The following is a 115,000-nucleotide window of genomic DNA, read 5'->3' as shown; positions in this document are numbered from 1 at the left end:
ACACACAACTGCACCTGTACACACAACTACACCTGTACACACAACTGCACGTGTACACACAACTACACCTGTACACACAACTGCACCTGTACACACAACTACACCTGTACACACAACTGCACGTGTACACACAACTGCACGTGTACACACAACTACACCTGTACACACAACTGCACCTGTACACACAACTGCACCTGTACACACAACTACACCTGTACACACAACTGCACCTGTACACACAACTACACGTACAGTCGTACTGCAATGAGATGCTTTACGATCTAACGCACGTACGATTAACTTCTTTCGCACCGTACGTAGCCAACCGTGGCTACAAGCGACAGACGCACAAGCTACAAGCACACGCACACAAAATCCGATCTAAACAAATGCGTTCTGTCAATGTAGATGACGATGATGATGATGATTAAATTTCGATTTAAAGCTTTCGTGACTGCAGGAATTCATCTTCTTGGTTCTTTCGGTAAAGTCACGAAGAAGGGAAATAATAAAATAATTATTATGTTTTATTTTTATTATTTTATTACTTCCCTTCTACGTGACTTTACCGAAAGAACCAAGAAGATGATGATGATGATGATTATTTAAAAGTGCAGCACAACTGCCCAGCGGCTTCCTAATATCGGAACGGGAGAGAGCGTTCCAGACGGCCACGGAATCAGCAGCAGCAGCAGCATCAGCAGCAGCAGCAGTAGCATCAGCAGCAGCAGAAGAAGCAGCAGCATCAGCAGCAGCAGCAGCATCAGCATCAGCAGCATCAGCAGCAGCATCAGCGCTACGCGGCGAGGCGGTGACCACCACAAAGCCGCTCGCTGCTGCTTCTGCTGCTGCTGCTGCTTCTGCTGCTGCTGCTGCTTCTGCTGCTGCTGCTGCTGATGCTGCTGCTGCTGCTTCTGCTGCTGCTGCTTCTGCTGCTGCTGCTTCTGCTGCTGCTGCTGCTTCTGCTGCTTCTGCTGATGCTGCTGCTGCTGCTTCTGCTGCTTCTGCTGCTTCTGCTGCTGCTGCTTCTGCTGCTGCTGCTGCTTCTGCTGCTGCTGCTGCTTCTGCTGCTGCTGCTTCTGCTGCTTCTGCTGATGCTGCTGCTGCTTCTGCTGCTTCTGCTGCTTCTGCTGCTGCTGCTTCTGCTGCTTCTGCTGCTGCTTCTGCTGCTTCTGCTGCTTCTGCTGCTGCTGCTTCTGCTGCTGCTTCTGCTGTTTCTGCTTCTTCTGCTGCTTCTGCTGCTGCTTCTGCTACTTCTGCTGCTGCTGCTGCTGCTGTTGCTGCTGCTGATGCTTCTTCTTCTGCTGCTGCTGCTGCTGTAGCTGCTGCTGCTGCTGCTGCTTCTGCTGCTGCTTCTGCTGCTGCTTCTGCTGCTTCTGCTTCTTCTGCTGCTTCTGCTGCTGCTTCTGCTGCTTCTGCTGCTGCTGTTGCTGCTGCTGCTGCTTCTGCTGCTGCTGCTCCTTCTGCTGCTGCTTCTGCTGCTTCTGCTTCTTCTGCTGCTTCTGCTGCTGCTTCTGCTGCTGCTGCTTCTGCTGCTGCTGCTGCTTCTGCTGCTTCTGCTGCTGCTTCTGCTGCTGCTGCTTCTGCTTCTGCTGCTGCTGCTTCTGCTGCTGCTGCTGCTGTTGCTGCTGCTGCTGCTGTTGCTGCTGCTGCTGCTTCTGCTGCTTCTGCTGCTGCTGCTTCTGCTGCTGCTGCTGCTTCTGCTGCTGCTGCTTCTGCTGCTGCGAAGGTGACGGTCTAAAGTGTCGCGTGATGATGGTTTATCGTCCTTGGCGAGAAAATGCTGGTGGTGATGATGGGTCCGGCGGTCGAGGCTAACCGCGGGGTGGAAGCTAAAGGCGTCATTGGGAGCCGGAACCAGAGTCGCAGAATGTTTGTCAATGCCGGAGGAAATCCGATGAGGTTTCAAGCTCTTTTTCACAAATGTCCAGCAGGAAAACCAGAATCAGAATATATTTTCTTGGTTCTTTCGGTAAAGTCACGTAGAAGGGAAATAATAAAAAAAAACATAATAAAATAATTCTCACGACGTTTCGGCCACAACGCAAGCAGCCGTTCTCGGGTGAAGAACAAGTCTGTCGGAAAGACAGCGTCTGAATCGAATCAGAATATATGTATCTGTACTGGGGGAAATCCGATTAGCTTTCAAGCTTTTTTCACAGATGTCCAACAGGGAAACCAGAATCAGAATATATGTATTTGTACTGCAGAAAATCCGATAAGCCTCGATTTAAAGCTTTCGTGACTGCAGGGATTCATCTTCTTGGTTCTTTCGGTAAAGTCCCGTAGAAGGGAAGTAATACAATCATAAAAATAAAACATAATAAAATAATTCTCACCATTATTATGTTTTATTTTTATAATTGTATTACTTCCCTTCTACGTGACTTTACCGAAAGAACCAAGAAGATGAATCCGATAAGCCATCAAGCTCTTTTTCTGGCACAGATGTCCAGCAGCCACACGCCACCAACCAGAGATGTAGGGTCCCTGAAGACGGCTGCTTGCGTTGTAGCCGAAACGTCGTGAGAATTATTTTATTATGTTTTATTTTTATTATTTTATTCTTTCAACTACGTGACTTTACCGAAAGAACCAAGAAGATGTAGGGTCCCTCCCTCGCCCCCCCGCACCACCACCACGTGGAGATGGAGCGATGGAATCAGCTAGCGCAGCGAAGATGGATTATCCAACAAGGCGTCTCTCTCTGCGGCTCCATGCGGTGTCGATCCATCCATCTCGCTCCGTGGGGGACACGAGGGGTGGGGAGCGGCCGCTGATGTAATCGCTCCATCTCCACGATGGTTGTACCCTCCCCCCCCCTCTCCTCCGGGTGTGTTCCCTTAGTCATTTGTTTTTATTTTCTAGGCTTCGGCTGCTGCTGCTGCATTGTTCCCGTGTTGTTGTGTGTCCAGCCCTGGACGGACATTGTACGTTTCGTTGAACTTTTATCGCGCAAAAAATTCTAGATTTGAAGTTTTCGTGACCGCAAGGGGTCCATACTCTTTGGGGTTTTTTCGGTAAAGTCGCGTAGGTGAAGAAAGAAAGAAAGAAATGAAAGAGAAATGAAGAAAGAAAAGAAAAGAAAGAAAGAAAGGAAATAAATAAAATAAAAATAAATTAAATCACGATTCATTTTAATTTTCTTTCTTTCGCACCGTACGTAACCAACAAGGGGGGGGGGGGAGAAGGGGAACAAACGAAACACGCGAAAAGCAGTTCCGTAAGAAACGAGTTTGTAGATTGAGATGATTTTTTTTTAAATCAAAGGGCCATCACAACTGCCCAGCGGCTTCCTGATAGCGGAAGGGGGGAGAGGGATAGAACGTTCCAGACGGCTGCGGGAACAGCTAGTGACACGTGCCACCCAAATCTCGATGACTCCCAACGAGCGGCCAACGCGTGAAATGTATCCAGGGTTGGCCAACACGTCTGGAATCATTGGGGGAAGTGGATAAGGAACGAATAGTTTTGAGTGTCAATGAAGGAAGAACGCGTCCCAGATGGAATTCCTATCGTGGGAGAAGAAATGCGAGTCGGATGGAGGTCGTTGTTGAATTTCCAGAGGCTGCATCCAGACCGCGAGACGCGAACACGTAGCCGTGTGTGTTTCTCTGATGATTACAGACTCATGGGACACCTCGTATATATATAGATATATAGATATGTGTGTACATATAGATGTATAAAAATCTATCTAGGTAAAGTCACGTAGAAGGGAAGTAATAAAATAATAAAAATAAAACACAATAAAATTATAAAATGATAATATTTAAACACATTAAAATAATAAAAATAAAACACAATAAAATATTATTTTATTGTGTTTTATTTTTATTATTTTAATATTTCCCTTCTACGTGACTTTACCGAAAGAACCAAGAAGATGAATCCCTGCAGTAACGAAAGCTTTAAATCGAAACATCTATCTAGATGTATATCTAAATACATATACATTTATATATATACAGATGTATATAGATGTCGAGATATCTATACATCTATATGTAGAGATGTAGAAATATGTAGAGATTTAGAGAGAAATATACAGAGATGACATTTAGAGAAATATCTCTATATTTATATATTTATATTAATAGAAAGATATCAGAATGGTTATTTAGACGAGAGGAGACATCTGAATAGCGGCGAAGCTGCCTTACACAGATGCACAGTATGGACAAGTCAGCAAGTTACGATTTTATATAGATATACCGTGATACTGTAGGTATACGTGGGGTCCCACGGTGGCTAGGAGATGTTAACTACCTCGCCTGGTGCGCAGGAGGTCGTGGGTTCGATCCCGACCCTGACGCCTGCTGCTGTATATTTGGAGCTTGCGTGTCTCTCCCTCTCATCATCATCATCATCACGGTGGCTAGGAGATGTTAACTACCTCGCCTGGTGTACAGGAGGTCGATGGGTTTGATCTCGACCTTGATGCCTGCTGCTGTATATTTTGAATTTGCGTCTCTCATCATCACGGCGGCTAGGAGATGTTAACTACCTCGCCTGGCGTGTAGGAGGTCGTGGGTTCGATCCCAACGCTGACGCCTGCTGCTGTATATTTGGAGTGTGCGTCTCTCATCATCACGGCGGCTATGAGATGTTAACTACCTCGCCTGATACACAGGAGGTCGTGGGATCGATCCCGACCCTGACGCCTGCTGCTGTATATTTGGAGTATGCGTCTCTCGTCATCATCAGGGTGGCTAGGAAATGTTAACTACCTCGCCTGGTACACAGGAGGTCGTGGGTTCGATCACGACCCTTGACGATGCCTGCTGCTGCTGCTGTATATTTGTAGTTTGCGTGTCTCTCTCTCTCCTCTCTCTCCCCGTGGTCGCGTGGATTTTTCTCCGGGCGACCTCCGGGTTTCTCTCCTCGTTGACAATCAGCGTCCTCACGCGTCCACACTATCTGGCTGCAGCTATAAATGTCCACGCCACGAAGATGATGATGATGTTGATGAAGATGATGATGTAGATGATGATGATGATGATAATGATGATGATAGCGATGAAGATGATGACGATGAAAATGATGAAGAAGATGATGATGATGATGATAATGATGATGATGTTGATGATGATGATGATGATAACGATGAAGATGATGATTATGATGACGATGATGATTATGATGATTATGATGATGATGATTATGATAATGCTTATGATGATGAAGATGATGATAATGATGATAACGATCATGATGATGATAACGATGAAGATGATGAAGATGATGATGATAACGATGATAACGATGATGATAATAAGCCACCAGCACTTCGCTTAGACATCGTCTGTACCAGCGAGGGCCGCTTCTGCAACAAACAAAATAAATAAAAACTGCGCATCTCAGCGGGGCCTTACGTGGCAAAATAAACATCGCGAACAATATTGGAATCTTTCGATTTCAAGTTTCTTTCGTGACTGCAGGGATTCATCTTCTTGGTTCTTTCGGTAAAGTCACGTAGAATGGAAATAATAAAATAATAAAAATAAAACATAATAAAATAGTATTATTTTATTATGTTTTATAAAGTCACGTAGAATGGAAATAATAAAATAATAAAATAATAATAATAAAACATAATAAAATAATACTATTTTATTATGTTTTATTTTTATTATTTTATTATTTCCATTCTACGTGACTTTACCGAAAGAACCAAGAAGAATATTGCAATCTATCGATGCACACGTGTGTAAAATGTGCGTTTGTTGTCTGGAGATTGGATGCACGTGTCACAGCAGAAGCCATGCGAATGCGTGTTTCTTCTTCCTTGTCATCACCCCCCCCCCTCCCCACATCATTGTACTCAATGGGGGCGGTCACAACCTCTTTGTCTGTCTCACGCTAAGTTATTGATTCTATATATGTGTGTGTGTGTATACTCTAAAGTTGGGGAGCGGTGGTGCAGCGGTTAGCGCGCTGCGCTATGAACCCGGCGACCCGGGTTCGATTCCCGCTCACGGCTAACACCAGTGACAATAATCTGAACCGGTCCCGGGCCTCCCCTAGGTCGACTCAACCTCAAATGAGTACCTGGTGCGGTGTGTAAACATTGCCACTGGGGAGACAAAGGCGGTCGGGCGTGGTGCTGGCCACCCACCCCCTCGTGTACCGTTCCGGCCTTCATAGGTGCTCGCTAACAGCACTTGCCCCTACAGTCTGTTAAGGCTATATGGGGGATCTTTGTATACTCTAAAGTTCAGTTTTATAGGTAAGATGTATTCGATTGGAGCGGTGGCGCAGTGGTTAGCGCACTGCGCGACTCTCTCCAGTTGCCTCTCTCTCTCCTCTCCATGACTCCCCATTGGTGGAGCGGTGGTGCAGTGAGTGTGTTAGTCTGTCTGTGTGAGTGTTACTGTGTGTGAGTGCTAGTCTGTGTGAGTGTTACTGTGAGCGAGTGTTAGTCTGTGTGAGTGTTACTGTGAGCGAGCGTTAGTCTGTGTCTGTGTCTGAGTGTTAGTCTGAGTGAATGTTAGTCTGAGTGAGTGAGTGTGTGTCTGTGTGAGTGATAATGTGTGTGAGTGTTAGTCTGAGTGAGTGAGTGTGAGTTTGTGTGTGAGCGAGTGTTAGTGTGTGTGAGTGTTAGCAGAGGTGTGGACTCGAGTCATGTGACTTGGACTCGAGTCATGAATTTGATGACTTCAGACTCGACTTGGACTTGCATAACAATGACTTTGTCCCACCTCTGAGGTGTGGACTCGAGTCATGTGACTTGGACTCGAGTCAGACTCGAGTCATGAATTTGATGACTTCAGACTCGACTTGGACTTGCATAACAATGACTTTGTCCCACCTCTGAGTGTTAGTCTGAGTGAGTCTGAGTGAGTGTGTGTGAGTCTGTGTGAGTGATGATGTGAGTGAGCGTTAGTCTGTGTGAGTGTTAATGTGTGTGAGTGTTAGTCTGAGTGAGTGAGTGTGAGTGAGTGTGAGTCTGTGTGAGTGATAATGTGTGTGAGTGTTAGTCTGAGTGAGTGAGTGTGAGTGTGTGAGTGTGTTAGTCTGTCTGTGTGAGTGAGTGTGTGAGTGTTAGTCTGAGTGAGTATGTGAGTGTGAGTCTGTGTCTGTGTGAGTGAGTGAGTGTGTGAGCATTAGTCTGAGTGAGTGAGTGTTAGTCTGAGTGAGTGTTAGTCTGAGTGAGTGTTAGTCTGAGTGAGTGTTAGTCTGAGTGAGTGAGTGTGTGTCTGTGTCTGTGTGAGTGTTAATGTGTGTGAGTGTTAGTCTGTGTCTGTGTGAGTGAGTGACTGTGTGAGTGTGAGTCTGTGTGAGTGTTAGTCTGAGTGAGTGTGAGTCTGTGTCTGTGTGAGTGATAATGTGTGTGAGTGTTAGTCTGAGTGAGTGAGTGTGAGTCTGAGTGAGTGAGTGTGAGTCTGTGTGAGTGATAATGTGTGTGAGTGTTAGTCTGAGTGAGTGAGTGTGAGTCTGAGTGAGTGAGTGTGAGTCTGTGTGAGTGATAATGTGTGTGAGTGTTAGTCTGAGTGAGTGAGTGTGAGTGTGTGTGAGTGATAATGTGAGTGAGTGTTAGTTTGAGTGAGTGAGTGTGAGTGTGTGAGTGTGTTAGTCTGTCTGTGTGAGTGAGTGTGTGAGTGTTAGTCTGAGTGAGTGTGAGTCTGTGTCTGTGTGAGTGAGTGAGTGTGTGAGCGTTAGTCTGAGTGAGTGAGTGAGTGTTAGTCTGAGTGAGTGTGTGAGTGTTAGTCTGTGTCTGTGTGAGTGAGTGACTGTGTGAGTGTGAGTCTGTGTGAGTGTTAGTCTGAGTGAGTGTGAGTCTGTGTCTGTGTGAGTGATAATGTGAGTGTGTGTTAGTCTGAGTGACTGTGTGAGTGTGAGTCTGTGTGAGTGTTAGTCTGAGTGGGTGTGAGTCTGAGTCTGTGTGAGTGTTAATGTGAGGGAGTGTTAGTCTGAGTGAGTGAGTGTGTTAGTCTGTGTCTGTGTGAGTGAGTGTGTGAGTGTTAGTCTGTGTGGGAGTCTGTGTGAGTCTGTGTGGGGAGTGTAGCGGCTAGCGCGTTGCGCTATGAACCCAGCGATCCTGAGTTCGATTCCCGCTCACGACCACCACCGGTGACGATTTATCTGAACCAGTCCTGGGCCTCCCCTAGGTCGACTCAGCCTCAAATGAGTATCTGGTGCAATGTTTAAACATCGCAACGAGAGAGACAAAGGCGGTGCTGGCCACCCACCCACTCGCGCGCCTATCCGACCTTCATAGGGTGCTGCTACTCGCTAACAGCACTCGCCCCAATGGCTGTTACAGGCTACACGGGGGACCTTTGTCTTTGTGTGAGTGGAGTCCGCGTGTCTCACCATGGCGGTTACGTAGATAGAAAAATTATTATTTTTTAAATAATAAAAGCAAAAAACCACAATAAACCCCAAGACAACATTTACAATTATAACGTAGTGTATAGTGTAGTGTATAGTGTAGTGTATAGTAGTGTAGTGTATAGTGTAGTGTATAGTGTAGTGTATAGTGTAGTGTATAGTGTAGTGTGTAGTGTAGTGTATAGTGTAGTGTAGAGTAGTGTATAGTGTAGTGTATAGTAGTGTATAGCAGAGGTGGGACAAAGTCATTGTTATGCAAGTCCAAGTCGAGTCTCAAGTCATCAAATTCATGACTCGAGTCTGACTCGAGTCCAAGTCACATGACTCGAGTCCACACCTCAGAGGTGGGACAAAGTCATTGTTATGCAAGTCCAAGTCGAGTCTCAAGTCATCAAATTCATGACTCGAGTCTGACTCGAGTCCAAGTCACATGACTCGAGTCCACACCTCTGGTGTATAGTGTAGTGTATAGTGTAGTGTATAGTGTAGTGTATAGTGTAGTGTATAATGTAGTCTACTAGTACAGCACCACACCAGTTCTGTGTTGGAGAATAAACCCACTACGACGTTGACCATCAGAGTACCGTGTGACGTTTCGCCGGTAATAACAACTTAGCATCATCAGGCGCCAGACAGAGATGTGGACAAGTCCTCCAGTTTCGTTTACGTCAAAAACCTTCTTACTAATTGGCTGTGTCGGGTGGTGGTGGGTTTTAAGACACATTCATACTCACACGATCTAACCCCAAACACAAACATCTATTCTGCACTAAAGTGTCCGTCTATGGGAATAAATAAACTGTGAATGCCTCCTATCTACAGCGGTGTACATTTGTGAAAGTGTCTGTCTATATATGTCTATGGACCCCCCTAATGGAGCATCTTTGCCGGTTGGAAACATTTAGGCTGGCCTGCCTACGATCCATCCTGGGTTTAACCAGGCTGGATTGTGTGAGGAGCTCACAAATCCTTGAAAGATCTGGGCAAAGTCCCATCGGTGAGCTCCTCCGGCAGGCAAGGCTGCGTTGGCTGGGTCATGTAGCCCGCATGCCCAGCCACCGCATGCCCGAACAGCTTTTGTTCGGCCGGATCGAGAGGGCTAAACGGGCGCGGCACGGGCTAGAGAAGAGATGGAGTGATGTGGTACAGGAGGACGTGGAGCTGAGTGGACTTGCCGATGACCGCTACCAGCGGTGTCAAGATCGGCCTCTGTGGAGGAGGCTCGTGAAGGACGCTACTGGGCAGTTGGAGGCAGTCGCCCTCCAACAACAACGGAGGGCAGAGAAGCGATGCTCACAACAACGAGCGGAGTGCCGGGTGGCTAAAGCACAGCAAGTTGGCACAGTAGGGGGCACGGGTGGTGCATCAACCAGTCATCTCGGTCATCTCAGTCAGTCGACCCGTGGCACCACCTGGGTCTGCCCCGTGACCTCCTGCCAGCGGGCGTTCGACACTTCACGTGGTAGCCTCAAGGTGCACATGGCCTGGCACAAGCGTCGTGGTGACGTCACGGCCATTTAGTGGCGAATGGCGGTTGTTAGAATAATGATAGGCATCGTTTATGCCACTGGTTCTTCACGTGGGGTGCACGTATCACCCCTTGAGTGTTGCGAGATGACCTTTGTGGGTGTGGGTACGAGACACGGACAGATGTTTTTGTTAGAAGGTAAATCATCGAAAACACAAACGTGAGTACACAATTACTTAATTCTAGATTTGAAGCTTTCGTGACTGCAAGGATTCATATTCTTAGGTTTTTTCGGTAAAGTCACGTAGGTAAAACATTTTAATTAATAAAAGTCAAATAAAAATAAAATAAAAATCACGACGTTTCGGAGGCAACACAAGCTTCCGTCTTCTGGTGGAACCGTCACAGCACGCTTGCTGTATCAAGTAAGAGAAACTGTTTTCTTGGAATTTCTCTTTACTTGATACAGCAGTCGTGCTGTGACGGTTCCACCTGAAAACGGAAGCTTGTGTTGCCTCCGAAACGTCGTGATTTTTATTTTATTTTTATTTGACTTTTATTAATTAAAATGTTTTACCTACGTGACTTTACCGATAACAACCTAAGAACACAATTACTTAGTTTCATTAACACCCTCTATGTAACACGTAGGCTTTCGCGACCAATATTATTCATAATCATTCTGGCGAATTTCCCGATGATGCTGGATGCAATTACCAGCGAAACGTCGTACAACTCAAATTGTAAATGTTGTGGTTTCACGCTTCAACACACCGGTGTGGGGCTAAAGCAGTGAACTATTTTGTCTTTTGTCAACGTGACACTTTTTTGCTGATTGGCCGTGTCGGGTGGTGGAGGGTTACGACACATTTATAAATAACGCGATCTAAACCCAAAAACGTTGATTATGAACCCTCTATGTAGTAATTAAAATTGTAACAAAAAATACAATTGAGAACCAAACGGGTGCAGTGCCGCAGTGAAGGTTACGAACCCACTGCTTTGAAGTGTCGGTATAGAGTGACACACACATCCATAACATTCATAAACAATCATACAAATACATGCATCGTCTGTGCTCAGGTACAAATCATCTGTACGAGTGATCGAACTGATCTACAAACATTTAATTTTTCTTTTCGATTTAAAGCTTTCGTGACTGCAGGGATTCATCTTTTTAGTTCTTTCGGTAAAGTCACGTAGAAGGGAAATAATAAAATAATAAAAATAAAACAACAAAATAATTCTCACGACGTTTCGGCCACAACGACGTTTCGGCCACAACGCCGAAACGTCGTGAGAATTATTTTATTATTACCTCCTGTAGACCAGGCGAGGTAGTTAACATCTCCTAGCCACCGTGATGATGATGAGAGACGCAAACTCCAAATATACAACAGCAGGCGTCAGGGTCGGGATCGAACCCACGACCTCCTGTATACCAGGCGAGGTGGTTAACATCTCATAACCACCATGATGATGATGATGATGAGAGACAGACACGCAAACTCAAAATATACAAGAGGCGTCAGGGTCGGGATCGAGCCCACGACCTCCTGTGTACCAGGCGAGGTAGTTAACATCTCCTAGCCACCGTGATGATGATGATGAGAGATGCAAACACAAAATATACAGCAGCAGGCGCCAGGGTCGGGATCGAACCCACGACCTCCTGTATACCAGGCGAGGTAGTTAACATTTCCTAGCCACCGTGATGATGATGATGAGAGAGAGACACGCAAACTCAAAATATACAGCAGCAGGCGTCAGGGTCGGGATCGAACCCACGACCTCCTGTACACCAGGCGAGGTAGTTAACATCTCCTAGCCACCGTGATGATGATGAGAGACGCAAACTCCAAATATACAGCAGCAGGTGTCAGGGTCGGGATCTAACCCACGACCTCCTGTAGACCAGGCGAGGTAGTTAACATCTCCTAGCTACCGTGATGATGATGAGAGACGCAAACTCCAAATATACAACAGCAGGCGTCAGGGTCGGGATCGAACCACGACCTCCTGTACACCAGGCGAGGTAGTTAACATCTCCTAGCCACCGTGATGATGATGAGAGACGCAAACTCCAAATATACAGCAGCAGGTGTCAGGGTCGGGATCTAACCCACGACCTCCTGTAGACCAGGCGAGGTAGTTAACATCTCCTAGCTACCGTGATGATGATGAGAGACGCAAACTCCAAATATACAACAGCAGGCGTCAGGGTCGGGATCGAACCACGACCTCCTGTATACCAGGCGAGGTAGTTAACATCTCCTAGCCACCGCCGCACAATGAATGGAGAGTACATCTACGGAGAAGACGGAGTTGATGAATTCAAGTTGCATCAGTCGGCTTCCTAGCCCTTCTCGAACATCACCATTACGATTTTACATCAAAGATTCCTCCAGCATAGCCTTGAGAGACTGTTGGGGCAAGTGTTGCTAGCGAGTAGCAAGCACTTTGTGAAGGTCGGCACTGTGGTACACGAGGGGGTGGGTGGCCAGCACCACGCCCGGCCGCCTTTGTCTCCCAAGCGTCGATGTTTTCCGCACACCGCACAGGGTACGCATTTAACGCTGAGTCTACCTACGGGAGGCCCAGGACTGGTTCGGATAATGGTCACCGGCGGTTGTTGGTGGCCGTGAGCGGGAATCGAACTCGGTTCGCAGGGGTTCGTAACCGCTGCACCACCGCTCGAATTTCCATCACTCCACGAATTTCCATCACCCCACGAATTCACATCACTCCACGAATTCACATCACTCCACGAATTCACATCACCCCACGAATTCACATCACTCAACGAATTTCCATCACCCCACGAATTCACATCACTCCACGAATTCACATCACTCCACGAATTCACATCACACCACGAATTCACATCACTCCACGAATTCACATCACTCAACGGAATTCACATCACTCCACGAATTTACATCACTCCACGAATTCACATCACTCCACCAATTTCCATCACACCACGAATTCACATCACTCCACGAATTCACATCACTCCACGAATTCACATCACACTACGAATTCACATCACACCACGAATTTCCATCACCCCACGAATTCACATCACTCCACGAATTTCCATCACTCCACGAATTCACATCACTCCACGAATTTCCATCACTCCACGAATTTCCATCACACCACGAATTTCCATCACTCCATGAATTCACATCACTCCACGAATTCACATCACTCCACGAATTTCCATCACACCACGAATTTCCATCACACCACGAATTTCCATCACTCAACGAATTTCCATCACTCCATGAATTCACATCACTCCACGAATTTCCATCACTCAACGAATTTCCATCACCCCACGAATTCACATCACTCCACGAATTCACATCACCCCACGAATTCACATCACTCCACGAATTTCCATCACTCCACGAATTCACATCACTCAACGGAATTTCCATCACTCCACGAATTCACATCACTCCACAAATTTCCATCACTCCACAAATTTCCATCACCCCACGAATTCACATCACTCAACGAATTTCCATCACTCCACAAATTTCCATCACCCCACGAATTCACATCACTCAACGAATTTCCATCATCCCACGAATTCACATCACTCCACGAATTTCCATCACTCCACGAATTCACATCACTCCACGAATTCACATCACTTCACGAATTCACATCACTCCACGAATTCACATCACACCACGAATTCACATCACTCCACCAATTCACATCACACCACGAATTTACATCACCCCACGAATTCACATCACCCCACGAATTCACATCACTCCACGGAATTCACATCACTCCACGAATTTCCATCACTCCACGAATTCACATCACTCCACGAATTCACATCACTCCACGAATTTCCATCACTCCACCAATTTCCATCACTCAACGAATTCACATCACTCAACGAATTTCCATCATCCCACGAATTCACATCACTCCACGAATTTCCATCACTCAACGAATTCACATCACTCCACGAATTAACATCACTCCACGAATTCACATCACTCTACGAATTCACATCACTCCACGAATTCACATCACTCCACGAATTTCCATCACACTACGAATTCACATCACACCACGAATTTCCATCACACTACGAATTCACATCACACCACGAATTTCCATCACCCCACGAATTCACATCACTCCACGAATTTCCATCACTCCACGAATTCACATCACTCCACGAATTCACATCACTCCACGAATTCACATCACCCCACGAATTTCCATCACTCCACGAATTCACATCACTCCACGAATTCACATCACTCCACGAATTTCCATCACTCAACGAATTTACATCACTCCACGAATTCACATCACTCAAACGAATTCACATCACTCCACGAATTCACATCACTCAACGAATTCACATCACTCCACGAATTCACATCACTCGCCAGGCACGCGTTCATTGTATAATTATCATATTTCACATTTAGATCCCGAATCAAATGCCCACATTTGGGGTATACGCGCACACACGCACACACACATATGTGTAATATAAAACCGTTCAAGACTGTACCGTGATGCGTTTGGGGGGAGCGGTGGCGCAGCGGTTGGGGCACTGCTCTTATGAACCCTTGAAGATGATGATGATAGTGATGATGAGTGTGGTGCTGGTGGTGTCTGTCTGATGATGATGATTGTGATGGATCGTGAATGATGATGATAGTGATGATGAGTGTGGTGGTGGTCGTGGTGTATATCTGATGATTGTGATAGATGGTGACTGATGATGATGGTGATGATGATGATGATAGTGATGATGATGATGATAGTGATGATGATGATGATGATGATAGTGATGAGTGTGGTGCTGGTGTCTATCTGATAAAGATGATGATTGTGATAGATGATGATGATAGTGATGATGAGTGTGGTGCTGGTGGTGTCTGTCTGATGATGATGATGATTGTGATAGATGGTGATGATGATAGTGATGATGAGTGTGGTGGTGGTGGTGGTGGTCGTGGTGTCTATTTGATGATGATTGTGATAGATGGTGACTGATGATGATGATGTTAGTGATAGATGGTGATGATGATGATGATAGTGATGATGAGGGTGGTGCTGGTGTCTATCTGATGATGGTGATAGATGATGATGATGATGATCGTGATAGATTGTGACTGATGATGATGATAGTGATGATGATGATGATGATAGTGATGATGAGTTGGTGCTGGTGTTTATCTGATTATGATAGTGATAGATGATGATAGTGATGATGACTGTAGAGCTGGTGTTTATCTGATGATGATGATGATTGTGATAGATGATGATGATGATGATAGTGATGATGAGTGTGGTGGTGTTAGTGGAGTCTGTCTGATGATGATCGTGATAGATGGTGACTGATGATGATAGTGATATTGACTATAGTGCTGGTGTTTATCTGATTATGATTGTGATGATTGTGATAGATGATGATGATAGTGATGATGAGTGTGGTGCTGGTGTTTATCTGATTATGATTGTGATAGATGGTGATGATGATAGTGATATTGACTGTAGTGCTGGTGTTTATCTGATGATGATGATTGTGATAGATGATGATGATAGTGATGATGAGTGTGATGCTGGTGTTGGTGATGTCTATCCGTGTGCCGTTACCTCTGGGAAACGTGGGTCAAAGGATCCAGTCCAGCTGGCGAGGAGAACTGCGGATGCTGCTGCTGCTGATGATGTTGCTGCTGCTGCTGATGCTGATGCTACTGATGCTGCTACTGCTGCTGCTGCGGCTGCTTTCCACAAGCTACAGGACTGAAGAGAAGTCACGCATATGATGATGATGATGATGTGGAGTGGGCTATATAAGGAACGGGTGGAGGGGGTGGGTGGAGGAGGAGTGGTGGGATGGTGGTGGTGGTGGTGGGTGCAGCGGGTGAACGCGCCTCAGTGTGCGAGTCCTTGGGCGTCCTCTAGGTAGGCTCGACCTTAAACCCGTCAGCGCCAATGGGGAGGTTGCTGCTGCTGTCGCTGCAACGTGCCACCGCTAACAGAAGCGCCACCGTTGGGAGCGGTGGCGCTTCTGTTAGCGCGCTACGCTGTGCTTATGGAGCTGTGTGCACGCGTGAGTGTACACGTGGGAGCGGTGGCGCTTCGGTTAGCGCTGCGCTGTGCTTATGGAACTGTGTGCACGCGTGAGTGTACACGTGGGAGCGGTGGCGCTTCGGTTAGCGCGCTACGCTGTGCTTATGGAACTGTGTGCACGCGTGAGTGTACACGTGGGAGCGGTGGCGCTTCGGTTAGCGCTGCACTGTGCTTATGGAACTGTGTACACGTGTGAGTGTACACGTGGGAGCGGTGGCGCTTTGGTTAGCGCTGCTCTGTGCTTATGGAGCCGTGTGCACGCGTGAGTGTACACGTGGGAGCGGTGGCGCTTTGGTTAGCGCTGCTCTGTGCTTATGGAGCCGTGTGCACGCGTGAGTGTACACGTGGGAGCGGTGGCGCTTCGGTTAGCGCTACGCTGTGCTTCGAACCGGTCCTGGGCCTCCCCTAAGGTCGACTCAGCCTCAAATGAGTAGCCAGTGCGGTGTGTGAAAGCATCGTCACTGGGGAGACAAAGGCGGTCGGGCGTGGTGCTGGCCACCCACCCCCTCGTGTGTCATAGGTGCTCGCTAACAGCACTTGCCCCAACAGTCTGTGCGTACATATTCGATATAAACACATTTGAACAGACTGTTGGGGCAAGTGCTGTTAGCGAGCACCTATGAAGGCCGGCACGGCACACGAGGGGGTGGGTGGCCAGAACCACGCCCGACCGCCTTTGTCTCCCCAGTGGCGATGATTTTACACACCGCACCAGGTACTCATTTGAGGCTGAGTCGACCTAGGGGGAGGCCCAGGACCGGTTCAGATAATCGTCACCGGTGGTGGTGGTGGCCGTGAGCGGGAATCGAACCCGGGTCGACAGGTTCGTAGCGCAGCGTAGCGCTAATCGCTGCACCACCGCTCCACACGCAACGCATGCCGTGTGAGTGTGTGTGAGTGAGTGTGAGTGTGTGTGTGAATGTGTGTGAGTGTGTGTGAGTGTGAGTGAGAGTGTGTGAGAGTGTGTGTGTGTGAGTGTGTGTGAGTGTGTGTGATTGTGTGTGAGTGTGTGAGAGAGTGTGAGTGTGTGTGTGAGTGTGAGTGAGAGTGTGTGAGAGTGTGTGTGTGTGAGTGTGTGTGAGTGTGTGTGATTGTGTGTGAGTGTGTGTGTGAGTGAGTGAGTGTGAGTGAGTGTGTGTGAGTGTGAGTTTGTGTGAGTGTGTGTGAGTCAGTGTGAGTGAGTGTGTGTGAGTGTGTGTGAGTGTGTGTGAGTGTGTGTGAGTGAGTGTGAGTGTGTGAGTGAGTGTGTGTGAGTGTGTGTGAGTGTGTGTGAGTGAGTGTGTGTGAGTGTGTGTGAGTGTGTGTGTGAGTGTGTGAGTGAGTGTGTGTGAGTGTGTGTGAGTGTGTGTGAGTGTGTGTGAGTGTGTGCAGTGTGAGTGAGTGTGTGTGAGTGTGTGTGAGTGTGTGTGAGTGAGTGTGTGTGAGTGTGTGTGTGAGTGTGTGTGAGTGTGTGTGTGTGTGTGTGAGTGTGTGTGAGTGTGTGTGATTGTGTGTGTATGTGTGTGTGAGTGAGTTTGTGTGAGTGTGTGTGAGTCAGTGTGAGTGAGTGTGTGTGAGTGTGTGTGAGTGTGTGAGTGTGTGAGTGAGTGTGTGTGAGTGTGTGTGAGTGTGTGTGAGTGTGTGCACACTTCGTGCGCATTCGCGTGAACACCACACGCGCATCTATATTCATTTGAGATTCCACGCTAACCGGTATAAACCGGTAACCGTTTTCAGAATGTATTTACCGGTTCCGGCTGTAATTTACCGGTTTCCGACAGTCAGGACAAGAAAAAACGGTAACCGTTTCAGAATGTATTCACCTGTTCCGATAGAACAAAAAAAACGGTAACCGTTTTCAGAATGTATTTACCGGTTTCGACAGTGAGACAAAAAAAACTGGTAACCCTTTTCAGAATGTATTTACCGGTTCTGACAGTCAAAACAAACAAAAACCGGTAACCCTTTTCAGAATATATTTACCGGTTCCGACAGTCAAAACAAACAAAAACCGGTAACCCTTTTCAGAATATATTTACCGGTTCCGACAGTCAAAACAAACAAAAACCGGTAACCCTTTCAGAATGTATTTACCGGTTCCGACACTCAGAACAAAAGACAGACACACACACAACAAAAACCGGTAACCCTTTTCAGCATGTATTTACCGGTTCCGACACTCAGAACAAAAGACACACACACACAACAAAAACCGGTAACCCTTTTCAGCATGTATTTACCGGTTCCGACACTCAGAACAAAAGACACACACACACAACAAAAACCGGTAACCCTTTTCAGCATGTATTTACCGGTTCCGACACTCAGAACAAAAGACACACAACAAAAACCGGTAACCGTTTTCCCTGCGGGAAATAATAACTCTGTTGGTTGCTGTGGCCGTACGAAGTGGCCGCTGCCGGATGCGTGAGATGCCAAGGCCGTAGCCATGGAATCAACATTGGGGGGGGACCAAATCTTCAAGGGGGTCCCCCCATCCCACAGAAAAAAATCTAAATGTGAAAACTAATTTCCTGCGATTTCCTGCCTAAAATATAAAAAAATTGGTTTTAGCCAATTCAACCGATTGCTCACAGAGAGACTCACAGGCTTTGAGACCCATAGACTCACGCAGAGACCCATAGACTCACACAGAGACCCATAGACTCACACAGAGACCCATAGACTCACATAGAGACCCATAGACTCGCATAGAGACCCATAGACTCACATAGAGACCCATAGACTCACATAGAGACCCATAGACTCGCATAGAGACCCATAGACTCACACAGAGACCCATAGACTCACGCAGAGACCCATAGACTCACACAGAGACCCATAGACTCGCATAGAGACCTATACACTCAAGTCTAGATCCATAGACTCACGCAGAGACCCATAGACTCACATAGAGACCCATAGACTCACACAGAGACCCATAGACTCACACAGAGACCCATAGACTCACACAGAGACCCATAGACTCGCATAGAGACCTATAGACTCACACAGAGACCCATAGACTCACACAGAGACCCATAGACTCACACAGAGACCCATAGACTCACACAGAGACCCATAGACTCACATAGAGACCCATAGACTCACATAGACCCATAGACTCGCATAGAAACCTATACACTCAAGTCTAGATCCATACACTCACGCAGAGACCCATAGACTCACACAGAGACCCATAGACTCACACAGAGACCCATAGACTCACACAGAGACCCATAGACTCACGCAGAGACCCATCCATATATAACCAGCATGGAATTCGTTTAAAAATGATAAAGCCGAGATGTTTCGTTGCCAGACATTTCGGTCTGTGCGGTAATACCGGTAAAACCGGTAACCGGTTTTCATGCAGTTCTCGGTAACGCACAAGAGAAATTCGATGTATTGGCAACCTTAATTTCTACACATGCGGTGTGGACAGGACTGTGCGTAGATTAATATGCGAATACGAGTTCGCATATAGCTATATACAGAACGTGTATAAAATACATAAGTGTATAGTCTCCAATCCCTATGAACTATATACTTGTCTATGGATTGCGTGCTATGCTGAAGGGCTATTACCCGAAACGTAGCTGTTGTATATATTCTTTTAAGGCCAAAACGTTGTTGAAAAATGTTGACTGCACCGTCGTGCAGGGAGGGGCTGGGTGGGAGGGGAGGGTAGAAGGGGAGGGGCAGGGTGGGAAGGGTGAGGCTGGGTGGGGTTGGGTGGGGAGGGTGAGGCTGGGTGGGGCTGGGTGGGGAGGGGAGGGTGGGGAGGGGCAGGGTGGGGAGGGTGGGGAGGGGCTGGGTGGGGAGGGGCTGGGTGGGGAGGGTGGAGCTGGGTGGGGGTGGGGCTGGGTGGGGAAGGGCTGGGTGGGGAGGGGCTGGGTGGGGAGGGTGGGGAAGAGGTGGGAGGGGTGGGGCTGGGTGGGGAGGGGCTGGTCACCCCGTGGTGCCCTTATAAAACTCAACGTTGAACCTACTCACGCCGGCTTGTGCCCGCCCTCACAGTCGGGCATATTTGCGGATACACCACGCCGCCGTTGACCCTGCAGGCCATTGACCGAGCAACCCGACGTTCCTACCAGCTCCCTCCGCAGGACAACGCGTTTTAGATTGCAGGAGGAATCCGAAGCGCTATAAAGCTCTTTTCACAGATGTCCAATCGCGTCTTCTGACAATCCTCTCGAACTCGGATCACCGAGAGTGACGTGCTCTTTAACGTAATAATAACATGCCCAAGACGATATCTATTGTGAGGATTTTAAGAATATTTATTAGTAAAAGAATGACATCGTTAAGATAAAAAACAATACAAATAGAAGCGTTGGAGGAATGTTAAATTAACTGTGAGTCTGTGGGTCTCTGTGAGTTTGTGGGTCTCGGTGTGAGTCTATGGGTCATTGTGTGAGTCTGTGTGTGAGTCTATGGGTCACTGTGTGAGTCTGTGTGTGAGTCTATGGGTCTCTGTGTGTAAGTCTGTGTGTGAGTCTATGGGTCTCTGTGTGAGTCTATGGGTCTCTGTGTGAGTCTATGGGTCACTGTGTGAGTCTGTGTGTGAGTCTATGGGTCTCTGTGTGTAAGTCTGTGTGTGAGTCTATGGGTCTCTGTGTGAGTCTATGGGTCTCTGTGTGAGTCTGTGGGTCTCTGTGTGAGTCTATGGGTCTCTGTGTGAGTCTATGTCTGTGTGTGAGTCTATGGGTCTCTGTGTGAGTCTGTGGGTCTCTGTGTGAGTCTATGGGTCTCTGTGTGAGTCTATGGGTCTCTGTGTGAGTCTGTGGTCTCTGTGTGAGTCTATGGGTCTCTGTGTGAGTCTATGGGTCTCTGTGTGAGTCTGTGGGTCTCTGTGTGAGTCTATGGGTCTCTGTGTGAGTCTATGGGTCTCTGTGTGAGTCTGTGGGTCTCTGTGTGAGTCTATGGGTCTCTGTGTGAGTCTATGTCTGTGTGTGAGTCTATGGGTCTCTGTGTGAGTCTATGTCTGTGTGTGAGTCTATGGGTCTCTGTGTGAGTCTATGGGTCTCTGTGTGAGTCTATGGGTCTCTGTGTGAGTCTATGTCTGTGTGTGGAGTACGTGTGGTGTGTGTGGGGTCTGTGTGTGGTGTGTGGTGTGTGTGTTATTGTTGTATATGTTATTGTTGTTATTATTGTTGTTGTTATTGTGTTTTATATTGTTGTTGTTGTCTAACGGGGCCGTTCTGCTGCGTCTGGGTTCCGCCACTGCGCAGCGGCGCTTGCTCAGTGAAGCGCCACATTTAATTAGGATGACGTCACGCTGCTCGGGGGGGGGGGGGGGTTAGTGGAGGGGGTGGGGGTTAGTGGGGGGTTAGTGGGGGGGTTAGTGGGGGGGTTAGTGGGGGGGTTAGTGGGGGTTAGTGGAGGGGGGTGGGGGGTTAGTTTGGGGGGTTAGTGGGGGTTAGTGGAGGGGGGTGGGGGTTAGTGGGGGGGTTAGTGGGGGGGTTAGTGGGGGGGTTAGTGGGGGGGTTAGTGGGGGTTAGTGGAGGGGGGTGGGGGTTAGTGGGAGGGTTAGTGGGTGTTAGTGGGGGGGGGGAAGTTAGTGGGGGGGTTAGTGGGGGTTAGTGAGGGGGGGGGTTAGTAGGGGGGTTAGTGGGGGGTTAGTGGGGGGCGTTAGTGGGGGGTTAGTGGGGAGGGCTAGTGGGGGGCGTTAGTGGGGGGGGGTTAGTGGGGGTGAGAGGGGAGGGGTTAGTGGGGGGGTTAGTGGGGGGGTTAGTGGGGGGGTTAGTGGGGGGGGGTCGCTAACGCGTCCTCTCCACTGTTGTCACTGCACACGAGGGAGGGGGTGGGTGGGTGTTCCAGCACCACGCCCGGCCGCCTTTGTCTCCCCACTCATCGCACCAGCTGCTCATTCAAGGCCGAGTCGACCTAGGCGGAGGTCCACGGCCGGTGTTGGTGAGCCGTGAGCGGGATGTTGTCTATCTGTTTGCTTAAACACGTTCATAATAATATTATTATCATTAATCCTTGATCGTTTCTGCGCAGAGTAAATATTGGCCGTTCTATAGGATTCGGGGGGGGGGGGGTTGGGGGTGTGGTGGTGTAAAAAGTACGCGTGCGTACAGGGAGGGGTTACGCCTGTACACTATGGGAACCTCATTTGCCAGTAAAAATCTGATAATTGTTTTTTTACCCTTCTATCTGGCAACAAAACTGACACCTTCTTTACGAGGAGTCATGTTTGCATTGACCACAATACCTGCAGTCATAATGCAAACAAAAGACATAACTCTGATAATGTGCACTGTCCTTGAAGTTGATTGCCAGATAGAAGGGTAAAAAACCAATTATCATATTTTTACTGGCAAATGACGTTCCAATGGTGTAAATGCTTACCCCGAGCTCTCATACTCTGATGGTGCATTGTCTTTGAGTTGTGCGCCTTTTGGCGTCATCTGGTCCAACACCATGTGAGACTAGGCTCTAAGGAAAGCTGTCTCGGGTGTGGACCAATCAACTTCAATGACAGTGCATACATTATCAGAGTTATGTTTTTTGTTTGCATTATGACTGCAGGTATTGCGGTCTATGCAAACATGACTCCTTGTAAAAAGGTGTCAGTTTTGTTGCCAGATAGAAGGGTAAAAAACAATTATCATATTTTTACTGGCAAATGAGGTTCCCATAGTGTAGAGGGGGTCATTCTTGACAAGATTTGTGCGTAGCTACTCGATGGATGTCCCCGTGTCCTCGTCACCCAAGGGGTCAAACGGAGGTGCCAGAGGTTAGGAGGAGAGGAGGAGGAGGAAGAAGTAGCAGCCGGCGTTCGTTCAATTCGCATCGGTCATCATTTTGCACATCCATCGTACAACGGCGGTCACCGCACCGCGCGCTGTCATCATGCGTGTCCGCTGGACGGGGGATGGACATCATCACCACCACTATCACCACTACGTGCAGCGTATCCACCACCACTACGTGCAGCGTATACACCATCATCACCACCACCATCACCACCACCACGTGCAGCGTATCCACTATCATCACCACTACGTGCAGCGTATCCACCATCATCACCACCACCATCACCACCACTACGTGCAGCGTATCCACTATCATCACCACTACGTGCAGCGTATCCACCATCATCACCACCACGTGCAGCGTATCCACCACCACCACCACTACGTGCAGCGTATCCACCATCACTACCACCACGTGCAGCGTATCCACCACCACCACTACGTGCAGCGTATCCACCATCACCACCACTACGTGCAGCGTATCCACCATCATCACCACCACGTGCAGCGTATCCACCACCACCACCACTACGTGCAGCGTATCCACCAATCACCACCACTACGTGCACCGTATCCACCATCATCACCACCACGTGCAGCGTATCCACCATCACCACCACCACGTGCAGCGTATCCACCACCACTACGTGCAGCGTATCCACCATCATCACCACTACGTGCAGCGTATCCACCACCACTACGTGCAGCGTATCCACCATCATCACCACCACTACGTGCAGCGTATCCACCATCACCACCACTACGTGCAGCGTATCCACCACCACTACGTGCAGCGTATCCACCACCACTACGTGCAGCGTATCCACCATCATCACCACCACTACGTGCAGCGTATCCACCATCACCACCACTACGTGCAGCTTATCCACCACCACTACGTGCAGCGTATCCACCATCATCACCACCCACTACGTGCAGCGTATCCACCATCACCACCACTACGTGCAGCGTATCCACCATCACCACCACTACGTGCAGCGTATCCACCATCACCACCACTACGTGCAGCGTATCCACCACCACCACCACTACGTGCAGCGTATCCACACCACCACCCACTACGTGCAGCGTATCCACCACCACTACGTGCAGCGTATCCACCATCACCACCACCACGTGCAGCGTATCCACCATCACCACCACCACGTGCAGCGTATCCACCACCACCACCACTACGTGCAGCGTATCCACCATCACTACCACTACGTGCAGTGTATCCACCATCACCACCACCACGTGCAGCGTATCCACCATCACCACCACCACGTGCAGCGTATCCACCATCACCACCACCACGTGCAGCGTATCCACCATCACCACCACTACGTGCAGCGTATCCACCATCACCACCACTACGTGCAGCGTATCCACCACCACTACCACTACGTGCAGCGTATCCACCATCATCACCACTACGTGCAGCGTATCCACCACCACCACCATCACCACCACTACGTGCAGCGTATCCACCATCACCACCACCACGTGCAGTGTATCCACCATCACCACCACCACGTGCAGTGTATCCACCATCACCACCACTACGTGCAGCGTATCCACCATCACCACCACGACGTGCAGCGTATCCACCATCACCACCACTACGTGCAGCGTATCCACCACCACTACCACTACGTGCAGCGTATCCACCATCATCACCACTACGTGCAGCGTATCCACCACCACCACCATCACCACCACTACGTGCAGTGTATCCACCATCACCACCACCACGTGCAGTGTATCCACCATCACCACCACTACGTGCAGCGTATCCACCATCACCACCACTACGTGCAGTGTATCCACCATCACCACCACCACGTGCAGCGTATCCATCACCACCACTACGTGCAGTGTATCCACCATCACCACCACCACGTGCAGTGTATCCACCATCACCACCACTACGTGCAGCGTATCCACCATCACCACCACGACGTGCAGCGTATCCACCATCACCACCACTACGTGCAGTGTATCCACCATCACCACCACCACTACCACTACGTGCAGCGTATCCACCATCATCACCACTACGTGCAGCTTATCCACCATCATCACCACCACGTGCATCATCACCACCACCACCACCACGAGCATCATCACCACCACCACCATCACCACCACCACGTGCATCATCACCACCACCACCACCACGTGCATCATCACCACCACCACCACCACCACCACGTGCATCACCACCACCACGTGCATCACCACCACCACCACGTGCATCATCACCACCACCACGTGCACCACCACCACCACCACGTGCATCACCACCACCACCACCACCACCACGTGCATCATCACCACCACCACCACCACGTGCATCATCATCACCACCACCACCACCACCACGAGCCGGCTAAAGTCCTCTAACACGCCACGGTAGCAAGGCAGCCCCAATCTGGTTTGGCTCAACTGTTCAGCAGCCGGTGTTGTTCTCTTGAAGGCATCACGGCTCACGATGTCCCTTGCCGCAAGGCTGCGGTCTGAATCCCGAAACCCAAACCGCGAGAAAGAAAAATTAACCCGTAAAAACAAAGTTTTTCACTATAAATCCTTTATATGCGTGGCGGCTAGAGTCCTCTCGTCCTCTGGCTTGAGATGGCTGCCACCTATGGGTCAGATGATTGCCTGCCACCATTAAAGCAATTGGTAATTAAATATAAAAAAAAATTCCTAAAAAGTGTAAAGTTATGGAAAAAAATTTTGACGAAAATAAATTGTCACGCACAACGAGTCTGTGTGCAAAATGTCAGCTCGATTGGATCACGGGAAGTGGGTTAAAAAACGACCGAAAGATTTGCACGGTCGTAAGCGCGCAAGCAAGCAAGTGAACTTAATATAAAGGATTTTAAAAAACAAACATTACATTTTACGGATGAGAAAGGGATTTTTAAAATGTATATATACGTTTGACAGATGGGCCCTAATTTGACAGAAGTGAAACATTCAACATCCAGGAGTCTGACAAAAGGGTCACGCGTTGCTGATGAGATGTGTAAAAAAACAAAACCTTTATATTTTGTGTGCGGGGGGGGGGGGTGGAGAAGGCGGTGGCATTATTCAACCTTGGCCACCAACAAAAGACAAAGATCCCCCGTGTAGCCTTAACAGACTGTTGGGGCAAGTGCTGTTAGTGAGCACCTATGAAGGCCGGCACGGCACACAAGGACGGCTGCTTGCGTTGTGGCCGAAACGTCGTGAGAATTATTTTATTATGTTTTATTTTTATTATTTTATTACTTCCCTTCTACGTGATGACTTTACCGAAAGAACCAGGAGGATGCACCCACGAAGAGTTTGACCGCTTCAATTTCAGTCTCTCCCGGTCGAGACGAGAGCCGGGGGATTTCAGGCGCCTGTAACAACGCTACCTTGTAAAGTGGCACGTGTCATCAATTACGGTGGACAGGCAGGAGAGGGTGCATGTCGCTACCGCACCACACGACCCTGTGCGTGTCCGTGTGCATGGTGCTGGCCACCCACCCCCTCGTGTGCCGTGCCGGCTTTCATAGGTGCTCGCGAACGGCACTTGCCCCTACAGCCTGTTGAGGCTATACGAGGGATCTTTGTCTGTGTGGTGCTGGCCACCCACCCCCTCGTGTGCCGTGCCGGCCTTCATAGGTGCTCACGAAGAGCACTTGCCCCGACATTATGTTGAGGCTATACGGGGGATCTTTGTCTGTGTGGTACTGGCTACCCACCCCCTCGTGTGCCGTGCCGGCTTTCATAGGTGCTCGTGAAAGGCACTTGCCCCGACAGTCTGTTGAGGCTACACGGGGGATCTTTGTCTGTGTGGTGCTGCTACTCTCTTACAGCACTTGCCCCAACAGTCTCTTACAGGCTATACGGGGGGCCTTTATCTTTGTAGCAGTTAGCGCGCTGCGCTACGAACCCGCCCACCCGAGTTCGATTCCCGCTCGCGGCCAACAACGCCGGTGACGATTATCTGAACCGGTCCTGGGACTCCCTTAGGTAGACTCGGCCTCAAATGAATAACCTTGGTACGGTGCGTCGTAAACATCGGCGTCACTGGGGAGACAAAGGCGGCCGTGCGTGGTGCCACCCACCCACCCACCCAGTCTCGTGCGGGGTTGCCAGCCTTCATGAGGTGCTATTCGCTAACAGCACTTGTGTAGAGGAGTAAAAATGGGGACGTGACGTCAGCTGTGCCGTTCAGTGCGATGACGTCACGTCTCCTGGGGTACTTAAGGGAGACCCCGTGACGTAGGCGGGGTCACTGTGAGAACGGGTAGATCAGGGGTCGGGAATCTCTTTGACTGGGAGAGCCATAAAAGCCAAATATTTCTAAATATATTTCATTGAGAGCCATATAGTATTTTTAACGTATAATAAATTAAATATGTCTTACTTTTAATGCGACTTCTGGTGCCGCATGGTTTTGCTGATGGCCTTGTGTAGTCTGGTTCGTACGTGGTGAGGTTGAGCTTCGTGCAGGCGTTGAGGCCCGTGACCCGTGAAATTTATCTTCAAAACTAATTTCTGTTTACTTTAAAATGACACACTATTATTAAGCAATATCACAAGTATTTTTAAATCAGTTCCAAACTGATTTTTTTTTAATTCTTTTTTTTCAACTCAAAATTGGCTGGGAGCCAAATGCAGTCACTGGAAGAGCCATATATGGCTCGCGAGCCATAGGTTCTCGTCCGCTGGGGTAGAGTAAGCGGGGTGAAGAGGGAACCAGTGGGTAGAGAGAGGGGATCGAGTGGTGAGTCTGGGGAGAAGCCGGTGGTAGCCGTAGAAGTGTTTCTCTCTCCGCTCAGTGGAGTGCACCAATGAAAACCGCGCACCTGTGTTTTGTACACATTGATGGGCTTGGGTGCCCGGCAGTGCAGGATGAAGCTAATGTGGGGTCTGTAGCATATAGTATAAAGGGGCACTAGATAAATAAAAAAACACATGATAATTGATGATTGTTTTTTTATATCCTTTAATCTGGCAACAAAACTGACACGTTTTTTACGAGGAGTCATGTTTGCATAGACCACAATACCTGCAGTCGTAATGCAAACAAAAAACATAACTCTGACAATGTATGCACTGTCCTTGAAGTTGATTGGTCCACACGCGAGACAGCTTTCCTTAGAGCCGAGTCTCACATGGTGTTGGACCAGATGACGCCAAAAGGCGCACAACTCAAAGACAATGCACCATCAGGGTATGAGAGCTCGGGGTAAGCATTTACACCATTGGAACCTCATTTGTCAGTAGCAAAATATGATAATTGTTTTTTTACCCTTTTATCTGGCAACAAAACTGACACCTTTTTTACGAGGAGTCATGTTTGCATAGACCACAATACCTGCAGTCATAATGCAAACAAAAAACATAACTCTGATAGTGTACGCACTGTCCTTGAAGTTGATTGGTCGACACCCGAGACAGCTTTCCTTAGAGCCTAGTCTCACAAACATAATTATTAAAAGTTTTCATGACTGCAAGGACCCACACTCTTTGCTTAACCGAACGAACCAAAGAGTATAATTATGAAAACACAAACGTGTAACTTGCATAGTAAAGTAATTGTATTTTTCATTTGCTATACGGACAGATAATAAGACAAATCGCTAACCTTAAATACCCAGTCGTTCGTAAAGAAGGCAGTATAGTACTATAGTAATAGAGCAAATGCAGAATCGCTGAACAGGAACGGATAGCTTGAAACCATTTAGCGAGGTGCCCTTGGAAGTGCGGGGCCAGTAGCTACATGTGTAGTAGCTACTACACATGTGTAGTAGCTACTACACATGTAGCTGCTGCACATGTAGCTACTACACATGTGCAGTAGCTACTACACATGTGCAGTAGCTACATGTGTAATAACTACATGTGTAGCAGCTGCATGTGTAGCAGCTACTCCACATGTAGTAGTTACTACACATGTAGTAGCTACTACATATGTAGCTACTTCTGCTACTAGAATAATCCGGCACTGCGTCCAGGATTTAACAGCACTCGCCTGTGTAGTCTGGTTAAGGCCACGTACAGCGAGCTTAACATTTCTTGTTTAACACTTCTAAGAATTTGCAAACGCAATAAATGTCCCTCCGGGTTGTGGAGACCACCTGGAGAAGATTCCAGGCGCGCGTTGACAACGATGGCGAGCAAGTTGAGAATCTTTGACCTTTTGAAGCTATTAACATGACATTTGTAATCATCTTACGGTGTTTTATCCGTTATTTTTCCATTAAAATCGATAGTCTTAACTTCTTGGTTCTTTCGGTAAAGTCACGTAGAAGGGAAATAATGAAATAGACAAGAGTCTGAATGACTTCTGTCTACTCGACAGACCTGCTCTCCACCTGAGGACGGCTGCTTGCGTTGTGGCCGAAACGTCGTGAGAATTATTTAATGTTTTATTTTGTATTATTTTATCACTTACATTCTACGTGACTTTACCGAAAGAACCAAGAAGATGAATCCCTGCAGTCACGAAAGCTTTAAATCGAAACGATGGTCTTATGTAAGTGTCAACATTTTTTTGAAGCACCCTATACATTGGGGGGGGGGGGGGAGGGATCTTTACCGTTGTCTCGTGCGTACGTTACGTCCGTGTGCGCGTGCAACACGACGCGACAACAGAAGGCCACAAAGCCAGACGCGGATCTCATCCAACGTTGTTGGCTGCATCGCGCCTCGCCAAACGGCGTTGCGTCTGTCCACATGCGAGTGGGAAATGTTTGGACCTTGCATTCGGACGAGGCCAAGACCATAAACTGGCCACCTTTGAAAAGCCGTGGGGGGGGGGGGGGGGGGGGGCGGTGTGGGGGGGGGTAGATCTCCCAGAGTTTAGAAAATTGCCTTGAGATTCATCGCCGGGCTACCGACAATCACAAACGGTGAACAGATCTTCTTGGTTCTTTCGGTAAAGTCACGTAGAAGGGAAATAATAAAATAATACAAATAAAACATAATAAGTGAGAATCATTTTATTTTATTACTTTATTATTTCCCTTCTACGTGACTTTACCGAAAGAACCAAGAAGATGAATCCCTGCAGTCACGAAAGCTTGAAATCGAAAGGTGAACAGATCGTAAGTCGAAGGAAATGCTGTCGTGTTTGTTTACTCGCCAACAACACAAACCGGTTATTCTGAACCGGTAACGAATTGGCAATTCTTGTTTACGTGACAAACCTTCGCTAATTGGCCGTGTCGGGTGGTGGCGGGCATAACGACACATTCATAGTTTTGGTCGCTTAGAGCCTCCTACTACGAGTTAAACTAAATACGGGTGTCCATAGTGGGATTCGAACGCTCGTCCACGTAACAGCTGTTGCTTGGGGTTGCGTAATCACTCCCACTGCAATCAGCCAATCAGGGGCGAGGAAGACGACCCCCGTGGCAACATGGCCGCCATGCCCTCCCATGTAAAATGGCCGCCATGCCCTCCCATGTAAAATGGCCGCCATGCCCCACCATGTAAAATCGCCGCCATGATCGCATTGCTTCGTGCGATGGGGTTATTTTTGAATGTTGTTCATCACGTTACTTGTTGTATTCACGCCATATTCTCGTTTAACTATCAACTTACCAGTGGACCCTGACCACCCAATCCCTCGTAATTTTACGACGTATAATGGTCGTCTCTTATTTGCTCGGGAGTTACGGAAAATCGTATCTTCACCCGAACTTACAACTTACGCTACGTAGTTTGGTCCCTGCCCCCTCGTATCAGGAACTGAGTGAAGACGTGAACTCTCTACCCTTGAGAACTGTGGTCTTCACATCATGGCGAGGCCGAGGCTGTCAACGGCGAACACTCGACAAGCCGGATAAATCGCAGGAAGCTCGAGTTCGGATTTTATAAAACTATACCAATGTTTTATTTCATCAGGTAAAGCTGTCTTGAGCCATTTTGTTACTTTTTCAGAAGCGGAACCGGCTATCGCAAATGACAGCTCGTCGAAGCGGCTCATCATCGTCATCATCACGTGGAAATGTCTAGCAGCCAAATAAACTCTGAACGCTTGATGTTGATTCTAAATTTGAAGGGCAAAAGCTGGAGGACCTGGCTAATAATCCACGCGACCACGGCACGAGAGACACGCAAACTCCAAATATACAGCAGCAGGCGTCAGGGTCAGGATCGAACTCACGACCTCCTGTGTACAAGGCGAGGTGGTTAACATCTCCTAGCCACTGTGATGATGAGAGAGACACGCAAACTCCAAATATACAGCAGCAGGCGTCAGGGTCAGGATCGAACCCAAGACCTCCTGTGTACCAAGCGAGGTGGTTAACATCTCCTAGCCACCGTGATGATGATGAGAGACGCAAACTACAAATATACAGCAGCAGCAGTCGGCGTCAGGGTCGGGATCGAACCCACCTCCTGTGTATCAGGTGAGGTGGTTAACATCTCCTAGCCACTGTGATGATGATGAGAGAGAGAGACACGCAAACTCCAAATATACAGCAGCAGCAGGCGTCAGGGTCGAAAACGAACCCACGACCTCCTGTATACCAGGCGGGCGAGGTAGTTAACATCTCCTAGCCACCGTGACGATGATGAGAGACGCAAACTCCAAATACACAGCAGCAGGTGTCAGGGTCGGGATCGAACCCACGACCTCCTGTACACCAGGCGAGGTGGTTAACATCTCGCCAACCAGGGAGCACCACACGGTGGGCGAGATGTTCACGTAGGATCTCGGCGATAGACGGCTGACGTGTGTCTCTCTCCAACACGGCCCGTCACGCTGCCCTCCTGGCTCTCATCCAGCAGTGGATTTCACTGCATGAAGTAGCGAGCGCGCACGGAGCCGATGGTCAGCACGATGTCGAGCGAGCGGCGGTCCTTGCGCTGCTTTCGACAGCTGATCGTGCCTTCCAGCGTGGAGCCTGCAACACAAAGACAAAGATCCACCCCCCCCCCAACATTATAGCCTCAACAAATGGAATTTCACGAGCGGCATTCGATTTAACACAATTGTGTTGAATTGTCGCGTTACTTTGATTCTCCGCAACGACAAACTGGACACAAACGTATGCACACGCACATACATACACTAACGCACACAACAAAAGACAAAGATCCCCCGTACAGGACATTTAACCGACTGTTGGGGCAAGTGCTGTTAGCGAGTAGCACCTATGAAGGGCAGAACGGTACACGAGGGGGATGGGTGGCCAGCACCACGCCCGGCCGCCTTTGTCTCCCCAGTGGCGATGTTTACTACACACTGCACCGGGTGCTCATTTTAGGCTGAGTCCACCTAGAGCAGGCCCAGGACCGGCTCAGATAACCGCCATGTGCGTGTGAGAGAGCGTGTGTGTGCGTTTGTGAGAGTGTGCGTGTTTGATTGTGTGTGTGAGTCTGCGCATGTGTGTGGGAGTGCGTGTGAGTGTGCGCGAGTGTGCATGTGTGCGTGCGTAAGTGCGTGAGTTTGTGGGTGAGAGTGCGAGTGTGTGCGTGTGCAAGTGCGTGTGTGCCTGTGTGTGCCTGTGTGTGCGAGAGTGCATGTGTGCATGTCCATCTGCGTGTGTAAGTGTGTGTGTGTGAGAGTGTGTGCATGTGAGAGTGTGCGTGTGAGTGTGTGCGCGAGAGTACATGAGAGTGTGTGAGAGTGTGCGTGTGTGGGTGAGTGCATTTGCGAGTGTGCGTGTGTGCGTGAGTGCGTGTGTGCGAGTGAGTGTGTGTGTGCATGTGTGAACATGTGCGAGTGTGCGTGTGTGCGAGTGTGTGTGCGAGTGTGCGTGTGTGTGTGCGCGTGTGTGAACGAGTGTGCGTGTGTGAGCGTGTGCGTGTGTGCGCACGTGCGTGTGTGAGCGTGTGAGCGAGCGTGCGAATGTGCGTGTGTGCGCGTGTGTGAACGAGTGCGTGCGAGTGTGCCTGTGTGCGTGCGCGTGTGAGCGAGCATGCGAGTGTGCGTGTGTGCGCGCGTCTCCGTGATGAATGGGAGCCCGAGAGCTGATAAGGGGAACGCCGCGCGCAGCCGTGCCGAGTGTCCTCCCTGATAAGAGAGCGGCTGCCTTGCCTCTCTCCCTCTCGTCCCCCCTCTCCTCCCTCCCATCCCCACCCCCCTCTCTCTCTTTGCCTCCCTCTCTCTCTTTGCCTCCCTCTCTCTCTTTGCCTCCCTCTCTCTCTCAATCTCGTTTTTTTTACGATCAGTGGAAACAAGAAGATGCTCGGTGTAGTCGGTACTTTGCTTCGTTCATCATTTCGTAATTTTTTTTTAAACATTTTTAAACTTTGCTTTATGTAAAACCCCCACCTCTCGCTCACTCGCTCTCGATCACTCGCTCTCGCTCACTCCCTCGGTCACTCGCCCTCGCTCACTCTCTCGCTCACTCTCTCGCTCACTCTCTCGCTCACTCTCTCGCTCACTCTCTCGCTCACTCTCTCGGTCACTCTCTCGGTCACTCTCTCGCTCACTCTCTCGGTCACTCTCTCGCTCTCTCTCTCGCTCTCTCTCTCGCTCACTCTCTCGCTCTCTCTCTCGCTCACTCCCTCGCTCACTCTCTCGGTCACTCTCTCGCTCACTCTCTCGCTCACTCTCTCGGTCACCCTCTCGCTCACTCTCTCGGTCACCCTCTCGCTCGCTCTCGCTCACTCTCTCGCTCACTCCCTCGCTCACTCTCGCTCACTCTCTCGCTCACTCTCTCCGTCTCGTTCTGTCTCTCTCTGCACTCCATCACAAATGTGCTCCAGCCACGGCTTCAGCTGGAGCACACGCGTGTACCGCTACGATGCCTGGGACGCGTGCGTGTTCTACAAACGATGGGGGGGGAGGGGGGGCGGTGAAGCCCTCCGCACCGGCGCAAACAGAATTCTTGATTTTCTTGGTTCTTTTGGTAAAGTCACGTAGAAGGGAAATAATAAAATATTAATATATTTTATATTGAAATATATTTTTAATATATTTTTTATATTTAATATTATTTTATTGTTTCCCTTCTACGTGACTTGCCCGAAAGGATCACGAATACGAATCCCTGCAGTCACGAAAGCTTTAAATCAAAACAGAATTCTCGATTTGACTTTGTCATGAATCCTATTGGTCCGCCCGTGGCGCGTGCGACGACACGGCGTGTGGCGATGCGCGTGGCACGTGATGCTGCATTTGACGTGATCTTGCATCGAAATCCGCTCCAGTGCGTTTTTCTGCTTAGCAGCAATAACAAGTATAACCCGTAAAAACAAAGTTTTTCACTATAAATCCTTTATATGCGTGGCGGCTAGAGTCCTCTCGTCCTCTGGCTTGAGATGGCTGCCACCTATGGGTCAGATGATTGCATGGCACCATTAAGCAATTGGTAATGAAATATAATATTTTTGTCCTAAAAAGTGGAACATTTTGGAAAAAAAATTTTCACGAACATTAATTGTCACGCACAACGAGTCTGTGTGGAAAATGTCAGCTCGATTGGATCACGGGAAGTGGGTTAAAAAACGACCGAAAGATTTGCACGGTCGTAAGCAAGCAAGCAAGCAAGTGAACTTAATATAAAGGATTAAAAAATTTGGTTTAAAAAACTCTCACACTCTCTCTTTCCCACTCTCCCACGTGTTCTCTCTCTCTCACGCTCTCTCCCTCACTGCACAAAAGTCTTCCCCTTCTCCACTCTTACCAGGCGTTGACAATCTCGCACCGCACGACTTTCCCATCCCCTCTCTCTCACTCGCTCCACCCTATCAGTCTCCCAATACTCACCGACTCTCTCACACAGACACACTCCTCTATCCACTACTCTGACCATTTCTCTCCCCTCATTGCGGCCGCCCCTCAGTGGAAACAAACGTACAAGTCTCTCCCGTAGCCAAACGCTGCGGTGACCTCCAGTGGAGGTTGGCACACTGCACGTTGCCATCGGCCATGTGGCTCAGCCGAATCTCTCGCCAGGGGTAACAGACTTGTGCATTTCCTGCGGTGCCAGGGAGGATCTGCCCCACCAATACTTACGATGCCAGCGGCTCAAACCAATGTTCCGCCTTTTGGGGGACATCTTTAGGAAACTGGGGGTGCCCTTCTACAACAGCAGCTTCGTATATGGGGTGGTGACTTACCTGGCTAACAAGCGCAATGACCTCGCCAACTTCGCCTGTGCTCAGGCGAAGTTGGCGGTGTACAGAACGAGGAAGAAGATGCTGGAAGGTGACACTGACGGCTGCTCTGTGGAGCTTCCAGTGTTCAGGGGCCTGCTCAAGGCGCGGCTCCGGCTAGAGCACGCATACCACACACACGTTGGGGATGTGCACGTCTTCTTTGAACGCTGGGGAGCCGGAAAGGCCCTCTCTGTACCAGCGTGGACGGCACCCTCGTGGTGTTCACCTTCTAAAGCGCTCGCTCGTCACCGTGGCGTGCGCGATGACACCACAACCACGTGAATTTTCTTTTGTATTGTGCGCGGTGCTCTCAGCACCAGAGCGCGTGGATTTGTAACGATTTGTAACGTTTGTTTTCTTTTGTTTGCTGGTGATTTTGTGTATTTCATATTGAAATCGCCTCCAGTGCTTTTGCTGCTGGCGGCAATAAAAGTTGTTTAAAAGTCAAAGTCTCTCTCTCTCACTCTCTCTCACTCTCTCACACTCTCTCTCACCCTCTCACTCACCCTCTCACTCACTCTCTCTCGCACTCTCTCTCACACTCACTCTCTCTCACTCTCTCACACTCTCTCACTCTCTCACACTCTCTCTCGCACTCTCTCTCACTCTCTCACTCACTCACTCTCACACTCTCTCACACACTCACTCTCTCTCACTCTCTCTCACTCTCACTCACTCTCTCTCGCACTCTCTCTCGCACTCTCTCTCACTCTCTCACTCACTCACTCTCTCTCACTCTCACACTCTCTCACACACTCACTCTCTCTCACTCTCTCACGCAACTCTCTTGCTCTCTCTCATTCACACTCTCTCCTCGTCCCCCCCGGCCCCCCCCCCCCCCCCCTTCCTCGGAGCGAAATCTGACGCCGGTTCAATCTCCCGGCGCGGCAGCCGAAACGACGACCCACGGCACGCTTCTAAAATCGATCCCGCCGCGGTCGAGCCGATGGGCAGGCCGCACGCGGTGGGGTACAACGTGGGCAACTCCCGCCTACTTGGGGAACGACGGCACGCTAAGAGGTGCGGCGCTTTGCCAAGAGCAAGCGACTCCCATGGTGCCTTGCACGCACGCGCGTCACGTGACCGCCACGTCGTACGGAACGACGCTTAACGCAGCGGGGAGCTCAATTGAACCCTTTCGAATTCTGATGACGTACGTGGCCACGCGGGAGGGGCGTGTGGGCGACGGGGTGGGTGACGGGGCAAGCGACGGGGCAGGCGACAGTGCGGGCGACGGGGTGGGTGACAGTGCGGGCGACGGGGTGGGTGACGGGTGACGGGGCAAGCGACAGTGCAAGCGACGGGGTGGGTGACGGGGTGGGTGACGGGACGGGTGACGGGACGGGCGACGGGGTGGGTGACGGGTGGGTGACGGGACGGGTGACGGGGTGGGTGACGGGGTGGGTGACGGGGTGGGTGACGGGTGGGTGACGGGGTGGGTGACGGGACGGGTGACGGGACGGGCGACGGGGTGGGTGACGGGGTGGGTGACGGGGTGGGTGACGGGGTGGGTGACGGGACGGGTGACGGGACGGGCGACGGGGTGGGCGACGGGGTGGGTGACGGGGTGGGTGACGGGGTGGGTGACGGGACGGGCGACGGGACGGGCGACGGGGTGGGCGACGGGGTGGGTGACGGGGGGTGTGACGGGGTGGGTGCCGGGACGTGTGACGGGACGGGCGACCGGGGTGGGCGGACGGGTGTGGGTGACGGGGTGGTTGACGGGGTGGGTGACGGGACGGGGTGACGGGACGGGCGCCGGGACGGGCGACAGTGTGGGCGACGGGGTGGGTGACGGGACGGGTGACGGGACGGGCGACGGGGTGGGTGACGGGGTGGATGACGGGGTGGGTGACGGGACGGGTGACGGGGCAGGCGACTGGGCATCGCCGCGTGAGACGCTCCTCCGTCCGAGTTTGCGAGCGCACGTTGTTGGCCGCGGTCAGGACGCGTCATTAATTACATCTACACCCCCCCCCCACTTCCAGGGGGGTGGCGGGGGGGGGGGCAGGGAAGGGCATTAGGTAGAGCGGAAGAAGAAAGGAAAATAATTAAGAATAACGGCCTCATTTACACGCATCGATGGGTCACCATCAGCGCGCTGGAAATGGCCAGCGGAGAGTAATGACGACACAGACAAAGGCGCCCCGGGTAGCCTTCACCAGGCTGCTCGGGGCAAGTGCCGTTCGCTGAGCACCCACGGAGACTGGGCACGGCACGGCGCGGCCCGGGTGGCTGACGTTTTATACGTTTTCAAGGCCGAGTCGACCTAGGGGAGGGGCAGGATGGGCTGGGGTAAATCGTCACTGCCGCTGTCGGCGAGCGGGAATCCAACCTCGGGTGCAGGCCGGCGGGTTCGTAGCGCGGCGCGCGAACCGCTGCGCCACAGCTCCCCGCACGATAACCCCGCGCGATAACCACGCACGAGAACACGAATAGCCACGTGGGTGCACAACAGAGGTCGCAAACGGGTTTTGATTCCTTACCTGTACCCCGGCCGCACCAGGGTCGTAAATGGGTACCCGTACCCGGCCGGGTACCCGTTCCCTACCCGTACCCGTTCCCTACCCGAAATGAGTGACAAACGGTTACTCACCAGTGACTCACGGCCTACCCGTACCCGTCCCCTGCCGCACCAGGGTCGCAAACTCTCCCACTCACTCACCCACTCACCCACCAATTCAGCTACTCACTCACTCACCCACTCACTCACCCACTCACCCACTCACGAACTCACCCACTCACCCACCCACGCACTCACCCACTCACCCACGCACCCACTTACTCACCCACCAACCAGAGGTCGCAAACGGGTTTTGATTCCTTACCCGTACCCGGCCGCACCAGGGTCGCAAACGGCTACCCATACCCGGCCGGGTACGGGTAACCGGGTATCGGGTAGGGTACGGGTATCGGGTACCCGGTTGCGACCTCTGGTGCACAAACGTGCCACCACCTCCGAGGGTCCCGAGGGCGAGTGCAGTTAGCGAGCGCCTATTAAGGCGACGCCTCATTCTCATGTCTCACAAACCTCGGCCCGCCTGCCTCCAACTCCTCCGGCAACGCTCCCCCCCCCCCTCCCGTCCCTTCATCTCCTCCCTTCCCTCTGTCCCTCCCTTCTCTACTTTCCACTCTCTCCATCTCACACCTCTCTCTCTCTCTCCTCCTCCTCCTCCTTCACCTCCCATCCCTCCCATCATCCCCCTCTCTCTACCACCTCTCTTCCTACTCCATGTCGCTCTCTCTCTCTCTCTCCTCCTTCACCTACCTACCTCCCTCCCTCCCATCTTCCCTGTCTCCCCCACACACCCTTCTCTACTTTCCCCTCTCTCCATCTCACACCTCTCTCTCTTCCTCCTCTTTCACCTCCCTCCCCCCTTCCCCTCCCTCCCTCCCATCCCCCCCTCCCTCCATCTCCCCCCCTCCCCTTCCCCGCACGTGACTCTGCCCCAGGCTCTAGACACTGTGTGCCCTCTCAAGCATAAAATTACCCCGTCAGACGCAGTACCCACACCAGCCTTTCAATTTCAACCTCCCCCACAGCCCCCCCCTCACCCACAGCCCCCCCCGCCCCCCCGCCCAGCCTCCAGCTCACATCGCAGACTCCACTAAATAACGGAACCTTTTCTTGCTCACAATACAAAATAAATAAAAGTCCCCGTGGCCTGCCTCTCGCACGCACGCACGCGGTAGTTGTGTGCGAGCGTGTGTGCGTGTGCTGGTGTGTGTGCACGTGTGTGTGCGCACGTGCGTACTTGTGCGCGTGAGTGCATGTGAGAGAGTGGGTGTGTGTATTTGCGTGTGCGTGCAAGTGCATCACACGCACAAACACACACACAAGCAAAAGCACACACACACACTTATATACACAATCACACACACGCACACAAATACGCACGCACTCACTGGTACACACACACTGGTACACACACACTGGTACACACACACGCACACACAAACACACACACACACTGGTACACACACACGAACACACAAACACGCACACACACACGAACACACACACACTGGTACACACACACGCACCGTGTCAGTGTGCCCACGCACACACACGAACACACACTCACCGGCACACACACACGAACACACACTCAATGGTACACACACACGAACACACACACGCACGTGTCAGTGTGCCCACGCGCACACACAGACACACGAACACACACACACACGCACTGGTACACACACGAACACACACACACACACGAAGACACACACACTGGTACACACACACACACACGAACACACACACACACGAAGACACACGCACTCACACACTAACACACACACACAAACACACACACACACGAACACACACACACTCACCGGCACACACACACGAACACACACACACGAACACACACACACGAACACACACACACGAACGCACACACACACACTCACACACACACACACACGCACCGTGTCAGTGTGCCCACGCGCACACATTCATCTCTGTCTGCGAATCAGTGAGTCATGAAAGACGCGCGCCACTCGACCTCGCGCACGCGCGCACACACACAAGACAAAGGCACCCCGTGTAGCGTCGGCAGACTGTTGGGGCAAGTGCTGTTAGCGAGCGGCAGTGCCTATGAAGGCCGGCACGGCGCACGAGGGGGGTGGGTGGCCAGCACCACGCCCGGCCGCCTTTGTCTCCCCGGTGGCGATGTTCACCACACACCGCACCGGGTTACTCATCTGAGAGGCTGAGTCGACCTAGGGGAGGGCCCACGACCGGCTCAGACAATAATCGCCACCGGTGTTTTTGGCCCGTGAGCGAGGGCTCGCTAACCGTGGCGCCACCGCTCAGAAAGACGCGTACTCAGGTGGGGCACGGGGCTCGGGTGGGCACGTGCTCAGGTGGGGCACGTGCTCAGGTGGGGCACGTGCTCAGGTGGGCACGGGGCTCAGGTGGGGCACGTGCTCAGGTGGGCACGTGCTCAGGTGGGCACGTGCTCAGGTGGGGCACGTGCTCAGGTGGGGCACGTGGCTCAGGTGGGGCACGGGGCTCAGGTGGGGCACGTGGCTCAGGTGGGGCACGTGCTCAGGTGGGCACGTGGAGGGTCGGGGTGTGAGGTGGGGGGGGTGAGTCGTCATGGCCGTAGGTCCCGGGTTCGAACCCCTGGATCTGGGCGTCTCTCCCCCCCTCCCCCCGTCTCTCTCTCTCTCTCTCAGCGGGTTCCTAATAGCCGTGTCAAAAACACTTAATCCCGTTAAATCCCTAGATCATCCGTTCAGGCCCTGGGTGTTTTGAGTTTCTCTCAGGAGGCGCATTAATTGTTGAGATTGTCAGTTCCAAGCAGGATCTGGGTGTGTGTGTCTCTGTCTCTCTCTCTCTCTCGAAGTTCATAATGGCCGTGCATGGATGCCATGCTTGTAGTGCGGAGATCCTGGAGGCAAGGCTTGGGTTTGTGTGTCCGTGTGTGTGTGTGTGTCTGTGTGTCTTTGTCTGTCTGTGTGTGTCCGTGTGTGTGTCTGTGTGTGTGTGTCCGTGTGTGTGTCCATGTGTGTGTGTCCGTGTGTGTGTCTGGTCGACTCAGCCTTAAATGAGTACCTGGTGCGGTGTGTAAACATCGCCACTGGGGAGACAAAGGCAGTCGGGCATGGTGCTGGCCACCCACCCCCTCGTTCGTGTACCGTTCCGGCCTTCATAGGTGCTCGTTAACAGCACTTGCCCCTACAGTCTGTTAAGGCTATACGGGGGATCTTTATCTTTGTGTGTGTCTGTGTGTGTGTCTGTGTCGTTATGGGGAGCGGTTGTGTAGCAGTTAGCGCAATAAAACCCGGCGACCAGAGTTCGATTCCCGTTTATGGCCAACACCAGTGACGATTATCTGAACCGGTCCTGGGCCTCCCCTAGGTCGACTCAGCCTCTCAAATGAGTTCCTGGTGCGGTGTGTAAACATCGCCACTGGGGAGACAAAGGCGGCCGGGCGTGGTGCTGGCCACCCACCCCCTCGTGTGCCGTGCTGGCCTTCATAGGTGCTCGCTAACAGCACTTGCCCCAACAGTCCGTTAAGGCTACACGGGGGGTCTGTCTTTGTGTGTCTCTCTCTCTGGGGTTCACAATGGCCATGTCGGTCGGACGGACGGACGGAGAGAGACAAACGGACAGACAGACAGACGGACGGCGCTAACGCGTGAGCTTGGTGAGTGCGGAGCGCACGAGCGCTGACGTGCCAGCCGGGGGGCTCGCCGTGCCGGCGATCGTTCCTGGCACAGGGCAATCACACCGGCACTCGGACCGCTCACGACACTCAGGCTACTCACGGCACTCACGACACTCACCGCGATCGTACCGGCACTCACCACGATCACGACACTCACGACACTCACGGTGAACGTACCGGCGCTCACGGCGCTCACGGCACTCACCGCGATCACGGCACTCACGGTGAACGTACCGGCGCTCACGGCGATCGGCTTCTCCAGCAGGAAGACGGTTTGTTTCCAGTGCGTGCCGGGGCAGCCAGGGGCCGTGGAGAACATGACCTGGCGACGACACCGAGAGAGACGCACACACACGCACACACACACACACGCACGCACACGCACACGCGCGCACACACACACGCACACACACGCGCACACACACACGCACACACACGCGCACACACACACGGACAAACACACACACAAACACGCACACACACGCATACACACACGGACAAACACACGCACACACACACGCACAAACACGCGCACACACACACATGCACACACACGGACAAACACACACGCACGCACACACACACAAACACGCGCACACACACACACAAACACGCGCACACACACACACATGCACACGCACGCACACATACAAGCACGCTCAGGGTCATTTATTCGTTTTGGAGAAATCCGAAGAGCTACGAAGCTTTTTCTCACAGAAATGTCCGTCCAAACAACGTGAAAGTGTTGGCACAGTAGGGGGCACAGGTGGTGCATCAGCCAGTCATCACAGTCAGTCAACCCGTGGCACCTGCTGGGTCTGTCCCGTGACCTCCTGCCAGCGGGCGTTCGACACTTCACGTGGCATTAAAGCGCACCTAGCCTGGCACAGGCTATCGTTGTTGCTGTGTGCGTGTGAGTGGGGAGTGGTGGTGTAGCGGCTATCACGCCGCGCTACGAACCCGGCGACCCGAGTTCGATTCGCGGCCACAATCACCGGTGACGATTATCTGAACCGGTCCTGGGCCCTCCCCTAGGTCGACTCAGCCTCAAGTAAACATCGCCACTGGGGAGACAAAGGCAGCCGGTCTTCATCGGTGCCCGGCCTCGTTACTCGCCGCTAACAGCACTTGCCTCTCCGGCCCGGCCGAGGCTATCCGGGGGCGATCCTTTGTCCGCGTGTCAGAGGTCGCAACCGGGTACCCGATACCCGTACCCTACCCGATACCCGGCTACCCGGCCGGGTACGGGTAGCCGTTTGCGACCCTGGTGCGGCCGGGTACGGGTAGGCCGTGAGTCACTGGTGAGTCACCGTTTGTCACTCATTTCCCAACGTCTTGTCTCTTCTCACAATTCAAATTCCTAGAATCAACCCACCCGCGCCTGCAACATGGCTTCATCCCAGAGGTCGCAATCGGTACCCGATACCCGATACCCGGCTACCCGTACCCGGCTGGGTACGGGTAGCCGGGTACCGGGTATCGGGTACGGGTACCCGTTTGCGACCCTGGTGCGGCCGGGTACGGGTAAGGAATCAAAACCCGTTTGCGACCTCTGCCGCGTGTGTGATGTGTGCCGTGTGACGATGTCACTGGGCTCACTTTTTCGGTGCAGTCCTTGCTGAAGTAAACGTCGAAGTAGCCCACGAGGCCCTGCAACAAACACAACAACTCGAGGTCAGGGGATTTCAAGTCGTTGGGAGTGCGTATGTAACGTGTGTATGTTGAACACATCCCCACACCCCCACACCCTTCACACACCCCACCCCCCCCCCACACACACACGGAGGTCACCCAGGGGTCAGATTCAGGTAGGAGCCGAGTCGCTCCGCATCCCGCACGCATTTCTCGGAATCGATTTTTACGCCAACACCCACCCAGGTCCCCCCCCCCCCCCCCCCCCCCATAGCACAACTTATTTATTTATTTACACGCTGGGGGGGGGGGGGCACGAGATGGATTAACGGTGAAGCCCGGTCGTTCGGCCATCTCTCAAAACGAACCCAGCGGGAAATCGTTCACCCACCCGCGCGCCCATCATCGTCGCCCATCATCATCGTCGCCCATCATCGTCGCCCACGCGCCTCTCGCCATCCTAGCAGGCAAGGCCCCACTGACCTCTTTCCCAGAAGCCAGCCGAAATGGCCTTATCATCGTCGTCGTCGTCGTCGTAGTCGCGTGGAAGTTTATAGCAGCAGGCAAATACTCTAAAACGCGTGACGTGGTGGAGGGAAAAAAAACGGAGGAACTGGAGATAAAATCCACGCGACCACGGGGAGAGAGAGACACGCAAACTCCAAATACACAGCAGCAGGCGTCAGGGTCGGGATCGAACCCACGACCTCCTGCGTACCAGGCGAGGTGGTTAACATCTCCTAGCTACCGTGATGATGATGATAGAGAGACGCAAACTCCAAATATACAGCAGCAGGCGTCAGGGTCGGGAACGAACCCACGACCTCCTGTGCACCAGGCGAGGTGGTTAACATCTCCTAGCCACCGTGGTGATGATGAGAGACGCAAACTCCAAATATACAGCCGCAGGCGTCAGGGTCGGGATCGAACCCACGACCTCCTGCACACCAGGCGAGGTAGTTAACATCTCCTAGCCACCGTGGCGCCCTTATTGATGGGAACCCAACCCGAACAGTCCACCCACATCGAGAGGGGAAAACGCGAGAACCAACTGCGCAACGAGTCAAAGTATCGCACGTTCTCCAGGCATGAGGCCTACTGCTGGGGAAGGTTGAAAACCGGCACCCCGACACTACGGTAGGTGGCGATCGGGGGGAGTGGGGGGGGGGGGGAGATAATTTAAATTAAACAAAATCGAAAAATCAAGTAAAATATAAAACGCAATTCCCGGGAGCGACGGACAAAATTGTGCGTCCGTGTGAATGTCGTCGCGTCCCGAGTGGAGGGAAACAAAAGTACAAAACAGGACACCGCCGGAGACTCGCACGTGGGGTGGCGGACACAAGCGAGGAGGCGCTCCCCGCTGACGATTTGATTCTGGACCACCCACCGGGAGTTGGCAAAGGAAGGCCGCGAAATTGACGTGAGAGCGAGCGCGAGCGCTCGTAGAGACACGAGCGGGAGAGTCGGCACGGAAGCGAGCGAGGCGGCGGGTCACCGCTAGTGAGCGAGCGAGTTGGCGAGCCACCGCTACTGAGCGAGTAAGCGAGCGAGTCGGTGAGCCACTGCTGGTGAGTAAGTACGAGAGCAAGGTGGTGAGCCACTGCTCGTAAGTACGAGAGCAAGGCGGTGAGCCACCGCTACTGAGCGAGTAAGCGAGCGAGTCGGTGAGCCACTGCTGGTGAGTAAGTACGAGAGCAAGGCGGTGAGCCACTGCTAGTGAGCGAGTAAGCGAGTGAGGCAGTGAGCCACCGCTAGTGAGTAAGTATGCGAGCGAATCGGTGAGCCACTGCTCATAAGCGAGCGAGCCAGCGAGTCGGCGAGCGACCTCTCATGAGCCAGCGCGTGAGTGAGTACGAGAGCAAGGCGGCGAGCCACCACTAGTGAGTAAGTATGAGAGCAAGGCGGCGAGCCACTGCTCGTGAGCGAACGAGCCAGCGAGTCGGCGAGCCACCGCTCATGAGCGTGCGAGTTGGCGTGCGAGTACGCGAGTGAGGCAGCGGACCACCTCTCGTGAGCGAGCGAGTTGGCGAGCCACCGCTCATGAGCGAGCGAGTTGGCGAGCCACCGCTCATGAGCGAGCGAGCGAGCCAGCACGCGAGCGGAGGTAGCGACACGAAGCGTAATCACGGACCCCCGGGGGGGGGAGGGGGGGGGGTAAGTGACCCGGAACGGCGCTCGCCGGGACCCCATCGTGACAGGACTGGACGCTCCCCTGACAGGACGTTACTTAAAGCGAAATTGAACCCTAATTGACCGACAGGGAGACGGAGGAGGGAGGTGGGGGGGGAGGGGATCAATCGCTAAGACTCGAGGAATCAATCAAGAAACGGCTGTGAAGTCCCGTCCCTTGTTGAGCCGCTACGTCGCTGAAATGTTGTAAATATTAAAAAATAAAAAAAATCCGCGTCCCTGTATTTCAACCGCCATCGTGTGCCGACTTCGTATTTGTAAGCGACATGTTTTTTTGGGGTTTTAGTTTAGAGACGAGTGAAGCTGAACAATGTTAGACAGACAGATTGAGTCTCTAGAACAATGGGAGACAGAGCAGCCTCTGATGATGTCTCTAGAACAATGGGAGACAGAGCAGTGTCTGATGAAGTCTCTAGAACAATGGGAGACAGAGCAGTGTCTGATGATGTCTCTAGAACAATGGGAGACAGAGCAGCATCTGATGATGTCTCTAGAACAATGGGAGACAAAACAGTGTCTGATGATGTCTCTAGAACAATGGGAGACAGAGCAGTGTCTGATGATGTCTCTAGAACAATGGGAGACAGAGCAGTGTCTGATGATGTCTCTAGAACAATGGGAGACAGAGCAGTGTCTGATGATGTCTCTAGAACAATGGGAGACAGAGCAGTGTCTGAATGATGTCTCTAGAACAATGGAGACAGAGCAGTGTCTGATGTGTCTCTAGAACAAGGGGAGACAGAGCAGTGTCTGATGAAGTCTCTAGAACAATGGGAGACAAGAGCAGGCTCTGATGATGTCTCTAGAACAATGGAGACAAAACAGTGTCGGATGATGCCTCTAGACCAATGGGGGGGGACAGAGCAGTGTCTGATGATGTCTCTAGAACAATGGGAGACAGAGCAGGTGTCTGATGATGTCCTCTAGACCCAATGGGAGACAGAGCAGTGTCTTGATGATGTCTCTAGAACAATGGGAGACAGAGCAGTGTCTGATGATGTCTCTAGAACAATGGGAGACAGAGCAGTGTATGATGATGTCTCTAGAACAATGGGAGACAGAGCGGTGTCTGATGGTGTCTCTAGAAACAATGGGAGACAGAGCAGTGTCTGATGATGTCTCTAGAACAATGGGAGACAGAGCAGCGCTTCTGATGGTGTCTCTAGAACAATGGGAGACAGAGCAGTGTCTGATGCTGTCTCTAATGGCAGACAGAGCAGTGTCTGATGATGTCTCTAGAAAATGGGAGACAGAGCAGGTCTGATGATGTCTCTAGAACAATGGGAGACAGAGCAGTGTCTGATGATGTCTCTAGAACAATGGGAGACAAAACAGTGCCTGATGATGTCTCTAGAACAATGGGAGACAAAACAGTGCCTGATGTCTCTAGAACAATGGGAGACAAAACAGTGTCTGATGATGTCTCTAGAACAATGGGAGACAGTGCAGTGTCTGATGATGTCTCTAGAACAATGGGAGACAAAACAGTGTCTGATGATGTCTCTAGAACAATGGGAGACAAAACAGTGCCTGATGATGTCTCTAGCACAAAGGGAGACAAAACAGCGACTGATGATGTCTCTAGAACAATGGGAGACAGAGCAGTGTCTGATGATGTCTCTAGAACAATGGGAGACAAAACAGTGTCTGACGATGTCTCTAGAACAATGGGATACAGAGCAGCGTCTGATGATGTCTCTAGAACAATGGGAGACAGAGCAGTGTCTGATGAAGTCTCTAGGACAATGGGAGACAGAGCAGTGTCTGATGATGTCTCTAGGACAATGGGAGACAGAGCAGCGTCTGATGATGTCTCTAGAACAATGGGAGACAGAGCAGTGTCTGATGATGTCTCTAGAACAATGGGAGACAGAGCAGTGTCTGATGGAGTCTCTAGAACAATGGGAGACAGAGCAGTGTCTGATGATGTCTCTAGAACAATGGGAGACAGAGCAGTGTCTGATGTCTCTAGAACAATGGGAGACAGAGCAGTGTCTTATGGTGTCTCTAGAACAATGGGAGACAGAGCAGTGTCTGTTGATGTCTCTAGAACAATGGGAGACAGAGCAGTGTCTGATGATGTCTCTAGAACAATGAGAGACAGAGCAGTGTCTGATGATGTCTCTAGAACAATGGGAGACAGAGCAGTGTCTGATGATGTCTCTAGAACAATGGGAGACAGAGCAGTGTCTGTTGATGTCTCTAGAACAATGGGAGACAGAGCAGTGTCTGATGGTGTCTCTAGAACAATGGGAGACAGAGCAGTGTCTGATGGGAGTCTCTAGAACAATGGGAGACAGAGCAGTGTCTGATGATGTCTCTAGAACAATGGGAGACAGAGCAGTGTCTGATGATGTCTCTAGAACAATGGGAGACAGAGCAGCGTCTGATGATGTCTCTAGAACAATGGGAGACAGAGCAGTGTCTGATGATGTCTCTAGAACAATGGGAGACAGAGCAGCGTCTGATGATGTCTCTAGAACAATGGGAGACAGAGCAGCGTCTGATGATGTCTCTAGAACAATGGGAGACAGATCAGTGTCTGATGGAGTCTCTAGAACAATGGGAGACAGAGCAGTGTCTGATGATGTCCCTAGAACAATGGGAGACAGAGCAGCGTCTGATGGAGTCTCTAGAACAATGGGAGACAGAGCAGTGTCTGATGATGTCTCTAGAACAATGGGAGACAGAGCAGTGTCTGATGGAGTCTCTAGAACAATGGGAGACAGAGCAGCGTCTGATGGAGTCTCTAGAACAATGGCAGACAGAGCAGTGTCTGATGATGTCTCTAGAACAATGGGAGACAGAGCAGTGTCTGATGATGTCTCTAGAACAATGGGAGACAAAGCAGTGTCTGATGATGTCTCTAGAACAATGACAGACGGAGCAGTGTCTGATGGAGTCTCTAGAACAATGGGAGACAGAGCAGTGTCTGATGATGTCTCTAGAACAATGGGAGACAGAGCAGTGTCTGATGATGTCTCTAGAACAATGGGAGACAGAGCAGTGTCTGATGGTGTCTCTAGAACAATGGGAGACAGAGCAGTGTCTGATGGTGTCTCTAGAACAATGGGAGACAAAACAGTGTCTGATGATGTCTCTAGAACAATGGGAGACAAAACAGTGCCTGATGATGTCTCTAGAACAATGGGAGACAAAACAGTGTCTGATGATGTCTCTAGAACAATGGGAGACAAAACAGTGTCTGATGATGTCTCTAGAACAATGGGAGACAAACGTGATCTGTGATCTAATGGAAAGTGATGGTCTCTAGAACAATGGGAGACAAAACAGTGTCTGATGATGTCTCTAGAACAATGGGAGACAAAACAGCCTCTGATGGAGGTCTCCGGATAGTAAGAGTATTGAAGTATAATTTATTCACGCGACAGGTAACGATTTGTGAAACCAGCAGATGCCGTGAGCTGCTCGCGCGTGAGCGTGACACACACGCGCACATATGCAAAGACAAAGATCCCCCGTGTAGCCTCAACATGCTGTTGGGGCAAGTGCTGTTTGCAAGTTGCAGCGCCCTATGAAGGCCGGCACGGCACACGAGGTGGTGGGTGGCCAGCACCACGCCCGGCCGCCTTTGTCTCCCCAGTGACGATGTTTTTACACGCCGCACCAGGTACTCATTTGAGGCTGAGTCGACCTAGGGGAGGCCCAGGACCGGTTCAGATTATAATTGATCGTCGGCGTCGGTGGTTGGGAGCGGGAATCGAACTGCGTGGGTCTGCGTGTGTAGTAGCGCAGCGTAGCGCTAACCGCGGCGCCACCGCTCCCCCCCCCGGCCGGACACGCGTGTGCGCACACGCGTGTGCTCGCGCGCGCACGAACGCACCTGCCGACTCAGCACATTTATAATTCCCTGCGGGTAAATTAGAAACGAGAATGAGTGGTGGTGGTAACAATAATATTAATAATCCGTCTCTTTTTAAATACATTTTTTCTCTCCCCCCCCCCCCTCTCATCATCATCATCACTATCCCATTACCACTCGATATATTTATTTATTATTTTCTTCTCCCCCTCCCTTCCCCCCCCCTCTCCTCCCCTCTACCCCCCTCCCCTCTCTCCCCCTACCTCTCCCCCTCCCCTCTCTCCCCCTCCCCTCTCCCTCCCTCCCCTCTCCCCCTCCCCTCTCTCCCCCTCCCCTCTCTCCCCCTCTCTCCCCCTCCCCTCTCCCTCCCTCCCCTCTCCCCCTCCCCTCTCTCCCTCCCCCTCTCCCCCCTCCCCCTCTTCCCCCTCCCCCCTCCCCTCTCTCCCTCCCCTCTCCCCCTCACCTCCCCCCCCTACCCCCCCCTCCCCCTCCCCTCCTCGAAATTCATCTCAACGGCAGCGGTGGAGAGGGAGTGGGGGGAGGGGCGATAGGGGGGAGGGGAGGGGGTAGTGAAGAAATCTCTGGGGGCCAGGGGGAGGGAAAAGTTGTGGAGGGAGGGGGTAGTTAGTTGGGGGAGGGAATTGGGGGGGGGGTGGGAAGGAGTTCTGGGGGGAGGGGGGGGAGGGAGGGTGGGCATTTTGGGGGGGGGTAAGTTGGGGGGAGGGAGGAGGTGGGAGGGGTGGGGGGCAAGGTGTTTGGAGGAGGGGAGGAAGAGAGGAGTGGGGGGGGGAGAGTTGGAGGGAGTTGGAGGGGAGGGGGGAGGTGGAGGGTGGGGGGAGTTGGAGGGGAGGGGGGAGGTGGAGGGTGGGGGGAGTTGGAGGGAGTTGGAGGGGAGGGGGGAGGGGGTGAGGTGAGGGTGGGGGGAGTTGGAGGGAGTTGGAGGGGAGGGGGGAGGGGGGAGGTGGAGGGTGGGGGGAGGTGGGGGAGTTGGAGGGAGGGGGGAGCTGGAGGGGAGGGGGGAGTTGGAGGAGTTGGAGGGTGGGGGGAGTTGGAGGGAGTTGGAGGGGAGGGGGGAGGTGGGGGGAGTTGGAGGGAGTTGGAGGGAAGGGGGGAGGTGGAGGGGAGGGGGGAGTTGGAGGGAGTTGGAGGGTGGGGGGAGTTGGAGGGAGTTGGAGGGGAGGGGGGAGGTGGGGGGAGTTGGAGGGAGTTGGAGGGAGGGGGGAACTGGAGGGGAGGGGGGAGTTGGAGGGAGTTGGAGGGGAGGGGGGAGGTGGAGGGGAGGGGGGAGTTGGAGGGAGTTGGAGGGGAGGGGGGAGGTGGGGGGAGTTGGAGGGAGTTGGAGGGGAGGGGGGAGGTGGGGGGAGTTGGAGGGAGTTGGAGGGGAGGGGGGAGGTGGAGGAGGAGGGGGGAGTTGGAGGGGGTTGGAGGGAGGGGGGAGGTGGTAGGAGGGGGAGGGGTGGGGGGGTGCAAGGTGAGCGTCTCCACCGGCTGACGGGTGAGGAAGGACGTGTCGCCCTTCGTGCCGAGTAATTAATAACCCGCCGCTCGTGGGCGCGGGAGGGGGGGGGAGAGGGGGGGGGGGAGAGGGGGGGGGGGAGAGAAAAAATCAAATATAAATTATCGCTTCGTCTCTCGTGCTGCTAATTTATTGTCCGGGAGCTAAAGCCAAGAACCGGCACCGGGAATGGGTGGGGGGGGGGAGGTAATGGACAAAAACCAGGCACGGATCGGGGGGTGGGTGGTGAATTTACATCGCCACTCGTGAAAAAGTTTTTAAAAGTGAATGTCGCACAAACTTAATTGGTTGCTTTCGTGACTGCAGGAGACGCTGTCTCCGCGACAGACCTGGTCTTCACCTGAGGACGGCTGCTTGCGTTGTGGCCGAAACGTCGTGAGAATTATTTATTACTTCCCTTCTACGTGACTTTACCGAAAGAACCAAGAAGATGCAGGAATGACTCTTTGGTTCTTTCGGTAAAGTGACGTGGAAAGAGAAAATAATACATTTCGATTTAAAGCTTTCGTGACTGCAGGGATTCATCTTCTTGGTTCTTTCGGTAAAGTCACGTAGAAGGGAAGTAATAAATAATAAAAATAAAACATAATAAAATAATTCTCACGACGTTTCGGCCACAACGCAAGCAGCCGTCCTCAGGTGAAGAAACAGGTCTGTCGAGAAGACATTCAGACTCTGTCTTCTCGACAGACCTGTTTCTTCGTGAGAATTATTTTATGTTTTATTTTTATTATTTTATTACTTCCCTTCTACGTGACTTTATCGAAAGAACCAAGAAGAAAATAATAAATTAAATAATAGCATACGACGTTTCGATTGCAACACAAGCAATCATCATCAGGTATAAATGAAATAGAAACACAAATCTAGTAAACTTAGAAATGTGATGTAATACAACAGAGAGTCGGATAACATAACAGTCAACACCCTACCTGGTTGATTACGTTCTTAATGAGAATGCTAAATTTGAGAGAGAGAGATAAAACACAGAACCAGAGACATTTAGACAGACATATAAGCAGAGACAGATATCACAGAGATGCATAGAGAGAGAGACACGTACATAGGCACACAGAGAAACCACGTCTCTGTGTCGAGGCCTTAAATAGAGAAATTAGCATATCAACGAGTGGCACGCTGCAAAATCTTGGAAAAAAATTAACCCGTAAAAACAAAGTTTTTCACTATAAATCCTTTATATGCGTGGCGGCTAGAGTCCTCTCGTCCTCTGGCTTGAGATGGCTGCCACCTATGGGTCAGATGATTGTCTGCCAGCATTAAGCAATTGGTAATTAAATATTTTTTAAAAATTCCCTAAACAGTGTAAAATTTTGGAGAAAACATTTTCACGAACATTAATTGTCTCGCACAACGAGTCTGTGTGCAAAATGTCAGCTCGATTGGATCACGGGAAGTGGGTTAAAAAACGACCGAAAGATTAGCACGGTCGCAAGCAAGCAAGCACGCAAGCACGCAAGCAAGCGAGCGAACTTAATATAAAGGATTTAAAAATGATGAGACAGGGAGAGAGACACACTGAATTAAATAATGTTGCACGCTTGCGCGTTGAACTTCAACGAAACGCAAGAAGCGTTTCTAAAGAATTCTAGATTTGAAGCTTCAAATTGATTATTTTCGTCGTTCTGAAGGCATGAGTGTTCAGCTGTTGCGCATTCCAGATGTTTATATCGAGATTTTGCATTTCTTAGATGACTTTTTATTTTAGCAGGCAAGGCTCCATTGAGCTACGTAGCTCTTTGCCAGATGCGACTCTGGTCATGACAGACGAGAGCTCAACGAAGTGGGCTCATCATCATCATCATCACGTGGAGATTGATGGCAGCCAGACACTCCTCAGTGCACGTTTCTAAACGTGGAGGGGAAGAAACTGGAGGACGTGGAAAAAATCCACACGGGGAGAGTGACACACACATCCCAAACATACAGCAGGCGTCAGGGTCGGGATGAAACCCACGATCTCCTGTGTACCAGGCGAGGTAGTTAACATCTCCTCGCCACTGTGGTGATGAAAGACGCAAACTTTAAATATACACAGCAGGCGTCAGGGTCGGGATGGAACCCACGATCTCCTGTATACCAGGCGAGGTAGTTAACATCTCCTAGCGACCGTGATGATGATGATGAGAAACGCAAACTTCAAATATACAGCAGCAGGCGTCAGGGTCAGGATTCAACCCACGACCTCCTGTGTACCAGGCGAGGTAGTTAACATCTCCTAGCCACCGTGATGATGATGAGAGACGCAAACTCCAAATATACAGCAGCAGGCGTCAGGGTCGGGATCGAACCCACGACCTCCTGTACACCAGGCGAGGTAGTTAACATCTCCTAGCCACCGTGATGATGATGAGAAACGGAAACTTCAAATATACACAGCAGGCGTCAGGGTCAGGATCGAACCCACGACCTCCTGCGTACCAGACGAGGTAGTTAACATCTCCTAGCTACCGTGATGATGATGATGAGACGCAAATTCCAAATATGCAGCAGCGTCAGATTCAGGATCGAACCCACGACCTCCTGTGTACCAGGCGAGGTAGTTAACATCTCATAACCATCACGGCGCCCAATTCAAGGTGACTGGGCCATCAGCGCGCCATGTTCACGGGATGGCAAATCCACGATTAGAAAATCAGACGTGCGCTCGCACACGCGCACACCACGCTCCAACGACCATAACAAAAATTCTATATATTAGATTTTAATTGTAAAATAAAAAACAAAAGATTTTGGGCCATTTTCATCACAGCTCTCTGCTACCCCACACTTTATTCAGGCCTGATGGTCATGTCTTTATCTGCCGTTGCTTGATGAAAATAATAGCACTAATTACCACGAAAATAAAAAATATTGTACTAATTAACACAATAAAAACATAGCACTAATTACCACAATATAAACATAGTACTAATTACCACAATAAAATATAGCACTAATTACCACAATAAAAAATATAGCACTAATTACCACGACAATACAAATATGGTACTAATTACCACAATAAAAATATAGTACTAATTACCAGAATAAAAATATAGTACTAATTACCACAATAAAAATATAGTACTAATTACCACAATCAAAATATAGTACTAATTACCGTAATAAAAATATAATACTAATTACCACAATAAAAATATAGTACTAATTACCACAATCAAAATATAGTACTAATTACCGTAATAAAAATATAATACTAATTACCACAATAAAAATACGGTACGAACTACTACGACAATTTAAAAAAAATTGGACAGAAGGCCCAAATGCGGCAAGCCGTGGGCTCATGGTGAAATCCTCACGGTGAGATCCCCACGGTGAGATCCCCACGGTGAGTTTCTCACGGTGAAATCCTGAGTCTATGGTGCAGTGTTGATTCTATGGTGCAGTGTTGAGTCTATGGGCAGTGTTGAGTCTATGGGCAGTGTTGATTCTATGGGCAGTGTTGAGTCTATGGGTAGTGTTGAGTCTTTGGGCAGTGTTGAGTCTATGGTACAGTATTGAGTCTATGGTGCAGTGTTGAGTCTATGGGCAGTGTTGATTCTATGGGCAGTGTTGAGTCTATGGGCAGTGTTGAGTCTATGGTGCAGTATTGAGTCTATGGTGCAGTGTTGAGTCTATGGGCAGTGTTGATTCTATGGGCAGTGTTGAGTCTATGGTGCAGTGTTGAGTCTATGGGCAGTGTTGAGTCTATGGGCAGTGTTGAGTCTATGGGCAGTGTTGATTCTATGGGCAGTGTTGAGTCTATGGGTAGTGTTGAGTCTATGGGCAGTGTTGAGTCTATGGTGCAGTGTTGAGTCTATGGGCAGTGTTGAGTCTATGGTGCAGTGTTGAGTCTATGGGCAGTGCTGAGTCTATGGGCAGTGTTGAGTCTATGGGCAGTGTTGAGTCTATGGTGCAGTGTTGAGTCTATGGTGCAGTGTTGAGTCTATGGGCCAGTGTTGAGTCTATGGTGCAGTGTTGAGTCTATGGTGCAGTGTTGAGTCTATGGGCAGTGTTGAGTCTATGGTGCTGTGTTGAGTCTATGGGCAGTGTTGAGTCTATGGTGCAGTGTTGAGTCTATGGTGCAGTGTTGAGTCTATGGTGCAGTGTTGAGTCTATGGTGCAGTGCTGAGTCTATGGTGCAGTGTTGAGTCTATGGTGCAGTGTTGAGTCTATGGGCAGTGTTGATTCTATGGGCAGTGTTGAGTCTATGGGCAGTGTTGAGTCTATGGGCAGTGTTGAGTCTATGGGCAGTGTTGAGTCTATGGGCAGTGTTGATTCTATGGGCAGTGTTGAGTCTATGGGTAGTGTTGAGTCTATGGGCAGTGTTGAGTCTATGGTGCAGTGTTGAGTCTATGGGCAGTGTTGAGTCTATGGTGCAGTGTTGAGTCTATGGGCAGTGCTGAGTCTATGGGCAGTGTTGAGTCTATGGGCAGTGTTGAGTCTATGGTGCAGTGTTGAGTCTATGGTGCAGTGTTGAGTCTATGGGCCAGTGTTGAGTCTATGGTGCAGTGTTGAGTCTATGGTGCAGTGTTGAGTCTATGGGCAGTGTTGAGTCTATGGTGCAGTGTTGAGTCTATGGGCAGTGTTGAGTCTATGGTGCAGTGTTGAGTCTATGGTGCAGTGTTGAGTCTATGGTGCAGTGTTGAGTCTATGGTGCAGTGCTGAGTCTATGGTGCAGTGTTGAGTCTATGGTGCAGTGCTGAGTCTATGGGCAGTGCTGAGTCTATGGTGCAGTGTTGAGTCTATGGTGCAGTGCTGAGTCTATGGGCAGTGCTGGGTCTATGGTGCAGTGCTGAGTCTATGGTGCAGTGCTGAGTCTATGGTGCAGTGTCGAGTCTATGGTGCAGTGTCGAGTCTATGGTGCAGTGTCGAGTCTATGGGCAGTGTTGAGTCTATGGTGCAGTGTTGAGTCTATGGCCGGTGTTGAGTCTTTAGACAGTGTCGAGTCTATGGGTAGTGCTGAGTCTATGGCGCGGTGTTGAGTCGTTTTATCCACCCTTGCCGGATGATTGGTCACAATGAGCGGCGTCGCCACGCGCCCTAGAGCTCACGGGCGGATCGGGAATCCTGATGGAGCAACTTCCACGCGTACGTCACTCAACGCAGACATGTGTACAACTAAAATCGTAATTATTTATACTCTCTCTCGCCGAAGGTCGTTAGGAATTAACGATCTATTTTGAAAGAGCAAGTGAGTGTGAGAGAGCGAGCGTGCGTGCGTGCGTGTGCGTGCGTGCGTGTGTGCGAGATGGAATGAGTTAAAACATTATGATCATTGATTTTTTTTCTTGGGGTGATCCAGGCCAGTTTATAGAGGCTGCCTCCGTTCCAGGTTTTGTTGTTGTTGTTACTGGGAAGTAATTTTTCTTGTCGTCGTCGTCGTTTGCGTTCGAAAGTGCGCCGAGCGGATGTTGACGATTAAGGTTTGTTGGGTTCGATCGCGTGAGTGTAAATGTTGTGTCGAAACCCTCCACCACCCGACACGGCCAATCGGTAAGAGATTTGTTACGTAGACAAAACACACCAATTAGTTACTAGTGTAGTGTATAGTGTAGTGTATAGTGTAGTGTGTAGTGTAGTGTAAAGTGTAGTGTATAGTGTAGTGTATAGTGTAATGTATAGTGTAGTATATAGTGTAGTGTGTAGTGTATATTAGTGTATAGTGTAGTGTATAGTGTAGTGTATAATGTAGTGTATAGTGTAGTGTATAGTGTAGTGTATAGTGTAGTATGTAGTGTAGTGTGTAGTGTAGTGTGTAGTGTAGTGTATAGTGTAGTGTATAGTGTAGTGTATAGCATGTAGTGTATAGTGTAGTGTATAGTGTAGTGTATAGCGTGTAGTGTAGTGTATAGTGTCGTGTATAGTGTAGTGTATAGTGTAGTGTATAGCGTGTAGTGTATAGTGTAGTGTATAGTGTAGTATACTACTTCAGCCCACCAGAGTGTTGGAGAGTAAATCCACAACATTTACAATTCGAATACCATAACATTTCGCTGCTAATAACATCAACCAGCATCAACGGGCAAATCGGCTGCGTCGCGTGGTATAGAGTTACGACTTAACATTTATACTAACGCGATCTAACCCAAAAATAAACTTTACTATGAATAATATTGGTCGCGAAAGCCTTGGGGCCTCTCTCCTTCACTCACGATCCGTCCCGGGGGAAAGTCGAGTTCAATCCCCCATGCGTGTGGTGACCTGGCCCCACCGTCATCGTCATCATCGTCGTCATCATCGTCATCATCGTCGTCGTCATCGTCGTCGTCATCGTCGTCGTCACGATCGTCGTCATCGAAGCCATCGTCGGCCACGTCGCAGTCATCGTCATCGTCACGATGATCCATCAGCCACGTCCTCAACGTTGGCCCAACGTTGACCCAACGTTGACCCAACGTTGACCCAACGTTGACCCAACGTTGGCCGTGCCCCCTCCCTCGTGCATCGTGCCAACGTTGACCCAACGTTGACCCAACGTTGACCCAACGTTGACCCAACGTTGACCCAACGTTGACCCAACGTTGGCCGTGCCCCCTCCCTCGTGCACGGTGCCAACGTTGACCCAACATTGACCCAACGTTGACCCAACGTTGACCCAACGTTGGCCGTGCCCCCTCCCTCGTGCACCGTGCCAACGTTGACCCAACGTTGACCCAACGTTGACCCAACGTTGACCCAACGTTGGCCGTGCTCCCTCCCTCGTGCACCGTGCCGTCCTTCGTAGCTGCGACTCGCTAACAGCACTTGCCCCAAATAGCCTGTCAGAGGCTACGTACGTACGCATGAATGTTGAACGTCTTTGTCACCGTACGTAGCCAACCACACAATTGTAAAGAAATTAGTTTTCAAATCTGGATCTTTTAAAAGTGCATAGCTCCAGCGGCTTCCTAATCAACGGAAGGAAGAGAGCGTTCCAGACGGCCGCAGAAGCACATCCGAAAGCGCCGCGCGGCGATGCGAGAATGACGACCCTAGTGCGGGTGATGATGGTTTTTACCGCTCCTTGCTAAATTCAGCGAGGTATTGGTGGTTCATTTGCGGCGAGCACAAATGAAGTTGAACGTACACACGCACGTGCGCGCGCGTGTGTGTGTGCGCGTACATCGTTTGCACAAAAAAAAGCTCAAAAACGTCGGCGTTGTCAATTATTTTTTCATTTGGCTGCGCGACAGAATTTTCAAATCACACAAAGTCTGGGGCGTCTCTCGCCGCGGCATCGGAAATTACAGGAAACGTCTGCCACGTAATCTGCTCTCTTGTTAAATAGGAATTGATTTATTTTTTCTCTCTCTCTCTCTCTCTCTAACTTTTTTTTGTCTTTTTTAAACCGTTTTCAGGGGTTATTTTACTAGAAAGTTTTGGGTGTTTCTTTCCATATAACGAGTTTTTTTTTTTGTCTAAGCAAGGTTATCGGGGTAGCTTCTAATTAAACGCGCCTCCGTCACGCACGCGATTCACAGCGTGGTTTCAATTGCATGCTGGGAAAAATTAATGTTCGCCCCCCCCTACCCCCCCTATCCCTCCACCCCCCCCCCACCCCGTAATGAGTTTGAACGCTGCAGGCTCGCAAGATCTCGAAGTCGCCCGGGTTTAGTTCGATCATAGACTCAACACTGCCCATAGAATGCCTCCAACTGCCCAGTAGCATCCTTCACGAGCCTCCTCCACTGAGGCCGATCTTGACACTGCTGGTACCAGTCATCGGCAAGTCCACTCAGCTCCGCACACACAGACACACAGACATACAGATACAGACACACAGACACACACACAGACACACACACACAGACACACACACACAGACACACAGACACACAGACACACAGACACACACACACAGACACACACACACACAAAGACACACAGACACACAGACACACACACAGACACACACACAGACACACACACAGACGCACACACAGACACACAGACACACACACAGACACACACACACACAGACACACAGATACACACACACAGATACACACACACAGACACACAGACACACACACACAGACACATAGACGCGTGGGTACCGTGCAGGAGCCCGTCTGAGTGATTTTCAGCGAGAAGTTCGACGTGAATTCCAAGCTCTCAACTTTGTCTCGACAGCAGTCGATCGTCTAGAGACACGGGGGACACGGAGACACAGAGGACACGGGGACACGGAGACACGGGACACGGGGACACAGAGACACGGGGACACGGAGACACGGGGACACAGAGACACGGGGACACGGAGACACGGGGACACAGAGACACGGGGACACGGAGACACGGGGACACGGAGACACGGGGACACAGAGACACGGGGACACGGAGACACGGGGACACGGGGACACGGAGACACGGGGACACGGAGACACGGGACACGGGGACACAGAGACACGGGGACACGGAGACACGGGGACACGGGGACACGGAGACACAGAGACACGGGGACACGGAGACACGGGGACACGGAGACACGGGGACACGGAGACACGGGGACACGGAGACACGGGGACACGGAAACACGGGGACACGGAGACACGGGGACACGGAGACACGGGGACACGGAGACACGGGGACACGGAGACACGGGGACACGGAGACACGGGGACACGGAGACACAGGGACACGGGGACACGAAGACACGGAGACACGGGGACACGGAGACACGGGGACACGGGGACACGGGGACACGGGGACACGGAGACACGGGGACACGGAGACACGGGGACACGGAGACACGGGGACACGGGGACACGGAGACACGGGGACACGGAGACACGGGGACACGGGGACACGGGGACACGGAGACACGGGGACACGGAGACACGGAGACACGGGGACACGGAGACACGGAGACACGGAGACACGGGGACACGGGGACACGGAGACACGGGGACACGGAGACACGGGGACACGGAGACACGGAGACACGGGGACACGGGGACACGGAGACACGGAGACACGGGGACACGGAGACACGGAGACACGGGGACACGGGGACACGGGAGACACGGGGACACGGAGACACGGGGACACGGAGACACGGGGACACGGGGACACGGGGACACGGGGACACGGGGACACGGGGACACGGGGACACGGGGACACGGAGACACGGGGACACGGGGACACGGAGACACGGGGACACGGAGACACGGGGACACGGGGACACGGGGACACGGAGACACGGGGACACGGAGACACGGGGACACGGAGACACGGGGACACGGAGACACGGGGACACGGGGACACGGGGAAACGGAGACACGGAGACACGGGGACATGGAGACACAGAGTGAAAGTTACTTTCAGGGTCTGGTGATTGGTGGTGTGCAAAGGAAGGCACACACACATGCGCAAGCACACACGCACACACACACACGCAAGCACACACGCACGCACACACACACACGCGTACATACATGCAGGCACACGTGAACACACACGTACACGTACACACGTACACACGTGTACGTACATGCAGGCACACGTGAACACACACACCCACACACACCCACACACACGTACACACGCACACACATGTACGTACATGCAGGCACACGTGAACACACACACACGCACACACGTGTACGTACATGCAGGCACACGTGAACACACAACAACAACAACCGCCATTCGCTACTAAGTGGCGGTGACGTCACCACGACGCTTGTGCCAGGCCAAGTGCACCTTGAGGCCACGTGAAGTGTCGAACGCCCGCTGGCAGGAGGTCACGGGGCAGACCCAGCAGGTGCCACGGGTCGACTGACCGAGATGACCGAGATGACTGGCTGATGCACCACCTGTGCCCCCTACTGTACCAACTAGCTGTGCTTTAGCCACCCGGCGCTCCGCTCGTTGTTGTGAGCGTCGCTCCTCCGCCCTCCGTTGTTGTTGTAGGGCGACTGCCTCCAACTGCCCAGTAGCGTCCTTCACGAGCCTCCTCCACAGAGGCCGATCTTGACACCGCTGGTACCAGTCATCGGCAAGTCTCACACGTACACACGCACGTACACACACATGTGCGAGCGTACCTTGACCTCGTGCGGCTGGGAGGCGAGTCTCTCCGGCGCGACGCGCTCCACCGAGGGCTCAGCGAGCAGCGGGGCGAGCATGGAGGCCATGCGGAAGCCGTAGACGTCGCCCCAGTAGGCGACACGCGACGCGTGGGACGCCTCGTCGCACAGAGCCGCCACGCGCAGCGTGCACACGTCCGGGTACACTGAGATAGAGAGAGATACACGCAGAGATATACACACGGAGATACACACACACAGATATACACTGAGATACACACAGAGACACACAGATACACACACACACAGAGATACACACACACAGATATACACTGAGATACACACAGAGACACACAGATACACACACACACAGAGATACACACACACAGATATACACTGAGATACACACAGAGACACACAGATACACACACACACTGAGATACACACACACAGATATACACTGAGATACACACAGAGACACACAGAGACACACACACTGAGATACAGAGAGAGATACACGCAGATACACACACACACAGAGATACACACACACAGATACACACACACTGAGATACAGAGAGAGATACACGCAGAGATATACACACTGAGATACACACACACACGGAGATTCACACACAGAGAGATACACACACACAGAGATACACACAGAGATACACACACACACTGAGATTCACACACAGAGAGATACACACACACACAGAGATACACACACACACACACACTGAGATACACATACACACACACACTGAGATACACACAGAGATATACACACGCTGAGATACACACACTGAGATACACACACACTAAGATACACACAGAGACACACACACACTGAAATACACACGCAGAGATACACACAGAGAGATACACACAGAGAGATACACACACACTGAGATACACACAGAGAGAGATACACACACACAGAGAAACACACAGAGATACACACACTAAGATACACACAGAGATACACACACACACTGAGATACACACAGAGATACACACACACACAGGTGCACACACACACACACAGGTGCACACACACACAGGTGCACACACACTGAAATACACACACACTGAGATACACACACACACAGTACACACACACAGGTGCACACACACGAGTACACACACAGGTACACACACGAGTACACACACTGAGATACACACATACATACACTGAGATAAACACACACATTGACACACACACAAAGTACACACACACAGGTGCACACACACACACACACAGGTCCCCCCCGGGGTCTCACCTGCTCCTCGAGGCGACAGCCAGCGGTCTCGTGCCACCAACACCGAGTCCAGCATCGACTCGAAGAGCAGGAAGTAGCCCTGACACACACAAGAGACAAAGATCCCCCGTATAGCATCAACACACTGTAGGGGCAAGTGCTGTTAGCCAGCACCTATGAAGGCCGGCACGGCACACGAGGGGGTGGGTGGGTGGGTGGGTGGCCAGCATCACAGTGGCGATATTTACTACCCACCGCACCGGGTACTCATTTGAGGCTGAGTCGACCTAGGGGAGGCCCAGGACTGGTTCAGATAATCGTCACAGAGACCCACACTCACGCAGAGATCCACAGACTCACACAGAGACCCACAGACTCACACAGAAACCCACAGACTCACGCAGAGACCCACAGACTCACACAGAGACCCACAGACTCACGCAGAGACCCACAGACTCACACAGAGACCCATTGACTCACACAGAGACTCACAGACTCACACAGAGACCTACAGACTCACACAGAAACCCACAGACCCACACAGAGACCCACAGACTCACACAGAGACCCATAGACTCACACAGAAACCCAGACTCACACAGAAACCCAGACTCACACAGAGACCCACAGACTCACACAGAGACCCACAGACTCACACAGAGACCCACAGACTCACACAGAGACCCACAGACTCACACAGAGACCCACAGACTCACACAGAGACCCACCGACTCGCACAGACACCCACATACTCACACAGACACCCACAGACACAGAGACCCACAGACTCACACAGAGAGCCACAGACTCACACAGAGACCCACAGACTCACACAGAGACCCACAGACTCACACAGACACCCACAGACTCACACAGAGACCCACAGACTCACAAAGAAACCCACAGACTCACACAGAGACCCACAGACTCACACAGAAACCCACAGACTCACACAGAGACCCATAGACTCACACAGAGACTCACAGACTCACACAGAGACCCACACAGAGACTCACAGACTCACACAGAAACCCACAGACTCACACAGAGACCCACAGACTCACACAGAGACGCACACAGAGACTCACAGACTTACACAGAGACCCACAGACTCACACAGAGACCCACACAGAGACCCACAGACTCACGCAGAGACCCACAGACGTACAACGAGACCCACACAGAGACTCACAGACTCACACAGAGACCCACAGACTCACACAGAGACCCACACAGAGACCCACAGACACACACAGAGACCCACAGACTCACACAGAGACCCACAGACTCACACAGAGACCCACAGACTCACTCAGAGACCCACATACTCACACAGAGACCCACAGACTCACACAGAGACTCACACAGAGACCCACACAGAGACCCACAGACTCACGCAGAGACCCACAGACTCACACAGAGACCCACAGACTCACACAGAGACCCACAGACTCACACAGAAACCCACAGACTCACGCAGAGACCCACAGACTCACACAGAGACCCACAGACTCACACAGAGACCCACAGACTCACACAGAGACCCACAGACTTACACAGAGACCCACAGACTCACACAGAGACCCACAGACTCACAGAGACCCATAGACTCACACAGAGACCCACAGACTCACACAGAGACCCACCGACTCACACAGAGACCCACAGACTCACACAGAGACCCACAGACTCACACAGAGACCCATAGACTCACGCAGAGACCCATAGACTCACACAGACCCCCACAGACCCACAAAGAGACCCACAGACTCACACAGAGACCCACAGACTCACACAGACACCCACAGACTCACACAGAGACCCACAGACTCACATAGAGACTCACAGACTCACACAAAGACCCATAGACTCACACAGAGACCCACACAAAGACCCACAGACTCACACAGAGGCCCACAGACTCACACAGAGACCCACAGACTCACACAGAGACCCACAGATGTGCGAGGGGCTGCTGCGTGCAGGCTGCGTTATCATATTTTTAAAAAAGAGCTTAACGGCTCATCGAATTCCTCCGAATCAACGTGACAACGGCCTGGCCCACAGGACCAGAGTTCCGCAAGATTTGGAGGATGCCCTGAGCAGTACCCCCACCCCCCCGCCCCCCCCAGGGGGACCAGTGGGGGGGGGGGGGGGGGGTGGAGAACGCGCCGATTCTAACGACGACGACGAACGGGACGGCTGGAACATTTCTGCCCCCTCGGCACTCGTCCCGGTAAAGTCCTGGCGAGGAGGGGGGGGTGGCGGGGTGGGGGGGGGGGGGACGTTCATTCTCGACAATCGCACTGCCCCGTAACACACAAGAGAGCAATCCCGGCCAATTACTTCCCATTTGATGGGGTCTATCTGTAAAAATTTTGACTTTTTTGAGTGCACGTGCAAATCTGCTGGAAAAGCCTGTGGAAGTTTCATGGTGTTCGTACAATATTTGGCGACACTAAAATTAGCGATTTCCCAGCTCGAGGGAATTCGGTGCGAGAGAAACGATGCCCTGTGACACACAAGAGAGCGGGGGTGGGGGGGCGTTCATTCTCGACAATCGCACTCCCCCCCCCGCCCCCCCCCATCCTTGGCGGGACAGGCGGGCACGGTGAGGAGAGGCTCGCGGCTGCCCCAATTTGGTTTGGTGCCAAGGGGGGGGTGGCGGTCGGTCCGGCGCAAGATGCCCTCGCAAGTTCTCCGTCTGTCCGTGGCGGTGGTGGTGGCGGCGGAGGGAGAATGTTGACGAAAAGCTCGCGCAGCCGCATAGCAGTTTGGTGGGCTACGCGTGTTCGCGTGCGTGCGGGGTACGTGAACACGTGTGTGTGTGTCTACACGTGTGTGTCTACACGTGTGTGTGTGTGTTTGTATAGGGGGGAGCGGTGGTGTAGCTGTTAGCGCTACGCTGCGCTATGAACCCGGCGATCCGGATTCGATTCCCGCTCACGGCCAACACCGGTGACGATTATCTGAACCAGTCCTGGGCCTCCCCTAGGTCGACTCAGCCTCAAATGAGTACCTGGTGTGTAGTAAACATCGCCCCTAGGGAGACAAAGGCGGTCGGGCGTGGTGCTGGCCACCCACCCCCTCGTGTACCGTGCCGGCCTTCATAGGTGCTCGCTAACAGCACTTGCCCCAAAAGTCCGTTCAGGCTATACGGGGGATGTTTGTCTTTTTTGTGTGTATGGGTGTACATTTGTGTGTGCGAGTGTGTGTACGTGTGTGTGTACATGTGTGTACGTGTGAGTATGTACGTGTGAGTGTGTACGTGTGTGTGTACATGTGTGTACGTGTGAATGTGTGTACGTGTGTGTGTGTGTATACGTGAGTGTGTATACGGGTGTACGTGTGTGTGTGTGTACGTGTGTGTGTGTGTACGTGTGTGTGGGTGTATGTGTGTGTGTGTACATGTGAGTGTGTACGTGTGTGTGTATACGTGAGTGTGTATACGGGTGTACGTGTGTGTGTACGTGTGTGTGGGTGTATGTGTGTGTACATGTGAGTGTGTACGTGTGTGTGTATACGTGAGTGTGTATACGGGTGTACGTGTGTGGGTGTACGTGTGTGTATGGGTGTATGTGTGTACGTGTGAGTGTGTACATGTGAGTGTGTGTATACGTGTGTGTGTATACGGGTATAAGTGTGTGTGTGTGTGGGTGTACGTGTGTGTGTGGGTGTACGTGTGTATGTACGTGTGTGTGTATACATGAGTGTGTACGTGTGTGTACGTGTGTATGTACGTGTGTGTGTGTATACATGAGTGTGTACGTGTGTGTGTGTGTGTACGTGTGTGTGTGTACGTGTGTGTGGGTGTACGTGTGTGTATGGGTGTATGTGTGTACGTGTGAGTGTGTACATGTGAGTGTGTGTATACGTGTGTGTGTATACGGGTATAAGTGTGTGTGTGTGTGGGTGTACGTGTGTGTGTGGGTGTACGTGTGTATGTACGTGTGTGTGTATACATGAGTGTGTACGTGTGTGTACGTGTGTATGTACGTGTGTGTGTGTATACATGAGTGTGTACGTGTGTGTGTGTGTACGTGTGTGTGTGTACGTGTGTGTGGGTGTACGTGTGTGTATGGGTGTATGTGTGTACGTGTGAGTGTGTACATGTGAGTGTGTGTATACGTGTGTGTGTATACGGGTATAAGTGTGTGTGTGTGTGGGTGTACGTGTGTGTGTGGGTGTACGTGTGTATGTACGTGTGTGTGTATACATGAGTGTGTACGTGTGTGTACGTGTGTATGTACGTGTGTGTGTGTATACATGAGTGTGTACGTGTGTGTGTGTGTACGTGTGTGTGTGTGTGTACGTGTGTGTGTGTACGTGTGTGTGGGTGTACGTGTGTGTATGGGTGTATGTGTGTACGTGTGAGTGTGTACATGTGAGTGTGTGTATACGTGTGTGTGTATACGGGTATAAGTGTGTGTGTGTATGTACGTGTGTGTGTGTGTAAGTGTGTGTGTGTCTGTATGTACGTGTGTGTGTGTGTGTACGTGTGTGTACGTGTGTGTGTGGGTGTACGTGTGTGTACGTGTGTGTGTGTGTATGTACGTGTGTGTGGGTGTAAGTGTGTGTGTGTGTAAGTGTGTGTGTGTGTGCAGGTCCGTCCTCCCTCACCATCCACTCAGACACGATGAGGTCCACCTCCTTCACGGGGAGAGAGACGTCCTCCACTCGCCCGTGCAGAACCGTCACGATGTCCTGCAGCCCGTTCTGTCTGTGCTCACACACAGTACACACAGCACACAGTATACACACACAGTACACACACAGTATACACACAGCACAGTATATACACACACAGTATACACACAGCACACACACAGTACACACACACAGTACACACACAGTACACACACAGTACACACACACAATAAACACACGCACACAGTACACATGTACACAGTACACACAGCACACAGTATACACACACAGTATACACACACAGTACACACACACAATACACACACACAGTACACACAGCACACAGTATACACACACAGTACACACACAGTACACACACAGTACACACGCACACAGTACACACAGCACACAGTACACACAGCACACAGTACACACACACAGTACACACACAGCACACAGTGTACACACACAGTACACACAGCACAGTATATACACACACAATACACACACAGTACACACACAGTATATACACACACTACACACACAGTACACACACACAGTACACACACACAATAAACACACAGTACACACACAGTACACACACAGTACACACACACAATACACACACACAGTACACACACAATACACACAGTATACACACAGTACACACACACAATACACACACAATACACACACAGTACACACGTACACAGTACACACACACAGTATACACACAGCACACAGTACACACAGTATACACACAGCACAGTATACGCACACACAGTATACACACAGTACAGTATACACAGTACACACACACACAAAATAAACACACAGTACACACACAGTACACACACAATACACACACAGTACACGTACAGTACACACACAATGCACACACAGTACACACACAGTACACACAGCACAGTATACACACAGTACACACACACACAATAAACACACAGTACACACGCACACAGTATGCACGTACACAGTACACGCAGCACACACGCAAACAGTACATGCACGCAGTACACACACAGTACACACACAGTACACACAGTGCACACACACACAGTACACACACACAGCACACACACACAGTATACACACACAGTACACACAGTACACACACACACACAGTACACACACAGTACACACACAGTACACACACAGTATACACACAGTACACACACACACACAACACACACAGTACACACACACACAGTACACACACACAGCACACACACACAGCACACACACAGTATACACACACACACAGTGCACACACACACAGTACACACACACAGAGTACACACGGTCCACACACAGTACACACACACACACAGTACACACAGTGCACACACACAGTACACACACAGCACACACACACAGTACACACACAGTATACACACAGTACACACACACAGCACACACACACAGTACACACAGTATACACACAGTATACACACAGTACACACACAGTACACACAATACACACACACACACAGTACACACACAGTACACGCACAGCGCACACCTTTGCACATTAAACCACCCAATGTGTCAGCGTAGTGGTTCACGCACTGCGCTATGAACCTGGGGAGCCCCACTGTGGATTCCCGCTCACGGCCATCATCAGTGTCGGGGTTGCGTCCGAACCCACCCTGGGCCTCCCCTAGGTCGACTCGGCCTCAAACGAGTGCCTGGTGTGGTGTGTGTAATAACATCGGTCAAACAATCAATCAACTTTCGATTTAAAGCTTTCATGACTGCATGGATTCATATTCTTGGTTCTTTCAGTAAAGTCACGTAGAAGGGGAATATTAAAATAATAAAAATTAAACATAATACAATAAATGTTTATTTAGAAATAAAACATAACAAAATAAATGAAAAAAATCTCATGTTTTATTTCTATTATTTTATTATTTCCCTTCTACGTGACTTTACCGAAAGAACCAAGAAGATGAATCGATCAAGTCTTTACTTCCAAAGCACTATTTCGTGCAAAGGATGCAGTCGGTCCCTCATGGCGTTGACCACCCACCACCCCCTCGTGTGCCGTTCTGGCCTTCATAGGTGCTCGCTAACAGCACTTGCCCCTACAATCTGTCAAGGCTACACGGGGGATCTTTGTCTTTGTACGCCTGGGTACGCGTGTGCACGTGCGTACGTATGTGCCCATGTACACACGCGTGTGTGTGCGTATGTATGTGTGTGCGTGTGTGCGTGTGTGCGTCTGCCCGTGTACACGTGCGCGTGTGTATGTGTGTGCGTGTGCATGCATATGTGTGTGCGTGTGCATGCGTTTGCGTGTGTGTGCGTGTGAGTGCGCGTGTGCATGCGTTTGCGTGTGTGTGCGTGCGTGTGCATGCGTTTGCGTGTGTGTGCGTGCGCGTGTGTGTGCATTTGTGTGTGTGCGCGTGTGGAAAGGCAGGCTCGCGGACGATTGGAGCCACATGCGTCCGTGCGTCTACACGTGCACGTGTCTGCGCGTCCGTCCGTGCGTGCGTCCGTCTGTGTATGTGTCCGCACGTGCGTCCGTGCGTGTGTCCGTGTGTCCGCGCGTGTGTCCGTGCGTCTGTGTGTCCGTGTGTCCGTGCGTGCGCGAGACTCCCGGCGCTGCGAGCGAGCGGCGTTAACGCGTGTCGTCGTCGTCGTCGCCGCCGCCGATACGAGACACGGATCTCGGTGTCTCGGTGACAAATGGCCTGGCCCACCCCCCCACCCTCCTCGCCCCCCCCCCCCACCTCATCCACCCACCTTCACACCCCCCCCCCATCCACCCCATAACCCCCGGGCTCGGCTTTCAAACGAGACACACGAGAAAGAAAAAAACACCTCTTGTAATAGGACAAAGAAATAAATAACGGGGTCAGAGAGCGCGAGGAAAAATTTAAAATAAAACGAGTCCTCGCTCTCTCTCTCTCTGACTCTCTCTCTCTCTAACTCTCTCTCTCCTCTTAACTCTCTCGCGCGCTCACTCTCTCTCTATCACCGCCTCTGTAACGCTCGCTCCCTCGCTCTCTCTAATTCTCTCTCTCGCACTCTCTCCAACTCTCTCGCTCGCTCTTACGCAAGCTCTGTCGTTCTCGCACGCTCTCTCTCCCGCCGTGCTCTATCCCACGCTCCCCCCGCACGCGCTCTCACGCTCTCCTTGTGCTCTCTCTCTCTCCCCCACTCTCCCTCCCTCTCTCTCACTCTCTCTCTCACTCTCTCACGCTCTCCCTCCCTCCCCCTCACTCTCCCTCCCTCTCCCTCCCTCTCTCACGCTCTCCCTCCCTTTCACACGCTCACACTCTCCCTCCCTCGCACACACTCTCTCCCTCCCTCCCTCTCTCCCTCCCTCCCTCTAACTCTCCCTCTCACTCTCTCTCTCTCTCTCCCTCCCTCTCTCCCTTCCTCTCACTCTCCCTCCCTTTCACAAACTCTCACACTCTCACACTCTCTCACACTCCCTCCCTTTCACAAACTCTCACAAACTCTCACACTCTCTCTCCCTCCCTCTCTCTCCCTCTCCCCTCCCTCCCTCCCCTCTCTCTCTCCCACACTCTCTCACACTCCCCCCCCCCCCTCTCTCGAACGCGGCACGGGGAACGCTATCGACCTCACGATCTGTCTCTTATCAGGAGCCCGCAGCCTCTCCTCCCTCTACAAATTTCTGCTCCAAATTTGATGAGCAGTTAGCGAGCGCCTATTTAGGCTGCCACAGCCACTTGATGGATGGATGTGTGGGTGGGGGTGGGTGGGGGTGTGTGCGCGTGTGTGTATGTGGGGAGCGGTGGTGCAGCGGTTAGCACGCTTCACCATCCACAGACCTGGCGACACGAGTTCGATTCCCGCTCACGGACAACACGAGTAACAATGATCCTAATCGGTCCTGGGCCTCCCCTAGGTCGACTCGGCCTCAAATGAGTACCTGGTGCAGTGTAAACATCGCCACTGGGGAGACAAAGGCGGTCGGGCGTGACGCTGACCACCCACCCCCTCGTGTGCCACCATGCCGGCCTTCATAGGTGCTCGCTAACAGCACTTGCCCCTACAGTCTGTTAAGCCGATACGGGGGCTCTTTGTCTTTGTTTGGTGGATGTGTGGGTGAGTGGTTGGGTGGGTGAGTGGATGTGTGGGTGAGTGGGTGGGTGGGTGGTTGGGTGGTTGGATGAGTGGTTGGGTGGGTGAGTGGTTGGGTGGGTGAGTGGGTGAGTGGGTGGTGAGTGGGTGAGTGGTTGGGTGGGTGGGTGAGTGGTTGGGTGGGTGAGTGGTTGGGTGGGTGAGTGGTTGGGTGGGTGAGTGGTTAGGTGGGTGGGTGAGTGGTTGGGTAGGTGAGTGGGTGAGTGGTTGGGTGGGTGGGTGAGTGGTTGGGTGGGTGAGTGGGTGAGTGGTTGGGTGGGTGAGTGGTTGGATGTGTGGGTGAGTGGTTGGATGGGTGGGTGGTTGGGTGGGTGAGTGGGTGAGTGGGTGAGTGGTTGGATGTGTGGGTGAGTGGGTGGGTGAGTGGGTGAGTGGTTGGATGGGTGGGTGGGTGAGTGGGTGAGTGGTTGGGTGGGTGAGTGGTTGGATGAGTGGGTGAGTGGATGTGTGGATGAGTGGTTGGATGTGTGGGTGGGTGAGTGGGTGAGTGGGTGAGTGGTTGGTTGGGTGGGTGAGTGGATGTGTGGGCGAGTGGTTAGGTGGGTAGGTGAGTGGTTGGGTGAGTGGGTGGGGGAGTGGGTGGGTGAGTGGTTGGGTGGGTGAGTGGTTGGGTGGGTGGGTGGGTGAGTGGTTGGGTGGGTGAGTGGTTGGGTGAGTGGGTGGGTGAGTGGTTGGGTGGGTGAGTGGTTGGGTGGGTGGTTGGATGTGTGGGTGAGTGGTTGGGTGAGTGGTTGGGTGGGTGAGTGAGTGGATGTGTGGGTGAGTGGTTGGGTGAGTGGATGAGTGAGTGGATGTGTGGGTGAGTGGTTGGGTGGTTGCGAGGCCACTGTGTTTGCAGCCCAGCTGCCTTTGTCTCTAATTTGACGGGTGTGTGTGTGTGTGGGGGGGGCATAGCAGTTGTCGGGTCTTCAGGCCGAGTTGACCTAGAGGTGGGGGGGGGGGGAACGCGCCCGGACGCGATGTAGATTAGGTACTGGGCGTGCGTACGTCGTTGAGAGCGGTGGCGCAGCGGTTAGCGCACTGTGCGGCAACCGCTCATTATTAGAACCGGTTGTGGGCGTCCCCTAGGTTGACTCGGCCTTAAATGAGTATTGCAGCCGGTGCAGTGTGTTATCATCAGCACTGGGGTTGTGGTACTGGCCGTTCCAGCCTTCGTAGGTGCCGCTCGCTAACAGCACTTGCCCCAACAGGCTGCTGGAGGCTACACGGGGCGACCACCTTTGTCTGTGTGTGTCTGTGTGTGAAACGAATGGTTATTGGAAGTGAGCCGATGGGTGTTTTTGGAGGGGCGCGTTAATCACCGGGAAGAGAACCACGGATCTCACGCGACATGCAGCGTCACCACCCAAACAAGCCAAAGGCAAAGATCCCCCGCGTAGCCTCGGCAGCCTGTTGGGGCAAGTGCCGTTAGCGCGGGTGGCTACGAAGGCCGGCACGGCGCACGATGCGGGCGAGTAGGCCAGCACCACGACCTTCATCTCCCCAGTGGCGGCGGGTACTCATTTGAGGCCGAGTCTACCTAGGGGGGAGACCCAGGAGCACTTCTGATGTGACTCGTCACTGAATGTTAACCGTGGAGAGTGAAAGAAGAAACATTTTCTTGGTTCTTTCGGTAAAGTCACGTAGAAGGGAAGTAATACAATAATATTATATTATTTTATTATGTTTTATTTTTATTATTGTATTACTTCCCTTCTACGTGACTTTACCGAAAGAACCAAGAAGATGAATCCCTGCAGTCACGAAAGCTTTAAATCGAAATAAAATACAATTCTCACAATTGTATTTTATTATGTTTGAGAATTGTATTTTATTATGTTTTATTTTTGTATTTTATTATGGTTTATTATTTTATTATTTCCCTTCTACGTGACTTTACTGAAAGAACCAAGAAGATGAATCCCTGCAGTCACGAAAGCTTTAAATCGAAAAAGAAACGTTTTTTTTGTGTTACCAGGGTCGACGGGTCTGCAAGCGCAGCGCGCTAACCGCTCCCCCACCACTCCCCCACGCGTAGAGACGCGTGAGCGAGCGAGCGCACAGACGGACGCGCGCGCTCAGCCTAACGATCCGATGTTATCAAGCCCCACCTCCTCGTTAACAGTTAACGAGGTAATTTCTGCACTTAATTAAAATGCAGCTCACAGGAGGCCGTACTGTACGCCATGCGCCGAGGGTCCTGCTATTACCGCTGACGACGACGATGACGATGACGACGATGATGATGACGACGACGATGATGATGACGACGATGATGATGATGACGACGATGATGATGACGACGATGATGATGACGACGACGACGATGATGATGACGACGATGATGATGACGACGACGATGATGACGACGATGATGACGACGACGATGATGATGACGACGATGATGACGACGACGATGATGATGACGACGATGATGATGACGATGATGACGACGATGATGACGATGACGACGATGACGACGATGATGATGACAACGATGACGACGACGACGACGATGACGACGATGATAACGACGATGACGTAAATCGTAACTCTGCCGACGATGGTGACGACGATGATGACGACGATGATGATGACGATGATGACAACGACGATGACGACGACGACGACGACGATGATGATGACAACGACGATGATGACAACGACGACGATGACGACGACGACGATGATGACGATGACGACGATGATGATGATAACGATGACGACGATGATGACAACGACGACGACGATGATGACGATGACGACGACGACGATGATAACGATGACGACGATGATGACGATGATGACGACGATGATGACAACGACGATGATAACGATGACGACGATGATGACAACGACGATGATGACAACGACGACGACGACGACGATGATAACGATGACGACGATGATGACAACGACGATGATAACGATGACGACGATGATGATGACAACGACGACGACGACGACGATGATAACGATGACGACGATGATGACAACGACGATGATAACGATGACGACGATGATGATGACAACGACGACGACGATGATAACGATGACAACGATGATGACGATGATGACGACGATGATGATAACGATGACTACAATAATGACGATGACGACAACGACGACGATGTAAATCGTGACTCTGCTGACGATGGTGACGATTGCGATGATAACGCCACAAAGATGCTCATGGCGACGCTTCCCACGGCGATTGTGATGATGACGACGGCGATGACGACGATTGTGATGTCACTGCCGACGGTGTGAACTCCACCTCCACCACCTCCACCACCTCCTCCACGCTGACGAGGATGGGGAACGAGATGCTGATGACGATCGTGACGATGATAACGACGACGATGATGATGCTCGTGATGATGATCGTGACCAAGGTCGCGATCTTGATGCCCGTGAAGATACGAATGATTATGACGGCGGCGACGATGATCGTGACGATGTGTGTTGAACTTCTTTCGCACCGTACGTCGCCAACCGCGCTAATCGTGATGATGATGATGATGATCACAATGATGACAGCGATCGCGATCGTCGTCACGATCGTGATCACGATCGCCGTGAGGATGACAATGATGATTACGACGACGATGATCGTGATGGTGATCGTGATGACAGTGATGATGACAATTATCACGGCGATCACCGCGATCGTGACGACGATCGTGATCATGATCACCGTGAAGATGACAATGATTATTACGACGACGACGATCGTGATTTGATGATAATTACAACGATCACCACGATCGTGGCGACGATCGCGATCACAACGACGACCACAACGATGACAATGCCAGCACCACCGATGACGACGACGCACTAGGAGCTCGACTACGATCGCGATCGCAACGGCGGCGGCGGGAACGCCGCGGACGGACGGAGAGACAAACCCACGGACGGAGGGAGGGGAGGGGAGGGAGGGGAGGGAGGGGAGGGAGGGGAGGGAGGGGAGGGAGGAGAGGGGAGGGGATGGGAGGGGAGGGGAGGGGAGGGAGGGGAGGGAGGAGAGGGGAGGGGAGGGGAGGGGAGGGAGGGGAGGGAGGGAGGGAGGGGAGGGGAGGGAGGTCAGGCAGGTGCCTTCGCCGCTATGGTGCTGGTAGCGCAGCAGCGGGGGATCTGGTGATGGGTATTTTGGGGGGTGATTTGTGTTTCTTGTTGGTGTCTATGAACACAGTAACACACAATGGGACTAATGTTACACGGGAAACTCGCGTTAAATCTTTGATTAAAAGAAAAATACAAAAAAAAGGAGGGAGGGAGGGAGAGAGGGAGGGGAGGGAGGGTGGGAGGGGGAGGGAGGGAGGAAGGGAGGGAGGGAGGGAGGGGAGGGAGGGTGGGAGGGGGAGGGAGGGAGGAAGGGAGGGAGGGGAGGGAGGGGAAGGAGGGGGGGGAGGGTCGGAGGGGAGGGAGGGAGGTGACGGAAGGAGGGTGGGAGGGGAGGGGAGGGAGCGCCTCCGGTGACCTCTGACCTCACGATGTCCATGGCCTGGTAGGCGATCTCCGACTGCTCCACAGCGAAGACGCGCCGCGCTCCGCTCCGCGCCGCAAACAGCGACAAGATCCCCGTCCCGCAGCCCACGTCCAGCACCACCTGGGGGGGGGGGGGGGGACGAGGTGGGGGGGAGGAGGAGGAGGTGGAGGAGGTCACGGTGAGACCAGGCGACGGGGGTTGAGGGTTACATGGTCGCGTGGCGTTTGGAGCATTTGGCTGCCGCGCTAAATCTCCGCAAGGCGACGACGACGACGACGACGATGATGATGATGACGATGATGATGACGACGATGATGACGATGATGACGATGATGATGATGACGATGACGATGACGATGATGACGATGACGATGACGATGATGACGATGATGATGACGATGACGATGATGACGATGACGATGATGATGACGATGATGATGATGATGATGACGATGATGATGATGACGATGATGATGACGATGATGATGACGATGACGATGATGACGATGACGACGATGATGACGATGATGACGATGATGATGATGATGACGATGATGATGATGATGATGAGCCAGTTCGTCGTTAAAGCCATCATTCGTGATGGCCAGGGTCACTTCTGAAATAAGTAATATTTTTAAAAAACTTTTTTTTAAACACGCTTTTATGAAACGTACTAGTAATGGCAGAACTCCACGACTCCAGGAAGTGGCCCCGAAGCTTGCCACAACGTAAGGGACCGTGGCCAACTACAGCCAACGTTAAGTTGGAGGAGGTGGAGAAGGAGGTGGAGGAGGTGGAGGAGGTGGAGGAGGAGGTGGAGGAGGTGGAGGAGGAGGAGGTGGAGCAGGAGTAGGTGGAGGAGGAAGAGGTGGAGGTGGTGGAGGTGGAGGAGGAGGAGGAGGAGGAGGAGGAGGTGGAGGAGGAGGAGGAGGAGGAGGAGGAGGAGGAGGAGAAAGAGGTGGGGGAGGAGGCAGAGGTGGAGGAGGTGGAGGAGGAGGAGGCAGAGGTGGAGTTGGTGGAGGAGGAGTAGGTGGAGGAGGAGTAGGTGGAGGAGGAGGAAGAGGTGGAGGTGGTGGAGGAGGTGGAGGAAGAGGTGGAGGAAGAGGTGGAGGAGGAGAAGGAGGAGGAGGAAGAGGTGAAGGAAGAGGAGGAGGAGGTGGTGGAGGAGGTGGTGGAGGAGGAGGAGGTGGTGGAGCAGGAGGTGGAGGAGGTGCAGGGGGAGTAGGTGGCGCAGGAGTAGGTGGTGGAGGAGGAGGAGGAGGAGGTGGAGTTCGCAGAGAGAGACAGCGACACGCACAGTGCCGGGGTGAGCAGGACGAGGAGAGACACGGTGACGAGGGGTGACGACTCGCAGACCGGGGGGGGCGGGGGGGGGGGGGGGCCGGCGGGCCGTGACCTCTGACCTTGTCTCTGAAGAGGTGAGGGTTGCCGTAGATGAAGTCCCGGTAGGCCCCCGTCCTCACCGTGTCCTGGTGGCGACACGGCAGGGAGGTCGGCGGTGAAACATTCCACGTGCCAAAGCCGAGGACAGGACTAACGCCACAGTCTATAGGTCTTTGTGTAAGTCTGTGGGTCTCTGTGTGAGTCTATAGGTCTCTGTGTGAGTCTATAGGTCTCTGTGTGAGTCTATGGGTCTCTGTGTGAGTGTGTCTGTGTGTGAGTCTATGGGTCTCTGTGTGAGGATATGGGTCTCTGTGTGAATCTATGAGTCTCTGTGTGAGTCTGTGGGTGTCTGTGTGAGTCTGTGGGTATCTGTGTGAGTCTGTGGGTCTCTGTGCGAGTCTATGGGTCTCTGTGTGGGTCTATAAGTCTCTGTGTGAGTCTGTGGGTCTCTGTGTGAGTCTGTGGGTCTCTGTGTGAGTATATGGGTCTCTGTGTGGGTCTATGAGTCTCTGTGCGAGTCTATGAGTCTCTGTGCGAGTCTGTGGGTCTCTGTGTGAGTCTATGGGTCTCTGTGCGAGGTCTACGGGTCTCTGTGTGAGTCTATGGCACGGAGAGTCACAACTTTAAAACAACAACAACACAGACACACAAATCACACGATTTACAAACACACCCTGTGTGAAACCTGCCCCTCCCCCCCGCCCCCCCCCGCCCCCCCCCCCCGCCCCTCACCTTGAGCATCTCCTCGTGGATGGAGAAGTGGGCGTAGGAGCCGAAGTACGCCTCGTCCTCCTGCTGACGCTCCTCCTCCTCGCCGCCACCGCCGCCGCCGCGCGAGGTGGAGCGCGATGGAGCCGCTGTGCCGTTGACGATCGCTCCCATCACCTCCCTACGCACAGGGGGGGCGCGGGGGGGGGCGGGGGGGGAGGGGGGGGCGGGCGGGGGGGCAGAAGCAGGTCAAGGTCGGACGGGCAGACAGAGACGGTCAGACGAACGGACGATCGCTCCCATCACCTCCCTACGCACAGGGGGCGGGGGTGGGCGGGAAGAGGCAGGTCAAGGTCGGACGGACAGACACAGACGGTCAAACGGACAGACGGACGTTCAGACAGATGGACAGAAAGACGGTCAGACCAAAGGACGATCGCTCCCATCACCTCCCTACACACAGGGGGGGGGGCGGGGGGCGGAGGCAGGTCAAGGACGGACGGACAGACACAGACGGACGGACGGACAGACACAGACGGTCAGACGGACAGACGGACGTTCAGACAGATGGACAGAAGGACGGTCAGACGAATGGACGATCGCTCCCATCACCTCCCTACGGGCAGAGGTCAAAAACGGGTTTTGATTCCTTACCCGTACCCGGCCGTACCCGTACCCTACCCATACCCGGCCGGGTAGGGTACGGGTATCGGGTACCCGGTTACGACCTCTGGCAGGGGGGTGGGGGAGGGGGTGGGCGGGGAGAGGCAGGTCAAGGTCAGACGGGCAGACAGATAGACAGACAGACAGACGGACGGACGGACGGAAAGACAGACTAATGGACAGACAGACGGACGGACAGACAGTCCGACTGGCAGTCAGACGGACGGACAGACGGACAAAGATTCCGTCGCGTACCGCATCTTGTGCATGTCCTCCATCGCGCGGGCGAGCTCCTGCTCGGCCCTCTCCGCCCGCCTCTCCGCCAACCGAGCGCGGAGACCCTCGTCGCGGAGTCCCACCTGGCGGATTCCCTCCTCCGCCTCATCCTCCTCCTCCTCCTCCAAGGCCCCGTCCACGTCTAAGCCGGGGAAACAAGGAAGAGAAAGCACGCAGCGCACGCATCGCACACGGAGCACACACGGAGCACACGCATCACACACGCATCACACACGCATCACACACGCATCACACATGGAGCACACGCACAGCACACGCATCACACACGCATCACACACGCATCACACACGCATCACACTCATCACACACGCATCACACACGCATCACACACGCATCACACTCATCACACACGCATCACACACGCATCACACACGCATCACACACGCATCACACACGCATCACACACGCAGCACACACGCAGCACACGCAGCACCGGGAGTTGGGACTGCCCATCGTCGAGCCAACGCGAGCCCTCCCGCACCAAACGAGCCGCGTCGTCCATGAGCGGGTCGCGCGTTGGCGGTGGTGGAAATTCCGCATTACTATGGCAGGGAGGCGAGTCTATCGATAAAACGACCATTGGTGAATTCCACCCCCCGCATCACCCCCACGGCAAAGTTGTACTCGTTGTATCGACCCTAGGGGGATGATGGGCCGATTCAACACCCCCGGACGGACAGGTAAACAGATTGACAGACAGACACACGGACACACAGACAGACACACAGACAGACAGACACACAGACAGACACAGACAGACAGACACACAGACAGACACACAGACAGACAGACACACACACAGACAGACACACAGACAGACAGACACACAGACAGACACAGACAGACACACACACAGACAGACACACAGACAGACAGACACACACACAGACAGACACACAGACAGACAGACACACAGACAGACACAGACAGTCACACAGACAGACAGACAGACACAGACACGAAAACAGACAGACACACAGACACACACACGGACAGACACACGGACAGACACACGGACAGACACAGAGACAGACAGAGACAGACAGCTGGACACACGGCGGACATACGGAGAGAGGAGGACGGTGAAAGAGAGGGACAGAGCTAATTTACAGGCGTTTCAAACCCTCGCTTGTGAGAGGAACGCAAACTCTGAGAGTCACAGGGCACGGGGCCTACAGGGGAGCGAGCGACAAGTTGTCAAGTTGAGGGGCGTGGCGTCGGGTCGGTCGGTGGGCGCAGCTGGTCTGCTATTTTTATTTCATTTTTTTATTTTACCAGAAGCTACCTGGCTATCACAAATGATGGCTCGACAAAGCAGAGGTCGCAACCGGGTACCCGATACCCGTACCCTACCCGATACCCGGCTACCCGTACCCGGCTGGGTACGGGTACCCGTTTGCGACCCTGGTGCGGCCGGGTACGGGTACGGGTAGGCCGTGAGTCACTGGTGAGTCACCGTTTGTCACTCATTTCCCAACGTCTTGTCTCTTCTCACAATTCAAGTTCCTAGAATCAACCCACACGCGCCTGCAACATGGCTTCATCCCAGAGGTCGCAATCGGGTACCCGATACCCGTACCCTACCCGTACCCGGCCGGATACGGGTAGGGTACGGGTACGGCCGGGTACGGGTTACGGGTACCCGTTTGCGACCCTGGTGCTGCCGGGTATGGATACGGCTAAGACACGCAAACTCCAAATATACAGCAGCAGGCGTCAGGGTTGGGATCAAACCCACGACCTCCTGTGTACCAGGCGAGGTAGTTAACATCTCATAGCCACCATGGCGCTCCTGCCTTGCGGAGTCGTTTGAGGGATTCGGTGGAGCGGCTCGTCCACTCACCGTGGGTGAGCAGAAGGTCGTCCTCCAGGGTGGACGTCAGGAACCGGTCGCTCACCCAGGGTTGGGACTCGCGGGGAGAGAAGAGGAGGTCACGGGGTGACGGGCCCTAAGAATACGGTCACGTCATCGTCAGCAAGATCAGCGTCGTCATTATCATCATCAGCAACATCATCAGCAACATCATCAGCAAGATCAGCAACAGCATTAACATCTAGATTTGAAGCTTTCGTGACTGCAAGGATTCATATTCTTAGGTTTTTTCGGTAAAGTCACGGAGGTAAAAATTTTTAATTAATAAAAGTAAAATAAAAATCACGACGTTTTGGAGGCAACACAAGCTTCCGTCTTCAGGTGGAACCGTCACAACATGATAGCTGTATCAAGTAACTTGAGAAAACTTTACCGAAAACCTTAGAATAAGCATTAACATCATCAGCAAGAGCACCATCATCATCATCATCGGTAAGATCATTGTCATCATGTGCAGCAACAACAGTAGCAGCACCATCATCGTCGTCGTCATTGTCGTCACGAGCAGCAGCATCAAAATCATCGTCATCATCGTTGCAGTCGTTGCAATCAGCAGCAGCATCAACATCGCCGTCGTCATCACCACTACCATCATCGTCATCATCTTTGTCGTCGCCACGATCAGCAGCAGCATCAACATCGCCGTCGTCATCACCACCACCATCATCGTCATCATCTTTGTCGTCGCCACGATCAGCAGCAGCATCAACATCGCCATCGTCATCACCACCACCATCATCGTCATCATCTTTGTCGTCGCCACGATCAGCAGCAGCATCAACATCGCCGTCGTCATCACCACCACCATCATCGTCATCATCTTTGTCGTCGCCACGATCAGCAGCAGCATCAACATCGCCATCGTCATCACCACCACCATCATCGTCATCATCTTTGTCGTCGCCACGATCAGCAGCAGCATCAACATCGCCGTCGTCATCACCACCACCATCATCGTCATCATCTTTGTCGTCGCCACGATCAGCAGCAGCATCAACATCGCCATCGTCATCACCACCACCATCATCGTCATCATCTTTGTCGTCGCCACGATCAGCAGCAGCATCAACATCGCCGTCGTCATCACCACCATCATCGTCATCGTCACGATCAGCAGCAGCATCAACATCGTCGTCGTCATCACCACCACCATCATCGTCATCATCGTCGTCGTCACGATCAGCAGCATCAACATCGTCGTCGTCGTCATCACCACCATCATCGTCATCTTCGTCGTCACGATCAGCAGCAGCATCAACATCGCCATCGTCAACACCACCATCATCGTCATCTTAGTCGTCACGATCAGCAGCAGCATCAACATCGCCGTCGTCATCACCACCATCGTCGTCATCTTCGTCATCGTCACGATCAGCAGCAGCATCATCGTCGTCATCATCGTCGTCATCATCGTCGTCATCGTCATCATCGTCACGAGCAGCAGCATCAACATCGCCGTCGTCATCACCACCACCACCATCATCGTTATCTTCGTCATCGTCACGATCAGCAGCAGCATCAACATCGTCGTCATCACCAGTTGACTTGGTACGTAACGCAGCGCGCTAAACCGCTGCGCCACCGCTCCCCACACACACACGCGTGTGAGCTGCGTGTGTACACACAGACACGCGTGCGTTACATAATCACGCGAGCAGAAGGGGACTCACGGTGTTTCTGATGAAGTTTACAATCCTGATGTAGTCGTAAAAGTCCAAGCCTGGAAAATAGAATGTGTGCATCATTTACGGAGTCACACCCAAGCAGGCTCCAATGGAACACACGCAGCATCATCATCATCAGAATCAGCGGCATCATCATCATCATCAGAATCAGCGGCATCATCATCATTCTTAATTTTGGAGCTTTCGTGACTGCAGGAATTACTCTTTGGTTCTTTCGGTAAAGTGACGTATAAAGATAAAATAATAAATTAAATAATAGCATACGACGTTTCGATTGCAACACAAGCAATCATCATCAGGTATAAATGAAATAGCGACATAAAATCGAACCAGAAAACTATAGACAGACATATAAGCAGACAGATATCACCAAGATACATAGAGAGAGTAACACAGGTACAGAGAGGGAGATCGTCTCTGTGGCGAGGCCTTAAATAGACAGAGGGGGCGGAGGCAGAGTGAGGGAGGGGTTAGAGAAAAAATGTACATGTCAATGAGTACGAAGAACGCGTAGTAAAGTACGCAGGCTTGAACATTAGGAGAGTGGGAGAAAGAACACACTAAAAAATATCGAAATGTTACGTAATACAACACAGAGAGTCGGTCAACACACAATTAACGCATAGCCTGGTCGATTACGTATTTCAAAGATTGCTAAGTTAGAATTTAAGTGTGAAAATCATCATCATCATCATCTTTCGATTTAAAGCTTTCGTGACTGCAGGGATTCATCTTCTTGGTTCTTTCGGTAAAGTCACGTAGAAGGGAAGTAATGAAATAAGAAAAATAAAACATAATAAAATAATTCTCACGACGTTTCGGCCACAACGCAAGCAGCCGTCCTCAGGTGAAGAACATGTCTGTCGATAAGACAGCGTCAAAATTTTAGACTCTGTCGTGAGAATTATTTTATTATGTTTTATTTTTCTTATTTTATTACTTCCCTTCTACGTGACTTTACCGAAAGAACCAAGAAGATCATCATCATCATCGGCCGCACCTCCAATTCAGCACGGTCGGCTCTTTATGGCGCGAAAGAAGTTCCAACATAACGCAACGCAAAGCCGGGTCCCCTCTCCACCCTTCGCGCTCACACTGTTCCACAATCCATTCCGCTGCACCACGTGAAATCATTTCATTGCTCCATCTCCGCTGGGGTCGAGGGCACCCCACCCGCCCCCTGTACGTACGTTGAACTTCTTTCGCGCTGTACGTAGCCAATCGTAGCTAATCGGAGGTGCGGGGGAAGGACAACAAACTACGGGTCTCTGTGAGTCTATGGGTCTCTGTGTGAGTCTGTGGGTCTCTGTGTGAGTCAATGGGACTCTGCGTGAGTCTATGGGTCTCTGCGTGAGTCTGTGGGTCTCTGTGTGAGTCTGTGGGTCTCTGTGTGAGTCTGTGGGTCTCTGTGTGAGTCAATGGGTCTCTGCGTGAGTCTATGGGTCTCTGTGTGAGTCTGTGGGTCTCTGTGTGAGTCTATGGGTCTCTGTGTGGGTCTATGGGTCTCTGTGTGAGTCTATGGGTCTCTGTGTGAGTCTATGGGTCTCTATTTGAGTCTATGGGTCTCTATTTGAGTCTATGGGTCTGTGTGTGAGTCTATGGGTCTCTGTGTGTGAGTCTATGGGTCTCTGTGTGAGTCTATGGGTCTGTGTGTGAGTCTATGAGTCTCTGTTTGAGTCTATGGGTTTGTGTGAGTCTATGGGTCTCTGTGTGAGTCTATGGGTCTCTGTGTGAGTCTATGCGTCTGCGTGCGAGTCTATGGGTCTCTGTGTGAGTCTATGGGTCTCTGTGCGAGTCTATGGGTCTGCATGTGAGTCTATGGGTCTCTGTGTGAGTCTATGAATCTCTGTGTGAGTCTATGGGTCTCTATTTGAGTCTATGGGTCTCTGTGTGAGTCTATGAATCTCTGTGTGAGTCTATGGGTCTCTGTGTGAGTCTATGGGTCTCTGTGTGAGTCTATGGGTCTCTGTGTGAATCTATGGGTCTCTGTGTGAGTCTATGGGTCTCTGTGTGAGTCTATGAATCTCTGTGTGAGTCTATGGGTCTCTGTGCGAGTCTATATACGCATGAACATTCAACTTCTTTCGCACCGTACGTAGCCAACCGTGCCAAGCGGAGGTTTACCGTTGGCCTTGAGGCTGTGCAGGAGATGGAAGTCGTGGGCTGTGCTGCAGTGGAGCAGCGTCTCGTCTGACGAGCCAAAGGTCCTGCGCACACCACCACCACCATCACCACCATCATCGTCGTCGTCGTCATTGTCGTTCAAGTCAACGCTTCATCATCATCACGCTTGTATGTATGTCGGACTTCTTTGGCGCCGTACGTAGCCAGCAGTACGGGCCTATCGGCACGGGTCTATCGGTAGAGGCCTATCGGTAGAGGGCTATCGGTAGAGGCCTGTCTGTACGGTGTATCGGTACAGGCCTATCGGTAGAGGGCTGTCGGCACAGGCGCATCGGTAAAGGCCTATCTGTACAGGCGTATCAGTACAGGTGTATTGGTACAGGCCTGTCTGTACAGGTGTATCGGTACAGGTGTATCGGTACAGGTGTATCGGTACAGGCGTATCGGTAGAGGCCTGTCTATACAGGCGTATCGGTAGAGGCCTGTCTATACAGGCGTATCGGTAGAGGCCTGTCTATACAGGCGTATCGGTACAGGTGTGTCGGTACAAGCGTATCGGTAGAGGCCTGTCTGTACAGGCGTATCGGCACAGGCATATCGGTACGTATCAACATGCTCGTATCACCGATACATCACACATCTACACAGCAGCCATCGGTATTTCAGCGGTACCCCCACCTCCTGCTCGTCATGTGAACCCCCCGACCCTCCCGCCAGAGGTCGCAAACGGGTTTTGATTCCTTACCCGTACCCGGCCGCACCAAGGTCGCAAACGGCTACCCGTACCCTACCCGATACCCGGCTACCCGTACCCGGCCGGGTATCGTGTAGGGTACGGGTACCCGATTGCGACCTCTGGGATGAAGCCATGTTGCAGGCGCGGGTGGGTTGATTCTAGGAACTTGAATTGTGAGAAGAGACAAGACGTTGGGAAATGAGTGACAAACGGTGACTCACCAGTGACTCACGGTCTACCCGTACTCGGCCGCACCAGGGTCGCAAACGGGTACCTGTATCCGGCCGGGTACGGGTAGCCGGGTATTGGGTAGGGTACGGCTATCGGGTACCCGGTTGCGACCTTTGCTTCCCGCCACAGCAGCCCTATCAGCTGACCGCGTACCCCCCTTAAGTAACTCCGTAAAATACCGCGAAAAAAATTTGACGATTTAATAAATTCATCCGAATTGCATCGACGCGCGTAACTCGCAAACCGAGACGTTGAGTTCGAAACGCTTGTCCGACCAAGCATGACGAGCATCGGCGAGATATTAAACGCCGGGTGAATGTAACCGCTGCACGCTCGTTTGACGTCCAGGGAAGACGCGTCGCCACCGTGTGAGAGCGGCAAGCCTTGGGCAACACTGACCCCAAGTGGAATATTGTGAAAAGTCTACTCTACGAACGAGTCACGCACTCGGAATTGGGACCGAACTCATAGCGCCGGCGACGCAGCCACGGTTTGTAGCGTAACGATCGAAGCTAAGCGACGGAAAAACCTCGTCAATTCGATATTTGATCATTCGCAATCGGGGACAGTTCGGCACGGGTGCGCTTTCGGCATACGTACGGTGCATTAGCAACTCGCCACGGGACGAATTGCCGTGCCGAGTGGTCCAATTTCGGCAGAGAATGTGGAGCGACGCGGCTCGTCACGACCAAAACAACGACTCGATCTGGTGGTGGCACGCGTGGCGAGCGTGAGTGTAGACCCGTCGCTATAGACTTCACCTTATAAGAATAGGGTTTGTCCCCTTTCTTCTGGCGACAAAACTGAAACCTTTTAACAAGACTCGTCTGTTTAAAGCTTTCGTGACTGCAGGGATTCATCTTCTTGGTTCTTTCGGTAAAGTCACGTAGAAGGGAAACAATAAAATAATAAAAATATAAAAAATAACATTCTCACGACGTTTCGATTGCAACACAAGCAATCATCATCAGGTGTGAAAACCACAGCAAGAAAATTAGAAAAAAGTGGCTTTTTTTATGCCACTTTTTTCAATTTTTTCAAATTTTCTTGCTGTGGTTTTCACACCTGATGATGATTGCTTGTGTTGCAATCGAAACGTCGTGAGAATGTAATTTTTTATATTTTTATTATTTTATTGTTTCCCTTCTACGTGACGATAGGGCCCATTTGCAAAAGTGCCCAAAAATGAATCAAAAGTATGATCGCTATTAGAATCGTTTTTAAATCCTTTATATTAAGTTCGCTTGCTTGCTTGCTTGCGTGCTTGCTTACGACCGTGCAAATCTTTCGGTCGTTTTTTAACCCCCTTCCCGTGATCCAATTGAGCTGACATTTTGCACACAGACTCGTTGTGCGAGACAATTAATGTTCGTGAAAAAAAATTCCCAAAATTTTACACTGTTTAGGGAAAACAAATTAAATATTTAATTACCATCTTCTTGGTTCTTTCGGTAAAGTCACGTAGAAGGGAAGTAATAAAATAATAAAAATAAAACATAATAAAACAATTCTCACGACGTCGTGAGAATTGTTTTATTATGTTTTATTATGTTTTATTTTTATTATTTTATTACTTCCCTTCTACGTGACTTTACCGAAAGAACCAAGAAGATGAATCCCTGCAGTCACGAAAGCTTTAAATCGAAATTTAATTACCAATTGCTTAATACTGGCAGACAATCATCTGACCCATAGGTGGCAGCCATCTCAAGCCAGAGGACGAGAGGACTCTAGCCGCCACGCATATAAAGGATTTATAGTGAAAAACTTTGTTTTTACGGGTTATACTTGTTGTTCTTACTCATCACAGAAGAGACACGTGACCTTGGGGGCTTGGTCCACGTCAGCCCCAGAGTCCATCGCTGGTTCCTCCCCGTCGGAAGAGTCCGAAGACTCCACCCAGTCATCTGTAACGAGGGAGGGGGGTTCACCGATTTAACGAGGGACACAAAAAAAAAACCTTTTTGGTTGTTTTTGTTTGTTAGACGCAGCTTAACCATGGGATACCTTTCTTTGTGCAGGTATGAAAGCATGAAATTTAAGAGGAGACGTTTAGCCTTTCTCGCAATAAAACAGGAGGTTTATGATCAAGGTTTTACTGGTAGGAACCTCCTGGTTACACCAGCCCACAGGGGATTATTGTGTCCGTCGTGCAGGGAGGGGCTGGGTGGGGAGGGAGGGAGGGGCTGGGTGGGGTGGATGGGGCTGGGTGGGGAGGGTGGGGAGGGGCTGGGTGGGGAGGGTGGGGCTGGGTGGGGAGGGGAGGGTGGGGAGGGGCTGGGTGGGGAGGGTGGGGCTGGGTGGGGAGGGGCTGGTCACCCCGTTGTGCCCTTATAAAACTCAACGTTTAACCTGCCCGCTCTCACAGTCGGGCATATTTGCCGAATACACCACGCCGCCGTTGACCCTGCAGGCCATTGACCGAGCAACCCAACGTTCCTACCAGCTCCCTCCGCAGCAGGAATGTGTTTGGGTTAGATCGCGTGAGTAAAATTGTGTCATAACCCTCCACCACCCGACACAGCCAGTAAGGTCTGTCACGTAAACAGAACACGCCAATTGAGTTCAGTTTCATTTATTAGTTAGAGCCCTGTGAGCCATTCTGCTCTTGAGTCGGGTGCAACAGCAACAAGCAAAAACATGAACAAGAAAACATCTTAAAGTGTTGGAAAGTAAATCCACAACATTTACAATTTGAGTAGCAGGACGTTTCGCTGCTAATTACATCAACCAACATCAACGGGCGGTTTTGCCAGAAAAGTGAAGAAATTCACCTTCTTCCGGTCTTAAATAGAGCGGGACAATGTCATCACTGAACCCATCAAGTGCAGAGATCAGAGGCGGAGGAGTGGGGCGGTTATTGTAATTATATAATCGATTAGTAATCAGTTAATTAGCATGTGTTTCCTCTATAAGGAATTGTAATTGTAAGATGTATTACTTCATAATACACTTCCAGGCCGCACTAGCCTTTAGCTGTCAAGAGCGGTGAAAATGATTTGTATTTTGTCAATTTCAATGGATTCTCCAATTAGTCTCGGCCAGTAATAATCATCTTCTTGGTTCTTTCGGCAAAGTCACGTAGAAGGGAAATAATAAAATAATACAAATAAAACTATTAAATTATTCTCACGTTTCGGCCACAACGCAAGCAAAGACGCTGTCTTCTCGACAGACCTGTTCTTCACCTGAGGACGGCTGCTTGTGTTGTGGCCGAAACGTCGTGAGAATTGTATTTGATTATGTTGAATTTTTATTATTTTATTATTTCCCTTCTACGTGACTTTACCGAAAGAAGCAAGAAGATGAATCCTTGCAGTCACGAAAGCTTTAAACAGTAATAATTAGTTTTACACAACACTTCAACATGATCAAAATCGAGTGTCCTTGTTGGCAATCATGTTGTGCAACTGCCAACAGTTGAGTTTGAGAGAATTTAATATTTCTTTGGTATTCTTTTAGCGTTATGCTGTTACGTCCCGTCTGTCAAATGAAAGCATCTGCCACAGAAGCAATGAATCCGATACACACCTTCTGTTAATAACACTGGTCAACAAAAAAAAATCGGGCCTGGACTTTTGCAGCTGTTTTAGACTAATTTCAGGGTGCTGATTCCAAATCTGATCTCAGATTTGCTCTATCACATCTCATTGTATGCTATCGGCATACCCCATTTTCATTGATTTTACCCGAAATTAACTCCGTCACTTATGATTGCAAGTTGTTGCGAGTCAGTGACTGCTTTAGTGTTAAAATACGGTGCTGTATTTTTAGGATAGTGTGTTTATAATATCATTTATGTAGATATCCACAATATTTTTCATCTGCAGTTTTTATTGAAAATGCAATATTTGATATCTCAAAAACCTGATGTGATAGACAAACACTGATGCCAGATTTGGAATCAGCACCCCAAAATTACCTTAAACCCGTTGGAATACCTTGTGCCAGAAAAAGTGTGTTGACCAGTGTAATTTAGGCAATTAATCTTTAGTACAATATACTATATTCTTGGTTCTTTCGGTAAAGTCACGTAAAACAATAAAATTCTCACGACGTTTCGATTGCAACACAAGCAATCGTCATCAGGTGTGAAACCACAGCAAGGAAATTTGAAAAAAAAGTGGCGGTTTAAAAAAAACGCCACTTTTTTCAAAATATACAGGAATGGGAGTGTGTTGTGCCAATTGGACATTTCGATTTAAAGCTTTCGTGACTGCAGGGATTTATCTTCTTGGTTCTTTCGGTAAAGTCACGTAGAAGGGAAGTAATAAAATAAAACATAATAAATAATTCTCACGACGTTTCAGCTACAACGGCTGCTTGCGTTGTGGCCGAAACGTCGTGAGAATTATTTTATTATGTTTTATTTTTATTATTTTATTACATCCCTTCTAAGTGACTTTATCGAAAGAACCAAGAAGACCAATTGGACATGTTTGTGCGTTGTGTCATTCAGAAACCGTTTAAAATATAAGAGTGTGGGTTTTTTGTTTCATAAAGCGATAGACGCCAAATTAAATGAAAGCGAGAACCATTGTTGTATCTTTTATTGTTTTTGAGATATTTAGGATTTAAGCAGTTTTGAACGAAAAAAATACGCATTTAATGATTTTCACATCTAAAAATTTCGAAAACGGTAATATAGTAGCATTTCTCCTTATAGATCATTAATTTCATACATTTTTCTAATAAAAAAGAACGGAATATTTAAATGGAGCCGTTTCCGATGGCTACGTCTTTAAATATAAGTCGAACCAGGAAGACGTCAACACTTTTTGTGCTTCTTTTTGGCTGAAAATTACAAATTTTGGGAGTAAAATGTTAGTGGTCTGATCGTAGATGGAAAATTGTCAAAAAAAATCGTATCAGGTTAACTTAAAATTCGATTTAAAGCTTTCATGGCTGCAGGGATTCATATTCTTGGTTCTTTCGGTAAAGTCACCACGTAGAAGGGAAATAATAAAATAATAAAAACATAACATCATAAAAATTCTCACGACGTTTCGACTGCAACACAAGCAATCATCATCAGGTGTGAAATCCACAGCAACAAAATTTGAAAAACGTTCTGACGTTAGGGAAAACCCCTAGGTCGGCTCAGTCGACATAGGGGAAGTCCAGGCACGGTTCAGACGTCAGTGATGTTGGTCGCGATCGGAAATCGAACCCGGTTCGCCAGGTACGAAGCGCAGCGCGCTAACCGCTGCACCACTACTCCCTATACACACAGTATACACATACAACACACACAGTATACACATACAACACACACAGCATACACACAGTATACACACAACACACACAGTATACACACAGTATACACACAGTATACACACACACAGTATACACACAACACACACACAGTATACACACAACACACACACAGTATACACAGTACACAACACACAGTACACACACAACACACACAGTATACACAGTACACAACACACAGTACACACACAGTATACACACACACAGTATACACACAGTATACACGCAACACACAGTATACACACAACACACACACAGTACACACACACAGTATACACACAACACACACAGTATACACACAACACACACAGTATACACACAACACACACAGTATACACACAACACACACAGCACACACACAACACACACAGTATACACAAAAACACACAGTATACACACACAACACGTATACACACCGTATGCACGATATACACAACACAGTACACACACAACACACAGTATACACACACAACACACCGTACACACAGTATACACACACAACACAGTACAACACACAGCACACACTGCACACCTATGGGGGAGACTCATGACCGGTTCAAAACATTCGCCACTTTTTGTTGTTGCTGATCGTGAGCGCGAATCGGCGGAACTCAATTCGCCGATTCGCGCTGCCGATGATGCTAATCTCGTTAACAGCGCTAATTAATAAAAACACGAAGCAACCGACCAATCAACTGACCGGCTAACGAGCTGTGCGAGGCTTCACTACGCACGCGTGCACACGTGTTGTTCGCGTTAACATGTTCGCATGAACACATATTCTCTCCGAAAACCACGTGGAGAAACCCACCACTGGGCGCCGCCATGATGCCTCGAAAGCCGCCGAAATGCCGCTGGGCGCCGCCGTGACGTCACCGGAGAGGACAGAGAGATATGACGTCACGCTCCACGAAGAACATGACGTCACGACACACGATAGAAGATGACGTCACGCTGTTATGAATCTTATACGTGTTTGGTGTGTACGCATAATAGAAGTTTTTAAATCCTTTATATTAAGTTCGTTTGCTTGCTTAGGACCGTGCAAATCTTTCGGTCGTTTTTTAACACACTTCCCGTGATCCAATCGAGCTGACATTTTGCACACAAACTCGTTGTGCGAGACAATTAATGTTCGTGAAAAAAAATGTCCAAAATTTTACACTTTTTAGGGAAATGTTTTAAAATATTTAATTACCAATTGCTTAATACTGCAGACAATCATCTGACCCATAGGTGGCAGCCATCTCAAGCCAGAGGACGAGAGGACTCTAGCCGCCACGCATATAAAGGATTTATAGTGAAAAACTTTGTTTTTACGGGTTATACCTGTTTGGGGGTTAGATCGCGTAAATGTATAAATGTTGCGTCGTCAAAACCCGCCACCACCCGACACAGCCAACTAGTGAGGGGTTGTCACGTAAACAGAACGTGGCCAATTTGTCACTAGTACAGCATTGGTGTGTGTGTGACGTCACTTATAGACGGTCCCTTACCGCATCAGTGCAAATTTTCTTCTTGGTTCTTTCGGTAAAGTCACGTAAAAGGGAAATGATAAAATAATAAAAATAAAACAATAAAATGTTATCATCTTCTTGTTTCTTTCGGTAAAGTCACGTAGAAGGGAAATGATAAAATAATAAAAAATAAAACATAATAAAATGTTATCATATTCTTGGTTCTTTCGGTAAAGTCACGTAGAAGGGAAATGATAAAATAATAAAAATAAAACATAATAAAATGTTATCATATTCTTGGTTCTTTCGGTAAAGTCACGTAGAAGGGAAATGATAAAATAATAAAAATAAAACATAATAAAATGTTATCATATTCTTGCTTCTTTCGGTAAAGTCACGTAGAAGGGAAATGATAAAATAATAAAAATAAAACATAATAAAATGTTATCATATTCTTGCTTCTTTCGGTAAAGTCACGTAGAAGGGAAATGATAAAATAATAAAAATAAAACAATAATCAAATTTTATCATCTTCTTGGTTCTTTCGGTAAAGTCACGTAGAAGGGAAATGATAAAATAATAAAAATAAAACAATAATCAAATGTTATCATATTCTTGGTTCTTTCGGTAAAGTCACGTAGAAGGGAAATGATAAAATAATAAAAATAAAACAATAATCAAATTTTATCATCTTCTTGGTTCTTTCGGTAAAGTCACGTAGAAGGGAAGTAATAAAATGATAAAAATAAAATAATAATAAAATAATTCTCACGACGTTTCACCTGAGGACGGCTGCTTGCGTTGTGGCCGAAACGTCGTGAGAATTATTTTATTATGTTTAATCATCAAATACGTTAATCGTAGCATCACTATCGTCACGTTCTTTCGGTAAAGTCACGTAGAAGGGAAGTAATACAATAATAAAAATAAAACATAATAAAATAATTATCACTATTATTTTGAGAATTATTTTTGTTTTATTTTTATTATTTTATTTTATAAAAATAAAATAATTCTCACTATTATTTTGAGAATTATTTTTGTTTTATTTTTATTATTTTATTAAAATAAAATAATTCTCACTATTATTTTGAGAATAATTTTTTTATGTTTAATTTTTATTATTTTATCAAAATAAAATAATTCTCACTATTATTTTGAGAATTATTTTTTTATGTTTTATTTTTATTATTTTATTACTTCCCTTCTACGTGACTTTACCGTAAGAACCAAGACGATGAATCCCTGCAGTCACGAAAGCTTTCAATCAATTAGACGGAGAAAGTGGGCGGGGTTTGAATCTTCCGACTTTTGGAAGATGTCTTCTCGTCGTTCGGTTGCGTCATCTTCCGATTCCGGTGGCGGAAGATGGCATCTATATTTAGAAACGATGACTCACCACTCTCAAGCGAAATGAGCTCATGTGTTTGTGTTTGTGAGATATTAAACAAAAGTGTCATCACTCACGTTTATTTTTAGCACATTAGTCACACGCAAACAGTATTTCGCAATGCTATAACTTCATGCGTTCTTTGAAAACTCAAGAAAAAAATGTTTGGCCCAGTTATTGTTGGCAAAACTCCACACTCATTAAAGGTGGAACGTTGAACCAACCATTCTAACCACAGCCCAACATTGCCTCAACGTTGGTAAAACCATTCTCACCACATCCCAACGTTGCCTCAACGTTGGTACAACCATTCTCACCACATCCCAACGTTGCCTCAACGTTGGTACAACCATTCTCACCACAACCCAACGTTGCCTCAACGTTGCTCCAACCATTCTAACCACAACCCAACGTTGCCTCAACGTTCGTCCAACCATTCTAACCACAGCCAAACGTTGCCACAACGTTGGGCCAACCATTCTCACCACAACCCAACGTTGCCTCAACGTTGGTCCAACCATTCTCACCACAGCCCAACGTTGCCTCAACGTTGGGCCAACCATTCTCACCACAGCCCAACGTTGCCTCAACGTTGGTCCAACCATTCTCACCACAGCCCAACGTTGCCTCAACGTTGGTCCAACCATTCTCACCACAGCCCAACGTTCCCTCAACGTTGGTCCAACCATTCTCACCACAGCCCAACGTTGCCTCAACGTTCGTCCAACCATTCTCACCACATCCCAACGTTGCCTCAACGTTCGTCCAACCATTCTAACCACAGCCAAACGTTGCCACAACGTTGGGCCAACCATTCTCACCACAACCCAACGTTCCCTCAACGTTGGTCCAACCATTCTCACCACATCCCAACGTTGCCTCAACGTTGGTCCAACCATTCTCACCACAGCCCAACGTTGCCTCAACGTTGGTACAACCATTCTCACCACATCCCAACGTTCCCTCAACGTTGGGCCAACCATTCTCACCACATCTCAACGTTGCCTCAACGTTGGTCCAACCATTCTCACCACATCCCAACGTTACCTCAACGTTGGTCCAATCATTCTCACCACATCTCAACGTTGCCTCAACGTTGGTCCAACCATTCTCACCACATCCCAACGTTGCCTCAACGTTGGTCCAACCATTCTCACCACAGCCCAACGTTGCCTCAACGTTGGTCCAACCATTCTAACCACAGCCCAACGTTCCCTCAACGTTGGTCCAACCATTCTCACCACAGCCCAACGTTGCCTCAACGTTGGTCCAACCATTCTAACCACAACACAACGTTGCCTCAACATTCGTCCAACCATTCTAACCACAGCCAAACGTTGCCACAACGTTGGGCCAACCATTCTCACCACAACCCAACGTTCCCTCAACGTTGGTCCAACCATTTTCACCACATCCCAACGTTGCCTCAACGTTGGTCCAACCATTCTAACCACAGCCCAACGTTGCCTCAACGTTGGTCCAACCATTCTCACCACAGCCCAACGTTCCCTCAACGTTGGTCCAACCATTCTCACCACAGCCCAACGTTGCCTCAACGTTGGTCCAACCATTCTCACCACAGCCCAACGTTGCCTCAACGTTGGTCCAACCATTCTAACCACAGCCCAACGTTGCCTCAACGTTGGTCCAATCATTCTCACCACAACCCAACGTTGCCTCAACGTTGGGCCAACCATTCTCACCACATCCCAACGTTGCCTCAACGTTGGTACAACCAGAGATGTCCAGGAAAATGCACCCTCTCCTGTAATTAACGTGTTAGCAGCCTTACCTTCTGCTAACATCTCAGCCTGATGAAATTTGGGCTCACTTTTAAGCTTTTGCTTGATTTTACAGATTATTACAGGATTCATGTACACGACTCGAGGGTATTATGAAGTGTCTCTGTGTGAGTCTATGGGTCTCTGTGCGAGTCTATGGGTCTCTGTGTGAGTCTATGGGTCTCTGTGTGAGTCTATGGGTCTCTGTGTGAGTCTATGAGTCTCTGTGTGAGTCTATGGGTCTCTGTGAGTCTATCGGTCTCTGTGTGAGTCTATGGGTCTCTGTGTGAGTCTATGGGTCTCTGTGTGAGTCTATGGGTCTCTGTGTGAGTCTATGAGTCTCTGTGTGAGTCTATGGGTCTCTGTGAGTCTATCGGTCTCTGTGTGAGTTAACGAGTCTCTGTGTGAGTCTATGGGTCTCTGTGTGAGTCTATGAGTCTCTGTGAGAGTCTATGGGTCTTTGTGTGAGTCTATGGGTCTCTGTGTGAGTCTATGAGTCTCTGTGTGAGTTTACGGGTCTCTGTGTGAGTTTACGAGTCTCTGTGTGAGTTTACGAGTCTCTGTGTGAGTCTACGAGTCTCTGTGTGAGTTTACGAGTCTCTGTGTGAGTCTACGAGTCTCTGTGTGAGTCTATGGGTCTCTGTGTGAGTTTACGAGTCTCTGTGTGAGTCTATGAGTCTCTGTGAGTCTATGGGTCTCTGTGTGAGTTTATGGGTCTCTGTGTGAGTCTACGAGTCTCTGTGTGAGTCTATGGGTCTCTGTGTGAGTATATGGGTCTCTGTGCGAGTTTACGAGTCTCTGTGTGAGTCCATGGGTCTCTGTGTGAGTTTACGAGTCTCTGTGTGAGTTTACGCGTTTCAGTGTAAGTCTATGGGTATGTCTGTGAGTATATGAGTCTCTGTGTAAGTCTATGTCTCTGTGTGAGTTTACGAGTCTCTGTGAGTCTATGGGTCTCTATGTGAGTCTATGTATGCACGTTGAACTTCTTTCGCACCGTACATAGTCCAACCGTGGCTAATTAGCATGCGACTCGATCTAAATGCTTCTCAAAGCACTCGGTGCCCCTCCTGGACATCTCTGACAAAAACAGCTTCACGTGAGAATAGGGTTTTCCCCCTTTTTAAATCCTTTATATTAAGTTCGCTTGCTTGCTTGCGTGCTTGCTTGCTTGCTTGCTTACGACCGTGCAAATCTTTCGGTCGTTTTTTAACCCACTTCCCGTGATCCAATCGAGCTGACATTTTGCACACAGACTCGTTGTGCGAGACAATTAATGTTCGTGAAAATTTTTTCAAAAAATTTACACTGTTTAGGGAAAACAAATTAAATATTTAATTACCAATTGCTTTATACTGGCAGACAATCATCTGACCCATAGGTGGCAGCCATCTCAAGCCAGAGGACGAGATGACTCTAGCCGCCACGCATATAAAGGATTTATAGTAAAAACTTAGTTTTTACGGGTTATACTTGTTATGGCACCAAAACAGCTGTGTTAAGTTGTTAAAACACCAAACTGAAACCTTTTGACGAGGACTCATGTCTGCATTAACTACAGTACTTGTGGTCAGAATGCAAACAAAAAACACACTCTGATAATAAATGCGTTGTCTTTGAAACTAATTGGTCGTTGTTGTTTTTTCGTGGTGATGGTCGGATGGAAATTGACGGACCCTTCATCCAGCAGTGATCACTGTTTCATTGCTTTTATGGCTTTATTTTGGTGATTTTCGATAAGTTTTTTGGTTTGGCCATGTTTGTTTGTTGTTGTACAGAGTTAGACTGATGGCCTTAATCTAAGTTGTCTTGTGGTTGTTGTTGTTGTTTGACTTGCATCCCACTGGGATTTTTGCACACAGCGTTGGTGTACGGTGCTTTTTCTGCAATATTTTGCTGTCTTTTCTTGGATTTTCTGTTTGCACTCAGTCACATATTCACTTTAAGATGTTTTCATGTTTTTGTTTTTTGTTTGTTGCGGTTGCACCCGATTCAAGAGCCGAATGGCTCACAGGGCTATACCTAAGAAATGAATTCTAGATTTGAAGCTTTCGTGACTGCAAGTATTCATATTCTTAGGTTTTTTGGGGGGTTTTTTCTTCGGTAAAGTCACGTGACTTTACCGAAAAAAAAACCTAAGAATACTAATAAATGAACTTAAAGCAGTGGATAGAGACCACCATAGTCATAGCTACGTCATCAGCGATGACGTAACACCCTTCTATAAATAGCCCAACGCCCGCTATACGTGCGGTGACGTCACCCCATGAGATCATCGCGGGGGGGAGGGGGCGGCTACGGCGGTGACGTCACCCCATGAGATCATCGCGGGGGGGAGGGGCAGCGGCGACGGCGGTGACGTCACCCCATGAGATCATCGCGGGGGGGGGGGCAACGACGGCGGTGACGTCACCCCATGAGATCATCGCGGGGGGGGCGGCTACGGCGGTGACGTCACTCAAGGAAACGTTCCCGCCAAAAAAAATGGCCAAGTTAACCGCCAACCCCCTCCCACCGCTCGTTTTTATTGCATAGTCTGGATAAGCATAGGGCGGGGCACGCGCGCTCATTGGCTGCCCGCGGGGTCACGTGCCGGAAACTATGGTAACGAGGGGCGGGGCAAGGGGTGTGTCTAGGCTTATCCGTGTTACGGTTTTCGTTGAGTGTCCGGCCTAGATTGTCCACATCTTGTCTCGTGAGGCGTTGCGGCTAAGTTGTAAGAGGGTTAAAAGTTTTTACTTTTAACAAATCCCCTACCTAACGTACCTCAGTTTATTGATTGTGTCTTATAGATACATCTCCTTGTGTGACATTCCGTGTTTTTAACGCCGATCTTCGGTTGTTGGTGGTCGATTTGAGAAGAAGACGCCGTTGGAACTTGAGAAATTGAGGTAAATAATGAAACTTGTTACATTTTAGTTTTTTTTTGGGGGGGGGGGCATAAAAGTCTTTCGTGTGTATCTTTCGAGCGAATGTTCACGTCTCTGAAGATGTTTTTTAAACTTTTAAGTAAATTTTAAGGCGGGTTGCATCGCTGTGAGATGCGTATACTTGCGTGTATTTCTTAACGTAGCCATAATGCTATGCTTGTGTATATTTACCGGTGTGATAAACCACTGTGTGTGTACATAGAGTTAAAGTTAAAGTGTGTTGTATGGATGTATTACCGCACTTACCACCGTGGTGAAGTACGGTCAACCAAGCCCCGTGAACGACGCGGCCTTGCGAAGGCTTTTGCCCGCAGAAATACATTAACAAACGCGCTAAACAACACAAACTAATACATAATACAGTTTTTTTGGGGGGGTTCGATCGCGTAAATATAAATGTGTTTGTTAAACCCGACAGACGATTAGTCAAAGGTGTGTCGCGTAAACGAAACGTGCCAATTCGTTACTAACACCGGTTGTGTTGGAGAGCAAATACACAAAGCCGACGTGTAAAACACTAATATCCGCAGAGTATTACACAATTGTTACTATTAGCAACTGTTACTACACAAGTTTACATGTATACACGGTGTATAAAGGTCATATAACAACGCCCTTGCCCATCGGATGTTATAGTATATATTTTTTCCACCTTAAAACTCATTAATGTGTTGTGTTATAATAATTGTTATTGTTGTAATTTGTACGCGAAATGTCACTCCAAACCCTCTGTTTACCGTGCCCGGTCTGCTACAATTATTAACTACCAACGCCTTACGTTATTAAGGGACAATATAGGCACGTAAAGTAAAATAAAGTTGTATCGATTGTCTATAATGATTAACTACCAACGCCTACTTTATTAAGGGACAATATAGGCACGTAAAGTAAAATAAAGTTGTATCGATTGTCTAATGATTACTACTAATGCCTATTTCATTAAGGGACGATATTGGCACATAAAGTAAAATAAAGTTGTATCGATTGTCTATAACGATTACTACTAATGCCTACTTTATTAAGGGACAATATTGGCACATAAGGTTAAATAAAGTATCGATTGTCTAATGATTACTACCAACGGCTACGTTATTAAGGGACGATATTGGCACATAAAATAAAGTTGTATCGATTGGCCTACTTTGTTTAGGAGGCCATGCAGGCACTTGAAGTAAGAAAACAAACATTCAATCGATTGACTACGATGCTTTACTACCAATGTCCACCTTACCGAGGCATTGTTTTGAAGGTCAAACTGACTACTGACTACTACTTGTTGGACAAACTGAGCCCTGCCCCGGGAATGTGGAATGTCTCGGAGGAAAGGCAAGAGTGTCAAGCAGGCCAATCATCGCCCCATTGCATCCGAGAGAAAAAATTGTAGTCCTGCTTATAGATACAATGTCAGAATTGGGGGAAATCCGATGAGTTACAAAGCTATTTTTCCCCCACATATGTCCAGTAGGGGGCAGCGACAATCAATACAAACAACGATATGAGTGAGTTACTCTTTGGTTCTTTTGGTAAAGTCACGTATAAAGAAAAAATAATAAATTAAATAATAGCATACGACGTTTCGATTGCAACACAAGCAAGCTCCAAATTTAAGAACGATATGAGTTTAACACGAAGGCTTTCGCGATCAATATTATCCATAATACAGGTTGTTTTTTGGTTAGATCGCGTGAATATCAACGTGTCATAATTGTTTTTTTACCCTTCTATCTGGCAACAAAACTGACACCTTTTTACAAGGAGTCATGTTTGCATAGACCACAATACCTGCAGTCATAATACAAACAAAAGAACATAACTCTGATAATGTATGCACTGTCCTTGAAGTTGATTGGTCCACACCCGAGACAGCTTTCCTTAGAGCCTAGTCTCACATGGTGTTGGACCAAGGACAGTGCACATTATCAGAGTTATGTCTTTTGTTTGTATTATGACTGCAGGTATTGCGGTCTATGGAAACATGACTCCTTGTAAAAAGGTGTCAGTTTTGTTGCCAGATAGAAGGGTAAAATTATCATATTTTTACTGGCAAATGAGGTTCCCATAGTGTATAAACGTGTCGTTAAACCCGCTGTATCGGTGTGCTGTATTCGCAACGAATTGGAATTTTCTGTTTACGTGACAAACGTTACCACCATCCTGATTTCGTCGCTTTATCTTCTTCCTCTTCTCCGCCCCCCCTAACTGGGTGGTTGTGAGATGTTAACTACCTCGCCTGGGATACAGGAGGTCGTGGGTTCGATCCCGACCATGACGCCTGCTGCTGTATATTTGGACTTTGCGTTTCTCATCATCATCACGGTGACTAGGAGATGTTAACTATCTCGCCTGGTATACAGGAGGTCGTGGGTTCGATCCCGACCATGACGCCTGCTGCTGTATATTTGGACTTTGCGTTTCTCATCATCATCACGGTGACTAGGAGATGTTAACTATCTCGCCTGGGATACAGGAGGTCGTGGGTTCGATCCCGACCCTGACGCCTGCTGCTGTATATTTGGACTTTGCGTTTCTCATCATCATCATCACGGTGACTAGGAGATGTTAACCACCTCGCCTGGTAGACAGGAGGTCATGGGTTCGATCCGGACCATGACGCCTGCTGTATATTTGTAGTTTGCGTATTTCATCATCATCACCACGGTGGCTAGGAGATGTTAACCACCTCGCCTGGTATACAGGAGGTCGTGGGTTCGATCCCGACCCTGACGCTTGCTGTTGTACATTTTTAATTTGCGTCTCTCATCATCATCACGATGGCTAGGAGATGTTAACCACCTCGCCTGGTATACAGGAGGTCGTGGGTTCGATCCCGACCCTGACGCCTGCTGCTGTATATTTGGAGTTTGCGTCTTTCATCATCACCACGGTGGCTAGGAGATGTTAACCACCTCGCCTGGTAGACAGGAGGTCATGGGTTCGATCCCAACCATGACGCCTGCTGTATATTTGTAGTTTGCGTATTTCATCATCATCATCACCACGGTGGCTAGGAGATGTTAACCACCTCGCCTGGTATACAGGAGGTCGTGGGTTCGATCCCGACCCTGACGCTTGCTGTTGTACATTTTTAATTTGCGTCTCTCATCATCATCACGATGGCTAGGAGATGTTAACCACCTCGCCTGGTAGACAGGAGGTCATGGGTTCGATCCCGACCATGACGCCTGCTGTATATTTGGAGTTTGCGTTTCTCATCATCATCACGGTGACTAGGAGATGTTAACCACTTCGCCTGGTAGACAGGAGGTCATTGGTTCGATCCCGACCATGACGCCTGCTGTATATTTGGAGTTTGCGTATTTCATCATCATCATCACCACGGTGGCTAGGAGATGTTAACCACGTCGCCTGGTATACAGGAGGTCATTGGGTTCGGGCCCTGTCCTGACGCCTGCTGTATATTTGGAGTTTGCGGTGTCTCTCTTTCCCCGTGGTGGCATGCATTTTTCTCCCAGTTCCTGTTTTTTTCCCGTACACATGTTTAAACGTGCACTTAAAGAGTATTTAGTGTGCTATAAATCCCCGCGTGATAAGTCATTTTGTTGGGCAATCATTGGTGATAGCCAGGTTGCTTTTGAAAGAGAGCTATCTGTGTACCTTCAGTGGACCTTACATGGTAAAATAAAATGTTTTTTTCAAGTTTCATTATGATGTTTCCTGCCCTGGACAACTTCCTTTCCTCGTGGTTCTTGTGGTCCCTAATTAAATGTCCCCCGGTTCACGTGGTTCTCTTTCGGTGCGTGTTCCTCTTTCTGCCGGTTTCTCACTAATTCCGAGCACGCCTCTAACCCCAACCGACCTCTACGCTTCCTTGCAACTTCTTCGTTCATCGATCCTCGTGATCCGCGATCTGTACGGCGTAGCCGACAGTACGCGCTGATTGAAAATGTGAGGAAAGTTGCTTTGCATTATCAAGTTACACATTCTCACGTCCCCTATGCCTTTGTGTTCTCAAGTTCCTGTTTTTTTTACCCTATGCGTATCTTCCCCCCCCCCCCCCATCGCGTGCCTCAGTCCCTGTGTGTGTGCGCTTCAAAGTTCCCAGAGCCTTGCACAAGCAACATGGTGACTTCACCGCCGCCTAGTGGCGACTGTTTATTGGTGCGTGTCCCATTTCCCCGTGTTCCCGTGTGGCAGAGGTCGCAAACGGGTTTTGATTCCTTACCCGTACCCGGCTGCACCAGGGTCGCAAATGGGTAACCGTACCCGTGGTTATTGCAAACATGATGCCTTGAATAAAGGTGTCAGTTTTGTACCAGTTTAAAAGGGTAAAAACCTACTATTATATTTTGCCACTGGTAAAAGAGATCTCATAGTGTAAATGCTTACCCCGAGCTTTCAATACTCTTATATTGCACTGTGTTTGAGTTGTACGCCTTCTGGTGTCATCTGGTCCAACACCAATGGGGACTAGGCTCTAAAGAAAGCCGTCTCGGGTGTGGACCAATCAACTTCAAGGACAGTGCATATTATTATCATTATCAGAGTTGCTTCTTTTTGTTTGATTTTTTGACTACTTGTGTTGTGGTTATTGCAAACATGATGCCTTGAATAAAGGTGTCAGTTTTGTACCAGTTACTCACCAGTGACTCACGGCCTACCCGTACCCGGCCGCACGAGGGTCGCAAACGGGTACCCGTACCCGGCCGGGTACGGGTAGCCGGGTATCGGGTAGGGTACGGGTATCGGGTACCCGGTTGCGACCTCTGCCGTGTGGGTGTCATCCTCCTGTCCCCTTTGTCTCTGTCCACATTTGCCCCAAGACTCTTTCTTCCTTGTTGCCATATCAACCTCTGTTTTGTCTGACTTTGTATGCATGTGCGTCTCGCACGTCTGCACGTCTCACCGTATCACCCGTGTCCGCCCCCCCACCTCCCTTGTCCCCAGTGTGCCCTGGTGTGTCCCGGTCTCAAGACGTGAAATGGCGAGTGGAGGCGACGGAGATGGGGACGATGGGTTTTTTCCGCCACCGACGCCGCCGTTCCAGAAAACACGCCGTCCGTCCACCCTGTTGCCGGACACCGGTAATGACCCCACCAGCAACAACAACAGCAGCAGCAGCAGTGATAAATCCCTTGATCATTAACAGAAGCTTATTGTAAGAGTAAAGTCCATTGCGCTAAGAAGCTGCTTTTCAAGGGCGACTCGGCCGGCAGGCAACATCAAAGCAACATCAAAGCATTCCATGTCGTTGCACATGAGACACGTGTTACATGCGATGTTGACTTCCCATAAAGCGCAGCTACTGACCTCCAGAGTAAAAAGCGCATTAAATGAATGATAGCGATGGTATTGATGACGATAATGATGACAGTAATGCTCCGTTTAACACTTGACGACGGTGACGATAGTTTTCGATTTAAAGCTTTCGTGACTGCAGGGATTCATCTTCTTGGTTCTTTCGGTAAAGTCACGTGGAAGGGAAGTAATAAAATAATAAAAATAAAACACAAAAAAATAATTCTCAAAATAATAGTGAATAATTCTCAAAATAATAGTGAGAATTATTTTATTCTGTTTTATTTGTATTATTTTATTACTTCCCTTCTACGTGACTTTACCGAAAGAACCAAGAAGGTGACGATAGTGATGCTACGTTTAACGTATTTGATGATCGCGATGACAGCGACGCTTCTGCTCATAATAAATATTTCCCCGCGTCTGATCCCCGCCCCGTGCCAGAGGAGAGTGTGACCCAGCAAGCGGAGGATGTGTTCCGTAGCTACGCGTACCACCGCTTCCAGACCGAAGCTCAGCACGATGCCGAGAACGGCCTCTTCACACCGGCGATGCCCGAGATCATGGAGTGTCAGCAGAACCCACTAAGGTACACTCGCCGATCCGTCACGTGCCTTCTGATGATTCATACTCTGTGGTGGTGTGATATTCTATATATGTGTGTGTGTGTTGAACTTCTTTCGCATTGTACGTAGCCAACCATGCCGATTTGGAGGAGCGAAAGTTTAATACCTTGCCTAGTATACAGGAGGCCGTGGGTTGAATCCCGACCTTGACTCCTGTATATTTTGAGTTTTCTTGTCCCTCCCTGTGGTCGTGTGAATTTTTCTCTGGGTCCTCTAGCTGCTGTTATAATTTTCCACGCGATAAGCCACTTTAGTTGAGCTATCATTTGTGTTAATTCTAGATTTGAAGCTTTCGTGACTGCAAAGATTCATACTCTTAGTTTTTTCGGTAAAGTCACGTAGGTAAAAAATTAAATTAAAATTAATAAAAATAAAATAATTAAAAATCACGACGGTTTCGGAGTATCACTTGATGCAGCAAATCTGGTTGTGACGGTCCCACCTGATGACGGAGACTTGTGTTGCCTCCGAAACGTCGTGATTTATTTTATTTTAATTAATTTTTATTTCATTTTCTATCATTTGTGGCCAGATCGCATGTGAAAAAGAACTGTACAGCTCAGTGGGCCTGACCTGGTAAAATAAAATTAAAAAAGTTTCAGTTCTTACTCTTAGGTTTTTTCGGCAAAGTCACGTAGGTAAAAATAAATAATAAAAATAATAGAAATAAAAATATAAATATTAGAAATAAAATAATAAATCACGACGTTTCGGAGGCAACACAAGTTTCCGTCATCAGGTGGGACCGTCACAGCTACATTTACTGTTATTTATTTTTACCTACGTGACTTTACCGGAAAAAAACCTAAGAGTATGAATCCTTGCACCAGGGTCGCAATCGGGTACCCATATCCTACCCGATACCCGGCTACCTGTACCCGGCCGGGTATCGGGCAGGGTACGGGTACCCGATTGCGACCTCTGGGATGAAGCCACGTTGCAGGCGCGGGTGGGTTGATTCTAGGAACTTGAATTGTGAGAAGAGACAAGACGTTGGGAAATGAGTGACAAACGGTGACTCACCAGTGACTCACGGCCTACCCGTACCCGGCCGCACCAGGGTCGCAAACGGGTACCCGTACCCGGCCGGGTACGGGTAGCCGGGTATCAGGTAGGGTACGGGTATCGGGTACCCGGTTGCCACCTCTGCCTTGCAGTCACGAAAGCTTCAAATCTAGTTTAAATTCTTGTTCCTCCATCTCATCGTCTGTCTACTTTGCTTCCTCCTTCCCTCCATCGGCCTTCATTGCCTTGTTAATTTTGCCCATCTGTATGTATTCATGTTGAAGTTCTTTCGCACAGTATGTGACCAACCGTGTTAATCGGAGGTGCTAGCTTGATGTCCTGCCAAACTCTAGTTATGTTTCTTGTGTTGCTTTCTAAGTTATATCTGTTACCTGAGTGTTAAATTATTATTCTTAGGTTTTTTCGGTAAAGTCACGTAGGTAAAAAATAAGAATTAAAAAAAATAAAATAAAAATCACGACGTTTCGGAGGCAACACAAGCTTCCGTCTTCAGGTGGAACCGTCACAGCACGACAGCTGTATCAAGTGAGAGAAATTTCAAGAAAACAGTCCTTGTATATATACTGGTTGAGGGTGGGAGGAGCCAAGGGAGGCCCTGGATATTATTATTGTGAGGTTCGGTGCGGCTGAAGCACGCTGCTAGGAATGAGCCTTTGTTGTGTTAAATTATTGACCCTTTTTGATGATAGTGGTAATGACAGTGATGCTGTTGATAGAATAATGCTGAAGATATTGCTAATAATGATGCCAATGTTGAAACGAAGATTATGCTGCTGATGATAATGCTGTTGCTGCTCATGCTGAAGATAGTACTGTTGACTATCCTATCAACGATTCCGTTACCGGTGGTGCCGTTAATACCAGTAATATGATTTATTATAACACGATTGATGATGATAGTGAGGGTGTAATCGAAGATGCTGCTGCTGCTATTGATGCTGATGATCCTATTGTTGATTTGGATGATAATGATACTGTGTGTCTGCAGCCCGTCCATGCACGTCGGAAGGCAGCTGGCCATCCTGGGAGACGACATTAACCGACGCTACGAGCCGGATTTCCAGCGCATCCTCTCTCAGCTGCAACTCACGCCTGAGACAGCGCACCAATGTTTCAACAAAGTGGCTGAGGGGTGAGCGTGTGAAAAGGGACGCACATACATACACGCACACGCGCGCACGCGCGCAAAGACGAAGAATGCCCGTGTAAATTTTGATTTAAAGCTTTCGTGACTGCAGGGATTCATCTTCTTGGTTCTTTCAGTTCTGTTCTCCACCTGAGGACGGCTGCTTGCGTTGTGGCCGAAACGTCGTGAGAATTATTTAGTTATGTTTTATTATTTTATTATTTCCATTCTACGTGACTTTACCGAAAGAACCAAGAAAATGCCCGTGTAGCTTACTTGTTTGGAGGAGCACCTACGATGACCGGCACGGCGTACGAAGGGTGTTTCATACTCGTAGATGACGAAGACAAAGATCCCCCATATTGGGCGCTTTCACATGCGCTTCTGCGGCCGTCTGGAACGCTCTTTCTCCTTTTCGATTTAAAGCTTCTTTCGTGACTGCAGGGATTCATCTTCTTGGTTCTTTCGGTAAAGTCACGTAGAAGGGAAATAATAAAATAATAAAGATAAAACATAATAAAATAATTCTCACGACGTTTCGGCTACAACGGCTGCTTGCGTTGTGGCCGAAACGTCGTGAGAATTATTTTATTTTATTATGTTTTATTATTTTATTACTTCCCTTCTACGTGACTTTACCGAAAGAACCAAGAAGATGAGCTCTTTCTCCTTATAATAGGAATCCACGGGAGCTGTGCACTTTTAAATATAGATTTTAAAACTAATTTCTTTCCAACTGCTTTGTGTGTTTAGTTTGCTGTCCTTCCCCCGCACCTCCGATTAGCACGGTTGGCTACGTACAGTGCGAAATAAGTTCTACATCACATACATACATAGCCTTAATAGACTATCGGGGCAAGTGCTGTTAGCTGAGCACATATGAAGGCCGGCACGGCACACGAGGGGGTGGGTGGCCAGCCCTAAGTCTGGCCGCCTTTGTCTCCCCAGTGGTGATGTTTTACACAATGCACCAGGTACTCATTCTTTGGTTCTTTCGGTTAAGTCACGTCTAAAGATAAAATAATAAATTATTTAATAGCATATTACGACGTTTCGATTGCAACACAAGCAATCATCATCAGGCATAAAAGAAATAGCAACAAAAATCTAACTAGAAAACTATAGAAAGACATACAAACAGACAGACATCACAAGGACACACAGAGAGAAACACATATCGGCACAAAGAGAGAGGTCGTTTCTGTGACGGTGCCTTAAATATAGGGAGGGGGAAGAGAAAAAATTAGCATATCAATGAGTGGACGGCAACGTGATGCTGCTGCAAGTAAGATGACGACGCGGCACGGCACGCAAGTTTATATGCTATTATTAAATTAATTATTTTATCTTTAGACGTGACTTAACCGAAAAAACCAAAGAATAATTCCTGCAGTCACGAAAGCTCCAAAATTAAGATTCACCAGGTACTCATTTGATGCCTAGCGGAGGCTGAGGACCGCTTCAAATATTCGCCACTGTTTTTGGTCGTGAGTGGGAATTAAACTTGGGTCGCTCACAGATACACACACGAAGACACATCCATACAAACATATAGTGTTATATCGGCTTTTGGGGAAAGTGCTACAGGTGAGCATATATTAATTCCTGTACGGCACGGAAGGGGGGCGGGGTGGCGTTAGCCGTGTTCGGGAATTAAACTTGGGACACCTTGTTTGCAGAGGTCGCAACCAGGTACCCGATACCCGTACCCTACCCGATACCCGGCTACCCGTACCCGGCCGGGTACGGGTAGCCGTTTGCGACCCTGGTGCGGCCGGGTACGGGTAGGCCGTGAGTCACTGGTGAGTAACCGTTTGTCACTCATTTCGGGTAGGGTACGGGTAGGGAACGGCTACCCGTACCCGGCCGGGTACGGGTACCCGTTTGCGACCCTGGTGCGGCCGGGTACGGGTAAGGAATCAAAACCCGTTTGCGACCTCTGCTTGTTCGTAACGTCGTGCGCGAACCACTATTCTACCGTTGGAGTACGCACACCAAATGTGAATTCACCGTACAGCCTCCGCAGGCTGTTGGGGCAGGTGTTGCTAACATGCACCCAATGTGCAAAGGGTTGGTATTTCCAGAACCAGACCCGGGCGCGTTTTGGCTTTATCGTGTTCATGTTTACAAAATTCTAAGTTGACCACGAGACACCCTAGCACTGAAATCCATCTGCACATACAAACAGACGTGCATGCATGTGTATACAGATGCACACAAGCACACGTACACACACACACAAACACATTTACTCGTGTTCCCTTGTTAGTCACGGCCGGGAATCGAACTCGGGTCACCGGGTTAATTGTGCAACGCGCACACCATTCTGCCGATGCGGTCACCTCAACCCAGCCAGTTAACAATAGCGCAACGATAAATTGGTTCAACGATAATGAAATAGATATTCTTAACCTCACACCTGCTCACTCTGTCTACAATTCAATCTCCCGTTGTGTCTTCTGCCTTTTACTTATTTCTCTCTCGCTCTGCTGTATCCTGGCGGTTGGCAACTTCTCTTAGGGTAAGTATTGATGCTCCCTCTCCACCCTCTGCACTTTAATCTTCGACTTCCACCCTTGTACCCTGCACACCCAAGATTTCATCACCCTCTCTGTGCGTGCATGTGTCCGTGTTACCGTGCGGATGAATAGCGTCACTGTTATCTTTAACATCAACAGCAGCTTCAGCGTCCTCCTCCTCAATTGTGTCGTCAATAAAATCGCTGACGGCATCATCGTCATTGTGACCACGTGTCTCCCTTATCCCTCCGTGTCCCCGTTTCTGAACATGTCTCTGGTCTCCCCATGTCCCACCGTGTCTGACCACGTTTCCAGGTATCCGTGTCACCACTCCCCCTGTGTCTGACCGACTTCTTGTCCCCATGTACCACGTGTCGTCATGCCCCATGTATCTTACCGTCTCCCCTGCGTCCCCCCGTCTCCCAGTGTCTAAACATCTCACCCATCTCCATGTGTCTACTCCATGTCTAACCATCTCCCCTGTCTCCCTGTGTTTCCCACGTCCCCCCATGTCTAACCATCTCCCCTGTCTCCCTGTGTTTCCCACGTCCCCCTGTGTCTAACCATCTACCCCGTCTCCCTGTGTTCCCCACGTCTCAGCGTGTCTAACCATCTACCCCGTCTCCCTGTGTTTCCCCTGTCTCCCCGTGTCTAACCATCTACCCCGTCTCCGTGTCTCCCCTGTCTCCCCGTGTCTAACTATCTCCCCCGTCTCTCCATGTGTCACTCGTCTCCCCACGTCTCCCCGTGTCTAACCATCTACCCCGTCTCCCTGTGTTTCCCCTGTCTCCCCGTGTCTAACCATCTACCCCGTCTCCCTGTGTTTCCCACGTCCCCCCGTGTCTAACCATCTACCCCATGTCTATATCTCCCCCGTCTCCCCATGTGTCACTCGTCTCCCCATGTCCCCCCGTGCCAACTCCTAACTGGACATGTGTAAAAAGAAGAGCTTTATAGTTCAACGGATTCTTCCGGCATACATAAAGATTCTGATCTATCCCATGTAGAGTCTAACCATCTCCCCATGTCTGTCGTCATCGCCCCCCCCTCCCCCCAGGCTGTTTGCGGACGGAGTGAACTGGGGCCGTATCATCGCCCTCATGTGCTTCGGTTACCGTTTGGCGGTGACGGTGTTTGAGCGCGGAATGCGCGGCTTCTTTGGCCGCGTCGTCAGCTTTGTCACCGGATTCCTGCGCTCCAGCCACACAATCGCACTGTGGATCGTGAGCCAGGGAGGATGGGTGAGTGAGATTGCCGCGGCAGGCGCGGTTGTACACGGTACCAAGACAACAAGGTCCCCCCCATGTCGCCTGAATGGACTGATGGGGCAAGTGCTGTTAGTGAAGGCTGGGAAGGCGCACACGAGGGGGTGGGTGGCCAGCACCATGCCCAGCTGACTTTATTTCCCAAGTGGCGATGATCACACACGTGTTACCAGGTAACCATTTGAAGCCGAGTCGACTTAGGGGAGGCCCAGGACCGGTCCAAGATTACACTGGTCAACAAAAAAAAAGCATTTTTTTCTGGCCTGGACTTTTGCAGCTGTTCTAGACTAATTTCAGGGTGCTGATTCCAAATCTGATCTCAGATTTGCTCTATCACATCTCATTTTTATGCTATCGGCATACCCCATTTTCATTGATTTTACCCGAAATTAACTCTGTCACTTATGATTGCAAGTTGTTGCGAGTCAGTGACTGCTTTAGTGTTAAAATATGTTGCTGTATTTTTAGGATAGTGTGTTTATAATATCATTTTATGTAGATATCCACATTTATTTAATATTTTTCTTCTGCAATTTTTATTGAAAATGCAATATTTGAGATCTCAAAAACCTGATGTGATAGACAAAAACTGATGCCAGATTTCGAATCAGCACCACAAAATTACCTTGCAACCGTTGGAATACCTTATGCCAGAAAAAGTGTGTGACCAGTGTAATTAATCATCATCGGTGTTGGCCGTGAGCGGGAATCGAACTCAGGTCGTCGGGTTCGAAGCGCAGCACGCTAACCGCTACACTACCGCTCCCCGCAAGTACACAGTACGCACAGCACTGAGTGTGCAGCACACACCATGATACGGCTCATCAATCACCAAGGGGAAGGGGGGTGGATTTGGGTGAGATCACAGCCCGCGAAGCAGCAAGCAGTGCACAAACACAGTACACGCAGTACACGCAACGCACGTACATCCGATGGACGTGGCAGTCGGCACACACAACAGCAGCCAGTGCGGAGCATACAACATACACTAACAAGTATAACCCGTAAAAACAAAGTTTTTCACTATAAATCCTTTATATGCGTGGTGGCTAGAGTCCTCTCGTCCTCTGGCTTGAGATGGCTGCCACCTATGGGTCAGATGATTGCATGGCAGCATTAAGCAATTGGTAATTAAATATAATATTTTTGTCCTAAAAAGTGTAACATTTTGGGAAAAAAATTTCACGAACATTAATTGTCACGCACAACGAGTCTGTGTTGAAAATGTCAGCTTGATTGGATCACGGGAAGTGGGTTAAACAACGACCGAAAGATTTGCACGGTCCTAAGCAAGCAAGCAAGTGAACTTAATATAAAGGATTTAAAAATACCATAGCGTACAGCGTGGGACACAGCGCGTAACGTGTTTAGTTTGTTGTCCTTCGACCGCACCTCCGATTAGCGCACGGTTGAATGCGTACAGTGAAAAATAAGTTCAGCATACATGCACCATATAGCAAGCAGTACAGCATACAGCACAAACCTTCCAGCATCCAGCGCTCTACAACAGCATGCCACACATTATTAAAACTGGATCTGTCCAATGCCAGACACTTTCACATTTTTCCGTAGCTTTCAAAGCCCCTGTTGTTGATGTTGTACTCTCGTGTGCGTGCGTGCGTGCGTATGTGTGCAAAATTCCCGACCCAGATGGCTGTCATGCGGGTCGGAAATTCAAACATTTGGATGTTTGGAGCAATCATCACCTTGACCGTCCTCTTTGTGGTGCTGAAAAACAAGTATTCTTCATCCTGAGAAGACCTGGGCTTTGCCACCACCACCACCACCACCACCTCCTCTTACTCTCTCCCTGTTTTTTTGTATTTTTGTTTACCTAACAAACGTCTACCTTAATCGGACAGGTTGGTCAAACGCAGGTTTCCTCTCGCTCTACGTGGTAGTAGTAGATGCGTTCCAAAAAAAAAGGGGGGGGGCACAAAGCGAAACCGCACGAGGAGACGGCTGCCTGCCGAGTAATGCACTCGGTCCACACACACACAATGGTGTATCTGTGTGTGTGTGTATCTCTGTAGATTTCTGTGTGGGTGTGTATCTGTGTGTGTGTGTGTGTATCTCTCTGTGTGTGTGTGTCTCTGTGTGTGTGTGTATCTCTGTGTATATTTCTGTGTGTGTGTATCTCTGTGTGTATCTCTGTAGATTTCTGTGTGCATCTGTGTGTGTGTGTATCTCTGTGTATATTTCTGTGTGTGTGTATCTCTGTGTGTGTATCTGTATATTTCTGTGTGTGTGTATCTCTGTGTATATTTCTGTGTGTGTGTATCTCTGTGTGTGTGTATCTCTGTATATTTCTGTGTATGTGTGTATCTCTGTGTATTTCTGTGTGTGTGTATCTCTGTGTGTGTATCTCTGTGTGTGTATCTCTGTATATTTCTGTGTGTGTGTGTGTGTGTATCCCTGTGCGAGACAGCCACCTGCCTAGTAGCGTGCACAGTACACGCCGTACACGCACGTTACATGCAGTACACACACACGGTACATAATACTGTCCCACGTCCGACCGCATAGCCGCATGTCGAAATGGGTTTTGGCCGCGCGTGCAGAACGCAAAATCGCAAAAACCCAAACCCGCGTAGAGCGAGGTAATCCTGCAGCTGTTCCCTGAAGCGACGGACATCAGCTCACCGGAGTTGGCGTTTGCGCGTGAATATTCGGACTGCACGTGTGAAGCACAGCGCGCTGTTCACGCAGCGTAGCGGCGCGGGACGTGGCGCTTGAGCCTCTCCGTTTGCTGGGAGGCGACGCAGGGAATTGCCACTCGGGCGTTTGCGAGTTTGGTTTCGGTGGCCCCTTGCCCTAATGGCAAGTGAATGCGTTAGGAAAGAAATGGTGAGGGAAAGCGGGGGGGTGGGGGGTTGGAAACGTAGCCGACCGTGGCTGTCTTGTATACATAGGCAAATGTGTATAAATGCCGAGGTGGAAATGTTAAAAAAAAAAAGTTTAGCGTCGAGGGCGTTTTTTTTTTCTTCTATCAAACGACAGAAATTGCCGCCAAACCTTTCGCCCGATGAAAACACGGGCGTCGAAATCTACCACGGTGCTAAACCCATTCACAACGCAATATGAATATGTGCAATGGACTGACCCTTTATATAAATTGCACAAGCGCCGTCAAAAGCCATTCAAAATCACGCCGTCTTGCCTGAACATTCCACGTTAACCGTTTTAACGCTTCAAGGGGGAAAGCATATCGTGGACTTCCCGCGCGCGGATCAATGGTGTTTCCTATTTGGGATGACGCCCCTCTAGGTACACAATCCGGGACATGTGCGCAGAAGAATATCTCACAGTAGCAGGAGCGTTGGGGGGTGGGGGGGGAAAACGAGACGTTATTGTATTGAGTGGTGCATCATGATGTTACTGACAAGAACCAGGATAGTCTTGGGAAGACAATATCCCTGGACAGAAGCTTCCACGAATAAAAGGAAAAGTTCTAGGAAAACCAGGACAAGGTTGGCAACACTAATAACGGATGTGCATCGGTATTCCTGCGGGGACAGGTTCAGTGGAATTTGGTGGCATTCAAATTGGGTTCTGATGAAGTCTGTATGGGACAGTATGGAATTCCAGTGGGGAATTGGAAGCGTTCCGATGTAAACGTACGTCGTGTTTTTAGTGGGAGCAAGTCGCGTGCGAGCGCGAAGATTATGCAAGAGGGTGTTGAGGCTTAAAGATATCTTGTGTAACAATACGAAAAAAACTTTAGCGTTCGGATGTGTGTGGGGAGAGGGAGGGGGTGAATGTCTTGTCTCTTAAATGTTTCTATAGAACCCTTTGTTTTTACGAGTACCGGTTGCATTGCATGCAAGCGTTAAACTTTCATTACTTTGTATCAATAACGTGGAATGATTGGCGTCGCGCGGAGAAAAAATAACTTCTGAGCCCAGAAACCTCTGCAATAGATTTGGGTTCAAGCCTTTTGGGGTTGAATCTCTCTGAAGGGTTCGTAATGGTCATGTCAGAGCCGCTGAGCCGTTAAACCCCCTCAAAGTCTTGGGTTGGAGCCCCTGGGTGGAATGGTGATCTTCTTAAAATCCTATCTTTAAACCTGGTGGTAACGCAACTTGAATTGGGCCATAACCGACAGACTCTGGGGGGGCTACAAAGTTAGAGAGAATATCCCTAATGCAGTGTGACTGACCCAAGGGAACGCAGCCTCGATGGTTCCTTATTCTTTGACGGGTCCCCAAAAAAAAAGACCAAAAAAAACCCCAACAAAATATGAAAGTAAATTATTACAATTGCAATTCCACTAACTGTTAAAGGAGTGTGTAAGATATTTAATTTTTCAGAATGTCTGCATGCCTTTTTAAAATTTGCGCTCCGTTTTATAAATTAAATGTAACGTGTACATTTGTTTTTAAAAGCGCGTAGTCAAGCGGGTGCTCGTGACGGTGATGTCGTATTTGAATCGCGACGATTGGCACGCGCTTGCGCGTACATTTTTTTTTCTCTGGGCTGGTGGATTTATACACGGGAAGAAAAATAAAGACAATCAATGAGGCCTGCTCGTGGTTTATGTTGGTTATTCGCTGACGTAACATTTTTGGGGTTCACAATAGCATCGGCCACCGAGATCCTGGGTTTGAATCCAGGACTCGCACTCATGTAGTTCACTGTAGATATTGGTACCAGCTCTGGAAGCAACTTTAGTCGAACCGATTTATGCATATGCCTCATTGCGAATTATTGGATGACCTACTCATGATTCGGGTGCCGCAGTGGTGAGATGTTAACTACCTCACCTGGTATGCAGGAGCTCATGGGTTTGATCCCGACGCCTGAATATTTAGAGTTTGCAAGTTCCCGTGGTCTCTATTTTAGAATCAACAACCGTTTCAGGAGTATTTGTCTGGTATAAATGTCCACGCGATGATGAGGCACTTCGTTGAGATGTCATTTGTGGTCAGGTCCCTTATGGAAGAAGAGCTATAGAGCTCCATGAGCCTTACCTGGTGAAATAAACAGTTTAGTTTACACTATGAGACATCTCCTTTACCAGTGGCAAAATATAGTAGTAGGTTTTTACCCTTTTAAACTGGTACAAAATCGACACCTTTATTCAAGGCATCATATTTGCAATAACCACAACACAAGTAGTCAAAAAAGCAAACAAAAAGAAGCAACTCTGATAATGATAATAATATGCACTGTTGCTTCTTTTTGTTTGGTTTTTTGACTACTTGTGTTGTGGTTATTGCAAACATGATGCCTTGAATAAAGGTGTCAGTTTTGTACCAGTTTAAAAGGGTAAAAACCTACTACTATATTTTGCCACTGGTAAAAGAGATCTCATAGTGATCACGGAATTGATTCCGAACACAAGTAGTCAAAAAAGCAAACAAAAAGAAACAACTCTGATAATGATAGTAATATGCACTGTCCTTGAAGTTGATTTGTCCACACCCGAGACGGCTTTCTTTAGAGCCTAGTCCCCATTGGTGTTGGACCAGATGACACCAGAAGGCGTACAACTCAAACACAGTGCAATATCAGAGTATTGAGAGCTCGGGGTAAGCATTTACACTATGAGATCTCTTTTAAACAGTGGAAAAATATAGTAGTAGGTTTTTACCCTTTTAAACTGAATAAAGGTGTCGGCTCGCTTTGCTCACCGTGGCCTAAGAAAGAACAGTGGACATGCGAGTTTGCTACAAATCAATAACTGCTGCCACCCAAACGAGATGCAAATTCCTAAACTATCCCAGTTAAACCTGGACAGGTGGCAACCCTAAAGCATGGCCGCAACGGGACCCTAACGGGCCACTCGCTCACTGGGGCGCGTGGTTCGTGAAATAAAATCCAGACAAAAATATCTTAAATAAAATATACATTTTATTCTCGGGACTTTTAAAACTTTTTAATTCGTAGCGAAGTTTCGTACAAGTCACCCCATGTCTACGGCGCGAGCGAGGGAGCATTGCCGCTCAAACCGTTAATGCCTTGAACTGTTGCGGAAAATGCTGTGTGA

General features: G+C 49.9%; 3 protein-coding genes across 4 annotated transcripts; 2 read left to right on the top strand and 1 right to left on the bottom strand.

Moving 5' to 3' along the window:
* Positions 1-1,231: 1,231 nt before the first annotated feature.
* Positions 1,232-1,741, top strand: LOC133360312 (antifreeze protein Maxi-like; the record flags this gene model as incomplete). The annotated part of the gene is made up of 1 exon (XM_061578958.1): positions 1,232-1,741. A coding segment is annotated over one exon (510 nt), but the record flags the coding sequence as incomplete, so codon positions are not given.
* Positions 1,742-29,486: 27,745 nt separating this feature from the next.
* Positions 29,487-90,505, bottom strand: LOC133360379 (protein arginine N-methyltransferase 3-like). Of its 2 annotated transcripts, none has more exons than XM_061579079.1 (16): positions 90,450-90,505; positions 86,166-86,271; positions 83,398-83,480; positions 81,259-81,308; positions 79,559-79,664; positions 77,674-77,836; positions 76,780-76,936; positions 76,068-76,133; positions 74,663-74,784; positions 66,033-66,132; positions 61,434-61,512; positions 60,166-60,353; positions 58,174-58,260; positions 42,567-42,617; positions 41,202-41,289; positions 29,487-31,571 (listed from the first exon to the last, which is right to left on the bottom strand). In XM_061579079.1, the coding sequence occupies exons 1-16, from the start codon at positions 90,463-90,465 to the stop codon at positions 31,462-31,464; spliced, it is 1,572 nt and encodes a 523-aa protein (XP_061435063.1). In that variant the 5' UTR covers positions 90,466-90,505; the 3' UTR covers positions 29,487-31,461. The 2 variants fall into 2 exon arrangements, with proteins under 2 accessions (XP_061435063.1, XP_061435062.1); XM_061579078.1 differs by having other exon boundaries at positions 90,339-90,467.
* Positions 90,506-96,916: 6,411 nt separating this feature from the next.
* LOC133360399 (bcl-2 homologous antagonist/killer-like) lies at positions 96,917-113,533 on the top strand. The gene is made up of 6 exons (XM_061579103.1): positions 96,917-97,154; positions 102,099-102,235; positions 102,894-103,038; positions 105,090-105,233; positions 108,804-108,987; positions 110,662-113,533. Exons 2-6 carry the CDS (start codon positions 102,133-102,135, stop codon positions 110,764-110,766), a joined length of 681 nt encoding a protein of 226 aa, XP_061435087.1. The 5' UTR covers positions 96,917-97,154; positions 102,099-102,132; the 3' UTR covers positions 110,767-113,533.
* Positions 113,534-115,000: the final 1,467 nt, after the last annotated feature.

This window comes from Lethenteron reissneri, chromosome 68 (assembly GCF_015708825.2).
Source record: "Lethenteron reissneri isolate LAM-NWPU_2019-01 chromosome 68, ASM1570882v1, whole genome shotgun sequence".
In the NCBI taxonomy this organism is placed as follows: Eukaryota; Metazoa; Chordata; class Hyperoartia; order Petromyzontiformes; family Petromyzontidae; genus Lethenteron; species Lethenteron reissneri.
Note: the sequence above shows the minus strand (reverse complement) of the source record. Positions and strands in the feature narration are given on the sequence as shown.

What these genes read in the sequence shown, in the direction of transcription:
- LOC133360399 (XM_061579103.1), top strand. Translation starts at nt 102,133, where the DNA reads ATGGCGAGTGGAGGCGACGGAGATGGGGACGATGGGTTTTTTCCGCCA. An exon ending in TGTCAGCAGAACCCACTAAG is followed by an intron (nt 103,039 to 105,089) that starts GTACACTCGCCG and finishes GTGTGTCTGCAG; the next exon opens with CCCGTCCATGCACGTCGGAA. An exon ending in TCGTGAGCCAGGGAGGATGG is followed by an intron (nt 108,988 to 110,661) that starts GTGAGTGAGATT and finishes TTCCCGACCCAG; the next exon opens with ATGGCTGTCATGCGGGTCGG.
- LOC133360379 (XM_061579078.1), bottom strand. Translation starts at nt 90,465, where the DNA reads ATGGCGGCGCCCAGTGGTGGGTTTCTCCACGTGGTTTTCGGAGAGAAT. An exon ending in CTCGCACAGCTCGTTAGCCG is followed by an intron (nt 86,272 to 90,338) that starts GTCAGTTGATTG and finishes CCCTCGTTACAG; the next exon opens with ATGACTGGGTGGAGTCTTCG. An exon ending in GCAAGGACTGCACCGAAAAA is followed by an intron (nt 41,290 to 42,566) that starts GTGAGCCCAGTG and finishes TGTCGTCGCCAG; the next exon opens with GTCATGTTCTCCACGGCCCC.